This window comes from Ruditapes philippinarum, unplaced genomic scaffold, assembly GCF_026571515.1.
Source record: "Ruditapes philippinarum isolate M1 unplaced genomic scaffold, ASM2657151v2 ctg934_1_1_1_1, whole genome shotgun sequence".
Taxonomy (NCBI): domain Eukaryota; kingdom Metazoa; phylum Mollusca; class Bivalvia; order Venerida; family Veneridae; genus Ruditapes; species Ruditapes philippinarum.
The window spans coordinates 54,623-198,022 of record NW_026860129.1 but is presented as its reverse complement, the minus strand read 5'-3'; the positions used below and the strand labels follow the sequence as shown (position 1 = coordinate 198,022).

At 33.5% G+C, this 143,400-nt stretch overlaps 6 protein-coding genes across 9 annotated transcripts; 3 read left to right on the top strand and 3 right to left on the bottom strand.

Annotated features, from left to right (window-relative positions):
* Positions 1-3,267: 3,267 nt before the first annotated feature.
* On the bottom strand, positions 3,268-8,481 carry LOC132758989 (uncharacterized). The gene is made up of 6 exons (XM_060750710.1): positions 7,841-8,481; positions 7,313-7,466; positions 6,720-6,851; positions 5,127-5,258; positions 4,381-4,530; positions 3,268-4,099 (listed from the first exon to the last, which is right to left on the bottom strand). The coding sequence occupies exons 1-6, from the start codon at positions 8,159-8,161 to the stop codon at positions 3,939-3,941; spliced, it is 1,050 nt and encodes a 349-aa protein (XP_060606693.1). The 5' UTR covers positions 8,162-8,481; the 3' UTR covers positions 3,268-3,938.
* A 4,087-nt stretch (positions 8,482-12,568) lies between these two features.
* LOC132758988 (COMM domain-containing protein 4-like) lies at positions 12,569-32,087 on the top strand. 3 transcript variants are annotated; one of them, XM_060750708.1, is made up of 9 exons: positions 12,569-12,589; positions 18,407-18,478; positions 21,900-21,965; positions 22,422-22,461; positions 24,117-24,236; positions 25,563-25,643; positions 26,081-26,142; positions 28,203-28,317; positions 31,444-32,087. In XM_060750708.1, the coding sequence occupies exons 1-9, from the start codon at positions 12,587-12,589 to the stop codon at positions 31,488-31,490; spliced, it is 606 nt and encodes a 201-aa protein (XP_060606691.1). In that variant the 5' UTR covers positions 12,569-12,586; the 3' UTR covers positions 31,491-32,087. The 3 variants fall into 3 exon arrangements, with proteins under 3 accessions (XP_060606691.1, XP_060606690.1, XP_060606692.1); XM_060750707.1 differs by lacking the exon at positions 12,569-12,589 and adding an exon at positions 15,703-15,753; XM_060750709.1 differs by lacking the exon at positions 12,569-12,589 and having other exon boundaries at positions 24,117-24,282.
* Positions 32,088-34,261: 2,174 nt separating this feature from the next.
* On the bottom strand, positions 34,262-82,063 carry LOC132758983 (uncharacterized). Of its 2 annotated transcripts, XM_060750702.1 has the most exons (31): positions 81,915-82,063; positions 81,378-81,823; positions 78,177-78,301; positions 77,592-77,715; positions 76,497-76,682; positions 76,170-76,289; positions 75,245-75,545; positions 67,429-67,871; positions 65,801-65,925; positions 65,056-65,179; positions 63,053-63,238; positions 62,445-62,564; positions 61,757-62,060; positions 59,146-59,588; positions 57,120-57,244; positions 56,542-56,665; positions 55,843-56,028; positions 55,259-55,378; positions 54,560-54,863; positions 50,320-50,762; positions 49,232-49,356; positions 48,889-49,012; positions 46,553-46,738; positions 46,074-46,193; positions 44,713-45,013; positions 40,872-41,314; positions 38,441-38,565; positions 37,696-37,819; positions 37,002-37,187; positions 36,417-36,536; positions 34,750-36,032 (listed from the first exon to the last, which is right to left on the bottom strand). In XM_060750702.1, the coding sequence occupies exons 1-31, from the start codon at positions 81,976-81,978 to the stop codon at positions 35,799-35,801; spliced, it is 6,501 nt and encodes a 2,166-aa protein (XP_060606685.1). In that variant the 5' UTR covers positions 81,979-82,063; the 3' UTR covers positions 34,750-35,798. The 2 variants fall into 2 exon arrangements, with proteins under 2 accessions (XP_060606686.1, XP_060606685.1); XM_060750703.1 differs by lacking the exons at positions 62,445-62,564; positions 63,053-63,238; positions 65,056-65,179; ... (1 more) ...; positions 67,429-67,871; positions 75,245-75,545 and having other exon boundaries at positions 34,262-36,032.
* A 4,640-nt stretch (positions 82,064-86,703) lies between these two features.
* On the top strand, positions 86,704-100,473 carry LOC132758984 (uncharacterized). Its single transcript, XM_060750704.1, has 2 exons — positions 86,704-87,098; positions 99,012-100,473. Exons 1-2 carry the CDS (start codon positions 86,758-86,760, stop codon positions 100,342-100,344), a joined length of 1,674 nt encoding a protein of 557 aa, XP_060606687.1. The 5' UTR covers positions 86,704-86,757; the 3' UTR covers positions 100,345-100,473.
* A 9,367-nt stretch (positions 100,474-109,840) lies between these two features.
* On the top strand, positions 109,841-117,387 carry LOC132758985 (E3 ubiquitin-protein ligase TRIM71-like). Its single transcript, XM_060750705.1, has 2 exons — positions 109,841-110,193; positions 115,021-117,387. Exons 1-2 carry the CDS (start codon positions 109,853-109,855, stop codon positions 116,351-116,353), a joined length of 1,674 nt encoding a protein of 557 aa, XP_060606688.1. The 5' UTR covers positions 109,841-109,852; the 3' UTR covers positions 116,354-117,387.
* An 833-nt stretch (positions 117,388-118,220) lies between these two features.
* LOC132758986 (acidic mammalian chitinase-like) lies at positions 118,221-125,435 on the bottom strand. The gene is made up of 5 exons (XM_060750706.1): positions 125,357-125,435; positions 120,195-120,318; positions 119,497-119,682; positions 118,944-119,063; positions 118,221-118,593 (listed from the first exon to the last, which is right to left on the bottom strand). The coding sequence occupies exons 2-5, from the start codon at positions 120,294-120,296 to the stop codon at positions 118,249-118,251; spliced, it is 753 nt and encodes a 250-aa protein (XP_060606689.1). The 5' UTR covers positions 120,297-120,318; positions 125,357-125,435; the 3' UTR covers positions 118,221-118,248.
* Between the last annotated feature and the right edge of the window lie 17,965 nt (positions 125,436-143,400).

Sequence of the window (143,400 nt, the reverse complement as noted above, 5' to 3'; positions counted from 1 at the left end):
TTCTACCTTTTGGCAATAGATGTTAACGACAACAACAGAGGGTGGAATCTTTATTAAATTAGAAACGAAAGTATTTGTTTTTACATCCAGTGGAAAATAAAGTCAATTCGGCATAATTAAAGTTGTTATTAAAAAATATGTCTGACATTCTGAATCGTTTAAAGAATGACTATTGTCAACAAATATAACCAAATCCGGAATGTTGTCAACGGGTGTGAACTTTCGTTTCCTTAAAATATTAGTAATAGTTAGAATATAGATAATGTACTTTTTATTTGTAACTGATTATTTTTACTTAATTTCAGTGGACATGTACACGATATCATGAATATAAACTAACTTGATATTAATGATCTCGAACTTAATATATACATATTTGTATATGCATAGCATTTATTTACATTCCTTTACCGCCGTTTTGAGGGTCATTATTAAGATAGGATAAAAAAAATCTCTTATAATTCTATCATCAACATAAAAACTTACATGTTGGTGCTATAATTCTTTTCCTTCTTGATATTTCACCTAAATGAGCTATTCATTTTCTATATGATATATATGTATTATATAAATAATGCGCTGTTTACTTTTATATCTATAAATTAACTTAATAAAGGTGAACTTCTACTAGATACGTTGGAATAAACTTAGTCAACAACTCCTAACATTACATGAACAGGCCCGTCGTCACGATTTTGTGATTGGTGCGGCCAATTTGGTATGTCTTAGTCAGAATCTAGGGGGGTACGGGGGCATGCTCCCCCGGAAAATTTTGTATTCTAGGATGCTCTCAGGGGCGTTTTTCGCGTATATTTGGCACAGTTTTCAGCCTGTCGCTAGTACATGTTATAGTAAAATGTCAGCGATTTTTTACAGATTAAAGTGGTGAAAATTAAGGTTTGCATAACGGACGGGCAGGTGTACATAAAAAATTGAATACATGTAATTGATATTTGGCAAATGAAAAATAAACAATAACTGATGTTGTTATAATTCTTTAGATGCATTTTATCTGATAATTATTGTAAAACAAATACAATATATTACAAAATATTACAGTACGTGGATTTTTGTTTTAACATAAATCACACAATGGTATAAGCTTAAATAACAATCGATGCCATGATGGAAGAATATTACATAAAGAGTCAACAATAACCGCTTTTTGTTTAGCAGTAACTTGTATTTTGTTCAAATAATCATACAAAATACAGAGTCTCATTTTATGTAAAGTTTCCAAAAACACATCGCCGTCGTTCTCTGGTGGTAATGAACTCGTCGGCAATTACACATAAGTTGAGTGAATCTGTCCTGCACTTTTGAATATGTAACACCATTAGTTTGTTCAAGCGTACTTGAGACATTATAGATCTCAGGTATGTCTTTATTCTTCTGAGCGCCGAGAATGTCCTATCACTGGTAGCATTAGAAGCAGACATTACTAACAAAATCTTTAACAACACAACGACATCAGAGAACAGTGCTCGTTCTAGCACAGACTGTTTTGACACAAATTTCAAAACGTCAGGTAGAGTAACAGTACTATTATCTGCTTTGTCGAATGTGAACGTAGCAGCTGAAGCTGCATCTCTAAGATGTCTCAGTTAATATCGTTGCCATAGAAATCACAAACAAAACCAAGTTTTCTAGTGCACTCGGTCTTCAAAGGTTGTCCGGCCTTAATAGTTCTATAGTACGCGATATCCCGGTTGGTCAAATCTCTATTTAACACTGGCCATGGCAAGATCGATTTCTTCAAAATACTTAGGCCGGGACCGTCCCTGCACTGTAATTATGTAATTGAGTAAGTTTAATGAGTTGATTATGGATTTATTTCACGAGCGAGCCTCTGTCGAGTATCATATTGTATTCATCGAGTTCAATAAATTCAGTAATGAACTTAATCGAATTTAATATTTTGTTTATTACATACCAAAAATAAGTACCTTTTGAAGTGAAAAAGAACCATTTTTCATTGACGCCCATAGAAAAACGCTAACATTTATTGAGTATAACGCAAATGACGTCAAAATACGTGCACGGCCGTGCAATACCATTTTCACGGGAGTCGCAAAAACGGCACGGATATGTGATAAAAACATGACTTTTGGATGGTTACCGTGTACAAAAAATAAAATGTTATCAAGTACTCGGAGAATTCATGCATACTAGTTTAAGATATTCATAATATATACGGTGAACTGTCCGAAGCCACGTCGATGTCAATTAACTTCACACTTAACTTCAAGTGGCCAGTTAAGTGTCAAATCGCTTATCAGCGATGCGGTTTTTTGTTTGTTTGTTTTTTTTAACTCATTTTGGCCAAAATATTGGTCCGGCCAAGGGCGGACCGGCCGGACCATCGACGACGGCCTTGATGAATACTATTTGTTGACATGTTTAGTTTCTTAGCGTAGGTTACACCGACGTACTGTACCCGTTCCGTTTATCCTCACTATGGTGTTTGAAAGGTACCACACCACATTATTTGAACAGCTTCGAATGGCCAGGGAGAATTTCTTGGATATAGTATAGTGACTATTCTGGATTAAATGACTGGTTCTCTTTTTAAGTGCATTTTCAGCACGATTTTTTTCTTTCTGACTTATAATGTGGTCACTGGCAAATTCAAAAACAAGGCCAGAAATCACATGCTGTTTATTCACACTGACTTAAGTTCAGATCTACTTAAATTATAATTTTTTCTTGCATGTAGATCTGATTGCCGCCGTATTTGTTTCGCCTTCGATATGATTCGGATATCCCGAGAAAGCTACGTTTAGCCATGCAATAAAACCATCCATTAGACGAAGTATCAAAATATCGTTGTTCGTGGAAGTAAAACAAATTGTTGAGTTTTGTTAGAAAAATATTGTTAGAAGTACATGTACATTGTGTAATTTTAAACAATCTTGAAATATTAGACTAAATTTTTAATGGGCAAGTTTGTTTTCGAAGTCGTGAAAATCACTGTGATAGTGTTTTGTGTTTTTTTTGGATTTTTTTTGTTGTTGTTGATAGAAACGCGTTAGAGTTGCAAACAGACATTCTTATGACTGAACAGAATATATCTGTAACAAAACAGAGAGTATGAAAATAAACAAAATGGGTGGTAGCCTTTCATTAGTGGAGTAATGGCTAATTTTGAATGTTTCGACATTTTCAGACAGGTCATTCCGTGGATAAATGGGGGAAACACTACACACAAGGCCCATCTAATATATTCACAAATATAAATTTCAGATAAAGATAAACAACATATAAATGTAATGGCTAGATGAATTTGTTTTATTAAGCAACATCATACATAACAAATGGAATAAGCAAGAATTTATTTAATATTAGTCGAACACGATACCGTTTTCATTACTCAGTGGTACAAGGGTTGCGCAAGTAATTAATTATTACATTTTTGCTTTTTTATTGCGCTAAAAGTATAAAATAAGTGTGGGTATCTGTACGTAATTGCTTAGAGCTTTCAAGTTGAGAAAATGGTGTCTCGAGTGCTCACAATTTGCCTTTGTAAATACTCAAGATGCGATTAACAGAATGCTTCCATAAATGAATTTTCGACACCCCTTGTCAATATTGATGTATACAAATAATGAAAGCTTTATGCAACATTGCCTCGATAATAATAAATTTACTAAAAACATGGTCACGTGCATAACGTCACGGGATACCCAATAATAAACCAGATTTCAAGAATGATTTAAGAGTCAGTCAGACAACGCTCTTATATATTATCTTTTTTTTGCAATTAAAGAGATAATATATATCAACCTAAAATCTTAAATCAAAGTAAAATGACGATTAAAGCACTTCCATATCCATTTTGTTTTTTGTTTTTATTTGATTCTCCTATTATTAACACGTATACATTGTCTCGTGTCATTGATATTGTGAGGCACGCATGTGTCAGGTAAACTTTCCAGTGTTTAACCCCGAGCTTGTCTATATCTGTAACAAGTATAACAACACTTCCTTGAAATTTCTGGATCATCGCAATTGTCCAGGCCATACTGGCTGATGTATGCAGGGCAGTCCAACGCCTCTCCCCCACTGTAGAACAACACGGGAGAATCCCCGTACTCACAACCTTAATTAGATAAATAAAAATATTCACATTACTTTGTATTGAACTTTATTGAATGTACATGGACAAAAAAGAAAGAAAGATAAGGAAACATATCCGTGAGATGTTCCGAATATCTGTATGAATCTGTGATCATTATCGAAGAAGTTCTAAACAGCCAGAAATACAAATAAAATATATAGAAAGCCTTCACCTTTTGCTTTTCTCTTTATAATTTTTTACTATTGTTTAAATTATTTTTTTATTTTTACACGAATCAACAAATTATTATCAAATTATCTTACCGGGAATATTTTCTCTAATTCTTTGCCTGAGGCTTTTACAAGAAGCGCAACAAATTTCTTGGACTTCTCGAATGTAACAATCTATCCTCAGTTTTCCGTCAGCGCTGTATGGTCTACACATGTCTGGACTCTGATTGCCCCATCTACATTCTACACAGGACATGAACATTAAAATACTAGTATACATTACTTTTATGTAGCCTGCATAGTTGTACAAGTTCGGTACACTTACTAAATATATATGCGATGTTAAAAATAACTTAAGCGCTATATTGCCGTTAAAGATAAAGTAACATTTGTTCCAATATGATATTGACATTATGCAAGATGTTTAAAAGTGAAAATGTTATGTAATTGTGCGTGACGCGAACGGTGTTACTCTTTCTTAAAAAAATCATAAATGAAAGGAAATGTTAATTTCAGGCCGTTACAGCCTAACTTAGTACTGAATGAATTTACTGTCTTATACGTTCTTTATACATTTCGTCTTTAACAGAAAAGAACGGTATGGACTAGCCGAGTGCACTGGTTAAGGTCATTGACTTTTAATTTCTTGCCACACGCCGGGGCTCGAATCCCGTCACGTACTTTGGATTCGTTCATGTAAGGACGCTGTCCAGCTTGCTTGTTCTTCTCAGGTGCCCTTTCGTGCCTGAAATAATACACGTAAAGGAACCTGAGGTTTTCCACAACCATTAATTCTGGAAGGTCGCCGTAAAATCTAACGAAACAAATAATTAAATTACCTGGCTCCTGTCTATTTTCCAGCCTAGGACAAGTATGACAACAAACCCTTTGATTTTCTGGCTGGTAACACAGATGTGGTTTTTGTATAATCATTTCACAACGTGGTGTCATATCCCAGTACTCACAACCAACTGTCAAACAATATAATAGCATCTAAGACTACAAATGTTGAATTGGTAATGCAAGGAAAGCATTATATTTTCTTCTTTTTTTCAACAAAATATCATATTTTAAACACTTAAAACATATCCTATAGTAATATACTAGTACATGTACATAAACATTAGAAGGTCTTTGATACAAGTTTGACTTTGACAATAACAATAACGGCTGATATATAAAATAATATACGAGTATATACATGTATATAAAAAGAGGAAGAAAAAAGTGACATAAACTTCCTTTTGTCATGGACTCACAACTCAAATAACTATTTACAAGAATATTTTTTTTCTATTAAGTCCAAACTGGCAGTCCTTCATTAATTACACGAAACAGAATACAAATACACATGGTTTTTTGTACGTATTTGATATTTTTGTCTTAAAAAGAACTTTCTAACCTTGTTAAGAGCACAAATTGGCGCAACTACAGATCAAAGTTATAAAGTGTAATAAGCGTAATATCAGAATAAAAGAAACAAAAGTTAACCAGAAAAGCCTGGATAATATCAAACTTTGGCAAGTTGAATTTGTTTTGAATTCTTCAATTTACGAGAAAATTATCTAAGTAATTGGTATCCAAGGACATATTTACAAACGTTTTAAAGCTACCTATGTTTAAAACGCCCAAAATTTCATTGAGTTTTTTTAAAAGGCGGATTAAGTTTACATCGTATTTCTTTAGAAAAAGTTTTTGCGGTTAAACCCATAAAACGGGTTTTTTTTCATTTTCCCCCAATGAAAAAAAAGTTTAATCATATTTTAACCATAAAATGAAAAGGCTTTTAAATAAGATTTTTATTTCTGCTTTTCCCCCGCCCAAAACCAAACTATTTAAATTTTCACTATGGGTACGACTCATGAAAAAAATTGATCTTGGGGTTCACTAAGTGAAATATATTTCGATCTTACATCCAAAACAAACAAATATCCTCAATATATACACAGCTGCTGTCAATTTATGAAGAAATCACATTTTTTTCCTTTATAAAAGATGTTTGCTGTTTTATAAATTCGTTATAAAGATTTTTTCACAGGTTATATGGCCGTATACAAACGGTTGTTTGCAATATAACCATCGCCATGCGGCTCTGGTTATATACTGTAAATGCGGTATTATTCGCGATGTTTTAATTTTCGCTATCATTCGCGAATCGAGTGCGTCGCGAATCCATGATGCCGCGTAAATTTTACAAACAACCGTTAATATAGGGACATATAGCCTGCCAAAACATTTAAAACTAATGATATAAACGCCTGTTTGCATATATAACCCGCGGAGATAGGCGATGGTTAATATACGGTGCTATAACATGTCAATTACCTCCATAACGAATTTATAACACTGTAAGCTTCCAGTTTTGTGTATAAAAATTATACTACTTAGTATTTCATAAGTTGACAGTTTTGGTAGCAAACACAATACCTCACCTGTACTAGATTGAGCTCTTTGTTCTCTAAATATTCGACATCTATCACAGCATACCTGCCTGTTTCTTTCATTGTAACAATCATACGGATTAATATCTCGACATTGTTGTGATCTGTCACCATATTCACATCCTGAAATAAATTGACATTAAATGTATATACGAGATACATGTACAATGTAGTGCAAGTCATTTTAGAAGTTAAGCTTTATGTATCCTAATTAGCTGAACGAAAGCAAAGTAATGCCATTGTTATCAAAGATTATGAAGAAAGATATAAACTATAGGAGGTCCGATTTACGTAAATACGAAATCTGTTCATGACAAACATACTGTACTAAAACTCTTCATGACAGACATTATGTACTAAAATTGTTCATAAATAACAATCTGTACTGAAAGTGTTCACGACAAATGTTTACAATATGTACTAGAAGTGTTAATGACAAACAATGTCTACTACAATTGACCATGACAAACAATGTGTACTTAAACTGAACACACCGCAGTGCTCGGTTACAGGCATTGAAACTGACACGATCCCCGCGTCATTTTATTAAATCAAAGACACAGATGATATAAAAGCTACCTTACCAGTATTCTCGGAATTTTTCACTTGTAAACACCGTTCGCAACATTCAGTGGACACTCTTTCATAATTGTAACAGACGTAAGGTCCGAGCTGTGCTACAGCGTTCGTGCACGATAGTCCGTTGATAGTGACACGGACGTTCATGGCTGTACAAGTCTTAAAGAACAAGAAAAACGTGTTTGGCAAATTAATAAATGTATAAAATAAGTTAGAAATGAAACATTTTTATTTAAATAATAAAAAAAACAGTTTACAATGTACTTATTCAAGTACGCGCATGTTTAATTTTCCAATTTAATGGATGTTTCTACTTATCAAATGCTTATTTATTTGAATAGTGTGCTTTTAAACGTGCATAGCGTGCTTTATTCTTCTTCTGATGGTTTACACACACAAAAAAAGAAAATAATGTGCTTATATAGAAGACACGTTTCATTCCTTAGTATCGGAGCGAAAACACAAAGCTGATTTTAAATAATGAGAATTAATTAAATCATTCGGCATATATTGTTTTATTAATTACTACTCACAGGATCAGAAGATATTTGTGATGTAATGGGGTCATAAGTCGTCTGGTAGCTACTGCCACCGCTATAGAACTGTGTTCCACCATAACTATTTACAGGTCTGCTTCTATCGGCGGCGTCTACATAACTACCACCTTGATTATTGCCATATGTTCCACTCTGGTAAGGTATAAACCTCCCCGAACTGTCGTAATACCCATTGCTGGAACTTGTCCCACTAGTATATCTTCTATTGTTGTTATAGTAACCCGAGTTAGTTCCCGAAGAAGGTAAACCTCCGTTGCTTCCGGAATAGACATGCTGGTATGTCTGCATGCTTGTCATTGTGGCATCATTGTAGCGTCCACTTACATCATAATAACGACCGGTTGAGTCTAAATGGCGTCCGTGTGCATCAACGTAATGACCATTGCTGTCAACATATCTAGGCCCATTGTAAGGTGCACCCCTTACTTCTGTTCTAGAACGCTGGGAAGTTGTTCCACTTGTACCAGTATTGTATCTGTTATATTGTTGGTTTGCTCCAGAACCCGTGTATACTCTTCTGTTAGTGACCGTTTGTCTCGAATTGCTTGGATATCTGTTTCCGTACTGATTAGTGTTTGATGAATCCCCTCTACCTGTTGTAAAACCTGAGTTTTATCTCGATGGTCTGTAAGGTACGATTTTTCCCAAACTTGTTTTTCGGGTGTGTTTTTCATATGACATTTTTTTGGAGAATCTGAAAAAAATTTCCCCCAAAAACCCCACTCTTCGGGGACGCCCACTGTTTTTTTGACCCATCTTTTTTCCGGGTTCCCCTTTGTTGGGGCCCAAAAGAGGGTTCCACTGTATTCATATGAGAGGGGGCCCTCGAAAAAGGAAAATTGGAGCCCAAATTTTCCTCTCTAAATTTTTGAGGTTTGTTTCTTTTTTTTCGCATCATCCCCCTTGCTTGCCTGCAGAAACTATCCCTGTCCCCTCATTTATTTGCGGGAATTCCAGAATTCTATTTCAGGTTGGAATAATTTACTCTCGGTTTCAAAACTTTCAAACAAATTCTGAGGTGCAACGCTGTCGTCTAAATCTGCGCCATTAGGATCTAATGGTTCAGACGCCCGGTACGTTCTACCATCAACATACGGGTAATCCTACAATGTTAATTTGTATTAGATTTGATGTGACGAAATTATTTCCACTGAAACTTAAAACCTTATAATTTAATTTTTACATACTAACACCTAACATATTGACCTTAGACATAATTTCAGTGTCAGGAAGAGTTGTTGATTTGTTTTTGTTAAAAAATATGATGGCAAGGCTCAGCTTCTTGCTGCGCACAACTACCGGGACGACATCCCCGGTATTAAACCTATACGTAACGTACGTATACACTTCATGAATGTAGTTTAGCGAAATCAGTACCCGTGGGTGGGCGATGCCGGGATGATGGCAACAATAAAGTTAAGTGTACGACTGCTTTAAATAAAATTTTTTATTTTATAAAACCATCGCAAAATAAAAAATATATTTTTTTAAATCGAACGGAAAATAAAATCTTCGAACAAAATATTTTTTTAAGGTACCCTTTTCTGGTTTTTATGATTTTTTTATAATTTTTAAAATTAAGGGGAATCTATGAAATTTTCCACGAAAATTTTAAAAAGCTTGTTTCATATAAATATAAAAAATTTACCCCCACTTTTGGGAAAATCGTCATCTTCTCTTTTTTTAAATACATGCCTTATTTTCTTGGGGTTTTTTTTTCGGGAAATATATCAGAAGTCTTAAAAAAACTCTACCATTTATAAATGTCATTTCCGTTTGGGAAAACTTTATTAAAAAAATTTGGAAATTTACCCAAAATTGAAAAAATATGGAAATCGGGACGTAAAACTTAATTGTACAATAAAAATTTTCGCTCTTAAAAATTTTTAAATAAAACTTTTTCTTTCAGTAAAAACGATTTTTAAAACCAAAATCCCGGGTTCACCCAGCCCTTTTTAAATTTAAATTTTTTTACATTTTATAAAAATTGCCCATAAGGGTATTTGGATGTAAAAGGGGGCAACTTGTCAAAAATTATAAAAAAATTTAAAATACTTGGCCTTATTTAAACATGCATCTATATAATATTTTTTTTTTAAATTCTTTAAATGCTAAAAATAAAATACACTTTCAAAAAATTTTTTAAAATTTATATTTAAATTAATAATAAATTGTATTAATGAAAAAAAGAATGATGAATAAATAAAAAATAATGAATGAAATGATGAATAAATTTAAATTTAATTTAAATTAATAAATGAAAAAAATGTTATCAAGCCCCTCGAGTTGGGAGAAAGTTTTTTTAAAAAAAAATTTTGACTTTTATAGATTAAGTTTTAATTACCCTTAAAATTAAATTTTAATGGGAAAAATTTTAAAAAGTACGTTTTTAAAATAACGTTAACTATAATTGGGCCACTGCGAATCTAACTAAATAAAATTTTTTCCAAAAATGAAAACATGGTTTATATAACGTTTACATCCCAAATTTGTTTTGTTGTTTCCGTTTTTGCCCCGGGGAAACCCTTCCCATGTTTTAAATTAAAACCCAAAATCAAAAATAAAATTTGAAATTTTTATTTTTAATTTTGCGCACAAAAATTTTTTCCCGGAAAAAAACTTTTTTAAATTTTAAAAAAAAATTTCCCAAAAACCACCAAAACCATTTCCCAAGGAACCTTTAAATTTCGCGGGAATTTTACTTTTCGAACGCAAAACTTCAGGGTTCACAGATTTAATAAATCCCCCCTCTTGTGTAAAATTTTTTCTGGGGAAAGATCAAAAAAAATTGAAAAAGAAAAACCCATTGAAATTGTTTTGTAGAAAAATCCAATTCCCTATTTCCGTTTTTAAATTTTTGGGAAAAGAGCAAAAAGTTTTTTTAAAAGCACGGGAAAAGGCCATAATAACCAGTTCTCAAAATAACTTTGATATTTCCCCAAAAATTTTTGGGGTTTTCAATAGGAACTTTTTTGTAAAAAATTTAACATTTTCCCATTTAAGGCCATTTTCAGTCTCAAAAAAAAATTAGCCCGCACGAAAAAACCAAAAAACTGTTTCCGCCAGCATGGATCCGCACCCGGATCCGGCACCCTGACGGGATCCATGCGTTCGTTTACAAGCTCTATAAAAAGTAAAACTGAAGCGAAAAAGAAATGATCCTGACCCAGACTCGCGGATCGCAGGCGCGGGATCCAGTTTTTTTGAAATCCCCCATTTTTTGGGTTTTTTGTCTGACGCGCCCCAATTTATTGTAGAAAGGGCAAACGCGGTTTCTTTTATTTGTTAAACTTTGCTTATCCCCTTTAAAAAGTTTGTTAAAGGGGAAATATTTGTAATAAAGGAGAAAAAAGTAAATGAGAAGTTTTTTGACTTCCATTACTAAAAAACCAAATCGAAAAATTTTAGCTTAATGTAAAAATTATTGAGCAAAATGAAAAATACAAACAAACAAAAATGACAAAAGCTATTTTTAAACCAATAAACTAAAACGGGAAAAAACAGAAAAAACAAAAACTTTTTAAAAACTTTTAACTAAGTACATCATCTCCCTACTTTTTAAAATTTTGTTAGCTCCCATGAAAATTAAACAAACAAAATCAGTTTATACATTTTACTATGAAATATCGTTTCATAACAACAAACAACAAAACATTATTTTATGAAATGGGGCATTTACTGTAAATTTTTAAAAATAATAAGTTTTATAGGGAAATTTTTTTGAACCAAAACAAACTTTTGGAGAAGGCTTTGATTTTAATTTCAACATTAGCATTACAGGACAAAGAAAACAAACAAATGGCTTTAAAAATTAAAGTATTTTCCCTTTTCATTTAAATTTCAATGTTTTATTTTTGAGGGGGAAATTGGGGTTTCATTCTATTAACTTTCCCAAATTTAAAAAACTAATACAGTGCAGGGTTTATTATTTTATTTACCTTCATCTTTTTAGTTATATTTTTGATTTTTTTTTAATAACCCTTTTTTTTAAGAAATTTTTTTATAACTTTTTTTTAAGTAGTTTACTTTTTTTAAATGATAAAAAAATGCCTAAAAAAATTTATCACAAGAACCGTAAACCCAATCCACAAAAAACGCATAATTCAATTATGAAAAATATTTTAAAATTTATTTAAATTTCTTTTTTTTTTATATGTCTCTGGTTTGAAAAAATTGGGATAAAACAATTCATGTAAAAATGTAAAAAGTTTTTGGAAGACCCTGTTATTCGGAAAGGGATGGCTTCCCCAAATCATTTTAAAATTGTCCAACCCCACCGGGTATTTAGGAAATTTAAATAGAAAATTTTATGTAACCCGGGATCACCACCTTTCCCTTAAAATTACTCGTTAATCGTAAAATTAAAAAACTTTTTCTCAAAAATTTTAAAAGAAGCAGTTGCCTAGTTTCGGTTTGAGCGCGTGTTGGGCGGTATTTGTATTGTACAAAAATTCTTTACATTTGGGATTGTCTTGCAGTTTTATTCTTCTTGTTTTACTGTTGTTTTAATCTTTTTTTATTTGCTCTAAAAGTCTCATGACACGTGAATTTATATTATCGTGTTATAGATCCATTTTCTAGCACTGTTTTCGTTTGCGCATTATTTTAGATTTTTCAAATGAGCAAATTGAATTACTTTACAAATCAAAATAGTCTTATCAAAATAAGGAGACAGAAAACGTGCAATACCGTCTTAAATTGAGAAGAGATCAAGAAAGCATTATGGTGAGTATGCTTCAACCTTTGATACGCCGTTTTACCCATAACCTCGTGAATTTCTTAAATGGATTGCCGTACTTTGAATTTGGCGCAGTTATTTTGAAATTTTAGAGATTTTAATACCAATTAAACTGCAAAACAATTCAGCTAATAACAGTAATAGAGCTTCGCTCTGTATTGTTGGCAAAGACACTTTTGATTTAAAAAACGGAAATATGGTTTCGGTTTCGATCAAAGTTAATAAATCAATTTCATCAATAGTGATTATTGATTGATTGAATGATTGATTGATTAGTTTATTGGTTGGTTGGTTGGTTGGTTGGTGGGCGAGCGAGCGAGCGAGCGAGTGAGTGAGTGAGCGAGTGAGTGAGTGAGTGAGTGAGTTTGATGTATATAGATGATATCATATACCAAATATCAAAACTCTGGGCTTTGTACTTTCAGAGATTTTTTTAAAATCTTTTTATTATATGCACACAATGAAATCAATGACACTCGGGCGGGGCCTATATTGACCCAATGGCTATAATTTGAAAAATCAACTCGTCTCATACTTTTGGTCAACTCGTCCCCAATATGGTCAACTCGTCCCCTTCTTTTGGTCAACTGGTCACTATTGAATTATAAATCAATGTCTTAAGATAGTTATATTATGTAAGACAAAGAGTTGACTCAAAATCGCTAGAAAGGCGGTATAACTGAGCGAAAATAAATTCTACGGTAACTTATCCTTTAACAGAAATGCACCCCAATTTATAGATTGAACAAATATTCCAAATCTGGAGTGATTGACTTTGACAGTCTTCGATTATTTTAGACTGGACGCGCTTATTTGTAAATTGAAAAGCGTTGCAACGCTTTTCCCACGAAATTGGTTAAAACATATATTTCAAACAAATTGCCAAACATCCCACTCCACACTCCCAAGAGACCATTTTACTGTAGTATAAATCATTGCTTCCGGGTAAAAATTTATTTTCTCGGTTCATCTGCGTAAGACACAAAGAAAAAAAAAACGTTTTCTAGGGAAATATAGTGCCTTTCGAGATCTGCAAATATATAAATAAAAGAATAGTTTAAATACCATATACTATATTGTTGTTTTATAGATTTCCGTAAAGCCTTTGATTCTGTTGATAGAATTGCCTTATGGCAAAAACTGCTCAAGAATAATATAAGTGGTAATTTTTTGAAAATTTTGCATAATATGTATGATAAAACAAAGTCGTGTGTAAAAGCTGGTAATCAGATTTCATTTATTTTGCAAGTAATGCTGGCGTAAGACAAGGTGAAAATATTTCACCCGTGTTGTCTTCGTTTAATATTTCTAAATGATCTTGAACAATAAATTTCTGAAAAATAGGCATATATATTATATTAACTTGCTGATGATGTGAAAAGCTTATTTACCCATTACTGCATGAGCATTTTGTGAAAAATGGCTGTTTTCATTGAAAAGTATCCCGTTTCAAATTCAAATTGCTATAAAACTATAAAAACTGATTCAATACTAATCAAACTTGGCACAAATGTTAACTGGACCATTGACTTTGTAACAACGTGCTCAGTCTTAAATTTCCTGTTACCATGGCAACGAGAGGACATCTCAAAATTGCCGAAAGTCACTATTTTGAGTTGACTTTTTCCATCAAAATTGATTTTAAAGTGCTGCAACTTCTCAATGGATTGAGATAGAGTCAAGGGCTTTTCAGCGTTGGGTACACGTTACCTTATGGTCGATCTGGGGTCATGTTTAGCCTCTCACAAGTCCAAAAATGTTTTGGCGATGAGGGGGACTTCCACCTTCAAACCCCCCAAACAGAAGGGGACACATCTCCCTTCTGGCAACCCCCTGATGTATCTTTTGGATAGGGGGCGCGCCGATAGAGCGGTCAGTTTTTAAAACGACATTTCACCAAACAGAAACAAGTGTTGGGGACCTGAATAAGGCATTATTTTCACCATTTGAGACAACAACAAAGGAGGTGGGGGTGAAAAGGTGTGTATATCAAGTAATGGGTTAAGTAATAAGGATTGTTTTAGACTCTTTCTGCTCCTTTGTGCTGATGATACTGTAATTTTAGCAGATAATGCAGATGAGCTTCAGACTGCATTAAATGCAATGCTAGAATATTGAAATGTTTGGAATTTAAAAGTGAACTCTGCAAAATCAAAGGTTGTAATATTTTCTACGGACAGGAATCGTATGAAAGATGCACCTCAATTTTCTTTTGATAATGAGAACATGATTTTTCTTATCTATTTATCCAATTTATGGAAAATTACTTCCTAATTAATTCTTCCGCCTTGTTAAAATTTAGATGTATGCACTATAAGATGTCAATTGAAGAAAGGTAGATTCCTAAATATAGAAGAATATGTACTTTATGTGAGTCAAACCAACTGGGTGATGAATTTCACTACCTCCTTTATTGTTCACATTTTGTTAAAAGTAGACGTAACTTTATTAAACCGTATTATAATAGGTATCCTAATGCATTGAAATTTGAAGGTCTTATGGATAGTAAAAAAGTCACATCTAAAAAACCTTGCTTTGCTTTGTAAAATAATTACAACATGCAAATAATAAGTATAACGTACGTTACATATCATTTGTCTCCTAGAAAGTTTGTTATTGAAGCATAAATTCCGGTTATTATTGAGAATCTAGTCATATCTTTTTTTATTTTATGGTACAATATAATTGTCACTCATTCTCCTTTTCAATGTATATTTTATGTATATTTTTCTCTGTTACGTTCCGGTTGTTACATGTTCACAATTTTGTATTTTATGTCACATGTTCTTATGAACCATGACAGTATTGAATAAAATTTGAAAATCTGAAATCTATTATATAGGTATCCTAATTCATTGAAATTTGAAGCTCTTATGAATAGTAATTAAACATTAAAAAAAAACTTGCTTTATTTTGCAAGGAAATAATTACAACATGCAAATAATAAGTGTAATGTTGTATCATTAGTCTCCTTGAAATTTTGTTATTGGAGCATAAATATTTTCTGTGTTCCGGTTGTTACATGTTCAAAATTTTTATTTTATGTCAGATGTTCGTATGACCATGACAGTATTGAATAAAATCTTGAAAATCAATCTTGATTTATTTTTACAACTTTGGGTTAAATAAGTCCATAATACTCTTCAAAATGGTAGGTGTTTTCATTTCGTTTTTACAACTGAAATATATTTATTTTAAGACATGAATGATTGTCTTTAGGAGTACATTAGACGTAGAAGTTGATATGAAGTGTCAACTGAATAGATAAATACTGCTTCACGTTTTTTTCTTTAATAAAATCGGATAATGCAACGAAGTTATACATCTCTTTCGTACTAATAATTTTCGTACCATTGTTGATGAGTATCATTTTTTTTTATTATCTTTTGTCTGACTGATTAAGTGTAATTTTGTATTATAAATTAATATGAAGTTGAATTTATTCCTTTTTGTTTAAATCATTTTAGTATGAAATCAAGCTTAGGTATTTGTAACAGTCCTTTTAAGCTTTTTTTTCAATATTTTGGGAATGCCACCAACACAATAAACTTGAAATGTCACTAGAAGTCCAACGTGGGACTTTTAGAGTAACTGATGGAGACTGCTAGAGATACACCAAATAAATTTATAGCTTCCAGGGCTCTCAATTGACACGGGGATCCGGGTTTTGACTTGTGAAAATCGGGAAATGCACAAATTTGACACGTGATAAAATCTGCTCAAGAGTCAATTTGCCACATGGGATTTTCAGCTATGCAATAATAATAACCTTAAATCCACCCCTAATTACCTATCAAATCCTACATATGTTCAAATCACACTCATTAAAAATGTCAACAGGCAGTATAAGCCGTGTATAAAATGCTTTACACACGGCAATTGTTTAAAGCCTGTGCACTGAAGCGCGACAATTCAGTGGCTGCAATTTGACAGCGCTAAAAATAGCTCTACACAACATACTTGAGGTGTCAATTATTGATTGCTTTTAAAGGTTTATAATACATCTTTGATTTACTTGGAGTACCTGTGCATGTGTTATTTCTTTTTCCATTAAATATTCCTGGTACATTTTGGTATTTAAAATTAATATGATATAGCATACCAGTTAAGATACTTTTTTATATTTTATAAATTTAATCAGAAAAGCTGCTGCTTATTGTATTCTTTCACAGCAATTCATTTTTTTGTTTTATTTGTTTGTTTTATTTTGGTGGAGGGGGGGGGGGTATAGACATTTATTATTAGGCATTTTTTTCTGTCAATTTAGTCTTTGGAATCTCCAAGAATGACCTCCAATACAGCCATTTTTGTAACATAAAAATGATTCATGTAGTCAAATGACACTAGAAAAAAATGATTTGACTCATGAAAATTTTGGCCAAAGAGTCTTTGACTCGTGAAATTCTGACCCTACTGAGAGCCCTGGCTTCTTTTGATGGCCTTTTTATTAACAGATTAATATATATAATGATATTTTACGTACATATGTAGATTCTGTATTATAAGTGGTCTAGTTTCAAGGGATTCCCCTAATACGTTAATTATAATAATTTACAATTTCTGCAGACTTATGATCTGGAATTTTATGCTATGGCATTGGGAATGTCCCTTTGGTACCTCAATAATTATCACAAGTAAAAAACACTCTGAAATATTATATAATGATAAATCAGTGTTTTATAAAGCTGATTTGTGTTAGAAATTCTGCCTATTACCAATCTATCTACCTATTCATCCATATATCAATCTACGATGTTCATGCATCTTCCTTTATTGTCAAACCCCTGTAAGAAGATATAGGGTAGAATAGATTATGCAAGTCATGTTACAAAATTAATAAAAGAATAGAAAACATATACAAAATATTATACATTTAAAATAAACAGTGGGAAATGTATAGGGTTTGCTAAAAGTAAAAACTATCTTGCAGTCTGTTATAATGCGACACATGTATGTTGATATGGCTAACAGTCATATTGAACTGGGTTTGTGTGGGCTATGAAACAGTATAATGGATAGGCTGTACCAGTGGAAGAATATTCTTGGAAAGAATGAGAATTTGTAGTTGTCTGTCTTGGCAAGACTTAACTTATAGCTCATCATCCAGGAATTTCAGAAGCCTCTCCCTAATGAGGTTTATACATGTAACCTTCTTTGTGATTGATGATTTTTCACATCATGTACACCTTACAATCAGCTAAACAAAGATGAAGTAGGCTCCATTTAAGAGACTTTAGTTTACTGGATGGGCATCCAAAGTCAGATTTGACCAAATGCAAAGATATTATTTGGACAGATTCTATGATATTATGATCAATTAAGGTTTGACTATAGGGGACCAGACATTAGGTGCATATTCCAGTTGTGGTCAAACAAGGGTCTTATAATCTCTAATATGCCATGCTGAGTTAAATTTTATATCATGGCATAAGAAACCAAGGGTTTTGTTTGCCTTTTGGTTGAAGTTCCAAAGGTGAACTGTTTATGTGCTGCTTCCATACAATGATACAGCAGTCATTTGATTTATTTCAATATACATATTTGGCCGATGTAATTGTATCTTAAGAAGTTCCATGAAGGGTTTAATTTATTGGTATTGGATGTTTCTTCCTTTTGACATGGATTTTTTTTTACATTTTGATGGATTGAACTCCATGTACCATTGTAACTCTCACTTTTCTAGGGTATTAAAGTCTTTTTGAAGGGTTTCTGATTGCTGACCTGATGTTAAGATTATAAGGTATCTATAGAGCAACCATTCAGAAACAAGTATACATTTGATTTATTGTTGTTTTTTTTTCCAGAGGTTTCGTTTCTGTGGTGACTTGGATTGCCCGGACTGGGTCCTGGCGGAAATTAGTATACTCTCAAAAATTGTAAGTTAAAATTGATTTAATTGGAAATGAAATGCAGCATGTATAAATTAAGAATCTATGTTCCCTTTTTCTTTGAAAAATTCAGCTATTGTCGGCGTTTAAGAGACATTTTAATAGAAGCTTTAACAGCAATTATAAACTTGGTTTAAATAATGTATATTGTCGTGAAAGGACTCAATTTTAAAAGGGCAGATATTCCTAAAATTATTTTATGCAAAGTTATGACCCTTTTTCAACATATATTTTTTGCCCAGGTTAACGTTTTCTCTGAAACTCAGAAAAAGTAATTCATCTCAAACTTAGTATATATGTATTATTGCAGGGCTCACACTGGCTCAAATAAAATAATAGCCAATAATTTTAACTTAAAAAAATAATAGCCAAAAGTTCAGCGGACTATTCACGAATTAGCGATTAAACAACATAAGCAGTTGATTAAATAAACATTACATTTTTATAAGGATTCTCAAATAAACTGATACATTTGTGTATATTGATAACTACCTTTTTTTAAATAGAACCACAACTTTAATTGTTATTATAGAACAGAATAAAAACGTTATAATTAGTATAATTACTGTATAACAATAATATTAAAGATTCATTATAACTTTACATAATGCTGTTATCAGACAACTTTTTTTGTTTGTTCTAATCAAATTTTGTCAGCTATAACCACTGTCAATTTCCACATTTCACACAGAACTGGAGTAGATCTAGGTCATATTAGCCTATAGAAATAACACAAGTTTGCAAACTCATTCACAGAGTGCAACCTTTTTTCTGAATAATTTACTGAAAAATATCATCATCACCAATGTAATACAAATTTTCTGCCATAGTAGTAAAGATTTTTAAACAGAACATAGCTTATTTCACCTTTAAGGTGATTTTGCTTTGTCAGCCATGTTTGTTTTCAATATGTGGGTCCAAAGTGAAAGTAGGCCAAAATTCATATAACAACAAAGCTCACATTGTTATATGATGAGCCATTTGCAAGTACACTTCCAGTTTCTATGTTTTAAAGGACTATTTTAAACAAAATAAAAATGATAACAATAAGAAAAATTACCTTCAATGTGCTACATTTCTGAAGACCAAAAACATTCTGTTGCAAAGTTTTATGCACATTTCATGAATGGCAAAATCCTTTTTAAAGTCTGTTTTTAGTGCCTACAAAAGCCACTTTTTGCAGAAAATACAAAAAACTTTAAAAAATAAACCTTAGGAAAGTAGTTTTATCTGACCTTGAAAAAACATGGCTACCATGACATGTGTAAAAAAGTAGTACCATGAAAATGAACATCATTTATCTATCTCTTGTGTACATGACAAACAGACACACTTCACTGTTACACATAAAAAAGGTTAGATTTTAAAGTTTGATTGTGTTTTCATTTTAATTGTAGTTCATAAGGCCTATAAATGATGATTGTTTTCTTGCACTACTTTTTTACAAAAAATAAATGGAGGCCATGTGCTTTAGAAGGACATGAGATATGGATTTATTTGGAGTTTAAGTTTTGAAAGATTTTTGTATTTGCTGCAAAAAATAGCTTTTGTAGGCACTAAAACAGACTTAAAAAAGGATTTTGCCATTCATGAATATGCATAAAACTTTGCAACAGAATGTTTTTGGTCTTCAGAAATGTAGCACATTCAAGGTAAATATTCTTATTGTTATCATTTTTATTTTTGTTTATAACTGTCCTTAAAATATTAACATGGAATTGTACTTTCAAATGGTTTAATCATTTTACAATAAGAGCTTAGTTGTTATATGAATTTTGGCCTACTTTCACTTTGGACAGACTTTTAAATTAGTGAAAACAAACATGGCTGACAAAGCGGAATCACCTTAAATAAATATCAAAATTATCGGTGTCGCGAAAATATGTGACAATCGGATTTTTCCTGTTTTCTGAAGAAATATTCACAATTTTGGTTGTTGTGCAAATAGTTGTTTGGAATTTTATACTTTTTAAATATTTTACCATTGTTTTCCACTGGCGTTTTAGTCAAGTAGCTTAAAACAAAAAAAATCAAAATTTGCAATTACTGGAATTCACGGTAAATTTTGGGTAAGTCTATATATAGTTTATCAATTTTAAAACGATTTTTGTGGCTAATTGACGGATATTTGATGGCTATTATAAATGCTGGACAATATCTTTAAAGTACTTATACAATTATACATGTATTTTATCACCTCGGGCAATATAGTTAGCAGCACGTGACCGGTAAAAAGTTGACACTCAATTAAATGCACCCCGCTGGTGTTAATTGGGTCTACTGCATTCATTATCGTTTTTTACACCTTATATAAACACTGTTGGAAGTAAAAAATAATCGCCAGATTTTGTAGCGAAAATGCAAAAATAATCGCCAATCTTATAAAATAATCGCAAATGGCGACTTTGGCGACCGACAGCGTGAGCCCTGTTATTGTAAACTATCAAACCATTTTGGAAGAGCAGAATCAGATAATCCTAAACTTCGTGTTTGCAAAATAATGCCCCTTGTTTACTCATTTTTTTCCTGCAAGTGACAATGCCTTAAAAAATGTCAAAGCTTATATCACTTTAAATTTATTTTCCTCTTTTTATTAGAATATTTGCCTTTTTCTCAATAACTGTTACAATATCAACTTGAAATATTTGTTTACTTTCAAGGGCAGTTAAATCTGCTAAGCACTTTTGCAGAATTTTGCCCCTTCTTTTTATTGCTTTTAAATAATTATCAAGCTCTAAGAAGAGTTAAGCCTTCTGTCTGCTCACAGATCATGTTAATAAATATGTCAGTGTAGGGACAGTAGTAGAGCTGTAAGCCTAAAAAATTATCACTAATGGAAGGTATTGTACAACCTCTCCTAAGCAACCACCTTTGTGGGACAAATATTTTGGTTGTTGCTGACAGGTGTTTCTCTAGAGAAGTTAATTTGTTTGCGAAGTGTTACCATGGTATTGTGTGTTGTTGAGAGGGCGGCTCTTTGGAGGTTGTTTTGTAATGAGTGTTGCCAGTCAAAACTAGTGAAGTACATGTATGTAGTGCCAAGAACAAAATAGTAACATTTGAAAATATTCCACTTGAAAATATTCTGATGTTTGTTATTTCAAGACTACAGTTGTGTATTTTGATAGAATGAAACTTAACCTAGCAGGAATCTTACATAGATCAAAAATAATTTATGTAGATAGGAAAATGTAAAGTGTGTAGATAGTAAAATGTTTTGCAAAACAACAAAAGTAGTTATTTTTCTAGTAAGATAAAATGAGCTTATCAGGTCAAATATTCAAAGTGAAAGTCATGTCCAAATATATTAATTGTAAATGCCTGTAAATAATAAACTATGACTTATTATATGTATGAAATATTGAAAACATATTTATTATTAGCTTATTGTTTATTGTATATTATTTAGACATCAGTTAAGATGAAGCTGTTATGTGTACAGGTGATTAAAGACATGCTAGGTCAGGGGATTGATGTAAGTATAGAGCTTATTGTTTTTATACCACCTCTATAAACAATAAGATTCTCATGAGAATAAATTTTTCAACAGTGTTTTTAATATATGAACTATTATTATCTTCTCATCAGGAAGAAATTTGTTTGCTTGTGGTACGAGTACCACACTACCAGTAAAGCTTAAAACAATGTACATTCTAAGAATTTGAATAAGAAAATTTGAATGAATGCTATACACCAAAGTTTATGCATGATTGCACTAAATCTTATGTTAATGAAAAAGGTGGGTCACACCGTTTACCTTTTTAAAAATAATTTAAAAAATTTAAATATGTACACATTTATCTGAAGTGTAAGTCAAGTTCTTATGAATCAATGCTTTGTTGCAATGTAGTTGTTTGTTACTTAAAGAAAACACAAATTTTACAGTAAAGTTTTTGATACAGATCTTGATTTAATGTCTGTATTTTTACAGTATGATAAAGTGTATAAAATCACATCAGATGCTAAATTTGGTAAGTAGCCTTTGTTGTTTTTAGAAAATTGTTGTCTTTGTAGAAAGTGATTATTTCTTTCTCACAATCATATATTACTTTTTAGCTCACCTGTCACAAAGTGACAGGGTGAGCTTTTGTGATTGCTTTTCGTCCGGCGTCCGTCGGTAAACTTTTACTTTAAATGACATCTCCTCATAAACCACAAAGCCAATTTCATCCAAACTTCACAGGAATGTTCCTTTGGTGGTCACCTTTAAAAATTGTTCAAAGAATTTAATTCCATTCAGAACTCTAGTTGCCATGGCAACCGAAAGAAAAAAACTTTAAATATCTTCTTTTAAAAAACCGTAAGAGCTAGAGCTTAGATATTTGGCATGAAACATCTTCTAGTGAGTGTCTACCAAGTTTGTTCAAATAAAAGCCCTGGGGTCAAAATTGGCCCCGCCCCAGGGGGTCATTGATTTTCCCTATATGCATATAGTAAAAACTTAAAAAATCTTCTTTTAAAAAACCGTAAGAGCTAGAGCTTAGATATTTGGCATGAAACATCTTCTAGTAAGTGTCTACCAAGTTTGTTCAAATAAAAGCCCTGGGGTCAAAATTGGCCCCGCCCCAGGGGGTCATTGATTTTCCCTATATGCATATAGTAAAAACTTAAAATATCTTCTTTTAAAGAACCCAAAGAGCTAGAGCTAAGATATTTAGCATGAAACATCTTCTAATGAGTGTCTACCAAGTTTGTTCAAATAAAAGCCCTTGGGTCAAAATTAACCCCGCCCCAGGGGGTCATTGATTTTCCATATATGCATATAGTAAAAACTTAAAAAATGTTCTTTTAAAGAATCCAAAGAGCTAGAACTAAGATATTTAGCATGAAACATCTTCTAATGAGTGTCTATCAAGTTTGTTCAAATAAAAGCCCTTAGGTCAAAATTGGCCCCGCCCCAGGGGGTCATTGATTTTCCCTATATGCATATAGTAAAAACTAAAAAAAATCTTCTTTTAAAGAACTCAAAGAGCTAGAGCTAAGATATTTAGTATGAAACATCTTCTAATGAGTGTCTACCAAGTTTGTTCAAATAAAAGCCCTGGGGTCAAAACTGGTCTGGCCCCAGGGGTGTCATTGTTTTTAACTATATGTGTATAGTATAAACCTTAGGGGGGCTGTTGTTTGATGGACTGGGGGGGGGGGCTTTTGTCCTACCTGTATTTTTGATGGGGGCTTTTGTCCTATGTGTAAATTTAGTTGGGGGGGGGGGCTTTTTGTTCACCTTGTCATTTTTAAATGGGGGGGGGGGGGGAGCTTTTGTCCAGGAAGGGCTTTTGTCCTACACTCCTTACATATACATGTATATATGTATACATAGGGATGGTAGTTGTGTAAATATGTTTCATAATAGTTTATTGGCAGTCATCTTCATTGCATCAAAATGGTGTCCAAAAAATCAAAGGTTTGACTTCTTTATAGTAAAATGTACTGTACTAGAATAATTCAGTCTTGACCACATATAAATTTCGTGTTTATTGAATGCTGACAAGTCTACAATGTTGGTGGGACATTAAGCTAGGCTTATACAGTCCATATCCACTGGTATATCTGTTGACAATAAGAAATGCACTAAACTCGAGCAACTAATAAAGTTTAACAAATCAATACAATGTTTATATTGTAGAGGAGGGGGATGTTAAAGCAAGTATTGCAGCATTACATTTCATCATTGCCAGTGCTGCCAAGTACAATGTGGATGGAGAGTCTCTGTCTAATGAACTTCAACAGCTTGGTTTACCTAAAGGTAATATATCTGTCTAATGAACTTCAACAGCTTGGTTTACCTAAAGGTAATATATCTGTCTAATGCTAGGTTTACCTAAAGGTAATATATCTGTCTAATGCTAGGTTTACCTAAAGGTAATATATCTGTCTAATGCTAGGTTTACCTAAAGGTAATATATCTGTCTAAAACTAGGTTTACCTGAAGGTAATATATCTGTCTAATGTTATGTTTACCTAAGGGTAATATATCTATCTAATGCTTGGTTTACCTAAAGGTAGTATATCTATCTAATGTTAGGTTTACCTAAAGGTAATATATCTGTTTAATGTTAGGTTTACCTAAAGGTGATATATCTGTCTAATGCTAGGTTTACCTAAAGGTAATATATCTGTCTAATGTTACGTTTACCTAAAGGTATTATATCTGTCTAATGCTAGGTTTACCTAAAGGTAATATATCTGTCTAATGCTAGGTTTACCTAAAGGTAATATATCTGTTTAAAGTTATGTGTACCTAAAGGTAATATTACTGTCTAATGCTAGGTTTACCTAAAGGTAATATATCTGTCTAAAGTTAGGTGTACCTAAAGGTAATATATCTGTCTAATGCTAGGTTTACCTAAAGGTAATATATCTGTCTAATGTTAGGTTTACCTAAAGGTAATATATCTGTCTAATGCTAGGTTTACCTAAAGGTAATATATCTGTCTAAAGTTAGGCATACCTAAAGGTAATATATCTGTCAAATGCTAAGTTTACCTAAAGGTAATATATCTGTCTAATGCTAGGTTTACCTAAAGGTAGTATATCTGTCTTATGCTAGGTTTACCTAAAGAAAATATGTCAGCCTGATTTAAGCTTTACCTAAAGGTAATAATTATCTTTGTCTTATGAACTTCAAAAGCTTTGTTAACTAAAAGGTAATGAATATGGCTCATGATCATGTACAAAAATATTGAAAATGCTTCAGAGTTTGCAGTAGTATAAATGGGAATGTTGTATGTACAGAGCTGTATGTGACATTGTGATTAGGGTTTGAAACATTTGTTCCTTCATAGGATGTTTGTGAGTCTTAGAGACTTACAATACATTTACATGAGGAAGATGTTCTGCAGGCTTACAGAAGATCGTTGGTTTTACCCAGATACCCACTTATGCAGATGGGTTCTTTATTCACCCTTTAAAGTTTGGAAATGATATTGTAAGCCCAGCTGGAAAAATATTTTTTTTGTCATTTCCCCCTGCAACAAAATTTCATGTGTTATTTGTTACAGACAAAACTTCTTATGTTGTTTATTGGGACAAATTTCCAGTGTTATTTGTTAGATTCTTTCTAATTTTTTAGAGCATACAACATCATTGGGAAAGTCATATGGAGACAATCTTATCAAACTTCAGGAACAATTTAGAAAAGACAGTTTAAGATGTAAGTAAAAGGTATTTATGTTAACTAGTCAAGTTGTTAACTTTACAGATATGATAATGATATACTAGCAAATAGTTTACAATACAGATTATTACCACAAGTGAAACATTACATTAATAAATTAAAGGGACTCCACAGAGGTTATTTTACCTGAAATGACCAGAAATATTTTTTTTGTATTAAGTTCCATTTGATGTAAGACTCATGAACCTAATTACAAGACATTGACACTAATTGAAATATGAAGATGTGAAATTGTTGATTTTTTTTCTGCCTTATGATTTTCATGCTTATGTTTAGATAAAATAAAGGTTACACATGGTTCTAAGTAAGTTTCTGAATTGTTGATAATTTGTCACAGTGCTAGAATATTGTAACTGTTTATTCATTAGCAATCAGTTTTCAGAAATGAATTAAAAAGAACATTATGTTTACAGTATCCCAATTAGAGGGTGTTGAGTGGAGGGTTGACTACATTATAAGCTCAAGTCACTTAAAGGTATCTCTGTTTCTAATTGTGTTTATTTATATATAAAATGATGGTTAATTATTACTTGATTCTTCCGTGTGTGTAAGATTTTTAGCTTGACTAATTTAAGAATAGGAAATCTTTTGTACACACCCTGTGGTTAAGTGTTTGCGTGCAAGTTCTTTTCGAAGAGAATTAGTTGAAACTTCACACACAGGGCACAGGTGCCGTAACTCTGAGTTATGCTCCTTTTCGTCCTGTCAAGCTCTGAGAAAAGTCTAGTGTACTGTCTAGGAACCAAATATTGGGTCTCTGAAATGTCACTATGATAAATGTTTATACAACAGCTGATAGCCTCGAATATTAATAACAAATCTTTTAACAAAAAATTATGCATTATTTTTCATTCTAAGGGGCTTCTCATTATTTCCCAATTAAATATACAGGGCAGTCAAGTGCATACATGGTATATGCACATCATATAAAGCAGAGATCTGCCGAGGACACGATTTTGCGCCATTGGCGCTTAAAAAATGAGAATGGCGCAGGAAAATCGGCAGCAAAGGGCCATGGGCGCATCTAAAATCTGTGCCAGACTTATAAGAGAACAAAACTGTTTGTTGGGTCATTTAGTCATCCAGTCAAAACTGGTACTAACAGCAACATGTTACCCATTCCCCTGTAATTACGCATATTCTTGAGTTTATCCATTCCCCTATAGCTTTTGTCCATGTTATCTACTTACTGCATTTCTATTTATAATCCCTTTCCCACACATAATTATACTCATTTCTACTACGTAAATTTAATCCAATAAAACAAACAAACAAATTATACAACTACTTAATATTTAAAATGATTATCGATAACTGAAAAAAGAAGTGTTATTTTAAGAAATAAGTTACAGTGTAAAACTTGATCACCCCAAAGGTCACTCAAGTTCATGCAAGCTTTGGCTGATTAAGTGTAAAAAATGATGTCTATTACGTCATCAGAATATTTGACAGGGTGATTAACCAATCAGGGAAACATTGTGCATGATTTTTTTCATGATCAAAAGGTCTGTCGGCAAGTGTCTTTGATGTATGCTGTCTACACAGAGGCATACTAGGGGCAATAAAATTAGTCAATATACAGTGGTTAGGGACATTTGGTGCAAAGTAGGAACAATTAAATGGATAATGCACATTATTAGACATTAGAAGTAAGAACCAGCAATTATGTAAATAAATTTGCATATCAAATTTTTGAGCAGCCATTTGAAAAAATATTTTACCTGCAATTAATATTAGTTACAAAGTTACCATGTAGACATAATTTTTTAATTATTCATAAGTGAACCACTTGTCATAAAATATGATGTAAGTTTTATTACCAGGGAAATTCAATTATCTACAAACTTTTTAACAATTATTTAGGTCAATGTTTACTTATTTTCCCAAGGCCAATACTTAGGTAAAAATGGCCCATCATTTTCAGACCAAGTGGGCCCAGGGCCCAGTACTTTCAAATTCTTGGCAGATCTCTGTATAAAGGAATGCTTACACATCTGATGATGTCAGATGACAATAAACCAAATAACTTCAGGAAAATTACTTCTTAGCTTAATGTCCTTCAACTTATCAAGGCCCATAACTCTGGCGTAGATTTTGAATGATATGACCTTTTTTGAATGTACATAATTTCTTAATCACTATCCAAGAACTATTTGAAAGAGATCTTTTAATCTGTTTATTCTAACAATATTGAGATTCATTTTTTCAAGCTAAGATAATTGTCCAGTGACTATTAGATTTTAGCTTATTACAACATAATTTATACAAAACTATTCCTTTTAATAGATGTTGTTCATAATGTTAATCATTAACATTCACATTAACTTAATGTGATAAATTAAGTTTTGTAGCAATAGATGAAGGTATTTCTTCATAAGTTTCAATCAGGTGAGGAATAAACGAACCAGCTTATCCCTATAATGTTACTCTTGCATATCTTTAGAATTTTGTATAGAAAAAACATACAAAGTGTTTTTGCTTTTTCTGGTGCAGTCTTTGGTATTCATTACTAATTGTTTTACTCTATTAATCTAGGATATAAATGAACCATGTGTTCAGTTAAAGATGAACATAAAACCAGCTGAGGGAGGTGAAGTAGAACCAGTCTCCTTCACTGCATCTTCAGATAAATTCAGAGTGTTCTTGAATGGTAAATTGCCTTTTATATATTATCCTATAAATAGATTGATTTCTGTATTGAATATATATACATGACATTTAAAACAACATATACATTTAATACCTGATTCTAATAGAATACTATACCTGACAGATATAAAGTTGTATTGCTTTTCTGTCAGCTTCTTTATCATGTGAGTTTTATTTATAAAAGTAAGTTATCTTTGAATCATAAGTATTTTGAATTTACTACTTTTACTAATTATTTGCATCCTTAACTTATGTCAGGTAGATATATGAGAAAGTGTAACTATGTCAAGAGTCTGTGGTGCTGATTTGACTAATGTAAAAGGCACTTTGAATTAGTAAATGAATGTCAGGAAGCTGTATAGAGCAGTTTATCAATGTTAGTAGACTCAAGGGTTTTGTTTTCTAATGTCCTGAGACTCTATTGTCAGTTTTCTGAGTCAGGAAGTTCTAGTACAAAGTTCCAAATATTAAGATGCTAAAATGCTGAATTTTCTAGTGTCAGACGGCTCTAGTGTTAAGTTAATAATGTCAGAATGCTCTAGTGTCAAGTTTATTAATGTCAGAAGGCACTAACGTTGAGTTTAATAATGTCAGAAGGCTCTAGTGATGAGTTTAATAATGTCAGAAGGCACTAGTGTTGAGTTTAATAATGTCAGAAGGCTCTAGTGTTGAGTTTATTAATGTCAGAATGCTTTTGTGTTGAGTTTATTAATGTCAGAAGGCTCTAATGTTGAGTTTATTAATATCATAATTCTTTTGTGTTGAGTTTATTAATGTTAGAATGCTCTAGTGTTGAGTTTATTAATGTCAGAATGCTCTAGTGTTGAGTTTATTAATGTCAGAAGGCTCTAGTGTTGAGTTTATCAATGTCAGAAGGCTCTAGTGTTGAGTTTATTAATGTCAGAAGGCTCTAGTGTTGAGTTTATTAATGTCAGAAGGCTCTAGTGTTGAGTTTATTAATGTCAGAAGGCTCTAGTGTTGAGTTTATTAATGTCAGAGTGCTCTAGTGTTGAGTTTATTAATGTCAGAAGGCTTTAGTGTTGGGTTTATTAATGTCAGAAGGCTCTAATGTTGAGTTTATTAATATCATAATGCTTTTGTGTTGAGTTTATTAATGCCAGAAGGCTCTAGTATTGAGTTTATTAATGTCAGGAGACTCTAGTGTTGAGTTTATTAATGTCAGAATGCTTTTTTGTTGAGTTTATTAATGTCAGAAGGCTCTAATGTTGAGTTTATTAATATCATAATGCTTTTGTGTTGAGTTTATTAATGTAAGAATGCTCAAGTGTTGAGTTTATTAATGTTAGAATGCTCATGTGTTGAGTTTATTAATGTTAGAATGCTCAAGTGTTGAGTTTATCAATGTCAGAAGGCTCTAGTGTTGAGTTTATCAATGTCAGAAGGCTCTAGTATTGAGTTTATTAATGTCAGGAGACTCTAGTGTTGAGTTTATTAATGTCAGAATGCTCTAGTGTTGAGTTTATTAATGTCAGAAGGCTTTAGTGTTGGGTTTATTAATGTCAGAAGGCTCTAATGTTGAGTTTATTAATATCATAATGCTTTTGTGTTGAGTTTATTAATGTCAGAAGGCTCTAGTATTGAGTTTATTAATGTCAGGAGACTCTAGTGTTGAGTTTATTAATGTCAGAATGCTTTTGTGTTGAGTTTATTAATGTCAGAAGGCTCTAATGTTGAGTTTATTGATATCATAATGCTTTTGTGTTGAGTTTATTAATGTAAGAATGCTCAAGTGTTGAGTTTATTAATGTAAGAATGCTCAAGTGTTGAGTTTATTAATGTTAGAATGCTCAAGTGTTGAGTTTATCAATGTCAGAAGGCTCTTGTGTTGAGTTTATCAATGTCAGAAGGCTCTTGTGTTGAGTTTATCAATGTCAGAAGGCTCTAGTATTGAGTTTATTAATGTCAGGAGACTCTAGTGTTGAGTTTATTAATGTCAGAATGCTTTTGTGTTGAGTTTATTAATGTCAGAAGGCTCTAATGTTGAGTTTATTAATATCATAATGCTTTTGTGTTGAGTTTATTAATGTTAGAATGCTCAAGTGTTGAGTTTATTAATGTTAGAATGCTCAAGTGTTGAGTTTATCAATGTCAGAAGGCTCTAGTGTTGAGTTTATCAATGTCAGAAGGCTTTAGTGTTGGGTTTATTAATGTCAGAAGACTCTAATGTTGAGTTTATTAATATCATAATGCTTTTGTGTTGAGTTTATTAATGTCAGAAGGCTCTAGTATTGAGTTTATTAATGTCAGGAGACTCTAGTGTTGAGTTTATTAATGTCAGAATGCTTTTGTGTTGAGTTTATTAATGTCAGAAGGCTCTAATGTTGAGTTTATTAATATCATAATGCTTTTGTGTTGAGTTTATTAATGTAAGAATGCTCAAGTGTTGAGTTTATTAATGTAAGAATGCTCAAGTGTTGAGTTTATTAATGTTAGAATGCTCAAGTGTTGAGTTTATCAATGTCAGAAGGCTCTTGTGTTGAGTTTATCAATGTCAGAAGGCTCTTGTGTTGAGTTTATCAATGTCAGAATGCTCTAGTGTTGAGTTTATTAATGTCAGAAGGCTTTAGTGTTGGGTTTATCAATGTCAGAAGACTCTAGTATTGAGTTTATTAATGTCAGGTGGCTCCAGTGTTGAGTTAATTAATGTCAGAATGCTCTAGTGTTTAGTTTATTAATGTCAGAAGGCTTTAGTGTTGGGTTAATCAATGTCAGAAGGCTCTAGTGTTGAGTTTATTAATGTCAGAAGGCTTTAGCATTGAGCTTATAAATGTCAGAAGGCTATAGTGTTGAGTTAATGAATGCTAGAAGTCTTTAGTGTTGAGTTTATTTATCTAAGAAGCCTCTAGTATTCAGTGAAAAGATGACACAAGGCTTTGACTGAGTGTACTTATGTTAGGTTACTGATAGTTAAATATACTATTGTCAGGGGGTCCTTTATAAATGACAGAATGTTCGATTGCTGAGTGTTTATGACTGAAGGGTCTGTTGTTAGTTTAATAATATAAAAGATAACTAATGTAAATAACCTAGAAACACAACAGTGCCTAATGGTTTACAATATAGACATTTGTTATGTATTTTTTTAATTGAATTATTTTCTTTTCAGAATTGAAACAAGCAAGTGCTGTAATGGACAATCTGGCTACTTCCTGAAATCATTTACATTGTGTAACTTCTGTGATTAATGCCAAAAACATATACAAATGTTCATACTGTTCTGTATTGTGCATCATTGAAGATATAAGTGTAAATTATACCTCGAGTGAAATTGTGATATGATTGGGTTTGTTATTTTCTAGATCTACCAGCAAAGTCTTTTTTCTTGTCTTTAATTACAGATAGCTTAGATTTGTCAAGAATTGTTATGTTACTCATATTAGTTATATAACAGATAAGAAAATTGATGCATACTAAGTTCTAAGTTATTAGGTCTCAATGAGCATACCAATATATGTTCTTTGAAGTTATTAAGACTTACAGGCTTTTTAAAATGATGTTTTATAGAAAGGAAATTTTAATTGTTTGACTAAGTTACATTATTGCTTATATCATTCCAACCGTGTATTAATGTATGAAGTATTTACACAAAGTGTCTCAATGTTATAATTGGTATTAAATAGTCTTTGAACTTAAACTGTGTTAACTATGTCAAGCATTGTTTTATACAATCGTGACTTGTTATTGAATTTAATTAAAAGTCTTGTTTTTCACTTTTTCCCATTGTGAGTATTCCCTTAAAGTGTATAAAGCTATACAGTACGCTCACCGCGGGTTTTGCTTTTTCCGCGATACCACCGCGGACGATTTTTTTTTATCGCGGACAAACGCGGGGGTTCGTCCGCGATGAAAGCCTAATTTCCCCCGCGATCCCCGGTGTTCAGTTGTTTCCACCGCGGACAAAATTCAGACGACCGTTCTTCATTCGTCGATAAAATCAGTCACCCGTTTCCCGCGGGGGAACGCCAAGGTCAGTTGGTCAGTATTAACCTCCAAAAATAATAGACGTTTTATTATTTTTTAACGTCATCTTTTTTACACAATGACATGAAAATTGACCACAATCGTCTCCTTAAATGTTATTATACGTTAAATTTTTTGAACGGAATAATTACCGCTGTATCTGTTTTTGTTGTTGTTTTTAATAGTTTTGTTATAAACGTCCACAAAACTATTCGTCCACATACCAATATTTTTACAACTGAAATCGTCTTTTATCACTGTCATCTTTACTTTTTCATTCCTTGTGGTTCTCAAAGTATTATTGCTGTTAAACTATATGGGAGCCATAAATATGATACTTAGTATAAAAAAGGACATTTGTGCTGATTTCTCAATGATGACTGACGCCACAGTACATGTCCTGTAAGAGGTCGATGAGTGTGAATACAAGACAAGACATAAATAAAATACATATACATATCTCAGAAATAAAAGAAAAAGATATTTAAACCATCTATAAGATTTTATTTGTATGCAATTATATTCTTTAAAAACGGGTACACTTGTTTGTTTGTGTTTTTTTTTTACAGTAAAAACCCCGTCGAAAATGGACATGAGAAATATGCATGACACTTGCCAAAAGTTTTTGTATACTGTACATACCGTATATTTGTTTGACACAAATTCACCCATTAAAAAAAATAATAATTAGGCTGCCTTTTACAAATTATAAAATTACATTATTATCCTCGGAATTAATTTCAATGAAAACTTAATATAATAAATACAAGAAAGCAAAGACAATTACGTTCAATTGTATGTACTTAAAACTACATGTTGTCTACAAATACTATTATTCCCATGAACAATAATATCTTAAGATAAAAATAAAATGAAATATTTTTAACTTGAAAATCGGTCGATGGAAGTTCTTAGAAAATAACTGCCATGTGCTTGTTTGCCTTATATACATGTATGTACATGCTGTTCATAATAAAATAACAAAAAGTATAACGTCAAGTTTAACAAAATTCTGCAAAAAAAAATCTATAAAAAAGTAAAAAAGAACAAACAAACAAACTACTAAAACAAAAATGAAAATAAACTTCAACAGTTGATACAAACTTCAAAACATATACATTACGCTCACACCTGTAATTAGATAAATCAAGAATATCATTTAATGTATATTTTGGTGAAATAAACGCTTTCTTTTAATGTTCCAAATAAAATATAATACTTTATGATCAACATGCAAATAAACAGAAACAGTAAAACGCATGAAAGAGACGTCCTGGAATATTGCCTGAATAAATTGTTGAGGGTTACGTTTTCAAAGTTTTTAAATAAGAAACAAAAGCTGGCATATAAATTGTTGTAGTATCTTTTTCATAAATGTCATATGCCGAATTTTTCATTATTTGACTTCAAGTTTCTCACTACCATGAAGTTGCGACGACAATGATTTATCTTGATGTCGAATACATATTATACATTACCCAACACAATAACAAGAAGAAGAACAAGAAATACACTGCATTTGTACATGTACTTTTATTACAACAAAAAAGAAAACAAACAAACAAATTTTACATATAGTTATATGTACAGTACATGTTACAGTACGTACGTATACTGATGTTTAAATACAGTAATTAATTTTTAAAATTTAAGGTTTCCACCGCGTTGACCGGTGTTTGACCGCCGCGTTCCTCCGCAATTTACCGCTGCGTTCCGCGGGGGAAACGGTTTCAGCCGCCGATTTATGTCCGCGGTGGTGAAAATTTTCTGTCCGCGGGGTCACGCGGACAATATCTGAGCAAATTTTCGTCCGCGGTAAACCTCATCCGCGGGGTCACGCGGGTTTTGAAAAAGTCGCGCTGAGCGTACTGTATCTAATAAAAAATTGTGTAAAAATAAATTAAAATAGTAAAATTATGATATTTCCATAATCTTATGTTCAATCCCCGAAAAAAGTTGTAACAAAGAATGTATGTTTATTTAACACCTATGAATAAAATATATATAAAACAGAATAAAATGTTCCGGAACAAAATATGCTGCTATTTTAATGGTCTCGTGCCTTGGTCATTCCCTCTCCAGGAAAGATACACACATGTTTCTCTCACACAGGTATTTGGATGATATTCTCTTTCAAAACTCATGTACGAATTTTTGTAGCAGATATATAGCTTTATACACTTTAACAAAGTTAAAATGATTGTAATAGTGATGAGAAAGTATATTGAAGAAGATAATTTAAATTTTGTTGTAACAAGTAAATGCCTAATTAATTTGAAGAAAGTTTGATTTAAATTTCATATGTGCAATAACCATTTATACATGTGTATTTTATATATTGATTATTTAGATAATAAAGTTGTATAGATTATAAGAAGTGTTTCATTCTGTATTTAATATAACATTATGTTCTTTACATATCATCAATAATGAAAAAGTGTTTTCGTTAGAAAATGGACATTGAGTTGATAAAAAAAAAAATGCAAAAATGAAAGTTTGTGTAGTAAAAAAAAACAATTATAATATATCACCATTTGGATAAAGAAGAAAATTATCTGAAAAACAATTTTGCCAACATTATTATAATCTTTGCATATGATATATATTTGTTTGGTTGATTGGGTTTTACATGACTAGGACACAGTACAAGCCATATGGCTACGTTCCAGCTTTACAAGTGGAGGAAGAAGTCGGGGTGCCCTTCCGTGCATAATTTCAGGCACGAATGGGCACCTGAGTAGAACCACCGACGTTCGATAGCTCCCTTTCATGGAAAAATCCAAAATCATGTTGTGATTCGAACACTTAGCGGTCAGGGCAAGTGGTTCAAAGTCAACGCAGGATTGTCAAATAAATCCACATGTCTTTACATATCCAAAGGTGATTGATTAGATATTTCAATGCCTAAAGCTTAGGTATTGCTTGTAGAATTTCCAAGTGAATTTTATATGAACCCTGCTGCTGCGGATGAAGAGTGATGTCAAAAAGAGAAAAAGGGTTTCTAAAAAAGCTTTTCAAGCGTCCTTATTTATTATTTGTCAATTATCATGTAAATGTAATGTTTATAGATAAAATATTGTTTAAACAAAAACTTTGATCAAATTACCTTCAGCATCCGAGAAATTTTAATTAGGGATAGGTTTTTATCATTATACGCTCGTATTTACATACATGCCAATTCATTCATGTCTGACTTAGTCATTAAAGAAAGCTGAAATAATATTTAAAACACTAATAAAAGTTAAAACAACAGACAATAAGATAAAACATCAAAACTAACCTATAAATAATTGAAACACAAAAGTATATTGTTCAATGGAATTATGAATATTGTCACCATTATATCAACCAAATACTAATATTCGGCCAATATATGAAAACATTAGATTTGAGTTCCAGTAGGAAAAAATTAAAAGTGCAACACTGTGTTTGGCTGACGATTGTTTCATCAAAACAACATAGCTTATTTCTGAAATCATCGATGCGTTGTCCGCAATTTTGTTACACTTCATTCCTTTTTTGAACACGCAGATCTACTGGCGTGGTAGAAATTGTGGTACTCGTGCTGACGTCATCCACAAATTGACTCTGTGTTGGCGCTAGTTCATTTATAGCGTTGTATATAGCGGTAAGAAGAGGATATTCTCCGTCATTGCAGTAATGTCCGAGAAAATCGTCTCGATCCAGTGTCCAAAACGTAACACCGGCAATACCCCGACTGTAAGCAAACTTCACCTGAAATTAAGCGTCATCGTTTGTTATTTGAGGCAATGTTGAATAGAATCTTGTAAGCATTAAGGTGCGTTAAGCTATGAATTAATCTGTGGACGTCGTGAATTAATTTATATTACCATACTATTGTGGAACGATTAATTATATAAGGTTGTAATATGTATCCATAAGTTACTAAATTATTAGTCTAGGCTAAGCAAACATTACGTCTCTGTTCATTTAATGATTGTTTCAATCATACTGTTTCAGCCGTGCAATTATAAACTTTACACCATGTCGCAACCCCAACACGACAGAACGACAAATTGAGTGAGTTTATCAATAATATATTTATTAAATTGTCTTCCAATCACGATAATTTATATCATCGGTACCGATCATACGTACTTTTTCTTTCATACTTTTAGGATTACCATACCCCACCCACTGGTCATCTAAATATGCGTATGCCATCTTTTGTTCATCGTCCCATCGATGAATTGCTCCATTCTTTATCATTTCACACACCTTCAATTTATAAAAAGGATGGTGTTTGACAGTGCAAAATGAAACAAAATATTGCCTAAAATAATATAGAATCGTAAAATTATGATGTATTTACCGCCTGTTACGATATTAATATATCAATAAATTTTTACAGAATTAAAGATTACATTGTTTCCTATTGTTCATTAGCTTTTAGTTTAATCACTCCGGAATTATGAATATCATCTCAGTGTTATGTTTTCGTTGAGATTTGTTTCCAATGGTTTATTAATAGAAAATGTATACTGTAATTATTGGAGTTCTTGAAGACAAAGATGACAGATTGCCTAAATATTGCTTTATTAAACTATTTCTGTACACCAATTAAGTTATTTGAAACAAACTTCCCTTCGTGAAAGAGAATATCAAGATCAAAACCGAATAAAACTTTCAAATTGTTTCAATGAGTTGTAATAATAACAACAGTATTCTGATGCACATAAATACCCTATAATAGGTCACATGTCCTTTATCGCCTAGGTATGGCCCTTTTTTCCCAGCACCATCAACCGGGGATCCTACATCAGTAACGGTTCTATTACTGAGTGTAAATGATGTGGCCGTGCTTGTAAGACCCATGATCAGCTTGTTACGTGGAGCCCCTCCTGATATCCATCTGTCTACTGCCCATGCCTGAAATATCATATATGAACATAAATCTTGCTTATGTTTTTTTCAAGATAACACGCCACCCTAATCTATCTTAATCACTAATGGAATATTGGATATAAGTATATGTGTGTAATCTTAGAGAACAAAAATACTTCGTTACTGTACCAACATCAAGGCTGCCATTTTATCAAACTCATTGCTAAAAGGCACAACTTTGTCATTAACACGGTTGTATAAATCAACAACCGTGTCACGTTCGAGAATCTACCTACAATGTATTTACCTCGTCCTAACAAACAGGTTAGTATATCGTTGCCTTGTTCCACATTGTTGTTTTGTTTGTAGCTTAACATTTGTGTTGTTGTCGAAGATAGAAATTTTGTCAAAGAATGATCATTTAAGGTATTTTCTTTTCTGTGTCGGCACCACAAAATTTGAAGTATTTGAATAATTTTAGGGGACCAGAAATTATATCACAAAACAGGCAAATGCACTGTGCTTCGATTATAACTACAATATCAGAACTTACTTGACTAAGTTGTTGGTTGAATCTGGGATTTGACAATCGTGAAAAAAGTGGTGCAGTGAAACTTGTAACATCACTCCAAGGTCCATGAAAATCAAACGCCATTATTTGTATATAGTCAACATCCCTAAATACAAATGAGAAAAATGAGAAAAAATGAGAATAAAGACCAACAAGACAAAGCAACCTTCACAGAACGCAGCATCCGACACAATCCAGTCACACCAGTAGGGCTCCAAGAAGGCAACGAACTAAAAATTGGGAAAAGACACAAGGGCGGTGAAAAGAGCAGGGTATGTTATTAGTGAAATGATAAGAACTAAAAGGGCCCAATACGGGAATTGAAGGGACAAGGGGTTTAAGGAAAAAATAAGGGGTAAAGGGGGTGGGCGTAGGGCACAAAACGGGATAAAAGGGGGAATGGAAAGAATATACTTACCGTTAATGATGTTTTAACATTGTAGCACATCAAAAACCTGCAAACATTCCATTCAAAACATTTAACAATACACAAAACATGCATGTGAAGGAACATAGAGAGGTACAGCCTTCGAACGGTCAGTTGTAATAGAACCAGAATATTCGTATGAAAGAAAATTATACCACTATGCAATTTTATTTCAAATGGACACGAGCTGAGCTTTACATAGAATCATTGAGGAAACGACCATGGGGTTATTTGGTCTTAATATCAGTAAATCTTTTCTTATAAGCAAGGGCATTCAACAGAAACTATAAAACAGTTTACCTGGATATTGAGGAAATGTTGTATGAACTGGTAATAGTTTCTTCTCCGACTGCAACAGCAATAGAGATGAGCAATCGTTTTTTACTCGTGCGAACTGCTTCTTGTTCAAACTCAAGCCTCATTATCTGAAGAAAAGAATATTCACAATATGAAAGGCATATACATTATGATAACGTATTGTCGGTAAAATCCTGTTAATTGGATTGCACATATTTTTAAAAGTTTTCACTGTTCATAAAATAGTATATATATTAAATATTACAAGTAAGATCAGGGCCTTCAGGGGTATGTCTCGCATAATTACCCAATAACTTTAATAACCCATTAGTATGGTTTAGTCAGTTCTCTTCACGTTCATTTATGTCACTTTGCTGTCATTCAATCCGCAACTATTTGTGCTTGTGAGCAAATTCTATGTTCAGTGAAAAAGTTATAATTTAAGATATATAGTGCCATAAGGAAATATCCGTGTTCAACATATATATGTAAAATATTTATCTACTTAACATACATGAAGATATTTTTTAATAGTTTTACTGCGTTTTTCTTCCTTTAAATGCAAACTATTGTTAGAGTAATAAGAGAGAATAAATTGTTTTATGCGGACAAAGAGGACACAGTTATCGTTTTGAAGAAAGGAATAAACAAAAACCAGTCTGGATTTTCAAATAATCAAAAATTGTATCATCACACAGATTAAACTAGTATTTGAAAATGCAAATGATGCGATACAGGAATTTAAAAACAGACAAATAAATTACAGTATGTAGATCGGTTTTTAATATAGCTGCAAAAGTCATGGAAAATAATTAAGTCCTGGCTTAAATGAAAAAAATAAATTTAAATAAATTCTTGACATGTGTTTTGGCTTAATTAGGAAGAATGTGACATTTCTATGTCGTAGTCTTCGGGTTTGCATCTTTAAGCTATGATAATAAAATATTCTAGACGACAAAGTATTTTTAGTATGGTGAGTTACATCACAATAGTGTTTGAAATTATTTATTGTCCAATAGGATTGCAATGTTTCAAATGAATCGTAACACATTTACTTTGGTAAATCGGGAAACTGTTAATCAGTTTAGTAAATCGATTGTTTATAAAAAAATAATTTAAAGCACTTAGTCGGTTAAAATTTATTAGTACGTATTTACAAAATTAAATTGGTCGCGCGACTTAAACTTCTACAAAAACATGACATTAAACGCATAATTTATTTAATTTCTTGCGACAAACTATAGTCTATAACAATGTAAAGATGTACCCACGTGCTACTAAAGTAAACAAGCACAAATGATTATCATTTGTGTTATTAACTAGATAAAGGTTAGTATAGGTTAGTGTTCATTAGTAAGTATTAACAAAATTAAATTGGTCAAGAGAAATATTCTATGACGTTAATCCGGTTATGTTTTACTGTTTTATTTGATGTATTGTATATAACATGATTAGAATGAGACACTCAACAATCAATGTTATTACCCCTCACTTTTTTCTTAATGTTAATTTCCTATAGGCCTCTGGGAGTTATTCTTACTGTTAATGCAAGTGTACCACGTGACTAGGAATTTTGTACTGTTACATAGGTATAACAGTATTTTTAACAGGATAAAATCCGGTCACGTGATCTATTTTCTAAATAAAATGAAATAAAATGGCCGCCATTTTCCCCTTGATTCATTCTTTTTCTCGACGATAAGGCCTAGGGCATCATCGAAGTAACTATGACTCTCATAAAATTTAGTTCTTTGCACCCTAGAGTTTTCTCGTATAAAATATCTTTTTGTTGAATAGTCAAAAAGTAAACATCCGTTGTCAACTGATGTAATTGTAATGTGAATAATTGTGTGTCAAACTGGAACATGCAGACGATTAAAGCATCCAACAAAGGATTATTTAACAATTTAATTTTAACCAGTGAAACGTTACAGATAGAGTTGGTGGACAGACATCTGTAGGAAATGATCGTTAATTTGTAAATGCACTTTGTCAAAAACAATGCGAAACAGAAGGATCAGATTTCACAGATCATAACCTTATAAATGGGTTAGTGTTTTGTTAACTAATAAAACACAGCTTATTGTATGTTTATGACTGGTAGATATCATCACTTGCTTAAAGAATTTAAGAAAAACAGCTTCTCAAGTAGGCCTACAGTACACTTAAAACTTGCAAGATAAGGACAATTTAGTTATTGCTACTCTTGGTTTATTTTTGTTACAGTTCGATTTAGTACACAAATTCATCACAGTATTTGTTCAGGGTAATTACATAAATAACACATGGGTTTGTGGGTAACAGTAAATATATCATCCCTCGTAAAATACTGTTACCCTTGGCTACGCCTCGGGTAACAGTATTTTCCTCGGGATGATATTTTAACTGTTACCAACATACCTATGTGTTATTTATATACTATATATGAAAATACCTTTAGTAATTGTGTGAATTTGTTTCGGTATATATCGTCCGGCCACTCCCAATCGATATCGATACCATCGAAATCACGATCCCTCAGATATATCGCTACATTTCTAGAGAATAATTTCATCGTCTCTGGTGAACGAACAATTGATACAAATCCCCCACTTCCGGCACTGGCACCGCCTATTGATAAAAGTGTCACTAAGTTCGGGTGTTCTATCTTCAGCTTATTAAAGTCGAAATATCTTCCTTTCTTGGTGACAAGTTGGCCATTGTCGTCATCATTTTGGGATGGAGTAAGTCTAACATTTGATGCATCAATTTTTGCAAAAGCGTAGATAAGATGTGAACACAGCGTTACATTGATGTCCCGGATGTCAAATCTGGCATCAAATGACGCAAACTTGTTGGACCAGTTAGTGAAATAACAGAAGTTCTTCAACGTGGACTCTAAAAATGGACAAAATTTGTAAATAAATTGGCAATTAGAGTAATGATTGTAAAATAACCACGAAGCGGATTATAGCATGTGACATTTCGATGATAAGTGTTAGCCATTCCTATAAATATCCTCGGATATATAAATCTGTTCTATGTTAGATAATATAAAATACATAATATCGATGTATAATTAACATGATGAAAATGTTATTACACATATTTATGTATTGTCCAGGTCAAGCAAATATAACTGGCAAGACGAACTTGTTTGGTATGAGATAAAACACAACATTTAGGTTGAATGAAATAGGGCATTTATCAAATGCCATAAATGACAAATGTTACATAATAACAAACATGGCATGTACATATTTGTATCGAAATAACCAAACTGGGAGGTAAAAACCGCCACAAAGGGAACCTTCCGCCACCCAGAGAGACTTGACTAGGTATGAGATTGACCTGTGATAAGGATTGAAACCTTATATGTGTCACAATTGATAATGTGGAAAGAGCATATTTTTGTCTTTTGATATCAATCCATTTAATAACTGATTGTAAAATTCGATTTAATATTAGATTAGTAAAAGTGAAATAAATGTTGCGCATTTTACTTGTATGTACCTTGTGTACCAAGCATATGTTTAAGATGTCAATTTGTAAAACATTTGTTTAAATTTAACCATTACACTAGAAAGATTAAGTCTTAAAGACAAGAAAAGTATAACGTATTATGAAAGTAAACCAGATAGGAACATTTGGAGTTTGAAACGACACAATTTTGCAGCTTTGGTCTAATGGGAAGATACTGTCTCGGAGACTTTTCTACAGAAAGGAGAGAAACAGAATCCCTAAAAAGAAACAACAAAATGGCAAAATTGAAATGCTGCAGGCTCGTTTTGATTGAGTATTTGCATAGGCGGTAGTGATATTTAAACCGAGTCTGCAACAGTTTCAATTTTGCGCTTTCATGCGTTTTTTTACGGATTTCATTTTCTCTACTTTACTGAATACACAATTGTCAAAAATATTCAATACTGAAAATTAAGCTCTGTTGGCTGTTTAACACAGAGATCTTTAAAAAGAAGCATGCGAGAGGTCTGTTTGCAGCTGTTGAAGATTTGTTTAATTCGAAAATATTTGGGAATATTTTTTTGCATCAAAGGCAAAATAAATGGTTATAAATAACAATTAATTAACAAAATAGAATTTATTATTTATATTGAATGTAGTATCATAAATTCATAATGAAAGTTTGTTTTACACTTTATTTTTTTGCACTTTATGTTTTGAATTATATGCCGGAGAATATTTTTTTCTTGTTGGTATTTTTTTAAAAGGGGGGGAACAATCTATGTTATGTCATAAAAACAAAAATTTAAAAAATGATTGTTTTCTTTAAAAAGTAGTATCAAAAAAAAAAGTTTTTGAAATTATAAGAAAATTTCAAATTACGGTTTGTAAGTATAGGGAAAAATTTTCCCTTATTTTTTCCAAAGGGCAAAAGTTGTTAATCAATTTAAGCCCCAAATTTAAAAAAAATGTTTATTTTTTTGGGGCGTATATAAGGCGCATAAACCCAACCACAATTTTAAAGAAATTAAAATTTGAAAAGTTTGTCCATTTGGCCCCAAAAAATTCCCCGTTGCTTTATTTTTATCCCAGTTAAAATTTTAAAGGGAACCCGCAAATTTCGGTAACGGTTCACCCCGGTATTAATGTGCATGTTGTATTCAGTTAAAATGTTACAGTTACTATTTATCGGAGCATGAAATTGTAAAACACTATTCAGAAAACAATACGGTAATCGATTTATACAGTTTAAAAGACTAAAACGGAAAGAAACATCCACGTAGTGCTAAGAAATTTAATTAATATTTTCCGATTTTTCCATGTACCGATCTATTCACTTCAATGTTAATTTTTCGTTTAAGTAAAGTCGTATTTTGAAGCGGTATATGCGCATAACAGTTTCAGTAGACTGCTCCTAATGATTAAACGCTTTAAATGAGATTCATCCACTACAATCAGATACGCAAAAATGGATGGCACTAGCTATCAGTCTGAACACTGTGGAGAGGTCTGATGACCTCTCCAATGATAAGTGCTATATTTTGCAGTGACACTGGGTAGTATGTTTCAATATTGTTCAATTATCAATACTGTCCGTTAACTGGCTCAATCAAGCCGAACCTGCAATATCTTCAATTTTGCCGTTTTCAAATTTGAATAAGTAGAGTCAGTGTACCCGGTTCCGCACAGGACCCGGTCCCGCACACTTTCCCATTTTTCATTTTTCTTGAAAATTTAAATGAATTTATTCAGTTTTCTTTTGTGTTTCACTGAAGTGGCATGTTTTCAACAAGATATGACATAATCTGGGATCTTGCACCCAGCCTCTCCCTGGAGAGTGCAGACGAAAATGTTAATACATGTACATGGCTGTGTAGGTCAGACATAAAAACAACTTATTCAGCAAGTAAACCATGCTAATTTCTATTTTAATGTTAAGATTATTATAAAATATATATTTGAAAAGAAATGTATGTTTTTGTTATGGCAAATTTGCTGTAAGTTATGAAATATATAATGCACATGAATTAACTTCTTCTAACTACCAAACGCCAAGTCATTTCACCTTGATTCTTTTGTTGAAAATAATACCAAACTCTTAATCGAACAAATCATAACTAATAGATGAAAAAAACTTTCAATAATTATTTTTATGTCTGTTTTACTAGCTACAAGTGGTAAAAAGGTATGTTTCCATTGCTGTTACATGTTTCCTGTGGAAATAAATGTTTGTATACTGTAGTAAGAATGTGCATTAAATTTATTTGTAGTCCTGAAAATTTGCAAAAAAATATATCTTATCTGGACTTAGAGATGTTAAATAATTTATAAAACATGTTTTAGATGTAAAATAACCTTTCAGTATAAAATGGCCTTGTGTGCGGAACCGAGTCCACTATTTATTAAATTTGGCCCATTCCTGTTGCTTAAAATCAAGTGCGCCTAGAAGTATGACCTTTTTAAGATAGAAACGTTTTGGTCATCAGTTTTTATGGGCAAAGGATGTTATTTTCAAAATTATATCAAATATAAGAAGAATTTTTAACTATAAAATAATTTTCTTATTTTTCCTTAAAAAAGTGTACGACACCGGGTACACTGACTCTACAATGAATATAAAACAATATTTACTCCGACTAAATATTTAGAATAAAGATATAATTATATCTATCAAATATCAAGCTAAATGACAGAACGATGTTTATATTGTGTTTTTCTACATTTACATACTATTTGTTCTCATATGAAAATACCAATAAAATATTTATTATCTGCCCAACTGATCATGTCTATTTATTTAACCATATTATCAACAGAGAAATATCATAACATACTCGGTTTTGAAATCCCTGATCCACTACCTGTTGCTGTGCTTATTGGTATCAATTGAACGTCATGTCCGCTTTTATCAGTGCTATTATGAAGTCGGAAATCTTTAGGCGTTGTTGAATGTGTGGTACTCGTTCTCTTGTCATCCACAAATGGACTCTGTGTTGGCGCCAAATCGTGAATAGCGTTGTGTATTGCGGTAAGAAGAGGATATTCCCCGTCATTGCAGTAATACCCGAGAAAATCGTCTTGATCCAGTGTCCAAAACGTAACACCGGCAATACCCCGACTGTAAGCAAACTTCACCTGAAATCAAGCGCCATTGTATGTCACTTCAAACATGATATAATTATTATCATGAGTTTAAGTTTCATACGAGTACCACAAAGCAGTTAGGTCAGTTTGGAATTGTATTGTTCTTTGTATGCGTGAAATTTATTTATATACATGAACATGATGGAGTAACAAATCATGAAATATATTAGATTTTTATTAATTTTACCATAAACGTTGTTTGTGTCATCATGTCAAAACCTAATTGTCTCGTTTCCTTCAATATTACATGTTGAATGGTTTCTCCTATGTCGTTATATCACTTTTGTCCTTGCAAGCCAAAAAGCAGTTTGGTCAGTTTGGAATTGTATTGTTCTTTGTACGCGTGAAATTTATTTATATACATGAACATGTAGTATGATATCAGAAACGGTATGGAGTAACAAATTATAAAATATATTAGATTGTTTTTAATTGTACAATAAACGTTGTTTGTGACATCATGTCAATACATCCAGCTAGCTTAAGGAACGTTGGTGGTTCTACTCAGGTGCCCGTTCGTGCCTGAAATAATGCACGGAAGGGCACCTGAGGTCTTTCTTCACCAGTAAAGCTGGAACGTCGCGATATGACCTATATACTGTGTCGATGTGACGTAACCCCCCCCCCCCCCCAAAAAAAAATAAAATAAAAAAATGTCAATACATAATTGTCTCCGTTTCCTTCAAAAGTTCATGTTGAATGGTTTTCTCCCATGTCATTATATAACTTTTGTCCTAGCAAACCAAACGACAATATGACGAGGACGTCAATATTTGTCGTGTTGGTCGTATCGGTGTCCAAACACAAAATCAATAAAAAAATAAATTCTGTCATAATAATTTGTTTGTGTTGTAAGTAGGTGATGCTACTGCCTTTTTTTCTGTTTTGTATTTCTATATTTTGAAGGTTTACTTATTCTTCAAAATATCGTATCGGTATATATTATAGTCATACAATATATTTAAAACTGCTGTAGTTTCAGGCTTTGTTGATTTCAATGTGACAAGGTAACTTTTAAAAATATAATGTTATCTGAAGCGACTGTACTTACTTTTTCTTTTATACTTTTGGGATTGCCATAACCAACCCATTGGTCATCTAAATATGCGAAGGCCATCTTTTGTTCGTCGTCCCAACGATTTATAGCCCCATTCTTTATCATCTCACACACCTTTAAATTACCACAATTGAACAATTGGATATATACAGAGACACAACAATATCTAAACATTACTGCCCTAATATTTGTTATTTAAATACATGTACTATTTCTTTTAAATAACTGGTTTGGAATTATGTTCAATGATTTTGTTGTTGTATGGCCACCTTATATTTTTCCTCATTGCAATGATTTAAACTTTCTGTCTCTTATGTAGATTACTAATTTTGTATAAAACACTGTTGCTTAAAAATAATCCAAACATAGCCAAGGGAAAATATTCATATAACTTATTTATTCTCAATTTTTAAAATTCTTTTTGGTAGATTGTTAAAATCAATGATTGTGGGTTTTTTCTGGTGTTTTATTACCCTATAGTAGGTGACATGCCCTGCATTGTTAAGATAAGGTCCTGGTGTTCCTGGACCATCCACCGGGGATCCTACATCAGTAACGGTTCTATTACTGAGAGCAAATGAGGTGGCCGTGCCTGTAAGACCCATGATCAGCTTGTTACGCGGAGCCCCTCCTGATATCCATCTGTTTACCGCCCACGCCTGAAATATATTTAACTATAAACACTGTCGATACTTTGTTGCTGAACATATTATACCATTTGAAGTAAAAAATTAATGTTCAATGACATTTACATAAATCTTTAGGTTTAGGGGGCATTGATCCATATACTTTACACTTTTTTGGTGACCATATCCCACCGTCCAATGCTTTCTGGTCATAAGTTCAAAAGACCCGACTTAGTCCCTGGCTCTCCAACTACATGCTTATATCTATTTTACACAGACACATAACAAATAAAGAAAACAATCAGGGTTAAGATAGAATCAATCATGTAATACAGCACTTATTCGGTTTACTAAAAGAATGACTTACGGATATAGATTCTGGTAAGTATGTTAGAAGTTTAGTTTCGTTTTATTAAAAGCCTTTGATATTATAGACCATAAAATTTCATTGCATCAGTTAAAACTTGATTATTGTTACATTAAAGTGTCAATGTTTTAAAAATTGTATCTTATCAAAAAGAACTCATGCAGTAAAAGCGGGAGGTATTATATCCAACAGCAATATTGCAACATCTAGAATTCCTCTGTACGTACAGTACTATGTCTTGGTCCACTTTTATTCTTATCATATACATAATAATTAATGATATCGCATTAAAACTGTAACAAAGGGAAATATACGAATACTATGTTGTTGAATTATTGTAACTTGTTGTAATTCATAATTTCATCAAACAAAATCAGAACTTTGTTTCGGTCAGCCAATCTTTAGACATATTTAGGCAATATCATTTTAATATCGGATATCAGCACAAATGCCCAAAGACTGAATTTTGATTTTGGTATGAAAATTGAATCGGTGATATGATATATCGATATATCGTGCCTTGGCACCACGATATTGAAGGTATTTGAATTAATGATCTTATTAAAATAAAAAATATATGTCAACATCAAACTGGCATCTTACACGCATGTCATACACTATGTATGAATTATAAGTAAAATACATAGAGGATATTTGTTTGTTTGTGTGTAAGATGAAATTTTATTTCATCGAGTGGGCTTTAAAAACAGTATTCTCACGAGTGGCGTAGCCACGAGTGAGAATACTGTTTTTAAAGTTCACGAGATGAAATAAAATTACATCTTACACAACAAACAGACACATTCTCTTTTTATTTTATGCTTAAAAACAAGTTAAAACGAAATTTCCATAATTTTAACGTTAATATTAAAATCTGTTTCTCCCATTGAGAGCCCCATTTAGTCGGAATTTCTCATTAAAAACAAGAAGTCTTGAGCTGAAAAATAAGTCCGCCAATCAACGTTAAATGACGGTGATATTTATTCATTTTATTAAAAAAATATGAATGATCGCTTGTTTTGATAATAAAAACAAACAATTCTTGTAGGAGAAAAAGTCCAACCATCCATCCATATTTCTGTTACTTACTGCGAATTTATATTAGACCTGGCTTTGTAAAATGTAAACGGCAGCCATTTTTTAAAGTTGTATATTTCATGGGAGGAAAATAATTGTGTTAGATTCAGAGGGATATAATTTGGATTTGTTAGTCATACACCTTTTTAAAAGAAAGAAAACTTATTTGAGGATTGTAACAGACAAAAAATAAGTGTTTACAGATGTGAAAACATTTAGAAAAGGAGCTAGGAAAATGGAAAACTTGGAAGCTTGTTCAGAAACGCTGGGTTGTTTTACTTATTCTTCGAGTGATGGCTGTCAATGCTTTTCAATTTTTCATAAAGCATACGGCAGTTATTGCTGGTAGGATACTTTAATATGCCCAAATGTCATCAAGAGCAGTTTTTCATGGGAAAAAATGTATTTTTCAGACTGTAAAAATGAAACCAAAAAAATAGAGACGAAATTTGGTGATTGGAATTTGAATGAAAAAGAAGTAAGTTTTCTTCTTTTTATTACTTTTGACATTTAAGTTATTTATCAATTTCAGCTTTGCTTTTTCTTTAGACCGCCGGACATTGTCAGAATTGCAGCAAAAATGAAATTAAGGTACCACATGGGGAAAATCTTAAAAAAGTAGTTTCGTCATTGAAAAGAGTGAAATTATATTTTGATAATTTTCACTGTGAAATTAACAAATATAATTTTCACGGATAAATCAGTAATCCACTGAAAAGTATAAAATAAAAGACGTTACCTGGTTATGTTGTGGGTTAAATCTGGAATTTGACAAACGGGGGAAAAGAGGATCACTGAAACCAGTAACATCACTCCAAGGGCCGTGAAAATCATACGCCGTAATTTGTATGTAGTCAACTTCGCTACAAAAGTATTATTAACACATAAGTATAATAGAATTTCATTTTAGGGTGCAAATGGGCACTAATTGTGCAGTAAAATGTCGTGCCTATTCTTTGTTCATTCTGTCTACGCTTTACGAAGACTTGAAAAAGCACATGATATTAACTTAGAAAAAATCCTTTCATTACAACTGACTTGCAATTAAAGAAAACGGAACAAAATGAAGTAAAACAGATTACCCAGATATTGAGGAAATGTTATATGAACGTGTTATAGTTTCTTCCCAGGCAGCAACAGTAATTGAGATGAGTAGGCGCTTTCTACTCCTTCGAACTGCTTCTTCTTCAAATTCACGCCTCATTGTCTAAACAAATGGAATATTTATATGGAAAAAGTAATGCTTGTGGTATTTTCTGTCATTGTTAGAAGTTAAGTGAATATTTTCCTTGACAACTTCACGGGTATCCAGATAGTGACGAAATGTATTATGAGCTGGCTCGACAGCATGCAATGGATTATGGGTAGTTTTTACTCGTTCGAACGGCCTCACTAAATTAATATTTGCTATGTGTGTTATCGGTAAAAATTGTTAAATTGAAATCATCGTGTTTTAGAAAAAAAAAACGAAAGTAGAATCTGTGTTGGATTATCAGCCTGTTATATGAAAAAAAAGAATAGTTAATGAATTACATAGTTAATGAATTACAAAGTTTTTAAGGAATTAGCTAAATATTTGTGTCTAACACAAGGCATATTTATATGATAAATGTGATAAATGTTATAAAGGTAGAGTGTCTTGTTATCACGGACATACTTGTTCGGAAAAACAATACTCTTGCTGAAACTATTTGTTTTTCCTACTAAAACTTTTAATGAACTAAGATATACTAGGTCTTGTTTATAATCATTCTTTCTGACTTATTACAGACAATTTAAGTATTTGTAATTTAACTCTGCTTTGCAAATAAACTTCATGCATACTTGATATTTTAAATATCAATAAAAGGATAAAGTAGGTTAAGGTGTTTAAATAGTAAAATATGTAAATAGATTGAAATATTTTCAAGTTATCATTCTATTCATTCCCGCCTTGTTCTGTGTTTATAAGTTATCAGTTCCATGTACATTGCCGTCATCGAGCGTGCATTTCAAAGGCCAAGCTTGACGGATTATATGGTATTTTGATTAAAGCTATAATAGATATAGGTGCATACTTATTTAAATAAACAATTCTTCTCAAAACATTTAGTGCGTCATAATTGATACATTGTAAATGTACGTATATTTTACAGGTATTTTACATATTTCTGTATCATGTAACAAGTACCTTTAGTAGTTGGGTGTATTTGTTTCGATATATATAGTCCGGCCACTCCCAGTCGATATCGATACCATCGAAATCATGATCCCTCAGATATATCGCTACATTTCTAGAGAATAATTTCATCGTCCCCGGTGAATTAACAATTTGTACAAATCCACAACTTCCGGCACTGGCACCGCCTATTGACAATAGTGTCACTATGTTTGGATAATCTACCTTCAGCTTATTAAAGTCGAAATATCTTCCTTTCTTGTTGTAAAGTTGGCAATTGTCGTCATCATTTTGAGACGGAGAAAGTCTAAAATTTGATGCGTCAATTTTTGCGAAAGCGTAGATAAGATGTGAACACAGCGTTACATTGATGTCCCGGATGTCAAATCTGGCGTCAAATGACGCGAGTTTGTTTGACCAGTTAGTAAAATAACAGAACGTCTTCAACTTGGATTCTGAAATGTAAAATACAAAATTTGTAAAAATAATGGCAATAAAAGCAATGGTTGTTAAATAAGCACGAAGCGGATTAAAGCATGTAGAGAAGCGTAAGCCATTCCTACAAAAATCCTAGGAAATCCAAATCTGTTCTATTTTAGATATAGAGAATAATAGGTTGGTGCGACGGATGGAGAAAGTTTATCAGGCGAGGCGGAGGAATTTATTGGGTGAGCCGAAGGCGAACCCAATAAATTCCGGAGCAGAGCCAGATAAACTTTCTCAATCCACGGCACCAATCTATTATTCTATTTATCCTGTCACCGATTTTTTTAAGAAGTTTATTAGGCAAACTACCTTTAATCACACTATCGGAAATGTTTCTATATAAACAAAGAAGACCCGAAGCCTACAACAATGCACGCGCCGTTCTTATTACCTCCCTGTATATTTTCACATTGAGGGCGCCATTTTCTTTGAAAAATACGATAATAAAAACATTTTTTTGTCGAATTTTGTTGTGAAAAACTATCTAGAATGAAAGAAAATGGTCAAACTAAGAAAATGAATTCGAATTCGAAAACCAATATCTTTTATTCAGTCGTTAACGCTGTACAGACGTTTAAAGTATTGTTTACGTGACGTCACAATGTAGCGCCAAACAGCACGTGCAAAACAATCAATTCAAGTACGCTATTTTACTGTCGCAAACGAGTTAAGTTTTACATTTATTTTTATTTCGCTTGAAAATTTATAGAGTGAAATAAAATAAACAAACAAATTTTATCAACGTTTCCAAAATTCGTTATTCTACACAGAGAAGATTTAACGACAGTTTTTTCATACCACTGAAACGGCCTGTAAAGAACGTTTCTATTGGAAACTCTGAGGCGAAAACAAATTGAACCACCAAACTTAAAATCCAACATTATAATAATAATTTTATTTTTTCTTGAAAAGTAGTCCGGCAAACCAGGCATACCACGTGATATATGTTACGCATTTTATTTTTATGTACATTTTGTACCTAGTATAAAATTGCGGTGCCAAGATATAAAACATTTGTTAACACAAAGTTCTTGATAAAATGCAAATTCAACCATAAACAGAGAAAGCATAACATATTGAACGTCGCCTTTCCTTGATCTTTTTTTTATCATATTCTATAGACAGGAAGAGTAATGTCTTATGAAAATAAACTAGTTAGGAACATTTGGTGTTTGTGCATCGGCAGTAGTGGTAACTGCAAGCTACCTTCCCATTCACGCTTCCTAGCACTGACTTAAGCAGACATCAATTTTTAAACATGAAAATGGTAAATCTGAAACTTTACTTTGCGGATGATTTTCACCATTTGCTTGTATAAATGTTGAATTCTGCTAAAACCAGTGCTACGATATTGGAACGGTAGCCTGCACTTTCCTGTACCGTCCATTAACAGAGCCTGCAACATTTTCAATTTTGCCCTTTCGGGCGCTCTTTACGGATTCTTTTTCTCTATTTCCTTAAACTGAACCTGCAATACCCTCAATTTTGCCGTTTTAAGACGTGATTAAGGGATTCTGTATATTTGGAAGATGTGCAAAAGTTCAAATCCCGAAAAATAGATATCTCGTAGACCAAATTTGTAGTAGTACAATGAATATTAAACAGATCTGTATGGAAGCCGTAAAAGTTGCCCCATACTTCACTTCAGATTGGCTATGTTTTCTAGTCCTTTAAGATAATTGAGTCCGGTACTTGAGTGTTGAAAATCAAGTACCGCTAAAGCCGGTGTAAGAGAGCGTGAGGAATGTTGCACTTTTCATTATACCTCAAGTACAGACTCAATTAAACCGAGTCTGTAATTTTCAGGTAATTTTGCTGTTTTAAATGCTTCCAAGGGATCACATTTTTACCAGAAATTTACCATATGCTGGTACGAAAGTGTAATATCGAAGGTTCCGTGATAACCTCCGTATGAACACTTCTGCGAATGTTTCTAATTCAAAATTTTGCAATTCCACGATTAAATGTTGTATTCTGTTCATGCCGAAGCTTCTGGCCGTGGATGGTAGTTTGCACTTGACCGTACCGTCTATGAACAGGCTCAATCAAACCGAGTCGGCAATATTTTCAATTTTGCCGCTTTGGACTTCCTGAGGGATTCTTATTTCCTCTATTTTATTGCCACATCAGCGTTGATTCTGCCGTGTGGATGTGTAAAAAGTCATTTCAATCAGAGATGTTATATTTCCGATCCTTAAAGATCGTTCAATACGACATTACAGTGTGGTTCCAATATTCCTACTTGAATAATGTTAAATCAATCTGAGGATATGTGTCTGAGGATATGTGGCTTTTTGCCGTCTTAATTATGTGTGATAAGCAGGTTTCATAACCTCTGTTCCCTTTTAAAATTCCATTTTGTTTAGTTCCGCCGATTCTTTTCTTATTAAGGGCACACACTTTCTATTACTTGGGGACCATACGCCGCTTTTCATGGAATGGCACTGACGTATCACAATGAAGGTCCCATGATACCAACCGCCGTATGAGATCATCTTCGGATGATTCTAAAATACAACTACCATTTCATGTTTAAGTGTTGAATTCTACTTAAGCCGGTGCCAGGGGGCGTGCACGGTAGTTTGTACTTGACAGTACCGTTCATGAACAGGCTCAGGCAAACCAAGCCTGCATTATTTTCAATTTTGCCGTTTTGGACTTTCTTTAAGGGTTCTTATTAAGTCTTTTTTTACACCGACAAAATATTAAGAATACAGATATAATTTTCTCACTAACCAAATAGAAAAATCCGTTAATGTTACTAAAAATAGCAGTGTTGGAAAATCTAATCTCACATGGGCTTATCTCACACTCAACGTGCAACACTTCTAAAAACATATTCCTACACATTCGCCATTCACTCCTATTTTAACAAAAATGAACCGTAAAAAGGTCAAAATGTCTAAAAAATATATGTGAGCTAATCTTTTAAATTGCCCACGGTTGAATTTAACTTTCACAATGCAATGAGTCCTACTTACCTATAGGTCCGCCCTTTTCAATATCGATCTGTTACTAAAAAAAGCACACTTTGAAATATCGCAAAATTCTTCGTTTAATCGGATATTATGACACTTTGCCTGTTCCCTGTTATGATAACGATGCTTCTTGATGACGAATCTCATTTTATTATATTTTAATTGAAAATCCGGCCTAAATAACCGAATAAGTTGAAAAATCTTTTCAAACGGTAAACGCTTTTTTCAACCACTGAAGTATGGACTGAATTCCTTATAAACACTTATATTATGACACTAAATCCGACTTTAATATTGATGTGCTTTATCATGATAACCTTGCTCTTATATGAATTTATTTTCATTGATTTTTTCACACATAAACTTGGTCAGTAAATTTTTTTCCGGACGTAAATAATGCATAGAAGCCCCACCCCGCTTTGTACATATATATGCGCGACTGATATTTATCTTTTGTTTCTTGTGTGTCCAGGTGAGTGAGAAACATAATCAATCATTGGGTTAGATAGAGGATAGGGAAATCCCAACCCTCTGGCAATCGGTTCCATCGGGAACTCGCCAAGGCTTGTCTTCGATGGAACCGATCACCCTCGGGTTGGGATTTCCCTATCCTCTATCTAACCCAATAATAGATTCTATTAATATCAATCAAATATACAATTTAATGACAATGTTTTTTCATATGAACGTAATATTAGTTCCCATATGGAAATACCAAAGAAAAATACCAATTGGTCAATGTCTATTTATTTAACCATATTAAAAACAAAGAAATTGCATAACATTACTCGGTTTTGAAATCCCTGATCCACTGCCAACCGTTTCTGTGCTTGTTGGTATCAATTGTACACCAGGTCCGCTTTTATCAGTGCTATTATTAAGTCGGGTATCTTTAGGTGTGGAAGAATGTGTGGAACTAGTGCTGACGCCATCCACAAATTGACTATGTGTTATCGTTAGTTCATTTATAGCGTTGTGTATTGCGGTAAGAAGAGGATATTCTCCGTTATTGCAGTAATGTCCGAGAAAATCGTCTTGATCCAGTGTCCAAAACATAACACCGGCAATACCCCGACTGTAAGCAAACTTCACCTGAAATTAAGCGTCATCGTTTATTATTTGAGGCAATTATGAATAGAATCTTGTAAGCATTAAGGTGCGTTAAGCTATGAATTAATCTGTGTATGTCTTGAATTTATTTACATTACTATTTACAACTAAATTAACTGTGGAACGATAAATTATATAAGATTGTAATATGTATCCATAAGTTACTTAAATTATTAGCTGAGGCTAAGCAAACATTACGTCTTTTCATTTAATGATTGTTTCAATCATACTGTTTTCAGCCGTGCAATTATAAACTTTACACCATGTCGCAACACCAACACGACAGAACGACAAATTGAGTGAGTTTATCAATAATATATTTATTAAATTGTCTTCCAATCACGATAATTTATATCATCTGTATCGATCATACGTACTTTTTCTTTCATACTTTTTGGGTTGCCATACCCCACCCACTGGTCATCTAAATATGCGTATGCCATCTTTTGTTCATCGTCCCATCGATGAATTGCTCCATATTTTATCATTTCACACACCTTCAATTTATAAAAAGGTTGGTGTTTGACAGTACAAAATGAAACAAAATATTGCCTAAAGAAATATAGAATCGTAAAATTATGATGTATTGACCGTCTGTTACGATATTAATATATCAATAACTTTTTACAGAATTGAAGATTACATTGTTTCGTATTGTTCATTAGCTTTTAGTTTAATCACTCCGAAATTATGAGTTATGTGTTCGTTGAGATTTGTTTCCAATGGTTTATTAATAGAAAATTTATATGGTAATTATTAGAGTTCTGGAAGACAATGATCACAGATTCTCTACGTATTGCTTAATTAATTAAACTATTTCTGTACAACAATAAAGTTATTTGAAACAAACTTTCCCTTCGTGAAAGAGAATATCAAGATCAAAACCGAATAAAACTTTCAAATTGCATCAATGTGTAGTAATAATAACAACAAATGCATGTTTACTGATTAACTTAAATACCCTATAATAGGTCACATGTCCTTCAAAGCCTAGGTATGGCCCTTTTTTCCCAGCACCATCCACCGGGGATCCAACATCAGTAACGGTTCTATTACTGAGAGTAAATGATGTGGCTGTGCTTGTAAGGCCCATGATCAGCTTGTTACGTGGAGCCCCTCCTGATATCCATCTGTCTACTGCCCACGCCTGAAATATCATATATGAACATAAATCTTGCTTATGTTTTTTCAAGATAACATGCCACCCTAATCTATCTTAATCACTAATGGAATATTGGATATAAGTATATGTGTGTAATCTTAGAGAACAAAAATACTTCGTTACTGTACCAACATCAAGGCTGCCATTTTATCAAACTCATTGCTAAAAGGCACAACTTCGTCATTAACACGGTTGTATAAATCAACAACCATGTCACGTTCGAAATTCCACCTTCAATGAATTTGCCTCGTCCTAACAATTGGTTAGTATATCGTTGCCTTGCTCCACATTGTTATTTTGTTTGTAGCTAAACATTTGTGTTGTTGTCGATGATAGAATTTTTGACAAAGAATGATCATTTAAGGTTTTTTCTTTTTTGTGTCGGCACCACAACATTTGAAGTATTTGAATCATCTTAGGGGGCCAGAAATTATATCACAAAACTGGAAAGCAGCAAATACACTGTGCTTCGATTATAACTACAATATCAGAACTTACTTGGCTAAGTTGTTGGTTGAATCTGGGATTTGATGTTCGTGAAAAAAGTGGTGCAGTAAAACTTGTAACATCACTCCAAGGTCCATGAAAATCATACGCCATTATTTGTATATAGTCAACATCCCTAAATATAACAGAAAAAAATGAAAATAAAGATCAACAAGGCAAAGCAACATTCACAGAACGCAGCACCCTATATAATCCAGTCACACCAGTAGGGCTCCAAGAAGGCACCGATCTTATAATTAGGAGAACACACAAGGAAGGTAAAAGAAGGGGCCTTGTAATTAGTGAAATGGTAAGAATTAAAAGGGCCCAATATGGGAATTGAAGGGACAAGGGGTGTAAAGGGAAAATAAAGGGGAAAATGGCGTGGGGGTAGGGCACAAAATGGGATAAAAGGGGAATGGGAAGAATATACTTACCGTTAATGACGTTTTAACAATGTAGCACAACAAAAACGAGAAGAGCTTTATATAGAATCATTGAGGAAACTACCATGGGGTTATGTGGTATTAATATCAGTAAATCTTTTCTTATAAGCAAGGGCATTCAACAGAAACTATAAAACAGTTTACCTGGATATTGAGGAAATGTTGTATGAATTTGTAATAGTTTCTTCTCCGACAGCAACATCAATAGAGATGAGCAATCGTGTTTTACTCGTGCGAACGGCTTCTTTTTCAAACTCACGCCTCATTATCTGAAGAAAAGAATATTCACAATATGAAAAGAAAGGCTCATACAGTGTAACTACTTGGTAATTTTCGGTAAAATGCTGTTAATTGGATTGCACATATTTTTAAAACGTTTGCACTGTTCATAAAATCGTATATATATTAAATGTTACAAGTAAAAGCAGGGGTATGTCTCGCATAATTATCCAATAACAAAAATAATTATAAGTATGGTTTAGTCAGTTTTCTTCACAGGCATTTATGTCACTTTGCTGTCATTTAATGCACAACTATTTGTGCTATAGTTCAGTGAAAAAGTGTAATAAGGATAGTTTATGATATATATGTGTAGTGCCATTACTGAAGATCCGTGTTCAACATAAGGTACAGATACATGCTAAATATATTTATGTACTTAACATACATGTTGATGTTTTTTAATCGTTTTTCTTCCTTTAAATGCAAACAATTGTTAGCGTAATAAGTAAGAATGAATTGATTTATCAGGACAAAGAGGACACAGTTATCTTTTTGAAGAAAGGAATAAACAAAAACCAGTCTGGATTTTCAAATAATCAAAAATTGTATCATTACAAAGATTAAACTAGTATTTGAAAATGCAAATGATGCGATACAGGAATTTAAAAACAGACAAATAAATTACAGTATGTAGATCGGTTTTAAATATAGCTGCAAAAGTCATGGAAGATAATTAAATCCTGGCTTAAATGAAATAAAAAATGAAATAACTTTTTGACACGTGTTTTAGCTTAATAAGGAAGAGTGTTACATTTCTATTTCGTAGTCTTTGGGTGTGCATCTTTAAGCTATGATAATACAATATGCTAGACGACAAAGTGTTTTTAGTATGGTGAGTTACATCACATAAGTCTGAAACTTCTACAAAAACATGACATTAATCGCAGATTTCAGTTAATTTTTTGCGACAACCTAACTTTATTAAGTCGTACTGTTGTAAGCATGTACCCACGTGCTAATAAATTATACAGGCACAAATGATAACCAATAACTAGATTTATGTTAGTGTTCATAAGTAAGAATTTACAAATTAAATTGGTCAAAATCAATATATCTTATGACGTTAGTCCGATAAGTTTTAATGTTTTAAATAATGTATTGTATATAACATGCTTAGAATGAGACAATAAACTAAATAAATAGCAAATCAATGTTTTGATTAGTTCTTTCTATTCGACTATTTTCTTGTTGGGTGGTTCCAGTATTCCTCACTTGAATACGCCCATTGTTTATTCGTTTAGTGCACACGAATTTGTTTACTTAGGGACCATAAACCGCTTTTCATTGAATTGTACATGTGTCACATTGAAGGTTCTATGATAACCGCCATATGAATACATCTGCGGATGTTTCAAAATTCCAAATTTTACCAGTTTATGTTAAATATTGAATACTGCTTAAGCCGGTGCTAGAGGACGTGGACGGTAACTTTTCAATACCGTTCATGAACAGGCTCAATCAAACCGTGCCTGCAACATTTTTAACTTTTGTGCGTTCTTTGGGGATTCTTTATTTCTGTTTATTTTAGTAATACGGTAAATTCATCGGTGAACAAATGCTCAGATTTAAACTTTATTCTGCTTACATGTACAGAAGAGGTATATTATATATATTATATACTACATATGTATCGAGGTATATTTCTAGAGTTAATGTGTATGAATGTGGTATCTAGTAAAACATGTTATCAATGTCAATAATGTTATTTACTGTCGACATTAATTACTATCACATCAGCTGTTAGTATAATCGACTCATAATTGATCTGTTAAATAACAAGATGTATCGACAACGAATGCAAACTTTTGAAAATGACGTTAAAATCAGTTTGACAAGACGGGTCATGTCGGTGTAACCCGTTACTTAACTAATACTGCATATGAAATACCTTCAACAATTGGGCGTATTTGTTTCGATATATATCGTCCGGCCACTCCCAATCGACATTGATACCATCGAAATCACGATCCCGCAGATATATCGCTACATTTCTAGAGAATAATTTCATCGTCTCTGGTGAACGAACAATTGACACAAATCCACCAATTCCGGCACTGGCACCGCCTATTGATAAAAGTGTCACTAAATTCGGATGTTCTATCTTCAGCTTATTAAAGTCGAAATATCTTCCTTTCTTGTTGACAAGTTGACCATTGTCGTCATCATTTTGGGACGCAGTAAGTCTAACATATGATGCGTCAATGTTTGCGAAAGCATAGATAAGATGTGAACACAGCGTTACATTGATGTCCCGGATGTCAAATTTGGCGTCAAATGACGCCAGCTTGTTTGACCAGTTAGTAAAATAACAGAACGTCTTCAACTTGGATTCTGAAATGTAAAATACAAAATTTGAAAAAATAATGGCAATAAACGCAATGATTGTTAAATAATCACGAAGCGGATTTAAGCATTTAGAGAAGTGTTAGCCATTCCTACAAAAATCCTAGGAAATCCATATCTGTTCTATTTTAGATAACCGGTTTCAAGTTAAGGTTAGAGGTAAGCATCCCGATATAGCAGTATAATTAACATAGTTAAAATGTTATGACCAGTATTTGTTTCACAATAGATGATGTGAAAAGAGTATGATTTTCATCTTTTGATATCAATCCATTCAATACTTGGTTGTGAAATTCTTTCGATCTATTATTAGGAAAAAGTGAAATATATGTTACGCATTTTATTTTTATGTACATTTTGTACCTAGTATAAGATTGCGGTGCCAATATGTAAAACATTTTTAAACACAAATATCTACACAAAAAGGCAAATTCAACCATAACCAGAGAAAGCATAACATATTGAACGTCACCTTTCCTTGTTGATCTTTCTTTTCATATTTTATAGACAGAAAGAGTAATGTCTTATGAAAAAAAAACAGTTAGGAAGATTTGGAGTTTGTGCATCGGCAGTAGTGGTAACTGCAAGCTACCTTCCCATTCACGCTTCCTAGCACTGACTTAAGCAGACATCAACATTTAAACATGAAAATGGTAAATTTGAAACTTTACTTTGCGGATGATTTTCACCATTTGCTTGTATAAATGTTGAATTCAACTTAAACCGGTGCTACGATATGGGAACGGTAGCCTGCACTTTCCAGTACCGTCCATTAACAGAGCCTGCAACATTTTCAATTTTGCCCTTTTTGGCGCTCTTTACGGATTCTTTTTTCTCTATTTTCTTAAACTGAACCTGCAATACCCCCAATTTATCCGTTTTTAAACGTTATTAAGGGATTCTGTATATTTGGATGATGTGCAAAAGTTCAAATCCCGAAAAATAGATAGCTCGTAGACCAAATTTGAAGTAGTACAATGAATATTAAACAGCTCTGTATGGCAGCCGTGAAAAGTTGCCTCGTACTTCACTTCAGTGTTTTCTGGTCCTTTAAGATAATTGAGTCCGGTAATTTTAAGTGTTGAATATCAATTACCGCTCAAGCTAGTGTTAGAGGACGTGAGGCATGTTGCACTTTTCATTATCCCTCATGTACAGACTCAATTAAACCGAGTCTGTAATTTTCAGTTTTAAATGCTTCCAATGGATCACATTTTTACCAGAAATTTACCATATGCTGGTACGGAAGTGTCATTTCGAAGGTTCTATGATAACCTCCGTATGAACACATCTGCGGATGTTCTAAATTCAAAATTTTGCGATTCCATGATGAAATGTTGAATTCTGCTTAAGCCGAAGCTACTGGGCGTGGATGGTAGTTTGCACTTCACAGTACCGTCCACGAACAGGCTCAATCAAACAGAGCAATCTTATTGTCACATTGATTGTGCCGTGTAGATCTGTAAAAAGTCACTTCAATCAGAGATGTTATATATCCGATCCTTAAAGATCGTTCAATACGACAGTACAGTGTGGTTCCAATATTCCTACTTGAATACTGTTATATCACCCTTAGGATATGTGGCCTGCTTTTTGGCGTCTTATCTGTGATTATCTGCAGATTTCATAACCTCTGTTCCCTTTTAAAATTCCATTTTGTTTACTTCCGCCGATTCTTTTCTCATTAAAAGGCACACGCTTTGACCATACGCCGCTTTTCATGCAATGGCACTAACGTGTCACAATGAAGGTCTCATGATAACCGCCGTATGAACACATCTGTGGATGTTTCTAAAATAAAACTACCATTTCATGTTTAACTGCTGAATTCTGCTTAAGCCGGTGCGAGGATGCGTGGACGGTAGTTTGTACTTGACAGTAGCGCACATTAACAGGCTCAGGCAAACCAAGTCTGCATTATTTTCAATTTTGCCGTTTTGGACATTCTCTAAGAGTTCTTATTTTGTCTATTTTACACCAACTAAATATTAAGAATACATATATAATTATATCAATCAAATATACAAGCTAATGACAATGTTTTTTCATATTAACATAATATTAGTTCCCATATGAAAAAAAACAATGAAAAATACCAATTGGTCAATGTCTATTTATTTAATCATATTAAAAACAGAGAAATTGCATAACATTACTCGGTTTTGAAATCCCTGATCCACTGCCACCCGTCTCTGTGCTTGTTGGTATCAATTGAACGTCAAGTCCGCTTTTATCAGTGCTATTATAAAGTATGAAATCTTTAGGTGTGGTAGAATGTGTGGAACTAGTGCTGACGTCATTCACAAATGGACTCTGTGTTGGTGCTAGTTCATTAATAGCGTTATATATTGCGGTAAGAAGAGGATATTTCCCGTTATTGCAGTAATGTCCGAGAAAATCGTCTTGATCCAGTGTCCAAAACATGACACCGGCAATACCCCGACTGTAAGCAAACTTCACCTGAAATTAGGCGTCATCGTTTATTACTTGAGGCAATTTTGAATACAATCTTGTAACCATTAAGGTGCGTAAAGCTATGAAATAATCTGTTGACTTCGTGAATTTATTTATATTTCCATACTATTGTGGAACAATTAATTATATAAGATTGTAATATGTATCCATAAGTTACTTAAATTTTTAGTCTAGGCTGAGCAAACATTATGTCTTTTCATTTAATGATTGTTTCAGTCATACTGTTTTCAGCCGTGCAATTATAAACTTTACACCATGTCGCAACACCATCACGACAGAACGACAAATTGAGTGAGTTTATCAATAATACATTTATTAAATTTTCTTCCAAACACGATCATTTATATCATCCGAAGCGATCATACATACTTTTTCTTTCATACTTTTAGGATTACTATACCCAACCCACTGGTCTTCTAAATATGCGTACGCCGTCTTTTGTTCATCGTCCCATCGATGAATTGCTCCATTCTTTATCATTTCACACACCTTCAATTTATAAAAAGGTTGATGTTCTACATTTTTAAAATGAAAAAAAAATATTATCACGGACTTCGCTTAAAGAAATATCATATTGAATATAGAATCGTGAAATTATGCTGCATTTACCGCCTGACACGATATGTATATATCAACAACTTTGTAAAGCATTGAAGATTACATTGTTTCGTTATGTTCATTAGCACTGTCTACTTATCTATCCGGAACTATGAATATCATCTCATTGTTATGTATTTGATGAGATTTGTTTCCAATGGTTTATTTATAGAAAGTGTACATAGTAATTTAAAGAGTTCATCAAAGATTCCCTACGTATTGCTTAATTAAACTTTTTCTGTACAACAATACAATTATTTAAAACAAACATTCCATTCTTGAAAAAGAATATCAAGATCAAAACCCAATAAAACTTTCAAATTGCATCACTTTGTAGAAATAATAACAAAGATTGTATGTTTTCTGATAAACTTAAGTACCCTATAATAGGTCACATGTCCATTACTGCCTAGGTATGGCCCTTTGTTCCCTGGACCATCAACCGGGGAGCCCACATCGGTAACGGTTCTATTACGGAGAGTAAATGATGTGGCTGTGCTTGTAAGACCCATTATCAGCTTGTTACATGGAGCACCTCCTGATATCCATCTGTCTACTGCCCACGCCTGAAAAATCATATATGAACATAGATATTGCTTATATTTTTTCAAAATAACATGCCACCTTAATTTAATTTAAACAATATTATATTTATATTTTATAATCATTTCATTTACATGATAATTGACAAATTATAAAATGTACGGATTGAGTTGGAAACTTGAAAAGCTTTTTTAGAAACTCTCTCCGTAAGCACTATCTCAAAGAGTATATAAAAATGGTAACAATTGTATATGCATTTTTGTTTTAACCTTTCACCCCATGAGCATATTGTGAAAAATGGCCGTTTTCATTTAAAAGCCTCCTGTTACAAGTTCAAACTGCTATAAATCTATGAAAAATGCTTCAATACTAATGAAACTTGGCACATATGCTAACTGAACGAACCATAACCTCTGTAACAACATGATCAATCTTAAAATTCCTGTTACCATGTCAAAGGGGGGCGTCTCAAAATTGCGAAAAAGCACTATTTTGCTTTGTTTTTTTCATCAAAACTGATTTCAAAGCACTGCAACTCCTCAATGCAATGAGACAGAGTAAAAGGTTTTTCAGCGTTGGTTTCACGGCACCATAAGATCGACCTGAGGCCATTTTTAGCCTGTCACATGTCCAAAATGTTCTTGGCGATGAGTGGGACTACCGCCCCCCCCCCCCTTCAAATCCTCCAAACTGAAGGGGGCACATCTCCCTTCTGGCAACCCCTGATGTATCATTTTGATTGGGGCCGCGCCGAAAAAAGGTCACTTTTTAACAACATATCTCAAACGAAAAACAGTGTTTTGGGCCTAAATAGGACATTTGTTTACTGTTAGAGGCCTCAAAATAGTGGGGGGGGGGGGGGACAAAAAGCCGTCAAAACACGCTTATATAAGGGAAAGGTTAAAGAGGCATATCATTTTCACTATAAACTTGCTTCTTTACATGTACAAGAAAGTTAGCTATTTGCTCTCTGGTTTTCCTAATCGAACCGACCTTAATAGTAAAGTATAGAAAACCCCTATAGCTCTATAGCATAAATACACGTAAGTGATAAATGCACAAATTAGCAAAAAATAATTAATTTATCTTAATCACTAATGAAATATTGGATATAAGTATATGTGTGTAAACTTAGAGAAACGAAAACACTTCATCACCGTGTCAACATCAAGCTGCCATTTAATCAAACTCATCGCTAAAAGGTACAACTTCGTCATCAACACGGTTGTATAAATCAACAACCACGTCACGTTTGTGACTCTACCTACAATGTGTATGCGTCGTCCTAACAAACAGGTTAGTATATCGTTGCCTTGTTCCACATTGTTGTTTTGTTTGTAGCTAAACATTGTGCTGTTGTCGATGATAGAAATTTTGGCAATGAATGATCATTTTAGGTATTTTTTATGAATTTATTTATATTTCCATATTATTGTTGAACGATTAATTATATAAGATTGTAATGTGTATCCATAAGTTACTTAAATTATTAGTCTAGGCTAAGCAAACATTACGTCTCGCTTCATTTAATGATTGTTTTAGTCATTCTGTTTTCAGCCATGCAATAATAAACTTTACACCATGTAGCAACACCATCACGACAGAACGACAAATTGAGTGAGTTTATCAATAATACATTTATTAAATTGTCTTCCAAACACGATCATTTTTATCATCTGAATCGATCATACGAATTTTTTGTTGTTTTTTTTTGTGTCGGCACAACAACATTTGAAGTACAATGTATTTGAATCATCTTAGGGGGCCAGAAATTATATCACAAAACTGGTAAGCAGAAAATACACTGTGCTTGAATTATAACTACAATATCAGAACTTACTTGACTAAGTTGTTGGTTGAATCTGAGATTTGATATTCGTGAAAAAAGTGGTGCAGTGAAACTTGTAACATCACTCCAAGGTCCATGAAAATCAAACGCCATTATTTGTATATAGTCAACATCCCTAAATACAAATGAGAAAAATGAGAAAAAATGAGAATAAAGACCAACAAGGCAAATCAACGTTCATAGAACACAGAACTCGACACAATCCAGTCACACCAGTAGGGCTCCAAGAAGGCACCGATCTAATAATTGGGAGAAGACACAAGGGCGGTGACAGGAGGGGGGCATGTAATTAATTAGTGAAATGATTAGAACTAAAAGGCCCCAATAAGGGAATTGAAGGGACAAGGGGTGTAAGGGAACAATAAGTGGTAAAGGGGGTGGGGGAAAGGCACAAAACGGGATAAAAGGGGGAATGGGAAGAATATACTTACCGTTAATGATGTTTTAACAATGTAGCACATCAAAAACGTGCAAACATTTTAAACATTTAACAACTCACAAAACATCCATGTGAAGGAACATAAAGAGGTACAGCCTTCGAACGGTCAGTAGTAATAAAACTAGAAAACTCGTATGAAAGAAAATTACACCACTTTACAATTTTATTTCAAATGTACACGAGATGAGCTTTATATATAATCATTGAGGAAACGACCATGCGGGTTATGTGGTCTTTATATCATTAAATCTTTTCTTATAAGCAGGGGTATCCAACAGCAGCTATAAAACAGTTTACCTGGATATTGAGGAAATGTTGTATGAACTGGTAATAGTTTCTTCTCCGACAGCAACAGCAATAGAGATGAGCAATCGTTTTTTACTCGTGCGAACTGCTTCTTGTTCAAACTCATGCCTCATAATCTGAAGAAAAGAATATTCACAATATGAAAAGAAAGGCATATAAATTATGATAACTTGTTAATTGTCGGTTAAATCCTGTTAATTGGATTGCACATATTTTTAAAACGTTTTCATTGGTCATAAAATAGTATATACATGTATAATAAATGTTACAAGTAAAATCAGGGGTATGTCTCGCATAATTACCCAATAACTTAAATAACCCTAAGTATGGTTAAGTCAGTTCTCTTCACTGTCATTTATGTCACTTTGCTGTCATTCAATGCGCAACTATTTGTGCTTGTGAACAAATTGCATGTTCACTTAAAAAGTGTAATAAGGATAATTTAAGATATACAGTGCCATAAGGTAATATCCGTGTCCAACATAAGGTACAGATATATGTTAAATATATCTATCTACTTAACCTACATGTAGATGTTTTTATTCGTTTTACTTCGTTTTTCTTCCTTTAAATGCAAACAATTATTAGAGTAATAAGAGAGAATAAATTGTTTTATGGGGACAAAGAGGACACAATTATCGTTTCGAAGAAAGGAATACACAAAAACCAGTCTGGATTTTCAAACAATCCAAAATTGTATCATTACACAGATTAAACTAGCATCTGAAAATGTAAATGATGCGATACAGGAATTTAAAAACAGACAAATAAATTACAGTATGTAGATCGGTTTTAAATATAGCTGCAAAAGTCATGGAAGATAGATGGATACTCTAATTAAGTCCTGGCTTAAATGAAAAACATTTTCAAATAACTTTTTGACACGTGTTTTGCCTTAATAAGGAAGAATGTTACATTTCTATGTCGTAGTCTTCGGGTGTGCATCTTTAAGCTATGATAATAAAATATTATAGACGACAAAGTATTTTTAGTATGGTGAGTTACATCACAATAGTGTTTGAAATTATTTATTGTCCAATAGGATTGCAATGTTTCAAATTAATCGTAACACATTGACTGTTTATAAAAAATAATTTAAAGCACTTAGTCGGTTAACTTCTATAAGTACGTATTTACAAAATTAAATGGTCGCGCGACTTAAACTTCTACAAAAACATGACATTAAACGCCTAATTTATTTAATTTCTTGCGACAAACTATAGTCTATGACAATTTTATTAAGTCGTTCTTTATTAAGGATGTACCCACGTGCTAGTAAAGTAAACAGGCACAAATGATAAGCTATCATTTGTGTTATTAACAAGATATAGGTTAGTATAGGTTAGTGTTCATTAGTAAGTATTTACAAAATTAAATTGGTCAAAAGCTATATTCTATGACGTAAGTCCGGTTATGTTTTACTGTTTTATTTGATGTATTGTATATAACATGATTAGAATGAGACGATCAACTAAATAAATTGCCAATCAATGTTAAGATTGAACGTTTAGTTGTATTTCATAAAGATACGCCTCGGGTAACAGTATTTTCCTCGGGATGATATATTTACTATAACCCACAAACCTTTGTGTTATTTATATACTATTATATGAAAATACCTTTAGTAATTGTGTGAATTTGTTTCGGTATATATCATCCGGCCACTCCCAATCGATAACGATACCATCGAAATCACGATCCCTCAGATATATCGCTACATTTCTAGAGAATAATTTCATCGTCTCTGGTGAACGAACAATTGACGCAAATCCACCATTTCCGGCATTGGCACCGCCTATTGATAAAAGTGTCACTAAGTTCGGGTGTTCTATCTTCAGCTTATTAAAGTCGAAATATCTTCCTTTCTTGTTGACAAGTTGACCATTGTCGTCATCATTTTGGGACGGAGTAAGTCTAACATTTGATGCGTCAATTTTTGCGAAAGCGTAGATAAGATGTGAACACAGCGTTACATTGATGTCCCGGATGTCAAATCTGGCGTCAAATGACGCAAACTTGTTTGACCAGTTAGTAAAATAACAAAAGTTCTTCAACGTGGACTCTAAAAATGTAAAAGACAAACTTTGTAAAAAAATTGGCAATAAGAGCAATGATTGTTAAATAATCACGAAGCGGATTATAGCATGTGAAATTTCGATGATAAGTGTTAGCCATTCCTACAATATTTGTCAGAATAGATAATGTGGAAAGAGCATATTTTTGTCATTTGATATCAATCCATTTAATAACTGATTGTAAAATTCATTCGACTTAATATTAGATAAGTAAAAGTGAAATAAATGTTGCGTATTTTACTTTGTATGTACATTGTGTACCAAGTATAAGTTTGCGATGTCAATATGTAAAACATTTGTTAACACAAAGTTCAATAAATTTAACCATTACCCTAGAAAGCACAACACTTGATTAAGTCTTATAGACAAGAAAAGTATAACGTATTATGAAAGTAAACTAGATAGGAACATTTGGAGTTTGAAACGACACAATTGTGCAGCTTTGGTCTAATGGGAAGATACTGTCTCGGAGACTTTTCTACAGAAAGGAGAGAAACAGAATCCCTAAAAAGAAACAACAAAATGGCAAAATTGAAATGCTGCAGGCTCGTTTTGATTGAGTATTTGCATGGGCGGTTGTGATAATAAAACCGAGTCTGCAACAGTTTTAATTTTGCCCCTTCATGCGTTCTTTACGGATTCCATTTTCTCTATTCTACTGAATACACAATTATCAAAAATATCCAATACTGAAAATTTAGCTCTGTTGGCTGTTTAACACAGAGATAATGATAAGTTATATATTTTGCAGTAACACTTGGTAGTATGTTTCAATATTGTATGTTATCTATATTTGACGGTAGATAACAATTATCAATACTGTCCGTTAACTGGCTCAATCAAGCGGAACCTGCAATATCTTCAATTTTGCCGTTTTCAAATTTGAATTAGTACAATGAATATTAAACAGTTTTTACTCCGACTAAATATTTAGAATAAAGATATAATTATATCTATCAAATATCAAGCTAAATGACAGAACGATGTTTTTAGTGTTTTTACACATTTACATAATATTTGTTCTCATATGAAAATACCAATAAAATATTTAATTCTTTGCCCAATTGATCATGTCTATTTATTAAACCATATTGAAAACACAGAAATATAACAAGTACAAATGTTGCTGCAATGCAGCAATTGAGAAGCTCCGCGCAAAAAATACGCTCATTACAGATACCTTACCAAATTATTCCTACGCACAGGTCATGTTATATTCAGATTAAGTACTATTGTAGATTTTTTCCGAATGTTTTGTAAACCATTTTTTGCATAATTATACTTATCTTATGCACTGTCCATAATTCAAAAGAGGGGTAAGATATTTAATATAAAAATGCCTTCATTGATGCCTACCTGGTAAGGAAAGTAATTCCATTGAATACAAACAAAACTTACAAGATTTGTAAATGTTATGTGACATGACTGTACTATGTTCTGTTTGTGTCACTACTGTAGTCAGTAACATAAGATGATAAAAATATCAAAGTCTGTTGTTTTTAGCTCACCTGTCACAAAGTGACAGGGTGAGCTTTTGTGATCGCTTTTCGTCCGGCGTCCGTCCGTCCGTCCGTCGTCCGTAAACTTTTACTTTAAATGACATCTCCTCATAAACCACTTAGCCAATTTCATCCAAACTTCACAGGAATGTTCCTTTGGTGGTCACCTTTAAAAATTGTTCAAAGAATTTAATTCCATGCAGAACTCTGGTTGCCATGGCAACCGAAAAAAAAACTTTAAATATCTTCTTTTAAAAAGCCGTAAGAGCTAGAGCTTAGATATTTAACATGAAACATCTTCTAGTAAGTGTCTACAAAGTTTGTTCAAATTAAAGACCTGGGGTCAAAATTGGCCCCGCCCCGGGGGGTCATTGATTTTCCCTATATACATATAGTAAAAATTTTAAAAATCTTCTTTTAAAGAACCAAAAGAGCTACAGCTAAGATATTTAGCATGAAACATGTTCTAATGGGTGTCTACCAAGTTTGTTCATATAAAAGCCCTGGGGTCAAAATTGGCCCAGCCCCGTGGGGTCATTGATTTTCCTTATATGCATATAGTAAAAATTTAAAAAATCTTCTTTTAAAGAACTCAAAGAGCTATGGCTAAGATATTTAGCATCAAACATGTTCTAATAGGTGTCTACCAAGTTTGTTCAAATAAAAGCCCAGGGGTCAAAATTGGCCCCGCCCCGGGGGGGTCATTGATTTTCCCTATATGCATATAGTAAAAACTTAAAAAATCTTCTTTTAAAGAACCAAAAGAGTTAAAGCTAAGATATTTAGCATGAAACATGTTCTAATAAGTGTCTACCAAGTTTGTTCAAATAAAAGCCCTTGGGTCAAAATTGGCCCCGCCCCGGGGGGTCATTGATTTTCCCTATATACATATAGTAAAAACGTATAAAATTTTCTTTTAAAAAACCATAAGAGCTAGAGCTTAGATATTTGGCATGAAACATCTTCTAGTGAGTGTCTACCAAGTTTGTTCAAATAAAAGCCCTGGGGTCAAAATTGGCCCCGCCCCGGGGGGTCATTGATTTTCCCAATATGCATATAGTAAAAACTTAAAAAATCTTCTTTCAAAGAAGTCAAAGAGCTATGGCTATGATATTGAGCATCAAACATGTTCTAATAGGTGTCTACCAAGTTTGTTCAAATAAAAGCCCTGGGGTCAAAATTGGCCCCACCCCAGGGGGTCATTGATTTTCCCTATATACATATAGTAAAAACTTAAGAAATCTTCTTTTTAAGAACCAAAAGAGTTAAAGCTAAGATATTTAGCATGAAACATGTTCTAATAAGTGTCTACCAAGTTTGTTCAAATAAAAGCCCTGGGGTCAAAATTGGCCCCGCCCCGGGGGATCATTGATTTTCGCTATATGCATATATAGTAAAAACTTAAAAAATCTTCTTTTAAAGAACTCAAAGAGCTATGGCTAAGATATTTAGCATCAAACATGTTCTAATAGGTGTCTACCAAGTTTGTTCAAATAAAAGTCCTGGGGTCAAAATTGGCACCGCCCCGGGGGTCATTGATTTTCCTTATATGTGTATAGCAAAAACTTAAAAAAATTTCTTTGAAAAAACCCAAATAGCTAGAGTTAAGATATTAAGCATGAAACATCTTTTAGTGAGTGTCTACAAAGTTTGTTCAAATAAAAGTCCTGGGGTCAAAATTGGCCCCGCCTCGGGGGTCATTGATTTTCTTTATATGTGTATAGCAAAAACTTAAAAATCTTCTTTGAAAAAACCCAAATAGCTAGAGTTTAGATATTAAGCATGAAACATCTTCTAGTAAGTGTCTACAAAGTTTGTTCAAATAAAAGCCCTGGGGTCAAAACTGGTCTGGCCCCAGGGGTGTCATTGTTTTTAACTATATGTGTATAGTAAAAACTTTAAAAAAATCTTCTTTCAAAGAGCCCAATTGGCCCTGCAACGTTGGGGGGAGGGGGTTGGGGGGCCTATATACAGGTGAGCGACCTCAGGGCCATCATTGCCCTCTTGTTTTATTATTATAATTGTAACAAATATACAAATAGTAACAAAAGGGACTAATATTATAATATACTAATATAACATGCATTTTTTCATGTCAAATAAAAAAAATGGTTTCTTTCAATACTGAAAGTAGAACACACTCTGGAATGAAAAAAAAATGGGATGAATTGCAAAAAGACCAAATTCAGGAATTTTTTGTTTGTTATACACGCGTTAAATGGTGATACATTATTTATTAATATAATAGAAGACTGTTAGGTATAAGGAAATTCACAAACATCATGTTCGTGCGAGTCAAAGATATAGAAGCTATTTGACATTGGTGATATATATAAAAAATCTTTTGTTAATTGATTTATTTAGAGATCAGTATACTTTATTGCTGAATTGCTTTAAAACAATTCATAAAAAAACATTACATTTCATGTTCAAAATGCAGATCAAATCAATGATGCTATCTATCTATAGCCTATGCTTAATGAGGGCCCATCCGCTCGTAAGGCCACACAATACAGGTTTTGCTGTGGCATACCCTTCGCAGGATGAGCTATTTTTTACGGACGCGGACAGTCACGGACAGGTCGCGTCACGACAAAATGCCTCGAACAAAAGTAAGTACTTTATCGATTTCGAAAGAAAATACTAAAAAGCTCACCAAAATAGTGTTGGAGAACCCATAAGTTTATGATGCACCAATGACAGATTAAAACAACAACATCTGGTCTTCGGTTGCTAAAGAGATGTTATTCAAAAACCTAACTGGTATTCAATCTTTTTCCTTTTTCTTTTTACCTAATTCTTTGATGTTACAACTGGTTTTGGTATTTGAATGAAATTATATCATTTCTACAAATAATTATCCTCTGTTAGCTATACTATAAGAAAATAACGTACAGTAACATGCCATAAGTATTGGTTAAAATGGCGGCCATATTGGATTCAATTGAGCATGTCTGTAGGATTAGTTTCCCTTTGATCACATGCTGCCAATCAATGTTGACGTAAATACCACAGATATTAATAGCACAGCCATGCTTTTAGGTGTGATGTCATTTATGATGTCATCAATCACTGTGTTGTAGCATTCTTTGTGTAAACAATGTAATGGGTAGGAAAGGTCAAGAATTGTCACCAGATAAGAAGAATATTATTGTTGATTTGCATTTAAAAGGATTTAGACCTAGTAAAATATGTGAGACATTGGATATACCTTATAGTACGGTATTTAATATTTTGAAAAAATTTAAATCATCTGGTTCTGTGGAAAATAAATCAAGAAGTGGCAGACCTGCATTACTGACTGGGAGGGGTTATCGCGTTTTAGAAAGACTTGTGAAAAAGAACAGGAGAAACTCATTATGTGAAATCACATGCAAATTTAATGAAAATGCTGTGAATCAAGTATCCAAGAGGACAGTCCAGCGTCATTTACACAAACACAACTTTAAAAGGAGGGTTTTAAGGAAGAGAGTGGTGGTAACAGTTAAAAATAGGAAAAAGAGGTTGTCATGGTGTTTACAGAAGAGGTGGTGGACTGTTGAGAGACAGTGGAAGAATGTTATATTCTCTGATGAGAGCCAGGTTGTTGTAGGTGGTGATAATAGAGTGTATGTCTGGAGAAAACAGAGTGAAGGATACAGACTGGACCTCATTCCATCAACTAAAAATAGAAAGTTCTCTGTTATGATATGGGGGTGTATATGTTGGGAGGGTGTTGGAACTGTTACACGTGTTGAAGGTAATATTGATTCACAGAAATACATCAGCATACTTGATGCTAACTTGTGGCCAGTTTTAGTCAGACATTTCCAGGAGATAATTATTTATTTCAGCAGGACAATGCTCCGGTTCATACTTCACGGGCAACCAGTGATTTCATAGCTCAAAGTCATATAAAAACTATGTCATGGCCTGCCCAGTCACCAGATTTGAATATCATTGAAAATATTTGGTTGTTTATAAAAAGAAAATTGACAAATAGACTTATAGCCTATCGATTACTTCTGAGGGTGATCTTTTCAATCATATTGAAGACATTTGGACCAGCATTTCACCTGAGCACATTCAGAGTTTGTATAAGAGCATTCCGAGAAGAATTTATTAGATTATAAGAAGTTATTAGATTAAAAGGACATCTAACAAAGTATTAAGGTAAGGATTGTCAAAAAATTATGGAGAAAGTTGATTTAGTTGTTGCTGTTTTTCAATTTTTAAAATCACCATTTACGGTGAAAATCCAATATGGCCGCCATTTTAACCAATACTTATGGCATGTTACTGTACATATGGAATAATAATCACGGACGCGGGTATTCCATTGAAATAGCGCCCTAATGATTTATTTTTGAAGCACAAAGTGGTGTGCTGTATCACTGTCGCCAATGAAATGTAACTTTATATACTAAAGTTTAATTATTTCAAAACAACCAATATATCAACATGTTATTACCAAACATTTAATTTCATTAATATAAATTAAGAATAATTATCAAAAGCAAAAATATTAAAGTTTTATTCATGAAATCTTTTTTATATTGACAAATTCAACCATTAATAGTATACTTGATATGCTGTGTGTAAATTAATTCAAAATGTAACACATTATAATTTCATGTACTATTAAAAAAGGGAAATAACAAATGTATAACCTAAGTGTCAAAAATCAGAACATTTAGAGCTATTTATAGCTTTCAAATTCATGTACAGCAGAACTGCTTACCTTTTCTGATTCATTAATATAGGATTAACGCACGTTTTTCCGTGTTATAACGTCTGCAGAGTCCCGAGGAACGGTTGGTGCCCGAGCCCGGTAGGGCGAGGGCTCCAACAGTTCTGAGGGACTCTGCAGACTTTATAACACGAAATAAACGTGCGTTGACGCTATTATAGCATAAAATTTTAAAACAGATTCATGATGTATATTTAATACAAAACACAATACATTAAATCCTTGTGCTTGGACGGTATTTATCCAATTCTACATGTTTTACGTATGCGTTTTATTTTTCCGGGGCCAACAACGAACCGAACGAAATTTTGAATTTTAATTGATATTGTAAAGCTTGACATTGGAGAAATATTATCTCAAGGAAAAAAAAACAACAACGTTACATTACTCTTCCCAATACAAAACATGACCCTCAGAAATTCTTAGAATGATTTCAGATTGACGGTAGAAAAAAGATCAGTGACGTCATCAGAATCGGGTTTTTTCAAGCACACAAGTTTATAAAAAAAATCAGGCACTAAACATTAATCTCTCAAAGAAATATAAAGAGCATTTATCAACATAAGCATCAATAAAACAACATGTTCTCATATTCGTTTTGTGTTATCTTGTTTTGTAAGTTAATCGGAGGGTTAAACTGAATGCCAGTAATTTGTTTACATTGACAACTGTCCGTTTCTTAGAAAGGGCGACAACCAAGATTAGCAGCGATGTATATACGCCGTATTTCCGGCATAGTTACTTGAATGCTGCTCGCCGTATTTAATGCGATTGAGGCCCTCGAATCAATAATTTCAATATAACAAGAGCGCATGACTCTTTGGCAAACAGGCCAAATCGTCATTTTTTTTGTTTGTTTACTGGGCCCTGTATGTATTGCGCATAGGTGAAACCGGGCTATAACAAGAGCGCGTGACTATGTTAACACATGGTTTTGGTCCCGTTATAACATGGGCAAAATAGGGAAAAATAGCCGATTTTATGCTATAATATGACATGTTGCGAATCATCGAAGGGGAAACCAATATAGAAATCGAAAGGAGTTCTTGAATGCGAATTTACTTTTAGCTGTAAATCGAAGGGATTAAATGATCAAATCCGGGCCCATGGACAAAAAAAATAGTAAACATACTCGGTTTTGGAATCCCTGGTCCACTACCTGTTGCTGTGCTCGTTGGTATCAATTGAACGTCAAGTCCGCTTTTATCAGTGCTAATATGAAGTCGGAAATCTTTAGGCGTTGTTGAATGTGTGGTACTCGTGCTGACGTCATCCACAAATGGACTCTGTGTTGGCGCCAAATCGTGTATAGCATTGTGTATTGCGGTAAGGAGAGGATATTCCCCGTCATTGCAGTAATACCCGAGAAAATCGTCTTGATCCAGTGTCCAAAACATAACACCGGCAATACCCCGACTGTAAGCAAACTTCACCTGAAATCAAGCGCCATTGTATGTCACTTCAAATATGATATAATTATTATCATGAGTTTAAGTTTCATACGAGTACCACAAAGCAGTTAGGTCAGTTTGGAATTGTATTGTTCTTTTGTACGCGTGAAATTTATTTCTATACATGAACATGTATAAGTATGATATCAGGAACGGTATGGAGTAACAAATCATAAAATATATTAGATTTTTATTAATTGTACAATAAACGTTGTTTGTGTCATCATGTCAATACTTCATTGTCTCATTTACTTCAATATTTCATGTTAAATGGTTTCTCCCATGTCATTATATCACTTTTGTCCTAGCAAGCCAAACGGCAATATGACGAGGACGACAATATTTGTCGTGTTGGTCGTATCAGTGTAGAAACACAAAATCAATAAATTCTGTCATAATTATTTGTTTGTGTTGTAGGTGATGCTACTGCTTTTTTCTGTTTTGTATTTCTATATGTTGAAGGTTTACTTATGCTTCAAAATATCGTATCGGTATATATTATAGTCATCTAAAACTGCTGAAGTTTCAGGGTTTGTTGATTTCAATGTGACAAGATTACTTTTAAAAATAACAAAATATAATGTTATCTGAAGCGACTGTACTTACTTTTTCTTTCATACTTTTGGGATTGCCATAACCAACCCATTGGTCATCTAAATATGCGTAGGCCATCTTTTGTTCGTCGTCCCAGCGATGTATCGCCCCATACTTTATCATTTCACACACCTTTGAATTATAAACAAAAGTTGCCGCTTTACATTGGAACAAATTAATATACAACCAGGGACACAAATAGATCTAGCACATTCCACATTTAAATGTATGTGCATGTACTTAATTCATTTTATCTTGTGATCATCTAGGCTATTACTTATTGCATGACCATCTAATATCGGCCTTTGAAGTTTGAATAAAAAAGTATAGAAAGTATACCCTATAATAGGTCACATGCCCTTCAACGCCTAGGTAGGGTCCTTTTTTCCCAGCACCATCCACCGGGGATCCAACATCATTTAGGGTTCTATTACTGAGTGCAAATGATATAGCCGTGCTTGTAAGACCCATGACCAGCTTGTTACGTGGAGCCCCTCCAGATATCCATCTGTCTACTGCCCACGCCTGCAATATATTGAACCATAGACCCTGCCGATACTGAATCTAGTAAAAAATGCATTGTTACAAAAAATGTACATAAATCTATAGGGAGAGCATTCTGGACCCACTACTTTACACTTCTATTGTGACTATATCCCACCGTCCCGTGTTTTTATGGTCATATGTTCGACTTGTCACAAGCAAAAAGAAAACAAGACTAACAACGCACGAGACGACGTTTAAAGGATGGTTATAACGGTGTGTTATAAATAGGTTATTTTTTCCAGCCAGGAGCAACCAATATGCTGATTTTCTTATCGTCAGTCCGACCTGTGTCAGCAAGCAAGGTTTTGTTCGCTATAGCTGGACTACAGTGTACGCACTTGTAAGTGATAGGGCGGTGGTCGCATAATAAAATTGATGCGTTTGAACCTGATGACGTGTGAGCTTTTGGATGGGTCTATTGTGTTGTCCTTTCCTCATATTAATAGATAAACTGGCAAATTTAGAGTGCTCGTGAGGTAATTAATGCGACATTAAAACGTTTTGTTTGTCACACGAGAAATAAACATTTGCGTGTCTGTTAAAGACCGTGCCACGATTAAGCAGCCTTAATTCTCCATGAGTTGAAATTTTCATAACTGTTGAGAGGGGGACTTCATATTTGATAAGTATTGTTAACCTACTATAATATAAGTGGCGGTATGGGTGAGTGGTTAACGCCTCGGTATAGTTATTTGATTTTCTCGTTAAAACTGTGAGTTTAAACCCATCAGGCGCGTTTCCTTGCAAAAGAAACTTTATACTTATTTCCCAGTACTGATTTGTTCGATGAACTGATTCTAGTGTGCGTCTGTAAGCTATAAGCTTCCTACACAATTGAACTAAAAACAGTACAATCACACCTTAATGGTGTTCTATCATAGACATTACCTGGCTAAGTTGCTGGTGAAATCCTGGATTCGATAAACGTGAAAAAAGTGGTGAACTGAAACTGGTAACATAACTCCAAGGTCCGTGAAAATCGTATGCCATTATTTGTATATAGTCGACATAGCTAAATAGAAAACCATTCATAATTATGAAAGAAAATCGAGTATCACTTGACAACTACATTTCAAACGAAACATAAAATGAGCATTGAATTGCTTCAATGATGACATTTCCATTACAAAACATTACCAATCAGACCGATGTATGTCGAGTGGTAATAAGGGTAGAAAAGAAAAATGCCAATACGAATATAATTGACCTCCGTTTGTTACCCTGGTTTTTGTTTGTTACCCTGGTTTATGTATATAATCTGGGAAAGGGTGATCCCTTGAAGAAATAAAAACAACAATATTATATAAAAAATACAGAGTCGGTTTGATTGAGCATGTTCATAAGAGATACTGTTGTTCAAGTGCAACATCTCTCACGCCCCTAGCAACGGCTTAAGCGGTATTCAAACTTACACACAAATGTGTCTAACAATAAACCAAATAAGCAAGTTTATTAGGATGTAAAAGAGATTACCCAGATATTGAGGAAATGTTGTATGAACTGGTTATAACTTCTTCCCAGGCAGCAACGGTAATTGAGATGAGAAGGCGTTTTTTACTAGTTCGATTGGATTCCTTTTCAAACTCGCACCTCATTATCTGAATAAATAAATATTAACAGGGAGGCGGTAAAGCTTCTTATATTTTCTGTAATTTATTGAAAGACTGACGTTATTCTAATAATATATAAAACGAGTATCTTAAGTATTGGAAATAGGAAATATTGCATAAGCTTGAAATGATTTCTACCCAGGAAGCAACTGCGATAGAGAACAATAGGCAATTTTTGCTCGTTCGAAACAGTTTTTTTTTCAAATTCAAGCCTCGTCATTCTATGACACACGTTAGATAATTCTTTTTACAACATATTGTTTTAATTTAATGTTTTAATGCATAAATACAAAACCGTTTACTGTTTCATAATATTTTATAATAAGTTTATTTCTTAATTATTATGTGATATTTCTTCCTCATAATCACAGGGGGCCCACACAGTGTTTGGATGGTATATACTGCTTGATAGTGACCTTAAAATGAGATTTTAGTCATAACCTTATAATATGTATATAAATATAGACAAGGGGCATTACTCGGTAAATAGAGAATTTTCGATCACCTTCAAATTCATGCGAGATTTTCCACTAATTAAATAAAAAAAATCCAAAAGCTATACTGCGTTGCATAGCTTATATAATCCACAATTGATAAACACTAACTTTATTTTGATTCCCTTAGCCCATTTTAAGAAATTTATTCAAAACCGTTCACTTCTGTCACGAAATTGCTTAGTCGTACGAGATGTCGCAACACCAAATTCCACGGGTAAAATATCAATTTTAAAAGGGTGAGGTACAAATAAACGCATGCAAACAATAACACAACATAGTTTCTATTACCTACCTGCGCAAATAGTCTTGAAGCGCTCTATATTCGTCTGTTTCGAACGAAATCTTCAAATCAGTGCAGAAATCTGCTTCGGCGAATACATGTTGGAAATGCTGGCCATGGTGTATGGAAACCTTTCATTGGTTGTCGTTATAAACAAAGTTCCTACCGAACCAATGAAAGGTCTCGATACACCGGCTGGTCACGTGACCGGGGTTTCCCCAAGATGTCTACGTCGAAGCAGATTCTGCTCTGATTTGAAGATTTCGTTCGAAACAGACGAATATAGAGCGCTTCACGACTATTTGCGCAGGTAGGTAATAGAAACTATGTTGTGTAATTGTTTGCATGCGTTTATTTGTACCTCACCCTTTTAAAATTGATATTTTACCCGTGGAATTTGGTGTTGCGACATCTCGTACGACTAAGCAATTTTGTGACAGGAGTGAACGGTTTTGAATAAATTTCTTAAAATGGGCTAAGGGAATCAAAATAAAGTTAGTGTTTATCAATTGTGGATTATATAAGCTATGCAACGCAGTATAGTTTTTGGATTTTTTTATTCAATTAGTGGAAAATCTCGCATGAATTTGAAGGTGATCGAAAATTCTCTATTTACCGAGTAATGCCCCTTGTCTATATTTATATACATATTATAAGGTTATGACTAAAATCTCATTTTAAGGTCACTATCAAGCAGTATATACCATCCAAACACTGTGTGGGTCCCCTGTGCTCATAATAGGTGAAACTGTGTTGTGATAACGAGATATTTATCCTGTTTTTTATGAGATTATTTTCTCATTATTTGTAGCTCAAAACAATATTTTACTATCACAACAACACTTTTCGACTTTAGATGAAATACAAATTTATGTCATTCTTATTGACAGTTGTTTCTTGCTTTGAAATGAATATACACGATTATATAAACAAGTACTGTTTTTTAAGTCGCACCAACACAATAAAGGTCATGTGAGATTTTCAGTCGGGTAAACATCAGGTGCCCCTCAGTGCATTATTTCAGACACGAGCGGGAACCTGAGTAGAACCACCGACATAAAGTCCATGGCGGAAAATGAACCTACAGGGTGAGTGGCAAGTGGTTTGAAGTCAACAATCTTAACCACTCGGCCACGGACGCATCTAAAATTAATATGGAAATGACAATATATATAGGAATATAACATAGATCTTTGGTTGAGCTATGTTGGTCCCCTCCTTTGAACTTAGATAATATTGTAAACTGTTAAGTCGCACTTGCTAAACGCATTCTTTTGAACAATTCTACCAATGGTAAAATGTAGGACACACGCTTAAGATTTTAATATTTCAATAAGCTTGCACCAGATTTTTCAATAATATGATAATCTGAAGAAAAAAAGCTGATCTTAGGCGAGTGATTGGAATATACATGTATATGCGTATGATAATAAAGATGCACGAACAGAAATAAATCTAAAAAACTACATGTATTTTGTGTGATTTTCTTACGCCCTGTTTCAGTTAGAAGCATTTAAACACCTTTAGATGAGTTATTATGCGCAATTCGGGAAACAGATAAACCGTTTGATCTGAAATGTTTCAAACAAGTTTTTAGCCGAGACCAAACTCAAATGGTATTTTTAATCCGGAATAATAGTTAAAGTACGTCCTATTATGTCAAAAACATAGGTAATTGTGCCCTTTTAAAACAGAGCGAATACGATGGCTCTATGTAGTTGTCAAACATTAATTATTGTCGTTTCTTTTAAACACTGATCTGCCGCAGTAATAATGTACCGACAATAATGCATGTTTGCATGTTATTTATGACGTTCATATAGCACATTTATTTACGTGTTCTTGTGGTAAAAATAGTTTTGAACGAAAAGTTATGTTAATTCCAATGTAAGTTTCTTAAATCGTATCTGTTTACCATTAATATTATTTTTGTCATAGAATGTATATGTTGCTACAAAAAATGTAACCTTGACTTAATATTGAAATATTGATTGTAGAAATATTGCTTAATTAATACTTTTCACATGAGTCGTGTTTGGGTAGCCCTTACCTAGTTCAAAACTCGACGTTTGATATAAATTATTCCAGTATTTCATATACTAACTTATTTTTCCTTTTAGTCTATTTATTTTCACATCATTGATTAATTTCGACTTTATATGATGATACTAGACATTTATCTATAATTAAAGCATCGATATTTTACATGCAAATTATATGATATATATAACATACATGTATTTTTTACAAGCATGTTTAGTATAAGTGTATATCATATATATATTACCTCCAGCAATGTGGTGTATTTGTTTCGATATGTATCGCCCGGCCACTCCCAATCGATATCGATACCATCGAAATCACGATCCCTCAGATATATCGCTACATTTCTGGAGAATAATTTCATCGTTTCCGGTGAACGAACAATTGATACAAATCCACCACTTCCGGCCCAGGCACCACCTATTGATAAAAGTGTCACTAAGTTCGGGTGTTCTATCTTCAGCTTATTAAAGTCGAAATATCTTCCTTTCTTGTTGACAAGTTGACCATTGTCGTCATCATTTTGGGTCGGAGAAAGTCTAACATTTGATGCGTCAATTTTTGCGAAAGCGTAGATAAGATGTGAACACAGCGTTACATTGATGTCCCGGATGTCAAATCTAGCGTCAAATGACGCCAACTTGTTGGACCAGTTAGTGAAATAACAAAAGTTCATTAACTTGGACGACACTGAAAGCAGTAAAGACAAAACGATAATGTTGATTTTCATAAATTTTACTATATTCGATTGTGAAAATATAATATATAGATGTATACAAACCTGTTCTTGTCTCGGTGAATAAGAGTACTACGGTCAACAGATAGAATGATACAATTCCGTTCATATTATCTGTGTTTATTGTGACATTAAATTGAGTCTGAACAGAGATGATAATGTTTGAGCAATGAATGATATCGTAAATGAAATGTTTTTGAGATTACTGCGTCGCTGTTTAAGCAACTATCAGATAGTGGGTCGGTCACAAACAGCAAATCATAGCATAATGGTATCTGCTTCCTTTAACTTCACGATTGCTGCCCTGGCTGTTAAGTGTTAAATGTTTACCATGTACATGTATATCATCTCGGCGTTGTTCTTTTTTTCTGGTCGTTTCATTATTTTAATTGTTGAGGATTTGATACAGAATAAGCCGGTGCTATAGGGGCTTGAGAGGTGTTACACTATCTATAGTCTCTCATGGGCAGCTCTAAAATGCCATCCCGTTGTTCCGTCAAAATTAGCAGCAGATACCAAAGTAATCTGACCACTGCACATTTTCACTTGTGACCGCCTCCCTGAGCGTTAAGCATTGTGTGATATCTGTAATAAATTGCCTCGTACTTAAATGTTGCGCTGTTTTATTTTTCTGGTCATTCAGGATCAGTGATTGCTGAAAATTAAGCCGGTGATAGGGAAGTGAGTGTTGCATTATCCATTGTACCCCATGATCATACTAAATAAAAGTGCGTTTGCGATTTTCATCTATCTGATTTTGTCTCCATTGCTCTCGAAGGATCTCGCTTTTTGAGAATTGCGATATACATAATATTCAGTAATAAAATAAATATAGGAACAAAGCATGTTTTGTATTGCATACAAAATATGTCTTATAGTCTCCGCGGCCGAGTGGTTAAATGTCGTTGACTTCACACCACTGTGGGTTCGAATCCCGTCAGGAACTTCAAATCGATCCTTTCATGTGAATAAACCATCCAACTCTTACGGAATATAACGTAGGTGGTTCTTCTCACGTGCCCGTTTGCAAGGTCTTCTTACATCAGTAAAGCTAGAAGTAGCCATATGATCTTTGCGACGTTTGTCCTGTATAATTAGAAACTTATTTACTTACTTAATTAATATTCTAATTAGACAAGAAGAATTGCGACTTGCACGTAAAACATATTATAACGTATTTTTTAACTTCATCTTAAGTAACTTAAGTATCAACCATTTATACTTGTAGTTTGGTGAGGATGAATATCAACAAGGATATCTTTTTGTTTTCTACATCATTATCTATGGGACAGGTGTAAATATCAACGTTGTCAGGTGAAGTACACTTTGATAATGTCTCTTTCAACGAATGAGTTGTTTTCAAGGAAGTAGAGCCCGTTTCTACTAATATGTTATAAACTGTTGCGAAGTAGTGAAACCCGGAACATTTTATTATTTATGTGCAATACGATGGGTATTTTAAGGTAGACCCAAAGAGGTACGGCTCATTGAAAGTTCACAAAGTATGTGTTTTCTCCAAAAAATCGCAATATCGGCCGGCGTCCGTCCGGCGGCAGTGACTATCGGACGGCAGCAGCTGAAAATTTTGCTCATCGGGCGGGCGCCTTCGAGTTTTAAGTAATACTTAAAAGCTAACGGCGGCCGGACGATAATTTTTGGGGTCACTGAGTATAAATATAATCGAGCGGACATCGTTCGGTCGCCGGGCGGCGACCGGGCGATGATTTTTTTGATCGGGCGATTTTTTTTTCTACTAAAACAGCGTCCGATTTAAAGGCGCCCGGGCGGACATCGGCCGGGCCCCGCCCGGTGCCTGAATAGAGACAAGTAGTCAAACGATTATCGCCCGGTACCCGGACGATTCATGTACAGGCACCGGGCGGTCATCGTTTTGTCATCATCGGCGACCGGGGCTGCTTGTGTTTGTTGTTGTAATTTCAGCTTGAAGAAGTTGTAATTGCCTCAAAAATATATTTGTGAATTTCTTTTTGAATAATAGTAAACATGAATTTTTTCTTGAATGTCCATGCGAATGTCTGATTGATTTTCGCCTTCTACGGCCTCGATACTGGCCGTTGGTGACTCGTTGTCAACAACACGGACCAACTCATTGGCCTTCCCCTTGGGTTTGGCAGCTGACTTCTTTGCTGGCATAATTACAACTGGCTGATTTATCTAGGATGTTATTAAATGTAAAGTCATTGTCGCCCGGCGCCCGCGCGGCAACCGTCCGATTCACTTTTAAATCGCACAGGCGCCGTACGGACATCGGCGGCGACCGCCTGATCCGAATAATTCTTTCTGTAAAATCCACTCGGCAAAAATCGCCCGACGACTGTTTCATTCGTGACCACGCAAGGTATCAGATTTAAAATCGCCCGGCGTCCACGACATCAAAAAATCTGCCGATTTTATAAAAATCGTTTAATCGGACGGCGCCCGTTTTATTTGTGACCTAGGCTACGCGAGGTCGACATGGATCATGGCTACGCAGGAAACAAAAAGTTACACGAGTGAGATATTATCACAAGCATTTATCATGCTGAGTACTTAAAACTACATAAAAGTAATCAAAATATTCCAATAACCTAAAATGACAATGTGAAATAAAGTCACCTGCGGCTTCAGAGTATTTCCCCGTTGAAATTTCAATAAAAACTCCGCTATCTTGGTAAATATTGATCTGATAGATAGGTCGATTTATTTCCCGAAAATATACCCGTAAATTTCCGGGAAAAAACGACCAATCTGATGACGATTGTTTAGATATTCGCCAAAATATATGACTGTCGGACATGCTTTAAAGGGGGCAGGGGACCTAAAAATGAACAATTTTGGAGGGGCCCCGATAATGTTGTTATAACTTTTAACCCAACCCTTTTGTATATATATTATTGTATACTATTTTACATATAGTTTACCTTTAATTCCTTTAATTTTTTAAAACCTTATCTTGCAACTGAAATTCTATCAACATGATTAACCTAACATACATATAGCTCAAAATTACCTCGTCGTTTAAATAATACAAGACAACGAAAACATGCGCATACAAGGTGAATTTAGTTACATTACCATTTTGAGGTTTATTGTGGATATATGTCATTTATTTATTTGCAGACGCCAAATACTTTAAAAAAATCAAAACGTGGCTGTTGAAATTGAATTTAATTGTTTTTGTTTATGTACACACCCTTGTTTGTTTATTTAAATACTCATACTTAGAAAATATTTCATATATTTTTGGTCCGTTTGTCCAAGTGTAGTCATCCCGATTCACGTGTTTAATATTATCTATTATAATTGCTGAAATGTACTTACAAAAAATACATGTTTCTTACAAGTAGTTGTACAGTCACAAATAGATGCATCATCTTCAACAACGAAAATTTGAAAATTTAGGTTCAGTTTTAATATAAACTCAGGTGTCCGTTTGTGTCCGAAAAAGTGCACTTCCTCCACCAGTAAAATTGACCTATACTGTGTAAGTGTGACGTTAAACCTAACAAAAAGAAAGAAAACAAGAAGTATCATTAAAAAGATACTCGGCCGAAGTCAAACTTGTTAACTTGCACTACAATTCTCTACTAACCATGCTTACCGCAAACAGAACATTTTATTCGTCCTCAATGGTTTTTTTCCAGTTCATTTTTACCCGTAATGTTTTTCCCCAATAATTGTCATCTTAGATTTAAACAATATTACTTACATTATTTGATTTTAATCAAAATGGAATTTGATTTGAATAGGAATTTATAATAAAACAAAAATTTAGTAGATACTGTACACTAATTCCACGGAGAATTTTGTAACTGTAAATTAGTCGAAAGTTCGTTTCAATCTTCTTATGCCCGGTTCGAGAAGAGAATATAATGACTAGAACAGCTAAGAACAGAAATCCAATCGAACGCAAAACTATCAAAAAGGCGAACTGCCATATTTTATTTCATATATTTATTGAAAAGTTGTTAGAAACATCTAGAAAATATCATTATTATGTTTTTATATTTATTCTGACTTATATTTTTTCCAACATTTCTTGCGATCGCACAATCGAACAGACCTCTACCTTTAACGGAAGCTCTTCTAAAGTACGTGTATCAGTCGAACCGGTTATTAGTGTAAAAATGACCAATGAAAATTCTGCCTATATTCATTTCTTTACTATCAATTTTAGCGGAAGTCAAGATGAAATCAGACGGCCTTCGGCCGAAAAACAAAATAAACACAGTCACGTTTACCTATAAAATAAAAACGTTATTACCATTACGGGAAAGCCATTGCTAATAACATTGCATCAAAATTTGTAAGGTATCTTTTATCACTGGCAAATAACAAGGCCAAATAGGTTAGGTTGTTTTTTGTTGTTTTTTTTTTTTTTTTTTTTTTTTTTTTTTTTGTTTTTTTTTTGTTTTTTTTTTGTCAACTCAACTCATTTATTCAATACTGGCAGATATGTGGGAGAAGAATCATTTTGTTATAAATGACACACCGGTCCCTAGTCTAGTCAAAATGCATATATAAAGCACAGCTTGAATCTCGAAAAGGTCCTGTTAAAAAGTGAACCCTTCATTGTACCTGTTACTCTTATCCAGAGAGATTACAAAATGTATTTGTATTGTAAGAAATTTGTATTGTAACATATTTTATTGTAATATCATTTTATTACAGGTTTAATTCTTTATATATAGAATAATTTTAAAGAAAACCTCACCGAGCGTTTATCTTATAACATAAACCCCGATAAATGTAAAATACCATTATCTCTATGATTTATGAATTCATTTTCGTTTTGCACAGGGATAAAATGTGTAGGTAGATAAAACTTTGAAACATGATACGTTTAGTATTACAAGGGAGATAAATGCAGAAAATCTAAATCTTTAAGATGGCGACCGAACGGTGTACACCTCGATCTTCAGATGAACTTTTTGACTTTTCATGCACACCATGTAACAAGAAAGACAAGAACAGTGAGGCGGTTAAATGCTGTGTTGACTGTCAGGAATATCTGTGTGAGAATTGTGTAGACAATCACAACAGTTTCTCTGTTTTAGCTGGTCATACATTAGTAGGACAGTCGAAGTTTGGTCAAAGTGGATCAGGTAGCAAATATTTACCGTCGGTGCCGACAGAGAGATGTAAGCTTCATTCTCTAAAACTTGTAGACATGTACTGTGCTGATCACGACGCCGTCGGTTGTCATGTGTGCTTTACGATCACGCATAGGTGAGTCTACTTTCGCTTTTAAGACGAAAAGTAAACGTGTGTAAACTTGAAGTTGTATAAACAGAGTCTATATGGTACAGCTTTAATCAAATGTGGTTTTGAAAATGTATACAGTAGAGTGCAATAAAGATTAAATACCGTAATTGGACGAATACTGAATAAAAATTGATTTCTATGTAGTATTTTAATCGAAAAAAATGTCCTTGATTTTGTTCCAATTATATTTAGTAATGGGTCCAGTGGTTGATATCACCAGGGGTGGTAATGGGGACAAGCTCCCATTACTTAGAAAATGCTCCAACGGTGTGCGGAAAATATAGCCTCTGTCAACCTAGTCCAGCTCCTGGCCTGCACGCGTGGCTTGTTACTAGCCCGGCGGACCTGCTTATACTAACAGGAGAAGGGGCGAAGGCGGTTCTCTGGCGCCATAACCACTGCTTCGAGTAGACAGAACTCGTAAGCCTAGGAAGGCAGTCTGTCTAGGAGAAGGAAAACTCTAACTTCAAACCTCCGCTGCCTTGCGGCTATACCCCCTCCGGGGAAAGTGCTAGGTGAAGGAAATCACCAATATAAAAACCAAGGACGGAGTAGGTTCTATAGCCCTGACAGGCAGCTATTCTTTGGGAGGAGGCCACCCTGAGCAAAAACCTCAACCACCGAAGTCGGCGAATGTCAGCCTTTATCGGCGTGGGAAGCGAATCGGACATTCACGCACAACCCATCAGTATGGCCGTACAACTAACGTTGGATCGATGTGGTGTCGTCCTGTTGAACCGTGGACAGGGTAGGGCGGCGCCGGGACCCGAGCCTCGAAGGGGCCCACCAAAAGCTACTGACTGCGGCTCTGGTACTCCTATAGTGACTAGGGGAGGACAGAGTACAGCTACTAGTCACAACCAGCCCCTCCGCATCATGCATTGGAACGCAGAGGGTGTGCAGCACAAAAAGCTAGAGCTGCAAAATTTCCTGAAAACTAACAGCATCGACATCGGCTGCATCCAGGAAATCCATCTTAAGGAAAACAACCGATTCTTCATCAGAGGTTATGAACTTTACAGACATGATAGACAAAATAGACCTAAGGGTGGGGTCTGCACCCTAGTGAAGAATAGTTTACCATCAGTTGAGAAAGAACGCTCCATTGATTCAGACACAGAGTCCATCAGTGTAGAGGTCATCCTGCCAGACAGAAACCTGACTGTCCTCAATCTCTACAGCCCTCCAAACAAGCAGATCAAGCTACCCCAACTAAATGACAACCAGACCAACTGGATAGCAGTAGGCGACTTCAACAGCCACTCTCCTAGTTGGGGATACAAGGAGCTTAATGCCAAAGGCGAGGAAGTTGAAGACTGGATTGTGTCCAATCGTCTCGTCCTCCTTAACAAACCAGATGACACACCAACATTCTATTCTAGAGTCTGGCACACGACAAGCAGCCCGGATCTAGCTATTGCCACAGACGACATTCAGAAAATCTCGCACCGTGAAGTGTCATCACAACTCGGGGGCAGTGACCATAAACCAGTTATCATCACTGTCCAGAAAAGTATCAACAGAGAAGGCAAACTACCACCAAGCTGGAACTACAAGAAAGCTGACTGGAATGTCTTTAAGATCCTGACAGACAGAAACTGTAAGAACATCCAAACTAAAACATCAGATGTGGACAAGGCTGCAAGTTTGTTCACTGAAGCGATTCTCAGTGCCGCTCAAGAGTCCGTACCCAGAGGTAGAAGGCGGGACTACAAACCCTTCTGGACCTCAGAGCTGGACAAACTTCAAAATCAGATGAATGAAGCCAGAGAAATCATGGAAGAAAATCCCTCTGAACAGAACATCCTAAAATATAATCAACTAAAAGAACTTTTTGAGGAAGAAAAGGCAGAACAGACAAGGAAAAGCTGGCATGAAAAAACTGCATCTCTGAATCTCGAGAAAGACACCACAAAGCTCTGGCATCTTACCAATCTGCTGAACAACGACAACCAACAGCAGAAGAAAACAGTCCTCCTAGTTGACAGCGAACCTGTCACAGGAAAGGCCGCTGCAAACCTATTTGCCAGAGTATACGAGGCGGAGAGTAGCGTCAACCTCCCACAAGAACGAGTCAGAGAAGTAAGACAAGAGACCAGAACACTTGAGAACCATAGGGAAAGTGAAGTGAGCCCATGCATGTCTGACAGTCTGACCATGCAGGAGTTACAGGGTGCACTGAAGAAGTTGAAGAAGAAGAAGTCACCAGGCGCAGATGGCATTACCAATGAAATGCTAAAACATCTAGGGTACAAGGCCAAGACTACTCTTCTCTACATCTTTAACCTCAGTTGGCACTCTGGTAAATTCCCTTCCAAATGGAAAGAAGCACACATCACACCCATCTTCAAGAAGGGTAAAGACAAGAGCAAACCAGAGAGCTACAGACCCATCAGTCTACTGAGCTGCACTGGTAAACTCCTGGTGAGGATCATCAACAAGAGGCTAGTCTGGCACCTTGAGTCAAACAACCTGCTTGTCCCAACTCAGACTGGATACAGACAACATCACAGTACGGTAGACCAATTAGCCTACTTCACGCAAGACATAGAAGATGCTTTCCAAGAGAAAAAGAAGGTGCTTGCCGTCTTCTTTGACCTTTCTAAAGCGTTTGACAGAGTCTGGAAGGAGGGTCTGCTTTTGAAGCTGCTTCAGAACGGGGTGTCTGGGAAGCTGCACAAATAGATCAGGGGCTACCTTTTCAACAGAACAGCAAGAGTCAAGCTCGACAACACTCTCAGTCAGCAAGTAAAGATGAGAGAAGGGGTGCCACAAGGAGGAGTAATATCCCCCACATTGTTCCTCGTATACATCAACGACCTTGTGTCCAACCTGCCAAGATGCGTGTCGAACACCCTACATGCTGACGACCTTTCTATCTGGAGCTCCGAAACAAGTGTAGGTACTGTTACAGTTCGAATCCAAACAGCTGTGAACAAGGTAGCAGAGTGGACAGACAGGTGGGCCCTAAACATCAACAAAACCAAGACAGTCACCATGCTTTTCTCACTATCAAGATCCAAGGAGAAAATCAAGTTAACCCTGGACAACATCTCAGTACCCCAAGTGGAAACAACAACATTCCTTGGTGTCACACTCGACTCACGTCTAACTTGGAACCCACACATAGACAAACTTCAAGAAAGAACCATCAAAAAGTTATCCATTATGAAAAAGCTTGCTGGCACAACCTGGGGTGCAAATGGAAAAATCCTGAAACAGATTTACACTGGCACAGTAAGACCGATAGCAGAGTACGCCTCCACATCATGGACAACAGCCTCCAAAACCACTAAGAGCAAACTTGACAAAGTCCAGAACTCAGGCCTACGCATCATCCTAGGGGCAATGAAGACAACACCGGTTGCAGAAATGGAAAAGACAGCCAACCTCGAACCGCTAGAGTCAAGGAGGCAGTGCAAGGTGCTAGTACATTCTGAGAAAGCACGGAGACTATCATCCCATCCGCTCCACTCAAAACTCCAGAGCAGACCCAAAAGCAGACTTAAAAGACAAAGCCTGAGTCACATTGTCAGAGATCTGAATCGTGAAAAGGGAGTGGAAGTTGACACAGACATAGAACCACTCACCCCAGACACATGGATCCCTAGACAACAAACTCCAACAATCAGAGTTGATGTCCCAGGAGTTGAGAACAAGTCACAAAATCCTGTCCAACAAAAAGCCCATACACTGGACATGATCCATCAGCGCTATCCACCACACTCATGGATCCAAGCCTACACCGATGGATCAGCTGAAAGAGCAGTCAAAAACGCTGGAAGCGGGGTGTACATCAGCTACCCTGAAGGGACTCCCTTTACCCTAGCTACTTCAGTGGGCAAACAGAGCTCCAACTACAGAGCCGAGGTACAGGCCCTTCACTCAGCAACACATCACCTGATTGAGCAAGGGATACAGCGAAGGAACGTTGTCTTCCTGACAGACTCCCTGTCAGCTCTACAATCCCTCTCAGCAGGACCATCAAACACCACCACTAGACAGCTGCTGGCACAACTAGACGGCCTGTCAGAACACAACAACGTGGTACTGCAATGGATTCCTGCCCATGTTGGCATTGCCGGCAACGAAGCTGCAGACAAATTAGCCAAGGAAGGGTCAAAGAAGGAGCAACCCCAACCCCCAATATCCTATAATGAAGCAAAGACTTTAGTAAAGTGCTCATTCAGAAACACATGGAAAGACAAAAACGATGGCTACAAATCCCAAAACGACAATATCAACAAACTAAACAGACCCAGCCAAGTTACCATCTTCAGGCTCAGAACTGGACACTGCCGTCTACGAAAGCATATGAAAAGACTTGGTCTCGCCGATACAGCTTCATGCCAGTGTGGAGCAGAAGAACAGACGCCCTTCCACATCCTGCAGAACTGCCCTAACCTGGAAGAGGCCCGCCAGACGTATTGGCCTACAGATACAGCGTACAACAACAAGCTATGGGGCAGCAAAGAGGACCTTAGAAGAACGGTGCAGTTCATCACTGCATCGGGACTTCAAGTGTAAAGGCCGTACAGAAGATGGAACGCATAAATAAATAAATAAATATTTAGTAATGTGGCAAATTTATCCTTATATTACCGGTTGAATATTATTTAATTAAAAGATACATTAATTTCTTTGCTGCGTAATTGAAAATGAGCATTTTGGTTTTTTACTAATATAGACCTTTTTAACTTTACATAATTGATTATTGAGTATTTATTGTTTTTGTCGATATGTTTTATAATCGTTTACAAAAGTGACAGTGTGTTCATTTTGTTTACCTCTGACATCGCTGTAAATATTACCATATGAGCACTTATTGAAGTTGATAAGTAGGCTATCGCTGACCATTTAAATACAGTGTATTTTCATGTACTTGTTTCTGGAAAATAATACACCTCTATTCTGTCTTACGGACAAAAGTGTACTTTGTATCTTGCCAGTAAAAAATATTGTTAACAAGTTAGATATATAAATGACGCAGTAGAAATATGGTTAGAAATACTTAAATAATCGCACACAAAATATAGATTGATACATGAATCTTCAATTTTTTACTTTCTGAGTATATTTTTTCGTTTTCGATTTTCTTGAAATATGTTGGCTCATCTAGAGGCTTGCAGCTAAAATAATAAATATGATTGGTATATGCATGTATATATATAAATATTTTTGTTACAATGGTGCAAATATGTGGAATAGAATACCATCTAATATACGTTCTTCTAATTGTCTGACATCATTAAAAATAAGTATAAAACATATCTTGCAGATCAAATAAATATCTTCATAAGTCTGTCATTATTTCATAAAGTTATTATACTTATTATGCAATTATTTTGTTTAAAAAAATTGTAAAAAAGAAATAAATGATATTTAATATAAAAAAAGGTTTTAGGACAAAATCTTTATAAATACTAAGTATACGATTGTATATCTTCATGTGTTTCCACCTTTAAATGAAGTTATCATCATCATCATTATTATTATTATTATTATCATTATTATTATTTAATGCTAAAATTAAAAGATGTTGAGTAATAACAGCATTAATTGCATATGAAAAAACATCTTTTCAAAATAAAAGAAAATAAATAACATAACAGAACATTATCTTGGTAATCCGGTTTTAAACTGACATTTATATAGCAATTTCTACCTACACCAAGTTGTCCTACTCGTTAAATGTTAAGGGATGTGATAAGTATATGCCAAGTGAAATATCACAACTGTTAAATCACAGTTATACGTATCTCGTGGAAACTGAAAAAATTACTCCAATGAACATTTAATACCTATAAACAATTCAATTCAATATTTGATTGAGCATATGAACATATTTAAATGTTCTTTTTACCCACTTGTATAAACATGTAAAACAATATTCACATGTATATAACCAATGACAATATTAATATTGAAATAGAACGTTTAAAATAAAATTAATCATATCAAAACAAATGATTTTTACAAAGTTGAAACACAAGTTAAAATTAAAACGAACAATATTCCTACCAGTAACTTGGCCTATCTGATAACTAGTGCAAACAATTTAAATAATGGAATGACAATCGGGGCGGTTATTGTTATGTTTATATAATGAGTTCAGATAAATCAGGTTGGGCAAATGTGTACAGGTACTAAATATATAGTTAAATAATATTTGCGTTTTAATTTTTTTTCTTCTCTAATTTCTCGAGAACGTAGTTTTTATTGCTAGGAATATACATTTATTGTTGTGTTGTTAGTAACACACACAATTTTGTAGCGTTGGCCAATGACAATAATTTTTAGGAAGACATTTATTTCTTATTTTACGGTAATGCTGGCATGCAAGAACAAAGTGGTATTCATGTTGCAAAAAAAATACATTTTCTATTTCCACTTGATATATTCTTAAATCTACATCTATATCTAGTGAAAGCTTTGCGATGAGAATAATTTTTTACACATGATAAATATTTTTCAAATCCTATACATTTTTTAAAAAAATTGTAAATGCACAGTTTTGGCATTGCATCAACAGAAGAATTAAAGCATTAATAATACTGACAGTATAATGTTTCAATAGCAGCATACAATTGTTGCTTACTAAACGACATTTCTGTCCTTATGCAAATCCTAAATTTTCTAATTATGTTTTAACTTTGATTGCCAAAGAACCTCTTACATTGTTGATTTTACTGTCCTTAAAGAATTTGTATACAAGCACATCGGGTGTGGTTACAATTTTATAAAAATATTTAATAATGCGCTTTTTTCTCAAAATATTAAGCGGAACCCTTTATGACCTAACTACAGCAGCTTGTTTTTCTAAAACTCAAACTTTTTATTTCCATCTTAGGTTTACATCAAGTAAACAACATAAGCATCGTTTTATAATAATTACAGTGAATAATGGCGAAATATTAACAAGTGCTATGTAAATAGAGAATGACAAACATATCCAAATCATACATGTAACATTACAAATAAACATACATATAGCAAATAAATATATGTTTCAAGTAAACAAGCAATCCAGGCATATCAGTGTTACAAATTTTTAGATATAAATTTCGATAAAAATACTAAGTTTATTCAGTAAACTTTTATTTTCACTACTAAACAATTCTTCTAATTTGAAAAAAATTGGGATTAACATAAAAATACCGTTTTAAATACTTTTTTCTTTCCTCAAAAAACTTTTGACATTTGAACAAATAATGAAATTTGTCACCTACATCATCATTACAAAAGGAACATTTTCTTTCAGAAGAAGGTATACCCTGCCATCTTCCTGTTTCCACAGGTAGCCTATGATTTCTAGTAAAAAAAACGCATAATTGATAAGCTTCGTCTAGATGACAAAATCTTAATATAAGCACTTCTACCAAACTCAGTTTTAATACCTTTGTAAATATTCGTGTTTGATGTTAATTGTATATCAGAGCGCCATTTCTGTATAAAATTATCTTTTAACTTTCGGCAAATTGACCCAATCAGCCATTTCTCATTTAAAAAACTCTGACAGTACCATACTCCAGAAAAACCTGAAGAACATAACAAATTTCTAACATTTTCGATCCATTGGGACTTAACATTGTTTAAATTATTCATTTCATATAACATGCTGTAAACCTTACCAGATAGTTTGTCGGTATTTTCGCTCGAACAATTTATTAGTTTCGTCCAAAAGGATATAACTCTTTGGTATATATCAATACGAACTGGAAAAATTCCAAGTTCACCATATACCATGTATGAAGGTGTTGATTTCTTAAGTTTAAAAATATATTTGTAAAACTTTAATTGTAATTTTTCAATGATATCAACATTTCCAAACCCCCAGATTTCACATCCATAAAGTAAAACTGGCTTTACCAGTTTATCAAAAAGATCAATCTGTAATTCGTATGGTAAATTTAAATGTTTAATTTTTTTCAAAAGTGAAAACAATGCTTTATTTCCTTGATCTGCTATGTGTTTCTTCGTTGAAATAAACGACCAGCTTTTAGTAAAATAAATGCCAAGGTACTTGTATTCTTTAATAATTTCTACTTGGTTATTGCCAATATAAAATTTCAAGTTTCGTCTTATGTTACCTTTACTAAATATAAGTACTTTTGTTTTATCAACATTTATTTTTAATTTCCATTGATCACAATATGTTTTGAAAGTATTTAATGCATTTTGTAAATCTTTTTCAGTTTCTGCAAAAATTACAGTATCATCTGCATACAAAAGAACAAATATTTTCAAGTACATTTGCAAATTTCCTACCTTCCAATTTCTACAAAATCCATTAACATTTTTATCACATAAATAGTCTTCCAAGTCATTTAAAAATATACTAAATAAAAACGGGGACAAATTTTCGCTCTGTCTAACACCAACATTACAATCAAAAAAGTTAGTAGAACCTTCACTTGTTACTACTTTTGACTTAATATTACTATACAAGTTATAGATAACACTAAAACATTTTCCATTAATTTTTTCTTTTCGTAATTTATACCATAGACCGTTTCTCCAAACAGAGTCAAACGCTTGTTTAAAATCTATAAAACAGCAATAAAGTTTCTTACTATTAGACTGCACTATATCTATTAGGCTTTTGAGTATAAATAAGTTATCACTAGTTGAGTAAGATTTTCTGAAACCTGCCTGAGATGTTTTTTATAAGTTTTGCCTTTTCTGCATATATATTTAATCTGTTATTCAAAATGCATGTAAAAAGTTTGCCAAAACAGCTCAAAAGTGAAATAGGTCTGTAATTTTCAGGTAGAGAAGGATTACCTTTATTTTTATAAATTGGTTTTATTACACCAATAGTCCATGATTCCGGAATTAACCCAGTGTCAAAAATAACATTAAACAATTTACAATATAATGAAATCATGGTATTGGATGATGATACTATCTGTTCATTTATTATATTGTCATTTCCTGGAGCTTTATTATTTTTAAGGGTTTTAACAGCTTTACGGATTTCAGCTTCAGTACTTTTCGAGTTAATTTCTTCATTTAAGATATCATTGTTTTCGACAAAGACAGGACAATCATTTCCATTTTCAAGATCATCAGAATTCAATTCTTGGAAAAAGTCAAAGAAGTCATCTAGACTTGCATTTGTTTCTGACGCCTTTACTTTAGGGTTAATAACTTTCCAGTACATTTTTGGGTTATTTGTTTTAATGACTTTAATTTTTCAATTCTTTCATGAGTATGTCGTGGCTGAGCGTTATGCATTGCTTTTTTATAATTTTTACTTACTGTTTTAAGAAGCTGTCTAAAATGTTCTGTTTTGTATCTATTGTACGCTTTTCTTGTTTTGTGATAAATATTTCTGGCATTTAAACAAAAGGTATCAAACCAAGGGTAGGTATTTTTATTAACATGTTTATATCTTTTGGGTTTCATTGTTCCAAAAGACTTTCTTGAGCTATCATCAAATAGTTTTCCAATATCTGAAACAATTTCGTTTAAATCATTTACCGATAAATTTTCATTAAAAGCTAAATTGTCTATTCTATTTTCAATTTCTGCAATTTTCAAAATATCTAAGTTTTTTGTAAACACCTCTGATTTTTCAGAGTCCCAAAGCTTTGTAATAGTATCAGTATTTATTTCTTTTACATATTTATTTGTATGATAAGTACTATAAGTTTGTACATCTTTTTTACATTTGAGAGTTAATGACACAGCACAATGAACATCAGAAAATAAATCACAAAATTCATGCACTTCTAATTCATCAATATACTTAAAAACATATGAGGTCGATAAAAAATAATCCACAACACTTGCGTTTCTACATGTAGTTTTAGGATTTGTATAGTCTGGCTCTACTCGACCATTTAAAATAAATAAATTATTTCCTTTACTAAAATCTAACATCTGATATCCATAACCACTTACAACAGTATCAATTGACTTTCTATTTAATGGAACTTGAAATAATTCAAAATTTTGGAAAATAAGTGTTTCATCATTATATAACTCGTCAAATTGGTCTAAATTAGACAAAAAATTATCGACCTTTACAAAATCATCCCTATTGCTACATCTCGCATTATAATCTCCGAACAACAGCAAATGTTTATCATCTGAACAATATCGAAACAATTCATTTTGTAACTCAGTAAAAGGATCTTCATTTGAGTACCTTGATCCATGTGGCGGAATATATATAACACCACAGTTAATATCTACTTCGGGTTGTTCAAAACATTTTCCCAAAATCTTAAAAAATAAAATCAAATTGCTAGATCTTACTTCATCGACAACTATATATGGTACATATTCAGTTTTAACAAATAAAGCGAGTCCGCCAGATTTATACCTAGATAATTTCTTTCTATTATGTAAATATACAGAAAACCCTGGTACATTTATATTATCAGTATCATCAAGTTTTGTTTCCTGGAAACCAATAATATCATATTTATTAATAAAATCTAAAAAATCAGGACAACGTAATTTTGTAACTAGCCCACAAACATTAAGGGTTAACACCTTTAAATTACTAGGTAATACAGTTATATTTCGAGATCGTCTATTGTTTGGATAACAACAGCCATTCCCCGCTTTCTCTAGCTACTGCCACCGTTAACCCGTGAATCTCTCGTGCGCTGTCTGATCTTTGTCCGGCTTCACTGTTACTTTTATTATTTCGGGTAATGTCCGCGCTTTCTGTCTCTTGATATGACTCATCGTCTGATGGGATAGAAGCTAAGTCAATTTCAAAATCGTTCTCGCGATATTTTTTAAGTGTCATTTCGTTTTCGAGCGGTGATCTCGCGTTCCGTTTGCCAGTATTTGTGTTGTTTTGCCTGTTTGGTGTTTCTTGTTGTGAAACATTGTTTGTTAGGGGGCCAAATCTGTTCTCAAGCGCTATACACTCTTGAGACCTATGTCTACTGCCATGCATCAATTTGTCATCGTCAATTGTTTTCCGTTGTGACTGTGTATTTGTTGTTTTTGTCTGAGTTATTATATTCTGTTTATGTCTATCTGTTTGTGGTGCGTACTGGCTTTTATATCTGCGCATCTCATGTTGGTTCGTTTTGATAAATTGGTCACGCTGGTCAGGGTACACGCGTTTGCCATTTATATATAGTCTGTCTCGAAACAATTTTACTCTATTACTGTCATTTTGTCGCGCTATTTTCGCTATTTCGAGAAGTGGTTTCCTGGCATTTTCTATTTAGGAAAAACTGTATTTTACCCAGAATTCTGTTCCAATCAGTTTTGCAGGTTGCAAGCATTTTGATGTATTCTTTTGTCTTTGTAGTTTGAGAATTTAACTATTAGCTCTAGGATACCTTTGGGTCAAACCTGTATCTTCCTAATCGATGTGCTCGGTCAAACTCGATTTCTCGTCAACATCCATTCCTTTTTAAGGAAATCAGAATTATCTTTCACAGTTTTCACCATTCTGACGAAAATCTTTGGCTTCAGCAATTCACCAAATATCAAGTTTTCATTCATTTGCGCCATTGTCAATTAAACGCTCTTGGTTTTCATGTTTAAACTCATGTCAGAGATTTTTGTTTCGAGAGATTCTATATGTTTTTGCAGACTTTTGACGCCATGATCCATTTTTGAATTAGTTTTCATGACGTCATCACAAATTTCGCTATAATGATGTCATTTTTATCTATAAAGCAAATTTATATACCGGTATAAAGCATTTTTATATACATGTATAAATATGTATCGTTAGCTACGAGTATTTTCCAGCACTCATATTTTCAATTTTCATTCTAAAGTTAATCACAACTCTCCACTATACAAAACATATCAAAGCTCATGGTAATGAGCTACTATTAGGAAAACAATGTTTTTATACAGTAATTACATTGTATCATTGCTATTTTACAAATTCAGGTCATGCCAAGGTATCCACTACATTCCTGAATATATCCAGACGAATATTCTGACTGATAATGTAAGGAAAATAGATGCAGAATTGGAAAGGGCAATTACTGAAATGGGAGTTATCTTAAAGAAAAAACAACAGGAAATTAAGGAAAATAAGAATGCCAAGGCATCATTTCTGGAAGACATAAAACAGTACAGACAAGAGCTAAACGAAATTTTAGACAGACTTGAGCAGGCTTCTATCGCTGAACTTGATGTTACGTTTGGAAAGCTAGATGAAGATAACCGTAGAAGTATAAAGATGATACAAGAAAGAATAGGAAATCTTGCCTCCCGCAAAGCTGGTATAAAAATGTCACAGAATAATGATTCTCAAACATTTGTTAACGTTAAACTGTCAGAGTGTACGTTATCCGAAAATAATAAAGAAATAATTGTGATGTCAAATGAAAGAGGTCATGGACTCACTTTTGAAAGGAACTTAGAAATATTTCATTTCTTGAAGAATATTGACTCACTAGCACATTTTGCATCAATGAAGCATAAAATTTACAAAACTTGTAATAGAACCACTATGAATATAAACATAGTTGGTGATAAAAAGATTTGTAATATTTGGTCGTGTTGTTTACTTGATTCAGGTGATATTTTATTTGCTGATTTTGAGAATAAAAATATAAAATTAGCTGATCATGAAAACTACCTAATTAAGGATTCATTAGATATGTCCGTTTCGCCTAATTCAGTATCTAGACTAAGTAATGTAGAAGCTGCCGTAAGCCTACACAATAGTACAGTGCAGATTGTGTCTACGAGAAGTCATTTAACCAAAACTCGTTTACTGACATTCAAACACATGTGTAGAGGCTTAGCTGTTCTTGATGGTAAATTGGTGATGGGCAACGATGGTGACAAGGTATATATCTATACGATGAATGGAGAATGTTTAAAAGTCATTGAGACGGACCAAACAGGGCACAAACTGTTTAGATATATACGCGAGCTTTGCGTGAGCGATGACGGGAAAATGATACACGTTATTGATAAATTTCGGGGAGTGATAACAATAGACATTGGCGGCACCTTGTTGTGGCAGTATGATAATAAAGAGTTGATAAACCCATGGGGTGTTTGTACAGATGGTACTGGGCATGTGATTGTTAGTGGTAATTCATCGGATAATGTTGTTTATCTAGGACCTGATGGGAAGTTGCTCGGAGAAATTGTCTCAAACGTGCATAACTTAAAAAGTCTAAGAGCGATTTGCTTTGATAGAAAACACTGGAAGCTTATCATTGCGGGCGAAAGTAACGAACTTCACGTCTTTGAAGTTCAGTGAGATGTAAAACGTCTGCACTAATAAAGTGGCTAGCATGTTGTGTGAATGAAATATATAAGTGACAATATTTGTGTTCATTCATTTCCCGATTCAATAATACATGTATAAATAGATATCTGAGAATGAGTGTCTTAGAAATAGTCATCTACGATTTGTATAACTATCTTTTATGAACGAGAACATATTAGCTATGTAAGCTTCATTAGTAAGTACTCTTTAGTCTTCTTAGTAAAGGTGTACACTTTTAAGGTTCAATAGATGGAGGCTGCATTTTGCACTTCATAGGTTAAAATTTGTCAATTTAAAATCAGACATAGTATATTCCACACTACAATTATGATGTTATGAATGGAGTTCTTTTGTTATACATTAGGATAATTACCTAAGTTAAGAATGATTTTCGAATTTCATGAAATACTTAGTATAAAATATGTTAAAGTACAAAAATGTGATGCTCATTGATCGGTCAACTTTGTTGTGGAATGTTACCAGTTATAATGAAGACACTAATCGTATAATTGCAATTTAAACGTCTGTGTCACATGCAGAAATTAACATCTATTGAATATGACAAAACAATTCTGATTCATTGTTCATTTTATAATGATAGAAAATGTTTTTTTGTGATGGAAAGTAAATACTGATAGAATTATCACTGACTTTGTCAAACAGGTGTAAAAGATGACACTTAACTTTATTTATGTAGATCTATCTTGAATAGTTTTTAGATGAGATAAATCCCTTTTTGTAATGACTAATGTATTTTCAGATTAAAATTACGATCCATGTTTTGCTGGTTTTTTTATAAACGTATTTAGATTAAATTGTAAACAGTTTTTTTTTCATGTGATAATTATATTTTGTTTCTCATAAGAGACCTGTCAACCCAACATGAGGAATCCTTGTATAACAGACTATGTAGTACATTTTATATTTTATTATCCCCCAAAATTGGAGAGCGTAACATATTTACAAAGTATATATATACTGTATATACAACATATATGTACATACAACAGAAGAGAATTATATACAAATGCATAACATTGTAATATAAAAGATACAATAACATGAAATTCTTTTACAATTGTAAACGTATGACTTATGAGTGTAAATTGTTGTCTTAAACGAAAGCGAAAGTTAAGACTATGATTTATATCATTCGTTTTAAAAATGAACTTTGCTATATTCATCCTCAGTGACAAAAATAAACAAAGTTACTAAGTTCCGTACCAATAACTGAATCTTAATCGAAAAACGAAAATTTAAGAGAAAGTGAAGGTACCGTCTTTGTGTACATGCTTTATAAATGACTATCAATAGACGGATGTCATAAAGCATTATTCCTCAACAAATCAATGATCTTAATTATTGAAAACAAGTTAAAAACATACAAAAAAAAACAAAAAAAAAACAATGCAGGTTAAATAAAAAATAACTATACAGTTTATGTCTGAGCAAAATACTACATATATATAAAGCGATTAAATTGCCTGCTTCTTCTTTTTTTTTTAACGTGAAGATAAAAAGTTTTGCAAGCGCGATAGCAATATGAAAGTTGACAAGTACATTATCAATAATTTTACATGCGATATGTAAAAACATTTCACATGATATTTGTAGTTATGGCAAAATAAATGTGCTGTATTGGTCAAAAACCTAAATTTTGATATAATAGCGTTCCAGAAGGCACGTCTTTCAGTCTCTTTCCTGTGACAAAAACACATAAGGTGTTCTGTAATGTCATTTGTAAGCAGATTGCAAATGTTACAACGACGCACATATGAAAAAACACATCCCGTGTCCAACTGTCTTGGCAAGTATTTCAGCAACCATTTTAGACCCGGATTTTGTCGAATAATAACCCACAGAGGGGAAATCTTGTAAGGGTGAAGTAGAAAATGTTAATGCTGGCACTTGTGGCGTTAAACGTTTCTAAGAATAACTCTTTTGTTGATTCGTTGATTACCTTCATCTGTAAAATCTTCTTCCATTTTAATTTAGATGGGAAAACACACCGGTATCAATAAAAGTATAAATGGCGTACAACAGATCATATTTCTGCAGTAATCTTATATATGTCTGGAATAAAATCCATGTTTCTGTCTATCCACACTCACATATCTAATCAATCTATTAACAAATATCTGTTTAGCAAGATATTTAGATGGCAATCGGCATAATTGACCAAATAACTGTAATTTCCTGTAATTTATCATAGTAAGTATGTTTGTATATTCAAACATACATAATGCAAACTTTTGTGGAAAATAGATTTATGAAAATTTTGTATAAATTTAACACAGAAGTTGTGTGCTAATTCTAAATTGGATATGGTCTTTATTTGAGTAACAGGTCCAGTTTTTGCACAACCATATAGCGCTTTAGGTACAACAACTGTCATGTATATTTTTCGGGTGTAGCAGGTGACTTATAGAAACTGGATGCAATCCACTGTTACAAATGCTTAGTAGCCGTACCACGTAACTTAACGCATGCGTCTTTCATTGACTTCATCGTTGACAAATGCTGATCACATTCAACACCTAAATGCTTATATGTGAAGTTAATAGGTATGACGTCATTTCCAAGAGAAAACATCACCGAGTCATGCACTAGAATAGATGGGTTAAATGTTATAATAGCGCTTTTTGAAGGGTTGTATAGGAAGCGCCATTTTCTTGAGTAAATTTTACAAATCTTCAGCATGTTATCTAGACCAGCGCTCGAGAATGATACCAGTACCATGTCAAAATCGGCAACGGTGGGGCACGACAATATTTAAATTGCTAAATGCAAACGCCATTCGCGCTGTCTTCCAACTCGCGTATCAATCCATTATGAAGACAAGATACATTGAAGGTGAACTGATTCCTCCCCTGTCGAGTACCTTGCAGTATTGGGAAATAGTTAGAAGCTGTGCCTTTGTACTGTACATAACTATATACATTTTTATACATATCATAAAACGATTTTAAAAATGTTTGGTATTAATATGTTCCCCGTTGTCAGAAATATAGTATGTAGTAATTTATAAAATTAAAACCATTTGTCCAGACGCGGTCGAAAGCCTGTCTGCAGTCTTAGAAAACACATGTACACCGATGAAGATTTTCACGTGCAAAATGTAAGCACTCCCTTAATGAAAAAAGATGTCATTAAACAGCCGAGGTGCTCCTGAAACCCACCTTGTTGAGAACTAATGGAGATCAATATGTGTTTTTTACATTCCCTAAGCACAATTATTTTCATATACTTAAGTATTGATGAAGTCAGACTAATTGCTCTATAACTGTTGGTCGTCGTGTTTCTTATTGCCACCTTTATGGGTTGTAGTACATACATCATAATGATAAAAATCCTTGTAATGCCAGTCATGTTTTAGTTCAAAATTTGTGCAGCAAGATCATAACGTCATTGTTTTGTATATCAAACTAATTCCTTTTGAACCTTATTTGCCATACCATACTGTGTGTCAAAGGGTTTTTAAAACTGACAATGAATTTGCAGTTATGTTAATTGAATCAAATTTCATAATTTATGTATCTTCCTCTAAAATTTATTTGTAAACATTTCATTTCAGTGGATTACAATCTCCTGGTCAAACAATATAGTTACTGCATGTTTCATTGCAGATATATTCATAAAAAAGTGGTGTTCTATTTTTACCTCTGAAATGTATATTGTAATATTATGTATGTGCTTACATACATTTTGTTAAAGTAGAGGGTTGGCAGAGCATGACAAGAAGATAACTCATCAATAAAAATTGAAGATGACAGAATTTAATAGCATAAGTCTGGAAATTCATTATTTAAACTAATTTATTCTGAAACTTTGGATTTAAATATACATATACTAATCAACAAAATACAATTACTGGTACCACTTACAGTTTAGGAGAAAAGTGCTGATAAGTATAATAAAATGGGAAATAATTCTTTTACACTTTCTGTCTTAATCAATGTGAAACAAATGACTCATAAACATAGGTTCTGACTAAAATACTAGTTGCCATTTCTACTGCTGTTTTATATTTAAGAAATTTGAAGCTGACATGTATAAAGAAAGTAAAGTATATTAAAAAAGATGTATAATAAAGTACCATTAACTGTCCTAACACAGGACATTTACATGTAGAAAGCATTTTAACCCAAAAGTGTATCATATACCAAAAACATACTTATCTAATGTATTTCATGTCACTACTACTTTATATGCCAATAACAACATTAAATTTATGTTGTTAAGTGTTCAAGCTTGATAAAAATTGAACTTTTTGTCTTGATAATAAAGACTATAAAATATAATATCACATTTAGCGGAAGGCTTCTGCAATCAAAGTATGTATTGTACATACTGATCTTCACTGCTTTAAATAAAGACAACTTATATACCCTGTACTAGGTTTAAACTTGACATACATGTATTTATTAACTATGCAAAAACACTTGTGTCTTAAGACATAAAATGCGAAGTAAATTTATATGCAAAGTAAATGTGCAAATGCAATTGAAAACAACTTTTTTATTAAAATGACCTTAAAAAGACACTCATGTAAGATCCTCTGAGTTAAAGTTTATAATAAATAGAAATTTTGATTTATTTTTCAATTTGTCAATACTGTCCAGATTGTAGATTTACTGTTATCCCTCTATACAGCTGTTTGTTCTTTAACTAGTAAATAAACTTCAATGTCTGTTTTGTCTGAAATAAGAAATACAAATTATCTCAGATGTCAGTGTGAATACAGTTAATTACATATTACAGTTAATTACATATTACAGTTAATTACATATTTCAATCTAGATTACTTCCAAACTTAACAGAATTATAGTGAGGATAAGTTATATCATTTTTTTTTATTTAATGTATAAGTACTTCAATTTAATGCTGTGATATAGTGCTTATCAAAGTTCTCTAAAAACTTCAAGAAAACCTGACAACAGAAAAATGACTGTGAGTCTTACACAAGAATCAAGTTAATCAAAGAGTGATTAATAACAGAATGGGAATTATACTTAACAAAATGATACTTACTGTCACAACTTGTCTCTTGTCACTGGGTCATTATCACACATTGAAGCACCTTAAATATAATGTGCATTCTTAATATTGTACCTGCATTTTTCTACTTGACAAAATCATTATATTACATTCAAAGTCAAAAATAACATTTTCAATGATAAACATTAGTAATTAGAGTATTACATTTGGTTAGTAACAATCTTTGAAAGAAAAACATTTTTGTTGTTGCTGAGAGGTGTTACTCAATGAGATAACAATTATTGATAACTCTAAATTTGGAAGGGAAAATTGAAAACTGTTGTAATGAGATAGTCTTGTTACTCTACAAAGGACTGCTCTGAGGACGTTGCATTGTGTCTATACATTAAAACAAAGATATTTGAATAGAAGGAATTATATCCACCATTCATTTGTATCTAAACTTTTTATATCAATAAAGTAATTCAAGACTGGAGATAAATTAAAAGCCTGTTTGACTCGAGATTACAAACACAATATGATAACTGTTTTACACAGTTATAGTGGACTTGACCACCGCGTCAATAAATAATTATCCTAAACGTACAGTAATGTTATGCTGTATTTTTTTATTTGATTCTTTCAAAATACTTTTCGTAAATTAATTATATTTTCTTGTTTATGTTATGAAAAGTTTTTAAATTATTGAAATTCATAAATATATAAATTATCAATAAGCCAGACCCCTGACATGTTTATTGCAATTTCCGTGTCTAACACATTTATGTTTATTTACGTCACATGTATGACAACGTGATTATTATCATTAATTTTATCTACGACATTGATTTAAAGTTTTCTTATCTGATTATCTGTTTGACTTAAAGTAAGGAATTAACAGGCCGCAGACTTTTGACATCTAGCGTTATCATTAGTCTTGATCGAATCATTTTGATTGGTCAAATCAATAATTTCATAATTCATAAAATGTATTTTCATTGGTTAATATTTTCCTGTTTAAGGGTCATTTTTTATTTGGTTAATTATTGAAACCTTTGTTACAATTATCTTTGTATTAATAAAAGAGACAGAACTCTCTGATATAGAAGGATTCAGACAGCATGTAATGGTTTAAGTTTAAAGTGTTGGTGCCGCAGTTTTCTGCGGTACATTTTGATGTACCTACGAGATGTTATTACAACCGGTTGTAACTGCTATTGTAAATATGAATATACAGAAAAAAAAGAAAACTATATTAAAAATATAAAAAATGGACTTACTGAGTTTTGTGTTTATGATAACTAAAGGATATTTAAATTAATACCGAATTAAGATGAGTGACTATTTCAAGCAACAGAATATCATTATAAAATAGAGAAATTTCGGCACAGACTAACTTATTTGTTAAAGTATGTAATGGACACGGAAACCTACCCCCCTCCAGCCCCAGTACCACCACCTGATAAACCCCGCACCACAGTAAACTACGGAAGAGTTTGTAACTCCTACGTAGGAGATAAAAAAAATCCTAATTAGGAGTTTGTATCTCCTACGTAGGACTTTATGACTTTATAAGAAATGCATACAGAATGCTTTGCAAATCTCAACATACCGGACCGGCATATCGGCGAAGGAACAAGACTCTTAACCCCCCCCCCCCCCCCCCCCTCCCCCGGCCGAAATTTCAAATCTTAAATATAGAGGACATTTCTACGGAAGCGTCCTGGTGCCAATTCATAATGTTCTATAAAAAAATAAACTCCTACGTAGGAGATAAAAAAGCCTAATTAGGAGTTTGTTACTCCTACGTAGGACATTTAAACTCCAACGTAGGACTTTGTAAGTCCTACGTACGAGTTTAAAAGTCCTGAGTAGGAGATACAAACTCCTAATTAGGCTTTTTTATCTCCTACGTAGGAGTTAAAAAGTCCTACGTAGGACTTACAAAGTCCTATGTAGGAGTTTAAAAGTCCTACGTAGGATTTACAAACTCCTACGTAGGAGTTACAAACTCCTAATTAGGCTTTTTTATCTCCTACGTAGGAGTTTATTTTTTTATAGAACATTATGAATTGGCACCAGGACGGTTCCGTACATTTCACCTTTGTTCATACAGAATTTATTTAAGTTTGATTGTGTATGAAGCTATAAGCTTATATACACACTTTCGAATCCGTTCCTGGAACCAACCAGTACGTACTTAGCAATGATTGTAAAGTTTCTTGCTCAAGGAAACAACGGCTTGCGCCTAACGGGGTTTGAACCCATGCGGCTAGCGATCATAAGGCTTCTAGTCACACGGCCATGCCGCCACACTTCTCGGGTTTCTAGAGTGTACAGTGTCTTAGGGTGAGGTGTCTGTAAGCATTGGCGATGTATCCCGAAAAATTGCTTTACAGCTATTCGAAAAAATCTTACTCGCCAACAAGCATATACATGTAAAAACGATTACGTTTTCCATACGAACTACCTGAACAAAACGAGCAATTTATCCATTTTCGGCCGTTTCAAATGATTAAATCCTTATAGGGGGCAGGGGGAGTAGTGAAGTGTTTTGTTCCTGCTCCGTAAAGTTTAAGAAGATAACGGTTTGCGGAGCATTATGCATGCATATGTTTAACAATGAATTACATTGTATATCCTACTTAGAACAAAGTTTAACCCATACATGTGTACATGTGTATAATAAATATAACTAAACGTACATAATACAGAATCATCGTTTAATATATGCAGAGAATGACAAAATCATCTCTGGCTACAGACTAAAGGTATTTACTAAAGCGGCTTGCCACAATTACAACTTGACACATATGAGTCGCGCCATGACAAAACCAACATAGTGGGTTTGCGACCAGCATGGATCCAGACCAGCCTGCGCATCCGCAAAGTCTGATCAGGGACCATGCTATTCGCTATCAGTTTCTCTACTTGTAATAGGGTTTTAAGCGAACAGCATGGATCCTGATCAGACTGCGCAGATGCGCAGGCTGGTCTGGATCCATGCTGGTCGCAAATGCACTATGTTGGTTTTGTCATGGCGCGGCTCATATAATTTATTTTCCTACATAATATGCTATCTTAAGTTATACTTTAGCATACATGTCCGTCGAACTCTGTGCTTTCAGTACTTTGATATGTATTCTACGTAGGAGTTATAAAGTCCTACGTAGGAGTTACAAAGTCCAACGTAGGAGTTATAAAGTCCTAATTAGGCTTTTTTATCTCCTACGTAAGAGTTAGAAAGTCCTACGTAGGAGTTATAAACTCCTAATTAGGCTTTTTTATCTCCTACGTAGGAGTTATATAAAGTCCTACGTAGGAGTAACAAAGTCCTACGTAGGAGTTATAAAGTCCTACGTGGGAGATATAAATTAAAGTCCTAGGTAGGACTTACAAAGTCCTACGTAGGAGTTATAAAGTCCTACGTAGGACTTACAAACTCCTACATAGGAGTTTAAAAGTCCTACGTAGGATACAAACTCCTAATTAGGATTTTTATCTCCTACGTAGGAGTTTATTTTTTTTTTATAGAACATTATGAATTGGCACCAGGGCGCTTCCGTAGATATTGCTAATTACATTGCATTAAAATTAGTTAGGTATCTTTTTATCACGGGCAAACAACAAGGCTAAATAGGTCAACGGTAAAGTGCAGCGTTCACATGCAAAAGGTATGTGGTTCGAGCCCGTCTACTTCCTTTTTTGGAAGTGGGAGAATAATCATTTTGTTACCAATGACACACCGTTCCCTTGTCAACCTGTATATAACGTACAGCTTGAATCTCGAAAAGGTCATGTTAGAAGTTGAACCCTTCATTGTAAAAAGCGTCTTCTATTTATTTCTGTTCCTGAAGATGAAGAAGATCTACCTGTTATTCTTATCCGGAGAGAGTACAAAATGTATTTTTATTGTAAGAGATTTGTATTGTTATATGATATTTTATTGTTATATCATTTTATAACAGGTTTTATTCTTTATTAATAGAATAAGTTTATAGAAAACCTGACCGAGCATAAATCCCGATAAATGTAAAATATCATTATCTCTATCGCTATGATTCTTTGATGTAATTTTTCCTTTAAACCCTGTATTTTTATGCTAGTTGTATCTTTACTGTCTGACTTGTATGTTTGTTCTTAAAACAGTAAAACTCCTTATTTTTCACACCGTAAGGCTGTGTATGCAACTTAATTTTAGTTATCTTTGTTTGTTACCCTGTATTTATTTTATCTTTTTTCTTGTCTTTTTATTTCATACAGGTTTAGTTCTATCATAAATTCTTATGTACTTTTTTTAAGTAAGTCAATTTATTTATTTATTTATTTTGTTCCTTGTAATATGTAAACCGACTTAAAATAAAATTTCTTGTATTTTTTATCTATGTATGTATACTGTATATTTATATCAAATTTCTTTGAATGATCGATTTATGAATTCATTTTCGTTTTACACAGATAAAACATGTACAGTGATACAAGGGAGATTAATGCGCTGAATACAAGTTGTCTCATCTTTAAGATGGCGACCGAAGGGTGTACACCTCGATCTTCAGATGAACTTTTTGACTTTTCATGCACACCATGTAACAAGAAAGACAAGAACAGTGAGGCTGTCAAATACTGTGTTGACTGTCAGGAATATCTGTGTGAGAATTGTGTAGACAATCACAACAGTTTCTCTGTTTTAGCTGGTCATACATTAGTAGGACAGTCAAAGTTTGGTCAAAGTGGATCAGGTAGCAAAGATTTACCGTCGGTGCCGACAGAGAGATGTAAGCTTCATTCTCTAAAACTTGTAGACATGTACTGTGCTGATCACGACGCCGTCGGATGTCATGTATGCTTTACGATCACGCATAGGTGAGTCTACTTTCGCTTTTAAGACGAAACATGTGTAATCTTGAAACATTCCTTAAGATATACACATGTACGAAAGCCTAATAGTGTCAAATGAAATAAAAAATAAAAATGCAAAGGCGTTATAACGCGAATAAAGGCGTAGTAACGCGAATCAAAAGGCGTAATTACGCGAATCAAAAGGCGTAATTACGCGAAAAAAGGCGTAGCAACGCGAATAAAGGCGTTATAACGCGAAACAAAGGCGTTATAACGCGAATAAAGGCGTAGTAACGCGAATCAAAAGGCGTAATAACGCGAATCAAAAGGCGTAATTACGCGAATCAAAAGGCGTAATTACGCGAAAAAAGGCGTAGCAACGCGAATAAAGGCGTTATAACGCGAAACAAAGGCGTTATTACGCGAATAAAGGCGTAGTAACGCGAACCAAAAGGCGTAGCAACGCGAATCGAAAGGCGTAGCAACGCGAAAAAAGGCGTAGCAACGTGAATAAAGGCGTTATAACGCGAATCAAAAGGCGTAGCAACGCGAATCAAAAGGCGTAATTACTCGAATCAAAAGGCGTAATAACGCGAATCAAAAGGCGTAATTACGCGAAAAAAGGCGTAGCAACGCGAATAAAGGCGTTATAACGCGAATAAAGGCGTAGTAACGCAAACCAAAAGGCGTAGCAACGCGAATCCAAAGGCGTAGCAACGCGAAAAAAGGCGTAACAACGCGAATAAAGGCGTTATTACGCAAATCAAAAGGCGTAATTACGCGAAAAAAGGCGTAGCAACGCGAATAAAGGCGTTATAACGCGAATCAAAAGGCGTAATAACGCGAATCAAAAGGCGTAATAACGCGAATCAAAAGGCGTAATTACGTGAAAAAAGGCATAGCAACGCGAATAAAGGCGTTATAACGCGAATCAAAAGGCGTAATAACGCGAATCAAAAGGCGTAATAACGCGAATCAAAAGGCGTAATTACGCGAAAAAAGGCATAGCAACGCGAATAAAGGCGTTATAACGCGAAACAAAGGCGTTATAACGCGAATAAAGGCGTAGTAACGCGAACCAGAAGGCGTAATAACGCGAATTGAAAAGCGTATTAACGCCTTTATTCGCGTAATAACGCGAAACAATAGGCGTAATTACGCGAATCAAAAGGCGTACTATTACGCCTTTTTATTCGCGTTATAACGCCTTTATTCGCGTTACTACGCCTTTTGATTCGCGTTATAACGCGAATAAAGGCGTTAATACGCCTTTTGATTCGCGTAATAACGCCTTTATTCGCGTTATTACGCCTTTTGATTCGCGTTATTACGCCTTTATTCGCGTTATTACGCCTTTTGATTCGCGTTATTACGCCTTTATTCGCGTTATAACGCCTTTTTATTCGCGTTATAACGCCTTTATTCGCATTACTACGCCTTTTGATTCGCGTTATAACGCGAATAAAGGCGTTACTACGCCTTTTGATTCGCGTAATAACGCCTTTATTCGCGTTATTACGCCTTTTGATTCGCGTTGCTACGCCTTTATTTGCGTTCTTACGCCTTTTGATTTGCGTTGCTACGCCTTTATTCGCGTTCTTACGCCTTTTGATTCGCGTAAAAATGCCTTTATTCGCGTTATAACGCCATTGCATTTTTATTTTTTATTTCATTTGACACTATTAGGCTTTCGTACACATGTTTATGGAAGAGATATAAAATAAATTGTATCATAGTTTGGGGACCTTTTTGTTGAAAATGTGTCAGGGATAAATCGTATACATATACATGCACAGTGCGTTAACTGGAGTGCGGGTATTAGTTACCCGCACTCCAGAGCATGCCCATTGATTGGCTCATTTTTGCTGGGGTTTACATATTGTGACGGCAGAGAAAGGGAAAGCGACAGAAATGTCATATTCAGATGTTTGTTCATTGGTTCATTTTTGCCGGGGTTTCATATTGTGACAACAGGGAACGTGCTTTTATGTTTGACTATGATACAAAAGAAAAAGAACACCAAAACACTCGGCAATCTGATTAATACTCGGGGGCTACGCCCCCTCGTACAAATCAGATACTAGTAGCCTCGTGTTTCGATGCTCTTTCTATTACTGAGATATTGCATATACAGTGCAATAAAGATAAACCATAGTGGGTTTAAACCGAATATAAATCAAATCAAACTGTAGTTCTTCATATAAAGTAGTAATTTATATACACAGTTGAAGATTTTTTTTAAAGTTTAAGCAAAATTTTAATATTGATTTGATTAGTGTGTGTGTGTGTGTGTATGTTTGTGTGTGCGTTGGTGCGTGCGCGCGCGTGTGTGTGCGCGCACGCGCCTGTGTGTGTGCGTTCGTGCGTGTGTTAAAATTATATTATATAATTTTTATTAAAATCACGGCGGGTAGTCGGTCACGAAGGGTAGTCGATTAAAAACTTTTTGATTTTGCCCCAATTAGTTCTAGCAATTGAAACATCGCGATTGTTATTCATAAAGTTATTCATAACCAAGTTGTAAATGTGTAAGTTTTAGTAAAGTGCGATATCAATTAGAAATAAATGTACATAGAGTACAATAAAGATAGAGTCCGTACGTTGACTTGATGAAGAATAAAAATTGAAGCAAATCATGCACATGTTGCTATTAAAAAATCATTCGTTTGTGTTCCGTTTATTTATTGTTGTGATATCCGGATGAAAATGAAAATGACGCAAATAAAAAATACTTCATATTATTTTTTAATCCATCTGGTTCATTTTAAATACGTTTTTTAAACTGCGAATCTTAATACTTACCCTAAACAAAAATATGTAATTTAAGATATCTACTTTGTTCTTTAGCATATTGTGACTACTTTAGGTGAACGATTTCATAGTTTGGTGATTCGGTTTTGTGTTGTTGTTGCGTTTTTTGTTTGTTTTTTTTATAAGATATTATATTATTATCATTTTTTCGGGGGGGGGGGGGGTAAATGTTGTTTAAGTTTTTCATGATACTTTATGTGAGTTCAATTTACACGTTCTAATAGAAGAATATATTGGCAATCGTTGGCACCAATTACCAAACCTGAACGTCAAGGAATGTCAGAGCTCTTGAGCCCAATCCCACTCCCCTCCTCTCCAACCTCCCCAAATATGTTGGTAGGTGTGAACTTTTGATGTACAACTAGACTGTTCACACAGACATTTAAATGTACATGAGTGATAGATGTATTTCAACTTTTCTTGTCAACCAAATGTGCTCCAAATCAAAAACATTGGTTACCATTATTTAAAGCGACATTAAGCCAGTCCAACGGTCTTTAGTGAGTGAACAGGTGAAAGTCAAAGGCTAGCTTAATATGTTTTTTCCCAACTTGTTCAATAAAGTATTAAATCTACACTTCTTTAATATCCTCTGTATACAACATAAGATAACCTTTTTTTTGCAAACCTATGCACAGTTTTTAATATTAGATTTTTTTCAAACATATGCCCCCTTTTAACCCTTTTTAACTTTTTTGTTAAGATTCATTTCTCAGTAACTATCAAAGTAATTCACTTTTAAACTTGATATACATGTACATTATCAAAATATGACACCATTTCAGAAGGACTGATAAACATGAAATTCATTTTTGCAAAGCTATGTCCCCTTTTTGACATATTTTTTTAAAGTCTTGTGTCAATTTCTATAAAAACTGCCATAGTTAATTACTTCAAACTTGGAATTCTTTTTCAGTTTTTAAATTGGAATGCTATAATTTTTAATTTATTTTTTTTTCGGTTATCTCATTTATTCCCCCCTTCTGACTTTCTTGATTAACTTTTTACATTCCTCAAAAAGCATCAAAGGTATTCACTTCTAAAAACTTTGAGTACTTGTTTACTTTCAAATTTAAAATACATTTGTAGGTGGAGTAAGTTTAAAGTGAATACCTTAAACGGGTTTTTTAAGAAAAAGGCATCTATTCTAAGCCAAACAAGCAAAATAGTAAGGAAAAAGCAAAATTGGCTTTCAGAATCCCCCCCCCCCCTGCCTACAAATGTATACCTTTTCTTAGAGGGTTGTTTTTCAAAAAGCTATTATGATGTTTAAAATAAAGAATAATAAGGCGTCTTCCTATTCATTGAATAATTTCATTTTATCGTCAGATGTTCATACTTGCATTTTGCGTTCTGATTTTTAACTTTATACCCCTAGACCAAATATTGAACAAGTTCGTAAGTCTTTTGATTATTCTGAATCTTGTATTTGGAACGGCCTTCCTGGTTATATTAAGTCTGCTACATCTGTTAACCATTTTAAAACCTTATACTTGAGATATTATCACACACTGCATGGTGTATTCAAATTGATAATCTCCTGAATGTATTTACATTTATGTATTTTACTAGTTTGAATATGTTAAATTTATATTGTTCCTTGTTGAGGGTCTCATGGAAGATTGATATGTTTGTTCAAATGAGTTCTCTCGTTAAATAAAGTCTTTATTATTATTATTATTATTATTATTATTATTATTATTATTATAAGTATTTGTTGACTATCATGTGCACGTAAGTCTGATAAAGCACGTTTGTAAAGTATTATATGTTCTCGTTTCTATGTTGCTTTTATGCACTATCCAGCATTGTGAAAAGTTGGGTGCGCTGTCCTCTGTCTTGTTTTAAACAAGTGATAACATTTTTATTATAGATGTAAATGCAGTACTTAAAATAACTGTTTTTGTGGTAATAACATTTTTATTTTAACTTATAATTGCAGTACTTTGAATACTGTATATATGGTAATGAGCTACTTTCGGGAACACAATCGTAATTTTACATTTGTAATAATTTATCATACTGTTATTTGAAATACAGGTTATGCCAGGATATCCACTACATTCCTGAATATATCCAGACAAACAATCTGACAGATGATGGTAGCAGAATAGAGGCAGAATTGGAAAGAGCAATTAATGAAATTGGTTTTGTCTTAGAGAAGAAACAGCAAGAAATTGAAAATAATAAGAAAGCTAGAGAAACACATCTAGAAGATATAAAACAGTATAGGAAAAAGTTAAACGAAATTTTAGACAAACTTGAACAGGCCTCTATCACTGAACTTGATGTGACGTTTAGAAAGCTAGATGAAGATTACCGCAAAAGTGTAACTCAGATGCAGGAATGCATAGAAAAACTTGCTTCCCGAAAAGCTGATATAGTAACGTCACAGAATAATCAGTCTCAAACCTTTGTTAACGTAAAGATGTCTAGGTGTTTATTATCAGACAGTGTTAAAGATATAACCCTATTACCAAATCAAGGAAGGTTAAGACTCACTTTGGAAAGGAACTTAGAAATATCACATTTCTTAAAGAAACTAGACATGTTGGCAAAATGTGCAACCATGAAGCATGAACTTTACAAAATTTCAAACAGAACAACCGTGAATGTGAAAATGATTGATGATGAACTTGAATGTAGCATTTGGTCGAGCTGCGTGCTTGACAAGGGCAATATTTTGATTACAGATCTATCAAACACAAACTTGAAGTTAGTTGATAGTGGGAACTTCAAAGTTAAAGATTCATTGGAAATGTCTGGTAGCCCTTCATCTGTTTGCAAAATAAGTAATTCAGAAGCTGCAGTAAGCCTTAGTATTATTAAAACAGTGCAGTTTGTTGCAACAGAGAATCATCTCACCAAAACGCGTTCTCTGAAATTTGATCACGAGTGTAGAGGCTTAGCTGTTATTGACGGACGATTGGTGATTGGGAATGATAATGACCAGGTTTATATCTATACGATGAATAGACAATGTTTAAAAGTTATTAAGACAGAAAAGACAGGGAACAAAATGTTTGGACGTGTACGTGAGCTATGCGTGAGTGATGATGGGAAAATGATACACATAGTTGATGCTCACAGAGGTGTAATAACTATAGATAGAGATGGCACCGTGTTGTGGAAATATAACGGACAGGAGCTTAAAAGTCCCTGGGGAATTTGTACAGACGGTACTGGAAATGTGATTGTGAGTGGTTTTTCTTCACATAATGTTGTGCAGCTTTCACCTGATGGGAAGTTACTCGGAAAAATTATCTCAGACGAGTATAAGTTAAAGAATCCGAGAGCTGTGTGTTTTGATAGAAAAAAATGTAAACTGATCGCAGCGGTTGGAAATGAGCTTCATTGCTTTCAAGTTAAATGAAGTGTTAAATGTCCGTGGTAAAATATTCATTAGTATAATAACTGTAAGATATTAAATAGATAAATGACTAATTGCCCATTTTCAAAAAGATTTTCTGAAATTGTTTTGAATCAGAAGAACAGAGCTGGTTTTGTATATTTCATAAGCATTTTAAGTGCATTTTAAAAAAAATCTGCGGATGTTTATAATTATCATGTGTAAATGTCGAATTCTGATTGAGCGGTATCTTGCATTAGCAACTTTCGCTCTCGAATAGGCTCAATCCATGGGAGCCTGAAAAATTTACAGCATTGTCCTTTATGTCATTTGTTAAGGATTCCCTTATTTGATCTATTAAATAACGTTCAAGTGACATGACATAAGGTGCTTTTGAAATACAAATATAGTAACATAGATGAATGTATATAATAACAACTGACTCAACGTTCAAGAAAATAATTTCGAATTCTACATTGTTATATTTTACAAAATATGAACGGTTCTATATTGACTGGCCGATATGTTGGAGGTCGTCCTACTGTATCAGTCAAATGCCATAGAGACATTGTCTTTTTTGTCAATTGTGTTTTGTTGTTGTTTTTTTTTTAAAGAAGAATAAACTGTATTTTTGATATATTAAGAAGTGATACATTAAGCATTATGACATATGATAAGCTGGTGGATCCGGTCAAAATCGTAAAGCATGATACTTTTAATAAGGAGATCGACCATTCCAGTATTATACAAGACAATGAAACATTCTGAATTCAATATAAAATGATGATTTACTGCCTATGTTTTTACTCTGATACGGAACGTCGGTGGTTCTACTCAGGTGCCCGCTCGTGCCTGAAAATAATGCACGGAGGGGCACCTGAGGTCTTCCTCCACCAGTAAAGCTGGAACGTCGCGATATGACCTATACTGTGTCGATGTGACGTACAACCCAATCAATCATTTACTCTGATAAAACGTCAACACTAAATAGTCGTCTTACTTACAATGTATCATGATAAATAATTGTAATATATGTAACAGTAACTTGTCCACAATTTTACCACGTGTTATTATGTTGTATATTATTTGTATGTTCTAGTATGATAAGTCAGTTTAAGTTAATAAGGAAATTATCATAATATGGATAAAATGTAATCCTTTTATCATATTAAACCAAGGTACGCAAAATTATCTTCAGCACAGGATTGACTTATATAATTCGAATTTATACTATAAATAATTGTAAAAGGATTTTTATAAATAAATGTTATTAAAAAAACAGTATAAATTTGTGTTACTTTACGTGTTTACGTTATCATTTACCAGTAATAAGCACACTCTCAATATACAATGCTTTTATATTATATACCATATATATTTTTTATTTTTCTTAAAATTAATAACTTATAGTAATGCAATGTCTCTTTGAATTCAATGAAATTCTCAGGGTACAATGAATAGAAACTTTAAAACTCACTAGCATTCACTCAAGTCTAAAAATAACAATTAAAGCAGAATTATTTAAAGCAGAATGAACCTGAACTACAAAGATCAAACTTTTAACGTCATTCACGCATATACATCAGATAAGAATATCCAGCATTCAATGATGTCTTACTTCTATCACGTTCTAACAATTCCATCATAGACAATTATGTTAGGAAAAGATGAAAAAGCCCCCGGCTCAAATAGTCAAATAAACATATACTAGTTAGTCATATGACGGAGAAAACAAACATAAAACTTTTTGACCAAAAATTGGTAATGTAAAATAGAATTTAGAATGAATACATCATTATATCTACAAGATATACCAGCTAAATGGTAGCATTTTTGTTTTTGACATGATCAATAACTGATATAAGTACCTATATGAAAATATCTAGCGGAATACCTTATTTGGCTGTTTGACTGACAGTCTATTTATTTAACCATGACAACAAAAACAGTTTTAAACAAAATAATAGCAACACATGACTGAATCCTAAAATCCCTGATCCATTGTCAACCATTTTATAAAAGTTTATTCCGTTTTTGTTGGTGCGATGATGAAGACTGAAATCTATTGGCGTTGTAGAATGTGTGGTACTCGTGCTGACGTCATCCACAAATTGACTCTGTGTTGGTGCTAGTTCATTTATAGCGTTATATATTGCGGTAAGAAGAGGGTATTCTCCCTTATTGCAGTAATGTCCGAGAAAATCGTCTTGGTCAAGTGTCCAAAACATGACACCGGCAATACCTCGACTGTAAGCAAACCTCACCTGAAATCAAGTGTCATAGTTTATTTTTGAGGCAATTATAAATAGAATCTTGTAAGTATTTAGATGCGTTTACCTATGAATAAATCTGTGTAGTCTTTGATAACCATATACAACTAAATTAACTGTGGGACGATAAATTATATGTATCCATAAGTTACTTATAAGTCAAGGCTAAGCAAACATTACGTCTCTGTTTATTTAATGATTGTCAGTCATGTAATTATATACTATACACCATGTCGCAGCACCAACACGACAGAACGACAAATTGAGTGAGTTTATCAATAAAACATTTATTAAATTGTCTTCCAAACACGATAATTTATATCTTCTGTATCGATCATACGTACTTTTTCTTTCATACTTGTTTGGTTGCCATACCCCACCCACTGGTCATCTAAATATGCGTATGCCATCTTTTGTTCATAGTCCCATCGCTGAATTGCATTATTCTTTATCATTTCACACACCTTTAATGTATAAAAGGTTGATGTTTGACATTAGCAAGAATTGACTGCCTGATACGATATTTATATACTTTTATCAACAACTTTGTAAAGAATTGTTTCGTTCATTAGTTTCTAAATTAGTTATTGTCTTGATATATCCGCAATTATGAATATCGTTTCATTTTTTGTGTTCGTTGATAATTGCTGCCAATGATTTATTAATAGAAAATGTATAGTAGTGTATAGAGTTATTATTAGATTCTAGAAGACAAAGATCAGAGATGCCCTATGTATTGCTTAATTTAACTATTTCTGTACAACAATAAAGTTATTTGAAACAAACTTTCCCTTCGTGAAAGAGAATATCAAGATCAAAACATAATAAAACTTTCAAATTGCATCAATTTGTAGTAATAATAACAACAAATGCATGTTTTCTGATGAACTTTAATACCCTATAATAGGTCACATGTCCTTTATTGGCTAGGTATGGCCCTGCTTTCCCTGGACCATCCACCGGGGATCCTACATCATTTAGGGTTCTATTACTGAGTGTAAATGATGTGGCCGTGCTTGTAAGACCCATGATCAGCTTGTTACGTGGAGCCCCTCCTGATATCCATCTGTCTACTGCCCACGCCTAAAATATCATATATAAATCTTGCTTATATTTTTTCAAGATAACATGCCACCTTAATTCATCTTTATCCCTAATGGAATATTTGATATAAGTATATGTGTGTAAACTTAGGGAAACGAAAATACTTCATCACCCTGCCAACATCAAGCTGCCATTTTATCAAACTCATCGCTAAAAGGTACAACTTCGTCATCAACACGGTTGTATAAATCAACAACCATGCCACGTTCGTGACTCTACCTACAATGTGTATGCCCCGTCCTAACAAACAGGTTAGTATATCGTTGCCTTGCTCCACATTGTTGTTTTATTTGTAGAGAAACATTTGTGTTGTTGTCGATGATAGAAATTTTGACAAAGAATGATCATTTAAGATATTTTCTTTTTTGTGTCGGCACCTAAACATTTGAAGTATTTGAATCAGTAATCTTGGTGGGTCATAAAAAATATATCATAATACTTGCAAGCAGCAGACACTGTGCTTGAATTATAACTGCAATATAAGAACTTACTTGACTAAGTTGTGTGTTAAATCTGGGATTTGATATTCGTGAAAAAAGTGGTGCAGAGAAACTTGTAACATGACTCCAGGGTCCATGAAAATCATACGCCATTATTTGTATATAGTCAACATCCCTAAATATAAAAGAAAACTTGCATGAAGACAATTAAACCACTTAACAATTTTATTTCAAATGGAAACGAGATGAGCTGTAGGAAACTATCAAAGGGTTTATGTGACCAGTAAACCTTTTCTTTTAATCAATGACATCCAACAGAAGATTAAAACTCCCTTCATACCAAACACTGGCTTATTTCTGGCCACTAAAACAAAATTGTGTATGTTTACGAGTACATGTACCTGTTGTCAGAATAAACTGTAGGTGCAGTGTTAAGAAAAAAACTTTAATTTAAAACGACAAACAAACCGAAAATGTCAAACAAGAGGGCCATGATGGCCCTGAGTCGCTAACCAGCAACAACTGCTTTTCAGTGTTGGAATGTCAATATATTCTCATATTAAACTTGAGAATATGTTTAAACAATAATTTGAAGAAATGCCATGACCTGGGACATTTAAGCTTTAACTTAAACAGGGCTAATTAAATTAATATTAGCAAACTTGATAAAAGACTACCTAAGAATGCTACAAAGTTTGGTGATCATCTATCAATTATTTCAGTAGGAAATGATGTTAGAAGGTTTTTTTTTCTATTTTTAGCTTTAGTGGTCCCTAAAAGGGGCTAATCAAATTAATATAAGCAAACTTGATAAAAGAGTACCCAAGAATGCTACAGACAAGTTTGTTGATCATCCATCAATTTATTCTGAAGTAGGATATGTTTAAAGGTTTTTCTATTTTTAGCCCTAGAGACCCTTAAAAGGGGCCAATCAAATTAATGTGAGCAAACTTGATAAAAGATTACCCAAGAATGCTACAGACAAAGTTTGGTATCATCCATCAATTAGTTCTGTAGAAATGGATTTAAAGGTATTTCTATTTTTAGCTTTTGCGGCCCCTAAAAGGGGCAAATCAACCTAATATTGGCAAACTCGATAAAAGACTACCTAAAAATGCTACAGACAAAGTTTGGTGATCATCCATCAAATAGTTCTCTAGAAATAGACATTTAACTTTATTTCTATTTTTAGCTTTAGAGGCCCCTACAAGGGGCCAATCAAATCAATATGAGCAAACTTGATAAAACACTACCCGAGAATGCTGTCGACAAAATTTGGTGATCATCCATCAATTAGTTCTGTAGAAATAGACATTTAAAGGTATTTCTATTTTTAGCTTTTGCGGTCCCTTAAAGGGGCCAATCAAAACTAGAACTGCCTCTATCATGGCGTGAATACCCCCGCATACCACTTTGTCAGAATCAACAGTGGCCATTTAGAACACAAGGACAACCACCCTGCCAAATCTGAGGTGACTAAGCCAGTGCATTGCTAAGTTATGTATTCTACATGCTTCAAATGTGAAAATGTCAAAATCAATACACTCTGGACAGGCATTGGGGAAAAGCTTTATTTTGACAAGGTCCCTGTGACCTTGACCTTTGACCCAGTGACCTCAAAATCAATACGGATCATTAACTAATCATGACTAACCTCCATGCCAAATATGAAGACTGTGGGTCATAGGAACCTTAAGTTTTTGGGCGGACAAGCTTTTTGAAGTCAAGGCCCCTGTGACCTTGACCTTTGACCTGGTGACCTCAAAATCAATAGGGGTCATCTACTAATCACGACTAACCTTCATGCCAAATATGAAGACTGTGGGTCAAAGAAATCTTAAGTTATTGGGCGGACAAGCTTTTTGAAGTCAAGGCCCCTGTGACCTTTGACCTTTGACCTGGCGACCTCAAAATCGATAGGGGTCATCTACTTATCATTACTAACCTCCATGCCAAATATGAAGACTGTGGGTCAAAGGAATCTTAAGTTATTGGGCGGACAAGCTTTTTGAAGTCAAGGCCCCTGTGACCTTGACCTTTGACCTGGGTGACCTCAAAATCGATAGGGGTCATCTACTAATCATGACTAACCTCCATGCCAAATATGAAGACTGTGGGTCAAAGGAATCTTAAGTTATTGGCGGACAAGCTTTTTGAAGTCAAGGCCCCTGTGACCTTGACCTTTGACCTCAAAATCGATAGGGGTCATCTACTTATCATGACTAACCTCCATGCCAAATATGAAGACTGTGGGTCAAAGGAATCTTAAGTTATTGGGCGGACAAGCTTTTTGAAGTCAAGGCCCCTGTGACCTTGACCTTTTACCTGGTGACCTCAAAATCAATAGGGGTCATCTACTTATCATGACTAACCTCCATGCCAAATATGAAGACTGTGGGTCAAAGGAATCTTAAGTTATTGGGCGGACAAGCTTTTTGAAGTCAAGGCCCCTGTGACCTTGACCTTTGACCTGGTGACCTCAAAATCGATAGGGGTCATCTACTTATCATTACTAACCTCCATGCCAAATATGAAGACTGTGGGTCAAAGGAATCTTAAGTTATTGGGCGGACAAGCTTTTTGAAGTCAAGGCCCCTGTGACCTTGACCTTTGACCTGGTGACCTCAAAATCGATAGGGGTCATCTACTAATCATGACTAACCTCCATGCCAAATATGAAGACTGTTGGTCAAAGGAATCTTAAGTTATTGGGCGGACAAGCTTTTTGAAGTCAAGGCCCCTGTGACCTTGACCTTTGACCTGGTGACCTCAAAATCAATAGGGGTCATCTACTTATCATGACTAACCTCCATGCCAAATATGAAGACTGTGGGTCAAAGGAATCTTAAGTTATTGGGCGGACAAGCTTTTTGAAGTCAAGGCCCCTGTGACCTTGACCTTTGACCTGGTGACCTCAAAATCAATAGGGGTCATCTACTTATCATGACTTACCTCCATGCCAAATATGAAGACTGTGGGTCAAAGGAATCTTAAGTTATTGGGCGGACAAGCTTTTTGAAGTCAAGGCCCCTGTGACCTTGACCTTTGACCTGGTGACCTCAAAATCAATAGGGGTCATCTACTTATCATGACTAACCTCCATGCCAAATATGAAGACTGTGGGTCAAAGGAATCTTAAGTTATTGGGCGGACAAGCTTTTTTGAAGTCAAGGCCCCTGTGACCTTGACCTTTGACCTGGTGACCTCAAAGTCAATAGGGGTCATCTACTTATCATGACTAACCTCCATGCCAAATATGAAGACTGTGGGTCAAAGGAATCTTAAGTTATTGGGCGGACAAGCTTTTTGAAGTCAAGGCCCCTGTGACCTTGACCTTTGACCTGGTGACCTCAAAATCACTAGGGGTCATCTACTTATCACGACTAACCTCCATGCCAAATATGAAGACTGTGGGTCAAAGGAATCTTAAGTTATTGGGCGGACAAGAAAAAACCGACGGACGCCGGACAGCCAGACGGCCGGACGGCCGGACGGACAATCTGATTCCAGTATACCCCCCTTACAACTTTGTTGTGCGGGGGTATAATAATATTAGCAAACTTGATAAAAGACTACCCAAAAATGCTACAGACAAAGTTTGGTGATCATCCATCAATTAGTTCTCTAGAAATAGACAATTAACAGTATTTCTATTTTTAGCTTTAGCGGCCCCTAAAAGGGGCGAATCAAAATAATATGAGCAAACTTGATAAAACACTACCCAAGAATGCTACAGACAAAGTTTGGTGATCATCCATCAATTAGTTCTGTAGGAGAAGATGTTTAAAGGTTTTTCTATTTTTAGCCCTAGAGACCCCTAAAAGGGGCCAATCAAAATAATATTAGCAAACTTGATAAAAAGACTACCTAAGAATGCTACAGACAAAGTTTGATGATTATCCATCAATTAGTTCTGTAGAAATAGACATTTAAAGGTATTTCTATTTTTAGCCTTCGGCTCCTAAAAGGGGCCAATCAAAATAATATTGGCAAACTCGATAAAAGACTACCCAAAAATGCTACAGACAAAGTTTGGTGATTATCCATCAATTAGTTCTCTAGAAATAGACATTTAACTTTATTTCTATTTTTAGCTTTAGAGGCCCCTAAAAGGGGCCAATCAAATTAATATGAGCAAACTTGATAAAACACTACCCGAGAATGCTGTCGACAAAATTTGGTGATCATCCATCAATTAGTTCTGTAGAAATAGACATTTAAAGGCATTTCTATTTTTAGCTTTTGCGGCCCCTAAAAGGGGCCAATCAAAATAATATTAGCAAACTTGATAAAAGACTACTTAAAAATGCTACAGACAAAGTTTGGTGATCATCCATCAACTAGTTCTCTAGAGATAGACAATTAACAGTATTTCTATTTTTAGCTTTAGCGGCCCCTAAAAGGGGCGAATCAAAATAATATGAGCAAACTTGATAAAACACTATCCAAGAATGCTACAGACAAAGTTTGGTGATCATCCATCAATTAGTTCTGTAGGAGAAGATGTTTAAAGGTTTTTCTTTTTTTAGCCTTAGAGACCCCTAAAAGGGGCCAATCAGAATAATATTAGCAAACTTGATAAAAGACTACCTAAGAATGCTACAGACAAAATTTGGTGATTATCCATCAATTAGTTCTGTAGAAATAGACGTTTTAAGGTTATTCTATTTTTAGCTTTAGCGGCCCCTAAAAGGGGCCAATCAAATTCATATGAGCAAACTTGATAAAACACTACCCAAGAATGCTACAGACAAAGTTTGGTGATCATCCATCCATTAGTTCTGTAGAAGAAGATGTTTAAAGGTATTTCTATTTTGAGCCCTAGAGACCCCTAAAAGGGGCCAATCAAATTAATATGAGCAAACTTGATAAAAGACTACCCAAGAATGCTACAGACAAAGTTTGGTGATCATCCATCAAATAGTTCTGTAGAAGATGTTTAAAGGTTTTTCTATTTTTAGCTCTGCTGACCCCTAAAAGGGGCCAATTGGAATGACATGAGCAAATTCAAGTGTGACTGTCACAAGGATGCTACAGACCAAATTTGAAGTAAATCTGCCCAGTAGTTTCAGAGTAGAAGACGATTGTTGACGCATGACGACGGACGACGGACGCCGGAGCATTCCCCTTTGATACTAATAGCTCACTCTGAGCCTTCGGCTCTGGTGAGCTTAAAAAGGTTATAAAATAAATTAAAATATACAGACGGTTACCTGGATATTGAAGAAATGTTGTATGAATTTGTAATAGTTTCTTCTCCGACAGCAACAGCAATAGAGATGAGCAATCCGTTTTTTAAACTCGGGGAAACGTCCCTTCTTTTAAAAATAAAAGCCCATTATCTTAAAAAAATTAAATTTATTTCAAATTATGAAAAGAAGGCTTATTTTGCTTTGTTTTTAAAATTTGGGCCCCTTTCCCTCATTTCAGTGTTTTTTATTTTTTTCTGGCCCATGGGGATCTTTGTTTACCACCCACTACTAATTACCGCCCAACCCGGGTTTTCCCCAAAGGAAGGCTGATGGATGTTGCACGAATTCATTTTTCCCCCTTTTACAGATCAATAAAAACCGAGTCGAAAATTCCCCTTCTTGAAAATTTTTTTTGGGTAAAATTAAAATGTTTCCCGGGGGGAAATCACTTTTTTTTCCCAGATTTTTATACTTTTGATTACAAATATTTATTTTTTGAAAAATGCTTTTTATTAAAATTGTACATTTTTTTAAAACGTTTCAAGGGTTCTTTAAAATAGTGTAAAATTAATGTAAAAGAAAAATCAAGGACATATCTCAGTCTGGAATGTCTCGCAGAATAATCCAATAACTTAAAAAAACCTTAAATAAGGGTTAGTCAGCTAGGTTCTTTCACAGGCAGTTATGTCACTTTGCTGTCTTTCAATCGGCAAGTTTTTGTGCTAGGCAAATTAATGTGTGTACAAATTCTATGTTCAGTGAAAAGGTTTAATAAGGATAATGTATGATATATATTGTCATAAGCAAATATCCGTGTTTCGATGAGCGATGAGGTAAATATATTTACATATAAAATCAAAGTTAAGGTACCAATCATACATGTATGTCTTTTGAGTACATTTTACTTCGGTTTTTTTTTCACCCTTTAAATGCAGACAAATAGTAATCATGTAATGTAATAAATAAATTGTTTAATTGTCACTTCTTTGGAGACAGGTATCATTTGCAAGAAAGGAAAAAACAAAACCAGTGTGGATTTTCAATCAATCAAAAAGTGTATCATTACACACGATCAAACTAGTATCTTAAAATGCAAACGATGCGACACAGGAATTTAAAAACAGACAAATAAAGCATACTTTATATTTTATATAAATTACAGTATGTAGATCGGTTTTAAATATAGCTGCAAAAGTCATGGAAGATAGATGGATACTCTAATTAAGTCTTGGCTAAAATATTTAAAAAATCAAATAACTTTTTATCAAGTGTTTCGTCTTAATAAGGAAGAATGTTACAGTTATATTTCGTAGTCTTCGGGCCTGCATTAAAATTATTTTAGGCTATTAAGATAAAAATGCCAGACGACAATGTATTTTTACAAATAAAGGCAGGGGAAAATATGTAGAGCGGTGAGTTACTTACAAAATAACGCATAACATGACAATTATCGCATAATTATACAGATATAGTACATTTGAATTTATTTAATTTCTTGCAAGTCTTTAACATTTACCGAGAATGACGGTGTTCTCAATTGAACTTTATACGTGCTAATAAGGTAAACAGACACAAAATTGGCCAGTTAAGTCACTATTTGCATGGCAATTCTTGGGACACATTTTATTTAATTTTTGTAATGGTTGTTTTGAAACTTGATTAACGATGATAAACTATTTTTCTGTGTTAGTATTCATTACTAAGCATTTACAAAATTAAATTGGTCAAAAGCGGCGTCAATTATAGAGATGGGGGGAATCCCGGGATCCGGGATCGTATTAGATATAGAGGGAAAACTAATAAACTAGATTTGTGTTGATTATTGTCGTAATAAAAGGGGATTTAACGTTAATTTTTTATTGTATGTAATGAACATTAAATGAATTTAACTTAGGATATATTAAGAGCTATTTATTAACAAACTTAAAATGCGGAAATCACAATACTTATAAATAAATGCCTAATTAAATACGATCCCGGCTTTTCTGAAAACTAAATTATTGAACTGGTCAATTCCCGGGAACCCTATATTATATGTTTTAATACGATCCCGGCTTTTCTGAAACTATAATCTTGAACTGGCCAATTTCCGGGATCCCTATATGTTTTAATACAATCCCAGCTTTTCTGAAAACTATATTCTTGAACTGGTTAATTCCCGGGATCCCTATGTTTTAATACGATCCCGGCTTATCTGAAAAATTATCTTCTTAGACTGGTCAATTTCCGGAATCCCTATATTTTTTGATACGATCCGGCTTTTCTTGGTGAATTGATTGACAACTTGTGTTTACTTTTTCTTATTGCATATTAGCACTCTTGATGCCCAATATACAACGACTTCCATTGCCATAACATGTACTTACAATATTAAATAATTATATATTGTGTGTGTGACATTGTGAGGTCAATTAATTAACGCTTTTGTCTGTCAAAAAATACATTATTTTTAAAGATTTTTTATAACTACTACAAATCAAACTGATTCGGAAATCTCTACAAAAACATTTAAATTATAATAATAATAATATTATTATTATTATTATTATTGACTATTAAAACACCGAGAGTAGGTGGTCAATTCCCGGGATTACTATATGTTTAATACCATCCCGCGTCCCGGCTTTTCTATAGGCGATCCCGGATTCCCCCCCCCCCACCTCTTATGATATCTTAGGACATTTGTACGGTATTGCTGTTTTGATTCATGTATTATAGGTAACATGATTACAATGAAAAATAAACATCAATGTTTTGATTGGAAGTTTAGTGATATGTTATAATGGTAAATTCATCGATAAACAAATGTGCAGATTTAAACTATGCTCTGCTTACATTTCTAGATATATCTCTAACGTTAGAGTAAAATACCATTTTATAAATGTGGTATTTAGTAAAGCATGTTATCAAGGTCAATAGTGTTATTTACTGTCGACATTAATTACTATCACATCGGCTGTTAATATAATCGATTCGTATGACGTTAAAATAAGTTTGACAAGGCAGGCCATAACGGTGTAACCCGTTAAATATATCTATCTATCTATCTCTGAGTACTGCCAACCCCTCTCGCGAGTGTTATAGGCAGGATTCGAAATTGTGCGCGTCGGGTGTGTTAGTAAAAGGTGTGAGAGAAAGTAAAAACCTGAAAATGAACATGATCAGGACAGTGAGAGACTTTGAAAGCTTCTAGTCATTGTTTTTATTAGTAAGGGTGAAAGAAAGATTTAAAAGTAAAAACACAACAAGTCAAAAATACCTTCAACAATTGCGTATATTTGTGTCGGTATATATCGTCCGGCCACTCCCAATCGATATCGATACCATCGAAATCACGATCCCTCAGATATATCGCTACATTTCTGGAGAATAATTGCATCGTCTGTGGTGAACGAACAATTGATATAAATCCCCCACTTCCGGCACTAGCACCGCCTATTGATAAAAGTGTCACTAAGTTCGGATGTTCTATCTTCAGCTTATTAAAGTCGAAATATCTTCCTTTCTTGTTGACAAGTTGGCCATTGTCGTCGTCATTTTGGGACGCAGAAAGTCTAACATTTGATGTGTCAATTTTTGCGAAAGCATAGATAAGATGTGAGCACAGCGTTACATTGATGTCCCGGATGTCAAATCTGGCGTCAAATGACGCCAGCTTGTTTGACCAGTTAGTAAAATAACAAAAGTTCTTTAACTTGGACACTGAAAATAGATGAAAAAAATGTAACATATAATGACAAGAATGGCAATCATTGTTAAACGATCGCAAAACCCATTGAAACATATGAACGTTTTGTTCATTCTTTTAGCATATTGTACCCGAGAATACTTATATTTATTGTTCTTTTGTTGTGGTTGTTCAAACAGTATCTCACTTATTCAGATTATCTTATATATAATCAGTAACAAAAAAGTGGACACTTGGTTGATATAAATTCTGTTAACATGTACATAAATGAGCAAAAGGTGGCAAATTTTGTATCAAAATTGACAGAAATGTACAATGGTTTAATTTGTATTATTTGTATTAAAGTTTGATAACAAGAAAAGCATTGATGCAAAGCATCAAAGGGCGTCCAAGCAAGAAATGCAGAAAGTGAAGATGAACTAGTAGACATATGATGACAAGATATTCTGATAAACTTTTCAATGGTTAATTGGTTTTTACCAGAATGAACGGACGAAAGACATTGTTCATTATGAACTTTGATTGGCATGCTAGAGATTAGAATATTACTTGTTATTTCTTTATGATCGTGATTATTAATAGCAACGGATATACATGTATACAATCATGTGTAACGCATGATCAACACCACACTTGTGGAATTGTCTCTTATTATGTTATCGCTATTAGCGAAGAGCCCCTCTTAAGGTATCTGTTCACACTTAGTAAAAATATGACACTGGTTATATTACCATGTTGATCATGTTGAGCATAATTGTTTATTATACAATAATTGTAATATCTATTTTAATATAAAAAATACAGATTTTATGAATATTGTTTTCCTCTCTTTTTTGTGTTTTATGTGCTATTTTAATACTGAGTTTTTACGTTTACTACTCTTTTTTTATTAAAATTGTAAAATAAATTTTAAGAATTCAATTGTCATATTGACCGACGATTATAAGTCAAAACTTAACTGGAAAAAGTCAGTAAATTATGCTTAATCTTTCAATATATAATATTGTTTATTCTTAAACCATGTACATTTGTATTTTTTTTTATCATTTTTTAAATTATCAATCAATTGAATAATTGATAAAATCTGATTTGTAATTCGGCATCTTTACTTAACACGAATAACAAATTAGATAAAATGTTTCAAAGTTGATAGTGTCATATTAATACCATAAAAATGTACCTTTTTCTCAATTATTGTAAATATTTATTGTTTTTATCTCATATAGATAAAATGAAACATGCTATATGTTGTTGTTGCTGTTGGTGTTTTTTTTTGGAATTGTATGTTTATGTATAATAATAATCAATAAATTTGAGAGTTGATCTATGTTTATTAATTATTGTAACCAAACTAAGTGACAAACATTCATTCTGGGAAAAAAGCTTATTTATCTGAAAAATATTTGTGATATCAAACATCTACTCCAGAACCGGGAGAGACCGGACAATAAACGTGTGATACTATTCGCCGGTCAAACTAGTAAATTTCCCGGTCAAAATAAACCGGGAGAGACCGGGGAATTACCGATAGCAATACATCCCTCTATAAATAGATTTTCGGAAATGTTAAGGTCATCAACTCATCATCTAACCCACTGTGTACTACAAAATGAAAAAAATAGAGACGGAAAAGGGTTATTTCATAATGCATTGCGAAATTCTCCAGTTTCGCTATTCATTGTACATATCGAGAACATTTTTTTGCGACGGACGCGCCCCTCAGGCGCGTTCAGAGCATAAGTCATCTACACATGGATTTCGTTGGCTACACATCGCGCAATGTGTCCTAAACCAATTAACAGCCCAAGAAATAGTTCATGAATTTGATCCTTCAAAAACTCCCATACTTTGTCTGGATATCTTAATGTCTTCCATATTTAGCCTTTTCAATTTTCAAATTAAGTTATCCAAGTTAAAATATGAACGTATATTATTGATAAAAACGTTGTAGTCCCGTAGTATTATTGCGCAATATGCAAATTACTGCTGAAACGATTTTACCGCTGTCGAAAAAGTAGGACAGCAAATTATACTACAATAAAGGTGTAACCTCTGAGTTCCAAGACATTATTAGTAGGAAAAAATATTTCTACATTATACAAAACATTATTATTAACAAATCAAAAGTTTTCCTGACTCAAGGATAACTCGCGCATTAATAAAAGAAGAACTATTTTCGTGACTCATACCGCGGGTTTAGCTGAATATTCAGCAGTGATTAATATATTAGATACAGTACAATGGCTAGTATAAATATCTATTTTTGAAAATGCATGTAAGACACTTTACCGCCATGTAGTCTTTCATGGTAAGGAAGTTATAATATCAGTTCTACTTCCGATTCTTGTGGTTTGTTTACATATTTTACTAGGTCATGATATGAGTTAACCTTCGCTATTCTAAAAATAGATTCTGCTTCACCGGTTCTGATTTTTGGACAGGCGATTAGGAAGTATACATGTAATTAATAAACCAGCGGATTACATGCAATACTTTAAGAAATTCTATACAATTGTAAGAAGCAAACAAGTTGAAAAATGGAATTTAGTGTGAAGTTGAAAAGGACAACTAAACACTGTAGTGCTTAAGTGACATTTAAATTAAAATAAAAACGATGTGCTCTGGCCTCTACATCTTTACCTTGTAAATAAAAAAATCTAAGAAATACACTATTAATTGCTGATGATTTTAACCAATTTTTTTTTAATGAGACATATCCAAGAAAAAAAAATACAAATGACTTATATTTTATTGTCTGTATGCCCACTATGATATAACACGAAGCAATTCTAAATAGCATTCTCAAATGTATAATGTATTATGTTTGAAGTTTATTTGCCTGGATTTATTCTAGAAATATTTCGTTTGATAGTTTTTTTTCTATTTACATATCATTTCTTAGAATAAATCGATAAGGACACTGATTTACAAGTTTGACCAGAGTTTTTTAGGCATAAATTTCATTCTGTATTTAAGTGCTTGAAAGTAGAAAATCTGAAATATATCAATTTGGGACACAAAATATATTGCTCTACAAATCTCGAACTTGTATGGAACAAATTTTCTCTGTTATATATTGTTTTTTTTTTTTTTTTTTTTTTTTTTTTTTTTTTTTTCTAAAAAATCCCTAAATGTCTCCCCGGTTGCATGTCCGTCGCATTCAGTGCTGCAGCACTTTGATTTTAATCAAGCACCCTCATACCGATCGGAATTATCGGCTTTTATTATGACCGACTAAAAGGCTCGAGAAGTTGCTGTCGCCCTTTCACAAAATCTGATTTCATTCCATAAGGGCGCCGCGCTTCGGCGCGGACGCCAATTATAAGAATTTTGATTTCACGTAAATTGCAGAAGGGTGAAAAGTAAAAGTTGCAGTTTTTAGCGTTACGTACTTGACCATAAATAAGTTTGTGTTGCCCTCATCTCATGTATGGATCAACGGCAGCGTTTCGAGACCACATGGACCTAATGCCATATGGACTTGGGTTTGAATGATACTAGAATATTCAATTAATCAAAAAGCAAAAACGGATCTACAAAAGGCATAATTCTACAACTCTTAGATTTATAAACAAACGTAAACAAAATTCTGATAATAATCAATTTTCAAATTAACGTAACCCATCTAGCTTCTAGTCAATAGCAATTTTATCTTCAATTAGTAAACAAAATTTCCGTGTAACAAAGTGCACATTATATAATACACACAGAAAAACATTTACTAACCCTGCTATATGAATTTAGGATTATGTTTGGATTCATCTTGTTGTAATATTTTAAGATGTAGATAGTGTTGCAATCCGGTCAACTCGTCCCCTGGTCAACTCGTCCTCAGGTCAACTCGTCACCTTTTTGGTCAACTCGTCCCCTACTTTTAGTCAACTCGTCCTCAAAGAGTCAACTCGTCCCTAATATGGTCAACTCGTCCCCTACTTTCGATCTATTCGTCACTATTATCTTGTAAATCAATGTCTTTAAATAGTTCTTTTATGTAAAATTAATAATGAATTTGATTGATATCGAAACATTTAATAAAATAGCGCGTCTTTTTTACGTAAAATTTTAAATGATCTTTATCTAAGCGCATGTGCATAGTTTTGATATAAAACTACAAAGACAGGTAAGTTTGCTAACATTCAATTAATGTTTAATCAATCGGATTTTTAATTGTTAATTAAAAACTAAAATCTGAAATTAGGTCCAACTCTTTGATTTTTAGACTGTATACACGGTATCAGTCATACTGCTCATACATAAATAAATATGTCTTTAGACAAAATTGTAGCGAATTTGAGAAATGCATTCATGGATTCATACATACCGCTTTAAAAAGATATATACATCTATTATAGTTGACCAGTGCCTATCTTATTGGTATTGTAATATACTTCTATTATTTTATAGATGGCATAGAAGACTGAATGGGAAGGCTGAAAAAAATAGACAATGAAATATGTGCATGGGCAAAAAACAAATGAAAGCTGTGAAGTGAATATATATGACATAATATTGACAAAAAAGCATATATATATGATATTTTATCATTGCACATGAAACATGTTTTTATACATTAAATTTGTTGCTATTGATCGTCTTCGTGTTTTTTTTTCTTTTTGTAATTTAATCATTATTATGCATAGATATACTTATTATTAGATAAAAAAACTCCAAATATTCGCATCTTTAAATAGTTCTTTTATGTAAAATTAATAATGAATTTGATTGATATCGAAACATTTAATAAAATAGCGTCTTTTTTACGTAAAATTTTAATGATCTTTATCTAAGCGCATGTGCATAGCTTTGATGTAAAACTACAAAGACAGGTAAGTTTGCTAACATTCAATTAATGTTTAATCAATCGGATTTTTAATGTTAATTAAAACTAAAATCTGAAATTAGGTCCAACTCTTTGGATTTTTAGACTGTATACACGGTATCAGTCATACTGCTCATACATAAATAAATATGTCTTAGACAAAATTGTAGCGAATTTTGAGAAATGCATTCATGGATTCATACATCACCGCTTTAAAAAGATATATATATCTATTATAGTTGACCATGCCTATCTTATTGGTATTGTAATATACTTCTATTATTTTATAGGATGGCATAGAAGACTGAATGGGAAGGCTGAAAAAAATAGACAATGAAATATGTGCATGCAAAAAAACAATGAAAGTGAAAGTGAATATATATGACATAATATTGACAAAAAAGACATAATATATGATATTTTATCATTGCACATGAAACATGTTTTTATACATTAAATTTGTTGCTATTGATCGTCTTCGTGTTTTTTTTTTTTTTTTGTAATTTAAATCATTATTATGCATAGATATACTTATTATTAGATAAAAAAACTCCAAATATTCGCATACAAAAAGCGGCAAAATGTGTCCAATTCAGTCATTTTATAATATATTTTAACAGTCTATAATAATTTATGGAATATATGAAAAACAAATAATAATAAATATAGGGGACGAGTAGGGGGCGAGTTGACCAGGGGACGAGTTGTCCAAGGGACGAGTTGACCAAACAGGTGACGAGTTGACCAGAGGACGAGTTGACCAGGGGACGAGTTGACTCTGAATCATAGTGTTTATATAATGCACATTGAAATCTCAATTAACTCAATTTGTTTGTTACTACCCTATTCTTGTCTTGTAAATATCAAAATCTAAATATAGTTGCAATCTCATTGGTCCAAACAGTAGTCAACAGAACTTTTTATAAAGTCATATTCACTGGGCGTAGTATCATACTCACTGGCTGAATTAGATTTTCCGAGTTGAGACTCATATTTAATGATAATACACTGTAGTCTGTTTATTACGCGTGTTAATTAAAATTGATTGTTGCTTTTTGTTCTTTATGGCATATTTCTCGATTAAAATATCATTACTATACTATTATACTTAAAGGCTACTAACACCGCAATGATGAGTATAACCTTGCATTATTTTTGTATGCGCAGCGTTCGCGTTGTCGTTGCACGCCTAACATGTGCGTCTTTACAACGAGGCGAAATTTGTGCATGTATATAAGTTTGAACGTTTTGTGATTTTTTTATTGTCAATATGTCATCTGCCGGTGAATATCACATCATATTCAATGGCTCACTAGTCAATAATTGTACAAGTAAAATGGTTTCCTGCGGGGAACATTTTTAATGATATAAAGATATTTCATTTAACTATTTTCAACATTGTTTTTTTTGTTGTTTTTTTTTTTTTTTTGTTGTTTTTTTAATTATTATTATATTATTATTTTTTTTTTTTTTTTTTTTGGGGGGGGGGGGGGGGGATAAATAAACGTTTGTTTCAGGAATATAGTTAACAATAATCGATCAATGTAGAAGAATGGTGACCGTTGATGACCGGAGAAGGTCGAAGTATAAACAATTTATTGTAAAATTTGAGATACATAATTATTAAAAAACCGTTGATAATTCTCAAACACATCATTCAAGTGTTCCACCTTAAACGGTAAAATAATTATAGAAAATTAGAAATATCACGTAATAGTTTTTTGTTCTTAATTAGGTGTTATTCTGACTTATTCCTTAGAGGTAAATCCGTAACGTACCGGCAAACGGTATTTAGCCAGGTTTTCGAAAAGGTCAATTAACCAATCATGTACGGTTTACAGATCACATGCTCCTCCATGTACCGAAAACAGGTCACGTGCTCCTCCATGCCTCAAAAGTTAAACGCGTACCAATACCCTGCGGTCTCCAGACCGCAGGGAATAATATTAGAAACAGCGTTAGATCGCCTAGTGCCCCGTTTCTTCCACAATGCCACATAGTGCCGCGATTCTTCAACAATGCCACATAGTGCCGCGTTTCTTTAACAATGCCACATAGTGCCCCGTTTCTTCCACAATGCCACATAGTGCCGCGTTTCTTCCACAATGCCACATAGTGCTGCGTTTCTTCCACAATGCCACATAGTGCCGCGTTTCTTCAACAATGCCACATAGTGCCGCGTTTCTTCAACAATGCCACATATAGTGCCGCGTTTCTTTAACAATGCCACATAGTGTCGCGTTTCTTTAACAATGCCACATAGTGTCGCGTTTCTTTAACAATGCCACATAGTGTCGCGTTTCTTTAACAATGCCACATAGTGTCGCGTTTCTTTAACAATGCCACATAGTGTCGCGTTTCTTTAACAATGCCACGAATGACGTAATGTTATTATCATGATAAAATATAAATATGGAAATATTCATTTGATAAATAATGTTTGTAAACATATTGTGATTTAATATAAAAATGAATAAATGTTACGCATTCAACGTTTTTTATACATTTTCCACCTTGTATACAAAACAAATTATTCAAATACTTGATACTGATACATACCAAGTTTTATTGATATGAAACTTACAAAATTGAAAAAAAAAAAAAAAAAAAAAAAAACATGAATATGATTGGCGGTAGTATAACATTTAAGTGTCAAAGATTCAGTTGTTGATTACCCCGTTGTTTTATCACTATAAGATCATATTTATATACATGCTAAATATCCGTGTCGTTCTCCACTGAAATATATACAGTAACACATAAACTTATGTATACATGTATATTGCCTCAAAACAAATACAAACACATTAATACATTTGATCAAAAAACCCTGAAATGTTTCAAAATAAAGTAAAAAAAAAAAAAAAAATTCCCAAAACCAAACCCTGCTTTTGTCTGGGGAAAATAAAAGCACTCCTCCCAAAAGAATAATATTTTTCCTTCATATTTTTTTTTGTTTTTTTTAAATGAACAGTAATTTGTAAAAAAACAGAATATTTATAACGAGAATGAATTTAAAAGGTATAAAAAATATTGGCTTACTGCGTATCGTAAATGATATATTTCTGGTTGACTACGTCGCTGTTTAATCAAGTGTTATGCAGTGGGTCGGTCATAAATTACAGATTGCAATCTTATGTTATCTCGACGAACCACTGTCCCTTTTATACTGTAATATGGGGAACATTTAAATTACAAACAGAACGTGATAAATGTGATTTTAATTATTCCAAACGAAATATTTATTTATATAAACTTAAACTTGAATTATTTTCTTGTACATTTCCACTAATGGATGAGCTGTTGTAAGTCTCATAGTAACAATACAGGACATGGGACTTCATTCAGTAACTTCTGTAACAACCACTGATTCATGTAATGTAGGAGTTTTGGTGCGGATGAATGTTAACAAGGAAATCGTTTTGTTTTCTACATCATTATCTGTGGGACAGGTGTAAATAGCAACGTTGTCAGGTGAGGTACACTTTGATAAACGGCTACATCATTTCGTTTTCAACCACTGTGTTGATTTTACGATAGTACGAGTATATAGCACATTTATCCATACAGGAAGAGAATAGATTCTCATATGTAATATAATTTGATTATTTAATATATATACATATATATTATATATATACATATGAAATAAATCTTTTCTTCTTAAACCTCTCTCTCTCTCTCTCTCTCTCTCTCTCTCTCTCTCTCTCTCTCTCTCTCTCTCTCTCTCTCTTTCTCTCTCACTTTCCGCCCGTACCGTATTGATATATAAGGGAAGGTCTGTAATAGAAAGAATAATTACGCTCATTGTATCAAGTACGAGTTATAAGTTATTACAACTAACCATGAAAAAATTATATATGTACATGAAAAATATTTGCCATAGTGAGACACATCCTGTGTTAGATTTATTTATATATAAGATAATAAATTGTTCTAGAACACAATATTACTCATCATATGAATGTTCATTCTATATCCCATTGAACTTAACCAACTTTTTTTTTTCAAGCAATATTTTATCAAAATATCCAAATGATACACTTTTTGGTTATATATCAATATTTGAAATACATGTACTTATGGAGAATGTGCACATTGTAGATCTAACCATTTAATAACTGAAATTAAAGGTTACTTTACATTCATGTATTAGACCGTTTTTTTTTAGGATATAGAAAAAGACGTAACATCATTTAATGAAATGAAAGGGTTAAATAAAGTTAAACATTTCCCGTGACGATTTTCAAACAAATGAATATCACAGTATAATGAAGAAACACAAGAGGTTTTGCGAGTCTTAAAATCATGGTACCATCCAGAAAAGTCAGGATGACCCGAGATAGCCCAATTGAGAACTATTGCAAGGCAAATTATGCAGAAATATGACATCGTTATTATTGTCATTTGGTCATGTTAAATGTCGTTTAAGGTCAAAGTTAAGTCTCCTGGATTATGTTTCGTGTGTTTTTTGTAATTTCACTATAATCGATATAAAACTTGTGACTCCATTACGGAACACTATTTACCCAAGGGGAACAATTTCAACAAACTTTGTTAGCTGCATGCCTCCAGATGAGTCAAAATATTTCAATAAAATCAAACTTGAGAAATATATACTAGATTTTAGGAAAAGTAAAATGATTCAAGATTCAAGTAATATTTTGTTTATGTTATGTGCGGTTAATGACTGATTTGTCGGTATTTACAAGTATATTTCTACTGCGTTACTAACGCCGTAAGGGCTATTTATGCATATTTTGACCACTTTTTGGTAATTTAAGTGGGTTGTAAGTGCCATTGATAATGTGTAAATTGCTTCCTTTTGGTTATTTCACAATATTATACATTCAAATACATTTTCAAAATTTTCATGAAAATTAGCATGAATCTGGGGGCGTGCTGCTTTAACACATTCACATTATTGGTTATATTCCGGTGGTGGGTCCTTCTTACTGCCTACACTGGATAACTAACCAGAAATTACCGACTACTAAGCCCACCCATATGGTTTCTGAAACAAGGGGGGTGGGGTCGGAGATACACGACCATTAGACTAAATGCTCGAGGTAAGTTGACAAAGAGAGATTTTGTCTCCCCAGCGAACCATTGATTACAAATCGGATGCTTTAGTTTGCAGAGTAATCCGTAAAGAAACATGCTACTGCCAAGATGGAATCGTAAACAACTGTTAAAGGCACATTTTGCCTCAGAAATCCATAGCTTTTTCTTTCTGTTAGAAATGTCAAATGTTTTTATAATGGATTTAAAGCATGTATGATGTTGGTCCTCTAGCTGTAGGCAATGCTACACGCCAAGTAGCTGTAAGTCATTTAGTTTCACGAAAACAAATGTTTTTATTTGAATATAAACCTTTATAATCTAAGTGACCCCCAGAACAAGGCCACAGGAGCAGGTTTTATATAACTTTCCTGAGGACCAAAAGTTGCCGCTAAATGCCAAAGCACTGAAATTATTTGTATAGCTCCACTAGGCCAAGTTAATGATAATTAATTTGCTTTCAGTATTCTGCTTTATCACAATAATAAGGTATTTCAAGTTTAATTGTTGATTGTTTTGACAGTTTTGAAATCATCCTACTAAATAAGCATTTCCCCCCAAACAATTCTCAGTTTAAATGGGAATAACTCTAAAAATAAAGCTTTCAGAATATCAAACAAGTATACCATATTTCATATTGATACCTTTCATACGGTAGTTCTGAAGTCGATCTACTAAATGTGTAATTTTGAAGAAAACAAATTCTATACAAGAGGGCCATGATGGCCCTAAGTCGCTCACCAGAAACAACTGACTTTCAGTGTTGGAAATTGTTTTTCAAATGAACTTGCTAAAAGGCAAATTCAGATCTTTCAGCAAGTTCAGCTCAACTTGCCCCTCTAGTAATATACTTTCACAGCACTGATTGTTTTGTTTTTTCTTCATGGTAAATAATAGGGCCACTAAGATGGCCCTAGATCACTCATCTAACCCATCATTTCATTTTTCACTATATAAATTAAAATATTTTGCCCTAATATTTTGGAAAGGGTTTGTTAAAAATATCTATGTTGCAAGTGTGTACCTATGAGACTATGTAGAATTAATGCAGAATAAATGACCACTAGAACAGGTCTTAATACAAGACTACCTATGAATGCTGCAGACAAAGTTTGGTGATCATCCATCAATTATTTCAGTAGGAGATGATGTTCAAAGTTTTTTTCTATTTTCAGCTTTAGCGGCCTCTAAAAAGGGCCAATCAAATTAATATGAGCAAACCTGATAAAATACTACCTACGAATGCTACAGACAAAATTTGGTGATCATCCATAAATTAGTTCTGTAGAAGGAGACGTTTAAAGGTAATTTTATTTTTAGCTTTAAAAGCGACCCCTTTTAGGGGCAAATCAAATAAATATAAGCAAACATGATAAAAGACTACCTAAGAATGCTACAGACAAAGTTTGGTGATCATCCATCAATTAGTTCTGTAGAAGAAGACGTTTAAATGTATTTCTATTGTTAGCTTCAGCGGCCCCTAAAAGGGGCTAATCAAATCAATATGAGCAAACTTGATAAAAGACTACTTAAGAATGTTACAGACAAAGTTTGGTAATTATCCATCAATTATTTCAGTAGGAGATGATGTTCAAATGTTTAGCTTTAGTGGCCCCTTTAAAGAGCCAATCAAATTAATATGAGTAAACTTGACAAAAGACTACCTAAGAATGCTACAGACAAAGTTTGGTGATCATCCAACAATTAGTTCTGTAGAAGGAGACGTTTAAAGGTTTCTCTATTTTTAACTTTAGCGGCACCTAAAAGGGGCCAATCAAATTCATATGAGCAAACTTGATAAAATACTACCTAAGAATGCGTCAAAGTTTGGTGATCATCCACCAATTAGTTCTGTAGAAGATGTCTAAAGGTATTTCTTATTTTAGCTCCAGAGACCCCTAAAAGGGGCCAATCAAATTAAAATGAGCAAATTTGTTAAAAAGACTACCTAAGAATGCTACAGACAAATTTTGATGATCATCTATCATTTAATTAAGTAGTAAAAGATGGTTGAATTTATATATATTTTTTAGCTCTGTTGAAATTGAAATGACATGTGCAAATATAAGTGTGACTGTCACAAGGATGCTACAGACCAAATTTGAGGTAAATCTGCCCATCAGTTTCAGAGAAGATGATTGTTGAGGCATAAGGATGGACGCCAGAGATCCCCCTTTGATACTAAAAGCTCAGCCTGAACCTTCGGTGCTGGTGAGCTAATAAAAAGGGCACTACTCCAAACAAGAGTCGATCGAACCGGGCGATGCTCCACAAATAGGTTTTGGACACAGATAAGAAGTTTCTTGTTGATATCTCTAGTAGTTTCAGAGTTATGTCCCTGACAAAGTTCACATTGTTGAAATAAAAGGGACAATAACTCCTAAATTACGAAGGCAGAGTTATTTTCTTATTCATGGCACTTCTACTAAATGAAATCTATCTTCGTTGAAACCTCTTGTGGTTATAGAGTTACGTCCCAGACAAAGTTCAAAGTGTAAAAATGAACTAAGGGCAATAACTCCCAATATTAGATAAGGCAGAATTATGGTTCTTTTGCACTGCACATCTACCCAGTTAGATCTATTTAAATATAAAGGTTCTTGTGGTCCCAGACATGTAATAGCGGACAGATGGAAAAGCGGCGAAAGGGAGCATAACAAGAGGGCCATGAAATCGCTCACCTGTATATATTTTTACCCAGGGGCTTTTATTTGAACAAACTTGGTAGACACCCATTTGAAGATGTTTCATGATAAATATCTAGCTCTAAAAAGATTTTTTTAACTTTTTACTACACACATATAGGGAAAAACAATGACTCTCCCCCTCTGGGCAGGCCAATTTTGTCCCCAGGGCTTTTATTTGAACAAACTTGGTAGACACTCACTAGAAGATAATTCATGCTTTATATCTAAATTCTAGCTCTTTGGGTTTTTTAAGATTTTTAAGTTTTTACTATATACATATAAGGAAAATCCATGATCCCCGGGGCAGGGCCAATTTTAACCCCAGGGCCCTTATTTGATCAAAAATGGTAGACACCTTTTAGAAGATGTTTCATGCTAAATATCTTAGCTCTATCTCTAAAGGTTTTTTAAATGAAGATTTTTTAAGTTTTAACTATATACATAAAGGGAAAAACAATGACCCCCTGGGGCAGGGCCAATTTTGACCTCAGGGCGTTTATTTGCAAAAACTTTGTAGACACCCACTAGAAGATGTTTCATGTAAAAGCTAAGATCTAGCTCTTTGGGTTTTTTAAAAGAAGATTTTTTAAGTTTTTACTATATATTTATCGTACATAAAGGGAAAAACAATGACCCCCTGGGGCGGGGCCAATTTTGACCCAAGGGCTTTTATTTGAACAAACTTTGTAGACATCCACTAGAAAATGTTTCATGCTTAATAGCTAAGCTCTAGCTACTTTGGTTTTTTAAAAGAAGTTTTTACTATATACAAATAAGGAAAATCAATTTTGACCCCAGGGCATTTATTTGAACTTGGTAGACACTGACTAGATGATGTTTCATGCCAAATATTTAAGCTCTAGCTCTTAGAGTTTTTTCAAAAGAAGATATTTTAAGTTTTTTCTTTCGGTTGCCATGGCAACCAGAGTTCTGCTTGGAATTAAATTTTTTTAACAATTTTTAAAGTTGATTACCAAACGAACATTCCTGTGAAGTTTGGATGAAATTGGCTCAGCAGTTTATGAGGAGATGTCCTTTAAAGTAAAAGTTTATGGACGGACGCTGGACGAAAAGTGATCACAAAAGCTCACCATGTCACTTTGTAACCGGTTACATAGCTTTATAAAACTCGTCTACAATTTCACTATTGTAAAAAGTGGCTCGGCTGCAAACATGCAGTTTTAAATTTCTGATATGTTACTATTAACGTTCTATAATACAAAGTTACAAACACAACATAAGACAAAATTGTTAAGTGTATATACACACCGATTTAATCAAAATATTTCTGGCAGTGTCATAGCTTTTACAATCTATAGCATTAAAACAGAATAGTATCAAAAAACAAACCACTGTATTTTCAATACAAGTTTGTCTTGTTATAGTGGTAAATTATTATTGTTCATAACATTTATTGATCTACACTCCATCGTCTCTACATACACATTCATACAGTAGCTTTCATTTTCCAAAACCACATTGCTATTTAATTATATTATACAGAACATAAACAACATTTACTCAGTTAAACTATATTTCTACACACCAGCACTGACCTATACCATATACAATGTTTCCTATAATAATGATATCTATAATGTATGTATTTTGATCCCACACTTATTAAACTTATTTCAGTAATTCTGTTCTAACAAATGCATACATAAAGACAAAGATATCTATCTTATACCTGAAGTGTGTAATAAATTTTAATGATGTATCATATTTCATTGCTCATACATTATTACAACACTCACACATATATTAAGGCACTGGTTATATTAATGACCTTTTAAAAGAATATGCTCCA

Coding starts and splice junctions, on each gene's coding strand:
- LOC132758989 (XM_060750710.1), bottom strand. CDS start 8,161: ATGACAAGCATGCAGACATACCAGCATGTCTATTCCGGAAGCAACGGA. Junction 4,531..5,126: donor GGAAAATAGACAGGAGCCAG/GTAATTTAATTA, acceptor TGTCCTGTGTAG/AATGTAGATGGGGCAATCAG. Junction 4,100..4,380: donor AATTAGAGAAAATATTCCCG/GTAAGATAATTT, acceptor TATCTAATTAAG/GTTGTGAGTACGGGGATTCT.
- LOC132758985 (XM_060750705.1), top strand. CDS start 109,853: ATGGCGACCGAAGGGTGTACACCTCGATCTTCAGATGAACTTTTTGAC. Junction 110,194..115,020: donor TGCTTTACGATCACGCATAG/GTGAGTCTACTT, acceptor TTTGAAATACAG/GTTATGCCAGGATATCCACT.
- LOC132758986 (XM_060750706.1), bottom strand. CDS start 120,296: ATGGCGTATGATTTTCATGGACCCTGGAGTCATGTTACAAGTTTCTCT. Junction 119,683..120,194: donor TTAACACACAACTTAGTCAA/GTAAGTTCTTAT, acceptor ATGATATTTTAG/GCGTGGGCAGTAGACAGATG. Junction 119,064..119,496: donor GACATGTGACCTATTATAGG/GTATTAAAGTTC, acceptor TATACATTAAAG/GTGTGTGAAATGATAAAGAA.
- LOC132758983 (XM_060750702.1), bottom strand. CDS start 81,978: ATGAACGGAATTGTATCATTCTATCTGTTGACCGTAGTACTCTTATTC. Junction 57,245..59,145: donor AATACGCCCAATTGTTGAAG/GTATTTCATATG, acceptor TCTTTTCTTCAG/ATAATGAGGCGTGAGTTTGA. Junction 45,014..46,073: donor CCAAAAGTATAAAAGAAAAA/GTAAGTACAGTC, acceptor GCTTGATTTCAG/GTGAAGTTTGCTTACAGTCG.
- LOC132758984 (XM_060750704.1), top strand. CDS start 86,758: ATGGCGACCGAACGGTGTACACCTCGATCTTCAGATGAACTTTTTGAC. Junction 87,099..99,011: donor TGCTTTACGATCACGCATAG/GTGAGTCTACTT, acceptor TTACAAATTCAG/GTCATGCCAAGGTATCCACT.
- LOC132758988 (XM_060750708.1), top strand. Junction 21,966..22,421: donor TGCTAGGTCAGGGGATTGAT/GTAAGTATAGAG, acceptor GTATTTTTACAG/TATGATAAAGTGTATAAAAT. Junction 22,462..24,116: donor CACATCAGATGCTAAATTTG/GTAAGTAGCCTT, acceptor TTTATATTGTAG/AGGAGGGGGATGTTAAAGCA.